The following is a 115,046-nucleotide window of genomic DNA, read 5'->3' on the forward strand; positions in this document are numbered from 1 at the left end:
CTGCAGGAGAAATTCCAAGAACAAAATGCTTGTACCTGTACACTACGTTCGTCGATCTCACAAAGACTTTTGACACTGTCAGTCGGGAGGGTCTCTGGCCAATAGCAAGTTTGGATTCCCAGAGAGATTCATCCAGACAGTCTGTCAATTCCATAATGGAATGAAGGCCCAAGTCCTTGATGACGGCGAGGCATCAGTCCCTTCCCAGTAACAAAGTGATGCTCACAGTGATGCTCACCTTCCAAGACTCCCACCACGATGTTCAGGTACAGAACAGATGGAAAAATATTCAACTTGTGATGTCTCCAGGCCAAGACCAAGGTTCACATTGACAAACTTGGAGACCTGCTGTAAGTCGATGATTGTGCCCTCAACGCTGGTAGAGATGAAGACATGCAGAGCTCAATGGACTTGTTCTCCACTGCCTGCACTAACTTCAGACTCACGATCAGTACCAAATAGACAGAAGTGATGTATCAGCCAGCTGCAGGGAAAAGCTACCTACCTACCTAAGGAACCTACAGTGACAGCTGTGGACAAGTTTACTAATCCAGGCAGCACCATCTCTCACAGGTGCACAGCGATGATGAGACTGATGGGAGGATCGCCAAGGCCAGTTCTGCATTTGGTCGGCTGCACGCATCGGTGTGGGAACGCCAGGGGGTGAGCCTATCAAGCAAACTGAAGTTCCACAGAGGTATAATCCTCACCACACTACTGTATGCATCAAAACCTGGACCATGTACCAAAGACACGCAAAGAAGCTAAACCGTGTCCACCTCAACTGCCTTCGCAGGCTACTCAAGGTGAAATGGCAGGAGGAGTTCCCGATACAGAGATCACTGAGTGAACACACATGTGCAGTATCTTCACAATGCTTCACAAGGCACAACTCTGCTGGGCTGGCCAAGTCACCAGAATGCAAGACCAGCGTCTTCTAAAGTGCATCTTCTATTGAGAAGTGCAGACAGTCGCTCGCTCACAAAGTGGCCTGAAGAAGAGATTCTGAAAGCCTCCCTGAAGGACCTTGGAACCGACCACACCTCCTGGGAGACACTGGCCCAGAACCGAACAGCCTGATGTGGAGCAGTCGCCAAGGAAGCTACAGCCTATGAAGCTCAGTGCACCGACACAGCCAGGACCAAGCGCCATCCCATCAGCAGCAAAACAGCTTCTGCTCATCTGGCGTTACGGCTCTGTCCACAATGTCCCAGAACCTTCCGGGTGCAGATTGGCCTCATGGGCCACCTCCGTACCTACATCTCCAGTTAGATGGAGATGGTCCTCTTGCACCAGGAAGGACGAACGATGATCAGAGAACATGTTGTAAGACTGCAGTGCTCTTAGTGGTGAACATGACCTTGGTGCTTACTCAAGACCAACACAGATACTTTCAACCTAAAGATGATCTGGCTGCTGGGAAATGTCTCTCTACTTTAGTAAGCTGGATGAGCCTCAGTACTCTTGGTCAGGGGGTCTGTTAACATCTAAATAGTATTCCTCCTGTTTTCATCACCCTGAAGTGGTAAGTGGATATGACTTGTCTGTATTTAAGATGTCAGGGTTTACCCTAACTTCTCATCCCATTAGTGATAGTTGGACAACTGGATCAGAGCTTCTCCTCACAGTTTGCAGGACCTAATCCAGGTGTGTCAAACATGTGGGCTGTGAGCCAGGAGCAGCTCGCTCAAGGTCCATTCTGACCCACGAGACGAGATTGCAGAGTGAAAAATAATCAATATAATATGGAACTTTTCTCTCCACGTTGCTTCTGTTTTTAATTCGTCCTCTGGGGATTGGACAGGTTTAGTAAGAGTGGAAGAAAAAGACTGAACACTGAGACCCGAGTCGAGGGCTCAGTGATGCAGAAGTGAAAGCCTTACTGTCAGTGAAGTAGCATTATCATCAATATACGGTGAGGGTGGATTTGTAAGAACATGCATGCTGAGGACTGCAGAGGTCGTGTGCCTTGAGAGGTGGCAGACGTTGAGGCAGAAAGGATTTCAGTTTGAGGAATGAAAGTCAAAGTGAAACCATTTATTGTAGTTTTGAATGCAACAAAATGAAAATACAAACCACAGCTTTGGACATTTTCTGTGTAATATACATTATTTTGAAAAAAACTAAAGAATTTTAAAATGCTACTCTTTTTTATCATTTGGAAACTTTACAGTTTTTATGATAAGAAATTTGATTGAATGTAGACATTTTCTTAATGCACTATCTGTAGGCCACCTCCTTGACCTGAACCATATGTTAAATATGCTGCTGTTTTACTAATCTGCCCCACTGGACCTCAGATTTGGCTGTGAACTAAGAAGACTCACACCTCTGACCTGAAGGCTGCACTGCTCACGTGGTGAGCAGCCAGATACCCTCAGAGGTCTGGTCGAGTCACCGTCTCACTGGGTCTGGAGGTTCTGGTAGCAGGAGGAGCGCCTACACAACACACAGCCTGCAAATGCTATTAATGTTTGGGCCCATATTGTACTTCAGAAAGACACGATCACAAAGTTACAGATCAAATCAGAAATTGTACAATATTTGTTGTGGGTCACCTTGTGAAGGACAATGGAGAATAAAAGTTTTATCACCTCGTTCATCTTCAGTCTTTAGTTAGTGGATAGTTCCTGTGTTGAAGGCCGTGGCCATTTTATCTGAAATACAGTGAGTCTGTACTTTCTTAGCATCAGGTCAGAAAGAAATACGGGTTGTAGGATGTTTTTTGTGGCACTAGTGGATTTTTTTATACTGGTGATAAAATGTTGTGCTTCACTACTAAAGAAAACTACACCCAGTTGTACCTTTATTTCACAGACATGACACCTCAGTGAAGGCTGAACGAGGAATAATTGTTTAAATTTAAGTGACTGATCCCACAGATCTTTGTACTTAACTTTACTGATAGAAAATACTTTGATAGCACTTTAAATGAGTTTTCATGGGGAAAGATTAGAGAGAATCATGTGTTTATCGAAAATGTGCAGTACACATTTCTAATATTTTCATAATACACCAGAACCATTCCTATATTCTTAAGAACAATGGAGGCACAAACATCAAGTATTCTTTCACTAATACACTGATCACTGACATAGTCTGACTAAAAGACTTTGCTTAAGCTTTTCTAGCGTTGATCAATTAAAATATCCGTTCATTTTAGCAAAGTCATAGATGAGTTTTGAGGGTTTTTTCCCTTCATTGGAAAAAACACATTGAGCTCAGAAACACAAACAGTCTTTACTCGTATTACAAAGAAGAACCAACACAACAAATTAAAGTGATGTTTGCTACTTATGAAGTTGGATTTATAATTGGTTTAATAATTTGATTTAGTTGTTGAACTTTAATTCTTTTTGTTCCATGAGCAGAACATTTTTAAACAGAAACATTTATGTTTGATATAAAAATGTTATAAAATAATACAACCAATGTAGGTGCTTTGAATTACTTAATTCATGTCTGACTGAAAAGCACCTGGCTTACGGAACCAAACAGAAAAACATTCATAGAAGAACCATAACACCTGTTGTCACTGTGTGACACCTCGCTATGGACGTCCAGCACCATGTTCTGCTGTCTGAGCTTTACTCGTTGAGACTTGGGATGAAACCAGGCGGGTCAGCGTTCACTTCCCTCTCACACCAGGGAGCTTTGGCTGTATACGACCCTGTCACCAGTTCAGGTCTTCTCCTGCGTTGGACCAGACCCCAAACACCCCAAACACCCCAGAAGAGCTCCCGTTTTGGAGATGCTCCAATCCTCAAAATGTTTCCAAAGCATTTACGAGCTGATTGGTATACACCACCCACTAACAAACGCAAAGGAGAGATAACGTGATATTCACGTCTCTGTTCACTGGTCATAATGTTATGGCTTCTGGTTCAGGAGACTTCCTCACAATCCTCACAGCAATCAGATATAACTTACACAGAATCCTCCCAGACATCGTCATTCATAATTCTCTTCATGATACCATCGTCTTCGTCCTTTCAAACACCCCGGCTGTTGAGCTTTCTCATTAGTTTTTTAGTTTTTTTTAAACATGTCTTTATCAAAGCATCTTGTGCAAACCCCTGCATGCACCTGCTCAGAGTGCCATCTGGCCCGGCTGTTTTCCTTCATCCACCTTGCTCAACCTGGCTCTAATGAATAAACAGCCAGAATGAGAAGCAGACGAGCCGCCAACGCTTGACGGGTCAGCGAGGAGAAAGCTGTGTTTACAATGTTGATCAGATAACACCTGTTTGTCTTTGTTTGGTTGGACCTTTCATGACTGTCACCTGGACTGGGAATACGCCAGGTTTTGTAGGTTGTTTAGGAAATTTGAGACCTTTAAAGGATTATAAATAAAAAATCAATAGTTAATATTAAAGAGAAGCAAAGGAAGCAAAGTAACACGTAAATTGATGTAAGGATTATTTTGTTAAGCATAATCATGCCTCTGCCACGAGACTTTTTAACACCTTTGGAAAAAAATGTATATAGGTGAGCAAAAGCCTTTGTTACATTACAGTATTGACCACAGATGTTTAAAGTGCAGCTGCTTCAGTCGCCACTGGGAGGCGCACAACATCATCCACGGTCCATAATGAAGAGGTAGAAGGTAGAAGGAGCCATGGAAGTTGTTGTCACCTGTTTTCATATTTCCTGAATGTTATGAGCTGAGTAAATTAAATTAAATTAAGTTAAATTAAATTAAATTAAATTAGATTAAATTAAATTAAATTAAATTAAATTAAATTAAATTAAATTAAATTAAATTAAATTAAATTAAATTAAATTAAATTAAATTAAATTAAATTAAATTAAATTACAATACATTAATCCATTAGTTGGATTACTGTAACAAACTTTATGTTGGCGTCAGCCAGCCTTTCCTCGCACGTCTCCAGTTAGTCCCGTTCTGGCTTCTCTCCGCTGGCTGCTCATGAATTGTACAATTCATTTTAAGATTCTATTATTTGTTTTTAAACCTCTGAATGGTCTCACCCTGCCCTACCGAGCTGCCCCCACTCCTGCTCGGTGCCCCGGTCAGGTGATCAGCTGCTCCTGGAGGAACCGAGGTCCACACAGAAGCTCAGAGGGGATAGAACCTTTCCTGTTGCAGCCCCTCTGTTGTGGAATGAGCTCCACTGCCCCTCAGACAATCCCCCTCACTGTCCACTTTTAGAACCAATCTTAAGACCCATTTTTATTCCCTGGCTTTTAACCATGTTTGAGACTCTGCGCCTGCTTTTATTGTTGCCCTATTTTAATGGTTTGTTTTACTGTATATTACTCTTTTATTGTTTACTCTTTTATTGTAATTATTACTAGTCCATTATGTGAAGCACTTTGGTTTTAGCCGCAGCGGTTTTAAAGTGCTCGATACATAAAGCTGACATGAGTTGACTTGACTTAAGTTCAATTATAAAATAGCCTCTTGTGTTTTCAATTTGGTTTTTGTTGCACTGTGATAGTTGTAATATAGTCTAATTAAATAACGTTGGTTAAAGTCTTCTTACTTTGATTATTCACAGTATCTGTTTACTTTATCCAGATGAGCCTTTTGTCCACATTAACAACAAGCAGCAGTACATGAAGCCCGATCAGCTCAGTAAAACATTAAAGTGATGTAATCTTGAGTCGGTTGCCTTTTCATCAGTATAAGAAAGAAAACAACAGAAACAAAAGTGATGTTCATGATATACTGGTTGATTTTGCATTTACTTTATATTTAAATTGAAGAACTTTAAATATCTTTGTGGACTTTATGGTTTCTGTGTGCTTACATTTGTCAGTCAGACACATTGTTGTTCAAAATATATAAATATTTTAAAATGATCCCAATGATTCCACGAGAACGTTGAAATGTAATTGTTTTAAAATGACTTCACTTATGATTGAAGACCATCTGGTGACGTACAGAGCACAACAGCAGAGCATTAACTACTGCTGGTACGTTGCTACGCACTAATTTGTTGTATTAAATCATCTTGGACCAGCGGTTTCAAAAAGTAGAAATAATCTTCCTGTTGTCCGCCTGCTTTGCACGAAGCATCTGGAGGCCAGAGACACCTGTCACCGCTCGATGACCTTTGACCCCCAGCTGCAGCTCTGCGGTGGGGACACTCGAGATGCTCTCTCACAATGTATGGAAGACTTAGACGCCCACAATCAGCCACACACACACACAAACACACACATTAACAACCTAATTGCATTACCTGCAATAATGCAATACACTGATGAACAGGTGCTTTGGGAGATTTAATCAGGAAACACTCACAATGTGTGTGCGTGTGTGTGTGTGTGTATGTGTGTGTGTGTGCGTGTGTGTGTGTGTGTGTGTGTGTGTGTGTGTGTGTGTGTGTGTGTGTGTGTGTGTGTGTGTGTGTGTGTGTGTGTGTGTGTGTGTGTGTGTGTGTGTGTGTGTGTGTGTGTGTGTGTGTGTGTGTGTGTGTGTGTGTGCCTTTAAGTCGGTGTGTCCGCTTTGTTTCCCCTCTAAACAGCATTACAGACATCTCCATTATGTCTGAGACTCCTGTTGAGGCCAGCCATTACAGTCTGTGTGTCCTATTCATGTATTTGTGTGCAAATACACAGCCTGCTGAAAGCAGAAGGCTGCAGGCTGTTATCTGCTCATGTGAATGTTTGCTGTTACAACAGAGGGCTGGCTTCTGTGCAACAAGCAAAGGAAATTTGCTCTTACATTAAGATAGTGCTATTTCTTCCACACACATATATATATTCACAGACAATAGAGCAATCAAGAGAGAACACTCATTGATATATTGGGAATAGGATAAGGGACAAGAGACATGAGTCAAGAGAGTGGTAAGACAAAGACAAAGGGATAGAATTGATCAGTGATGATGAAAACAAGCAGGGCTGATTTTTGTGTTCACTGGCTTGTTGTGAGGTCACACACATCCTGGTTAGAGGCAGGACCAACACACCTCTAATGTGTATAAAGCCTGACAGATGTGTCTGCTCAGCTTCAGCCAGGCAGCCGGGGTGAAACAGTCACCTAATCAGTATCACAAGCTTCTGCAACGGGCCATAAAATGCAAATATCTGCTACTATTGATGCTGCTCATTCAATCTCATGGACAAGCAGCAATCATAGGGGAGCATAAAGGGGTCCACTTTAATTGATTCTGAAGAAAAACTATCTTAAGTGTGTGTGTGGGTGTGTGTGTGTGTGTGTGTGTGTGTGTGTGTGTGTGTGTGTGTGTGTGTGTGTGTGTGTGTGTGTGTGTGTGTGTGTGTGTGTGTGTGTGTGTGTGTGTGTGTGTGTGTTTGAATGTGAGATAATCTCATCAAGATAGCCACTCTCTCACTGTATGTCAGCAGGTCTGAATGTTTGAACGTGGGCGAGCCAACGTGGACGTAACGTCGTCAGCGACACCTCTGACTGTGTGTGTGTGTGTGTGTGTGTGTGTGTGTGTGTGTGTGTGTGTGTGTGTGTGTGTGTGTGTGTGTGTGTGTGTGTGTGTGTGTGTGTGTGTGTGTGTGTGTGTGTGTGTGTGTGTGTGTGTGTGTGCGCGATGTTTGCAGAAGCTTTATCAGTCAGCAAACACAAAGAGCTATTCAGTGCCTGCAGAGACACAACAAAAGGACAATTTACTGGGACAAAGACACGTCCGTCCTAGAGGCCGTGCCGGGGGAACAATAAGTCCTACTATGAGCTGACATTAAAAATGGAAACTGCCATGCAAAATCAGAACAACAGGTACAACAAGACGTTTCCATAGGTGTTGATGAATAGGACACATTTGAATGTCCTTTCACAGCATTTGTCCCTGCTCAGCTTGGAAACGCTCCTTCTTTTAACCAAAAACCTATAGAGACTGTAGAGAAAAGACCTACATCACTGTGCATTCTCACCTCTAAACTGATTTCCTCAACTTGTTTTAACATAAGAAACTAGATTTTTTTTGTTTTCATTTTTCTAAAGTTACATCCTCGGCCCTACACGCGTCTTCTTTAAGATAAGATTTCATTTTATTTATAGAGGTTTGTCAGAGGAACGGTACTCCTTTCTCTTCCACATCGTTACTCTATAGGTTTCTGCTCTGATGTTTAACACAAACTACTGCCGACTTTGATTTTGTAGTTGCTGTTGATGATGATGATGATAATGAAGACGATGCCTGCATGCAGGTTACGTTTTGGTGAAATCTAGCAGGTAGAGCTAACCTTGATTCCAGTTCACAGCGTGCAGCCTTTTTCAGTGATAATCCAAACAAGCAGGCGCAGCACCCTCTGTAGCTGTGCACTCATGCAACTGGTTCGTCCAGTTAACACTGAGACTCACGTCAGGCACACGCTCCAATGTTGTGAAAATGAAAATAAATAGACACTTGATGTTATCTAAAAGTTGTATGTTTAATCAACTCAATAGAGATAACTGTAATATGATGCAAATGATACTTGAGCACATCTTTTCAAATGTTTGAGGTTCACACAGAACAAGCAAATAAACCAACTCACAGCAACTAAACTCTACTGACTAATGAGTCACACCCTCGAGCTTAGGGTAAGATTATAAGAGACAACACGCACACACACACACACGCACGCACACACACACACACACACGCACGCACACACACACACACACACACACACCCACACACACATAGAAAACAACACTCCTGTGAAGGTCTTGTCAAACAAGATGAGCTGATCAATGCTGTCAACCCAACCCTTTAAAACATACAGAGGGACAATCACACACACACACACACACACGAGTGCACACACACTTTCACACACTCAAACAGACTAATCAACCTCACAAAGGCAAATGCAGATCACCTGTTGCTATGACGACTGCAGCTGCAGTCTAATAACCATGCGACTGGACAGAGATGTGTACAGGGCGAGCTTTACAAATGAACTGAAATGTGATATTAGAGATCAGACCAGGTGCTTCCTAATAACCGCCCGTGGTAATGTGGCCAGTAATCAGGTTAAAATGAATGTGGCTGCTCCTTTCCGTCACTCATACTATGATGCGTCCTCATGCTTGATCAGATAATGGCGGCGTTCACATGTTGCAGCTCATGCGTTGAAGCACACATGAGGTCATTGTTGGTATCATGGTTGAGGAATGATTTGTGAATTTGATCTTGGATTTCATGTGTTCCTACATACTAAGTACGGTTTTTATAATCATTTAATTTCATCCTATTTATATGAAGCACTTTTTTGCACAATTTCTAGCAGGTTATACCTTGAAGAAATATGCATGTGTGACCCACTTACAGTGTGTAAAAAATAATAGATGTTCAATAATGTAAAAAATTTACAGAAATATCAGATATCTGCTCTTGTTTGTGCACAATTCTTTCAGTCTTTATACCTCAAAGGCAAATGAGGACATGAACCCAAAAAGTGCACAACAAAATGTTGTGCAGTTCCCACAGAGACTATTCCTACAATATAAACCACAACAACTTTAACCCCAAAATGTACTTTAACATCAACCAGCCTTATGGAGTTACATGCTTGTCAAAGTGATATAGATTTACTTACACTGCACCCAGCTCATTTATCTGGATTGATGAGTCAGATTCAACATGGGGAGGGGAGCTGGGAGCCTGTGAGAATGAACCCCATAACCCTTCCCTGCCTCCACCCTGGCTGACCCCCTCCCCCCAGCCGATCATCATCAGACACCAGCAGCTGGCAGCCTGCCCCATTCAACTCCCTCCGGCACTTACTGGGCCTGGCTAATCACTGGTGCTCAGCACCAAACTGTAGCCACCACACCTGCCCCCCCCTCACGGGTGGGACTGCCCCATCTGGGACATCATGATTGGGTAATATCCAGGATACATCCCCCTGCTACCCAAAATGACTCAAAGTGCAGATAGCAAGTCTTCAATGCAAACAGCTCTTCATCACCTGGAGTGAAATTACTTCTTTTATGAGCTCATTGTTTTTAGACTGTGGGAATGTAAAGTTCCCACTGCTGAAAACTTCTGTACACAGGAAATGCCTCATGCCAGTAACATATAACCTTAAAGCAATGGGAATGATAATGTATGAAATTCAAATAATTCCCCATGTACACACTCTCAGCAGCCATAACAATAAGCTCCATGACTCTTTGTCTAAATATACTGCATTCGCTTATGAAATCATCTGTGCTTTTGTAAACAGGTTTTATCGATAAAAAGTATTGTATAGATGACAATGCAAGGCGGAAAGGTGGAGTGGAGTTTGTGCTGAGATAAGCCATCAGCATTAGGAAGCACCAGATGGTAGGTTGATCATGCACATTGCTGTGCAACACCGGTATGTGCTCCATGATGGAAAAGACACACACACACATATATATATATATATATATATATACAGACACTGTGGTGACGCATTCGGCTTCAGTCTTTAAAAAAAAAATGGAAGATCTCCCTCTGTTAGTTGTTTGTGAAACAAAAAGGTTCTGGTACTCACACAACAAAGCCCTTCAGCTAAACCAGTGACACTGGGCCTGCCAGTTAAAACAAGTCACAGAAGTGTTGCTCACTTTCATTGATCTCAGAAAAATACAATTATTGCCACTGGGTATAGTTGCTGCTGCTGCTGCTGCTGCTGCTGCTGCTGCTGCTGCTGCTGCTGCTGCTGCTGCTGCTGCTGCTGCTGCTGCTGATGATGATGATGATGATGATGATGATGATGATGATGATGCTGCTGCTGCTGCTGCTCTTGATGATGATGACAATGAAGATTGATGATGCTGCTGCTGATGATGCTGATGATGATGATGATGATGTGTTTTTACGAGGCAGATCATATAGAGGAGATGCTTCTCAGCTCTGCCTTCAGACCAGACGTTGAAGATTCATTTCCCCAGACACGCACTGACATAGAAAACTATATTTAGCTGCTGGCGTCCGTGCGTAAAGTGACGCTGACTCCGACGCACGAGCACGATGGTCAGCGGACTGAATGCTGATGGGCACAAAGCCGAATGAAACTGTACCACGTGTTAATGCTTTTGTCAAAGCACTTTTTTGTGGAAAAAGTCGGTCCTACAAAGGCCCGACCACCCACGTATGTGACGATCCACGTGTGGTGTTGCAAATTATTCATTAAGAATATTAACTATTTCAAACCAGAGGTGTCAAACATACGGCCCGTGGTCCGACAGCAGCCCGCCAGAGTGTCCACACTGGGGACAGTAGGACTTTACAGACGTGAAAATTAGAAAAGATATTTTTTGAAATGAGACTAACTGTTGTTTCTAATTTATTGACTGTGTTTCGCTGTTTTAGTGACTAAAGTGAGCATAACACAAGGCTGAGACCTTAAGTCATCAGAGATGATGCATTGAAACAAAGCAATAACCATCTGTGAGGATGAATTCCATAACTGCATGCTGAAGACTGAAAAATGTTTCATCTGAAGGATGTTTTCTGACATTTCACTGTATTTTGCCGCAAAAGGCATCTTCAAAGATGGCATAATGCTAAAGTTACTCTACAGCTCTTTAAAATGTTCATGATGTACATTACATTTAATGTAAAGTTTTCATAATGGGATCATGTCTTGGCATTGAAACAAAGCAAAGCATGTTGGGTTTCCAAATGCATGATAAGTGGGGCCACATGTGATCTCTGCCTTAAAATGAGTTTTACACCACAATAATAAAGAATAGATATCTACACTACTAACTGATTCACCAAGGAGAAAAGGTGTACATTTTAACATTTGACGTGTGTGTGTGTGTGTGTGTGTGTGTGTGTGTGTGTGTGTGTGTGTGTGTGTGTGTGTGTGTGTGTGTGTGTAGGATTAATTTTGTGCAAAAGTATTTTCATATATATAATATAGTTTTGATTGTTTATATAGATCATTTATATAGAAACTGTACAGAGCTGCCGTCAATAAAAACAATACAGCCAAAGTCTGAATTAGGGGTTATTTTACAAAAACCTCATCTTAATAATAATAATAATAATAATAATAATAATAATAATAATAATGATAATTTTTGACAGTGTTACTTGGCTTCAAGGGTTTCGTGGACCCAGAGAGGGGTGTTGAGGTGTGTTGAGATATGTTGAGGTGTGTTGAGGTGTGTTCAGTTGTGTTGAGGTGTGTTCAGTTGTGTTGAGGGGTGTTGAGATATGTTGAGGTGTGTTGAGGTGTGTTGACGTCACACTGGCTGTCAGTGCCCAGGGCAGCAGCTATTAGATATGTGCAGTTGCAGTGTTCTCCGCCCCACTCGGTCACTGCCCAGGGTTTGCTGAGGGCGCAGGCCTGCTGCACTTTATGAATAATGAAAAAGTGACGTAAACAATGCGGTCCTCTTTGCAGCTCGGGCAATAGGCGGGCGCACAGAGGCGTGATGCGGTCGTGACGTGGTTTCGGTCGGGGATCTTTAATCCTCTGCCGCAGAAGCGCAGCCGGTAACCGGAGGAGGGGGGAGCACGGTCGGACGGGAATGGACCGCACAGGCTAGGCTCGCGCTCGAGGCCGAAATAGGTTCGGTCTGTAGATAGATGATAAAACCCCGGTTAGACAGAAAACGAGCAGAACGAGCCGACTCTCCCCGCAGAGGCGAGACCCCCTCCTCTCCTCTCCTCTCCTCTCCTCTCCGAGCCCGCAGCCTGCTTCTCGGGCTCCTTCCTGCCGAGGACACCTCCTCTGGACGCGCTATTTTAAAATACGTTTCCAGTCGCAGGTTTGCTTTTTGCCAAAAACCTCGACGCGGGTGTTTGTAGGTCGGTGCGCGGACGCTTCGCCTCGTCCTGCCGCTGCTTCGCTCCCCGGTTCGCCCTTCAGCAGCGCCGCCGCGTCCCGCTGCTCCTGTCAGCTGCTGCGCATCCGCGAAACATGCAGGATGAGCCTGCGGGGGTGACGAGCACGCAGTTCCCCCAGTCAGCAGAGGCGCAGGCCCGCAGCGGACCCGACGAGCGGCCGGACCGAGCCGATGACCTCCACGACGGCCAGCTGAGCTCAGTCACACCGGATCACGGCCGTCTGAAGCGGAAGGTCGCTTTCCCCGATTTCGACCCAAAACGTTTCTTCCCGACGCGGTCTGCCTGTGACCTTCAGCGCGGCCGAAACACACATCAGCAGTTCGGTCAGCACTCCGAGTTTAGCCCCGCTCGGTCGCCCCCCTCCCCCGGGACATTTGGGTCACCTGCCGCAGAGGCAGCCCTTCCCCTAGCCAGACCCCGGCGCAGACCCCCGCCGCGACCCAGTGGAAGAGGCTGAAGCTGATGCTGCGTCGCCATCGCCATCGCCCACTTCCGTCCAGCTAAACCAGATCCAAATGGACTCCCCCATCGCGCACCATATCAATAACGGCAATGGCAGCGGCGGCGGCGGTGCCGGCAGCATGTTGTCCGCCTTTCCGAACCTCCCCGCCCAGGACATGCAGAGCGCCAGCGGGGGCTCGTCCTCCCCGTCCATCCCCGGGTTCGGCACTCCGTGGTCCGTCCAGACCAGCTCCTCTCCTCCCCCGCCGCCCGCGCCCAACTCCATCAACCACATCCACCCAAACGCCATTAACCAGATGCCCAGCGCAGACTCCGACAGCAGTTTTTACCCAGGTATCCCCTCCTCCATCAACCCGGCCTTCTTCCAGAGTTTCTCGCCGGTATCGGCTAATCCGTGCGCCGGGATTAATGTGCAGGGCTTTAGCGGTCCGTTCTCGCCCCAGATAAACGTCCCTCAGCAGGCGCAGAGCCGCAGGTCGCCTGTCAGTCCCCAGATGCATCCGCAGCAGGGCGCCTTCCTGCAGCAGAGGAACAACTACAACCAGCATCAGGTGAGCTGCTGGACACCAGCCGCCAGGTGAAGGTGACACTGGGTGGGAGGCAGGCTGTAACTCAGTGTTCATCTACACTCACCAGAAATACTTCCATCATCACAGATATACTCCACATATAATATGTACACAAAGAGTTCAGGTCTGTGAAGGCAGACACTCGGGTGTCCCTGGAGAAGAAGCATCTTGTGACACTCCACAACTTGAAATGTAGAGCATGCCTGTGTGATGATTTATTTTTCATGTTTTCATTAGTCATCATGAATAAATAGAGAATGCGCTGCAGAGGGGGGAGGGGGGCGGGGGTGGGGGGACTCTGGAACAACCAGCAGCACTGAATCTAGTTGTTGTGTGCTCCTAAAAACTGGCAGTGGGACACAGTCACATGGCACCGGACGCTTCCCTATCTTGTGAAAACAAAGGATTTTAGCAAAACATTTGTTTATGTGGGCGATGTGACGTTAGTACTGGCAGGATGTCCCTCAGGGAAGGACGGCAACAGCAGAGGCTTAAGGAGCCTTGCAGTTATGCAGCACCAGGACTTATGTGTTAGTGGCCTCAGGTTTCTCATGTGATTTGCACACTGGTGTGGTTAGAAGTGGGTGTGCCTTTGGTACATCTGCAGTGTTGTCATCTCACTGACCTTTAACCTGTTGCTTTGACTATCAAACCTATGCAAATACATTTGCATGAAGACAACCATATGAAGCGTTTCATATAAAGAGTCAAAAGCAAGTGTTTTTCTTAAGAGAAGCGCTTGCATTACATTTTTCTTTCAGAATAAAAGTTGGCCTCAGTGCTGGCTGAGACAGAAAGACTTTGCGCAGTGTGATTCGTTGTACAATGCTTTAGAGGGGACACAAGGTCCAGGTGGAGAGAGACAGAAAGAAAGAGAGAGAGAGTGTGTGTAAGTTACACTGTTGGTGTTGTCGTGCACCGGATACTGTATTAGTCCTAAACCCTTAAATCTTCTTATCTACCCACCGTCACAGTCCCAGATCAAGCCTGGCTGTGGCTGACCATGAAAAAGGAAGGGATAAAGATATAGATTCCATGAAAATGAATATATAATGAATATATGCATGTATTAAAAGTAGGTGTAAATGTCCCTTCTCACCCCGGCAATGCTCTCTTTTGTATGTGTGCACAGCCCATGCTGAAGCCATCTCCCTGGGGTGCTCACCAGGGGAACGGCTGGGGCTCTGGTGGGATGTCCTGGGGCCGGGACCACCGCAGAGGGAACGGCATGGGGGTTCCTGGATCCGTGAGCCACATCTCGCCCCTGAAGAAACCCTTCTCCAGCAACGTCATCGCCCCGCCCAAGTTCCCACGCCTGGGAGGATCGCTGGGGCCTAAATCCTGGATGGAGGAGAACATGTTCCGTACAGACAGCAACAGCAACACCCTGTTGCCCCTGCAGGTGTGTGTGTGTGTGTGTGTGTGTGTGTGTGTGTGTGTGTGTGTGTGTGTGTGTGTGTGTGTGTGTGTGTGTGTGTGTGTGTGTGTGTGTGTGTGTGTGTGTGTGTGTGTGTGTGGTGTGGGTGTGGGTGTGTGTGTGTGGGTGTGTGTGTGTGTGTAGGAGGTTAACAGGATTTACCTTTTGTATACACTATAAGAATCAGTGCTTTTGAAGGTGGGAAATAACTAAAAGGCTAAAAGAGGTCATTTCAATCACATTAAATAGAATTTAGGTCAATAAAAACAGAGATGGTTTCACTTTTAAATAGAATCTACAGGAGCATAATCATCAAGGAGACTTCTACCGTCAGGTGAGCTGCAACAAGCTGCTTTCAGGGTCGTAATCATTATTATCTTTTATATTTAAGTATTTTATACTTTATTTCAACATGTGTGTTTTAACTATATGGATGCTGCATATTGGAAACACTGACAGTTCAGGAGAGAAAGAAATATGAAAAAATGTGGATTTCGTTCATCTATTCTGGAGAATTCCTCTCGCAAACAATTTGAATTAAAATAACAAAAATGTATACATTTCTTCATTTATTTTCTGAAGTGTCCTTTGTTGGACATGAAATCAGACCACTGGGCTAAACACAAAAGCAGGTGAGCGATAGTTATTCCTCTGGAGGGGAATATTACATTAATGATCTGAAACATGCTTTAAGATTATATCACGCCACCCTGAGCCAGACTGTTTCAGCATTTTATGTATGATTATACATCATGTAGAATTTTAGAGATAATTCTGGTTCACATGACAGAAATGAGTCCCTCCATAGGGTTATTGTACTTTATTAGTACCTGTGGGTAGATTGGTTTTTCAGATTTCTGCCTCTATTGTCTTGTTGATGGTACAGTTGGTCAGGGTTTCATTATATTTCCCCAGAACACAAAAAACTTTGTTATATATATCAAATTACTAACTATTCTTGTTTCTTCTGGTTTAAAGTTAAAAAAGATAAAACATTATTGAATTCCAACTATGTTAGAAATGTGTATTTATTTGTAGATAGTCTTATGTGGTACATTGGGCCAGTTAGTTAACAATTCTTCCCCACAATAAGAAAACCCAGGTCCTAGTCCAGCATTACTTCTTTTATTTAAAAGTGTCAGTTTATTCTAAAAGTGTTTATGATTATTCATAATATTTATTTTTCATCGTCAAGCTTTGTGTTCCTGATTTAATTCCCTCTACATGTAATTACAGTTAATACCAAGGGAAATTAATGAAACTCTGAACTGGGATGATATATTGCTGCATGTGCTGCTGAGCGTCTTCTTCTTTTGAACTCACCAATCTGTTGTGAGATAATGGCACTGTGACCGAGACTCAGTCAGACTCAACTGATGACCTCACCTTAAATAATGGCGTCACTGAGTGGTCGGACTGTTGCTACGAGGCTCCAGTTATTAGCATGAGCGGTGCCAAGAAGTACAAGGCTTCCTATTCCAGGAAGTAGACCCGACTGCATGGATTGTTAATTTCCATAAACAGTGTCAGACCCAGAATTTTTCAGATTCCAAGTCTTTTCCTTCCTTCCTTTCTGTTTAATGTTTGGCAGTGTCAGTGACTGTCTGTATCTCTGCTGTGTCATGGTTTATGCTTTATGGTCCATCACTCACTGCTGGTCCCGGTCACTCTGGTCACGCTTCTGTTCTTAAGGCACATTATCACCCGAAAACACACAGGAACATCCACCCAACATCATGATTCCCATTTCATTTATTTTGTCAGGAAAGTTTAGTCCTTTAAGAACACAAATCCTCTGTAAAAACCAGGCCTGTCATGAAGATGACTCATACCCTCACCACCCAACCCTGGTGATTCAATCAGATCACTACAGAGAACATCTTGAAGGAGTTCACTATCAACCAATATCACGGTGATGAAATTAAGTCTCTACTGAGGAAAGTCATTCTGAAGAAAAGCTTCTGATTTATTCCGGCTTAACTTCTTTTCTTCAATCTAGTTTTTGTAACAAACCAGAAGATGTAAATGAAACCTATTTCCAAGTGGAGAAGTGAAGCTCATCACGGGATGGCAGTAGTCTGATCTTTAAAGCTTTCTAAGCTTTCAAACAACAGGAAAAAGGCAGTGCAAATTCTGTGTTAAGTATTTTAGATATTCTCAGTTTACAAGTCACCAATCGAATCATCACAGAGCGGCTTTCCTGTTCCACGGTCTGGATCCAGGAGTTGTGAATATGGAGGTTCTGATGGGAGCATTCACACTTGTTCAGATGAAACTGAATTATAAACCAGAGTTCATTCCAGGTGAACCAAACCTGTCATGTGTGAGCATCCCTTAAAGCTCTAATGCACGGTGTTGTCAGCCATGTGGTCTGATTTCTAAGCTGCGTGGCTCATTGTGGAGCCCGTCTGTGGTTCAGCGTTAGCACTGAGGCTTGTAATGTGCAGGGAGTGTGAGCAACAATCAGTCCTGGTGACACGAGAATTTTCAGTCAGCCAAAGTTCAAACCCAAGCTTTAGGATGAGTCGTTAGAACGACCCCCCCAAAACATTTCTCATAACACGATGAGAAACTCCTCATAGCTGCAGTCTTCAGCCAGAACATGATTAAGCACCTTCTCGAGGGCGGGCGATATTTGGTAGCGAGTCAACATTTGGTCCTCATAGTTCATGTATTAGAAGCAAAAAGCCAAGAATTATGGATTGAAGTGAGTCTGATGAGGACCAGGTTGGGACGTTTAGATGACTATAGATCAGAACATCTGCAAAAATGCAGCTCTTGTGTGGCGTTCCTGGCGTTTATTCAGTATCTATCAAGCGTGACCAAAACAGGGCTAAAAATAAGGTCATGGCTTTGACAGAAAGTCCCAACCAGCGTGGATGAGAGTTGGTTGTGTACGGGCTGCAGAGCAGTTATCATGACCCTGCTGAGCATCACTTGGAACGTGAGCATCAGAACTAAAACCACGGACCAATCAAAGAAGACGGCTTGGTCTGATCCACCTCACAACATCCAGGACTTAGAAGACCTGCTGACCTCTTGGTGTCAGATACCTCAGCCCCCGTTCAGAGGACGAGTCCACACCACAGCTATTGACAGAAAAGAGGGACCAACAGTGTGCCCGGTGGCCAAAATGTTCTGACTGATCAGTGTAATTATTAACTCAAGCTAAATACTTCAGAATAAGTTAAGTGATAACTACTTTTGTACCTAAATAAAAGTTGTCTAACTTTTATTGAGTTGGACCTTTAGAGATTGAATGTTTATCAGAGAAGTTTGCAGTACACAGCAAAGGAGTACTTTCAGGCTTACCCAAACATTACAGCTGTATACACATAATATGTGATCTTCTGTCGAGGCTTTCTGAGCTAGTCTTGCAGTTGCATCATGAATAAATGTAATAAATGTAAAAATAACACCAAAGCAGCATCCAGACGTTTGTTATGAGAGTACTGATCAACCAGCCTGGAACCTGCCATTACCCTGAGTGTCCTGAGGTAAATGAGGCAGTCGGTGGTATGCTATTCACCAGAATGTTACCCTGGGAGTCTGTTACAGTAGGTCATTAACATGAACTATCTCTCTGGCCTGCTGATGAGCTCATAACCCCAGTCCCAGACGCTGAGGCTAAATGCCACTCCTGCTTCTGGTTTCCATTCTCCCCTCGTCTGAACCGGGAATCAGTCCAAAGATCCAGGGGAATCCGTTGTATAGGCCGGCCGTAAACTTACCCTCAGACTCCTAAAGTGAATAAATATGGAAAGAATGTTAATCCAGGCATGAGGCACGCGTAAATCGCTTACATGTTAAGCCAAACACCCGCACTTCAGAGGCTTTATTACTCATAAGCCAAATCATGACAATGTGCTGGAAACGTGAGGATTTTGACATGTGCTGTGATGCATGCTGGTTTCATCAGCACCTGGATGATGTTAACCTTTGTGTTTTCTGCTTCTTCTTGCCTCTCAGGACCGCACCAGAATGTATGACAGTCTGAACATGCACTCCTTGGAGACCTCTCTGATAGACATCATGCGAGCTGAGCAGGACCCAATGAAAGGTAAGAAAGCCCCGCCGCTCACCACTTTTGCTTGCAGGCGACAGAATGAGCTGATCGTGTTCACGGAGGCAACCCACCGTTGAGCCCGCCGCTCTCGGAGCTGTGTTGTTTTTCCACACACCAGCTTATTTCCTCCCCGCTGAGAGCTTAATACTTGTGCCACCAGCTGCACATTTGCTGACCTTCCAGCTCTGATCCTGGAGCTACTTAACCTGCACAGAGCACAGATCTGAGTGAGCAGTGAGGGACAGGTGAGACACTAACTGGGTGGTTTTGCTGTCCAGTGACCTCTCCATTGTTCACAGATGATTTATCATGGATCAGACATGTGGATGGATATACAGTATGAGCGTCCTGACATTCTCTTGAATAATTGCTCAGGGCCTGGCAGCAGCGAGCAGAGAATGTCCTGCAGTGTGACACTGTGGTGCCCCCCATGCTCAGCTGCTGCACATCAGAGGACTAGTGTCAAATAACTGCACCGTTGTCAACCTCCTCTGCTACAGAGGGCTGCTTGTCGCTCATTTACACCCAGATATGCTTTCACTTGAAACTTCCACAGGGAGGGAACGTCACAAGACATCAAATATAAAACGGTGCGGTCGGTTTGCGAGTGTCTCAGCACGGAGGTTCTCAGCACGGAGGTTCTTAGCCAGCTTTGCTCATTTGCAGTCTTCTGAAGTCATTATTCAACCTGTGCCCTCCTTTCCTCGGGTGAGTTTCTTGTTTTTCCTGCCTGAGCAGATGGAGAGGACATGGGCCAGTGTGCACGGCAAAGACAGAGGGGGTGGGGGTGGGGGTGGGAAGACTAATTTTAGATGTGATCACACTTTCACACTCTGCGTATGACAGCTAAGAGAGGAGAGGAGAGGGAAGTAGGGTTTGCATTGGTCTGCTCTGCCATTTATAACATAACACAACACTGGATCCGGGCCAACAGATCCAAAATACAAGAGTACATAAAGTTGCACATTAATCCTGCAGATAAAGAGTTATGTTTTAATATGCTAATGTATTTTGGTTGTTTGTGTATTTTGTGAAGCAGTCTGTTAAACTCAAATGCTTGAACACAAACATTTTTCCAGGTCCCTCAAGTTACATCAGAAATGATGAAATTCTGTATTTTGTCTGCTAAATTCCTCATGGTGGATTTTTCACAATGAAAGTCCTTGTTAGGAACTGTATATTCCAATCATATTTTAGACTTCACTTCTACAGATAGTGTCTTCAGTGTGAACATGTCTAACTATGGTGGTCGGACCAAACAAGGCTGTATAGCATGAATGGTGATTCTTGACAAATGTCCGGGTCATTTCTTTCATGGGGCCACAACCTCATTAAAAGTTAACTGGAAAGGTTTTCACATTTGTCTATTAGGGCAAAATAGTTGAATATGGATAAGATAAATTACATAAATTACACTTTTGTGACACTAGAAACTACAACTGACACTGACTCATTTAGAATTCATGAATAAATAATATAGTGATTTTATCTATAATGAACAAACTGTATGACTCACAGATAGTTTGACTCATAACCACAGGAAACCAACTGTAGATTCAGGTGAGGTTACTCCGAAAACATTTTGCTGTGGCTTAACGTTTCCTTTCAAAAGACAAATATGAATATGCCAAAAAGTACTTCACTGAGGTGAAACCTTACACAGGGAATATTGTAGTGCTCGCCGTAGACATGTGACAGGCTGGTGGTAACACTGACAGGCAGCCATTGTAGCTTTGTGTGTGTGTGTGTGTGTGATTTGTATGTTTATTCCCATGTGCATGCATTGGCCTCACCCTGTCCTCTCCATCTGTCTCATCTCCTGTGTGTGTGTGTGTGTGTGTGTGTGTGTGTGTGTGTGTGTGTGTGTGTGTGTGTGTGTGTGTGTGTGTGTGTGTGTGTGTGTGTGTGTGTGTGTGTGTGTTCTCATGTTGTCAGGCCGTGTGGGATGCCCTAACCCCGGAGCTGACGGTCTGCTCATGCTCAATGGTAATTATCTCTGAGCCTCGTCTTCTTGTGTCTGCAGCTCTGGTGACGCTGTCCCTCCTCTGTTTCCTAATCAGACACACTCAGCAGACTCACAGATCTGGGTTAGAGAGGAGAATACCTGGCCTATATTGCATATTACTAACTCATCCATATGTCTGTCATCAGAATTAGAAAGAAATGAGGCATCACTATGAACATGGTTGTAGTTTGTGTTAAGATGTTGTGATTATCCCTCATGGCTCAGCTGGTTCACCCATGTCACTACCGGGGGTCAAAGGGATGTCACACAATGACAGTAGCTATACCATTGTTGTGCAAAGTCACAAGAAGACTGTGAACCAGCAGAACCTGGTGCCCCCCCCCCCCCCCCCCCCCCACATGGTCATAGCTCTTCGGCACAACGCTCCGACTGACCTGAGGAGGTTTTCTCCTGTTAGCTGAGCCTACCAAGACACTTTCCTCAAGAAAAACAGAAGCAAAGAAAGAACGACGCATTTCATTTTATTTTGTGTATGGTATTTCCTCCTGAGTCTCAGCGTTCAGATTTGTTATTGTCCTCTTTTTAATTTTGGCTCATGACTGTGGGGCCGTGCATCCTGCAGTGTGTGATGTCTTTTGTCATCCCTGACAAAGGCCGTCTGGGGCTCTGCAGTGATGTAAGACGTGCAGTCAGGCCTTGACGAGTTTATTTTTCCAGTTTTCTGAACGGCTCTGAAACCTTTTATGGCAAAAAAAAACTAGACGCTGGAGAAGCGTTTTCATGTACAGACATCAGAGCTGTGTAATTTGTTCCAGCTTACATGGCAAACACTTAAAACAACCAGAAATCTGGGGTTTATTTTGTATTCATTCAGATAAGGATGTGGTGACAGTAAATCAGAGATTATAAAGATAGATAAAGACGATGAATCTTGTTTTGGGTCTCAGGAGGATTTTAACTAATGAAATTGTCTCATTTTAGATGATTTAAAAAGAACTGAGCTGATATGTAGCTGGATACAGGTTATGAGATATTTACACTGTGTGTTTCTGAAACACTTCTGCATCGCTGAAACTTGAACTGTTGTACTTTTCTACATGCAGCGAGGAGCTATGGGAGGCGTCGAGGTAAATTCAGCTTTTTGCAATGTGTCCGTCCTGTGGCCGTATTCTGTTGTGGCATGTTTCATTCCCTGAACAGAAAGCAAACTGAGCCCTTATTTCTCCAGTGACTTTCCTGTTATTAGATATGAGAACATAAAACAGTGCACATACACATTGACATTTTTTTTCCCTCTTGAATTATAATTGGCTATTACTAAACTAAACTAACTAACTTAATGATTGTATAGTTTCTGTACATGAATAATGCCACTCGTTTGAGCTTTGCTCATGTTTATCTAAAATACAGTTGTTGTGCTTCTGCTCCATGGAACCTCAAAGTTTACTAATTATTTTATCTTTAGGAATGTTTGCTTGGATAAAGACTTTATTTCTGTGATATTTCATTAATCTGCACTTATTGCTACAAAATGTATTTAAAAAGATTTCATGTTTTATCTCACATTATGTCCTGTCGGCGTGTTTCTCTAAATTGCACATTGAGCAGTTTTAGTCGGTTTAAGTCAGTTATTCTCTGTTAGTATAACAAGATTCCATATTTTGGATTTACAACAAAAGAGCCCCGAGATACTTACATGATAACTGCGGTTCACTCAGCATTGCCTTGTAAATTTCATATGTCCACAGTATGTCTCTAAGTTGGGATTCAACAAAATAATACCTATTTATAACCAACGGCACAAATCCAGGTGTGCTTCTTAGAGGTTACTCAACAGGCTTTAATATGGCTGTCCACAGTCAGTAATATAACCTAAAAAGCTTTGCCTTTTCTGTCCTCTCCTTAGTATTTTGTGGGCTCTTCTGTCTGTTCCTTCTCTCTGGGAGTATAGCAGAGCCGCACACAGGGCAGCCTCCTGTTGATCACATCGCACACAACAAATTACCCTAGTTTTCTTAGGTTTCATGCATTTATAAATCCCTCCAACACTCCAGACAGGAAATGAAAAGTTGAACTTTATTTCATTCATTGTGAAATAAAAAGTAAAAACTAACAATTCAATCCAATCCAATACAGACCAAAGGTTCATTACATTACACAATATAAGGTTTCACTTAACAACTAACTCCTGGTTGTTGTTATGAGTAAATATTGTACACAGAAATAGAACCTAAACATCAACAGGTCTGAACTTAACACCAGGACATTGTGAAAAAGGCAAAAGAAAAAATATGTCTTTGTCATACAGTTTATTTACGAGTGTCTTTAATTGATGTAATCATCCTTTGGGGCTCCATGCGCCTGAGTTATCATGTCTCTCAGCCTGGCTTCCCACACCTGCTTCACCTGCAGCACTGCTCAGGGTGGAGCACACACGATCACATGTCCTGGTCTCTGATCTGCACTAACTAAAATCAACATAATCCTCACTTTAACCTGGTGCTTTGTCTCACAGTCGCTCAGCGATAAAAAGCAGAGACATTCTTTTATCAGCAGCTTCTCCTCTGAGCGTGTTCTTGCCCCAGCAGAGATAGAAAGTAGTCCCTCTGGTGCTGCACTCATGTTTGTGGCTATCTGTGCTTGTGTCTGTTTACCAAGACGCTTGCTGTGTGCTGCAGCCTTACCTCTTACTTCTTTGTGCTCCCCTAGGCCGCTCCTCCCTTTTCCCTATTGACGACAATCTCCTGGACGATGGCCACAGCAACCAGGGCGTCCCCGGAGTCCTCGGCTCCCCCAATTGTTACCCCCACCAAAACGGCGAGCGAATTGAGCGCTTCTCTCGCAAGGTGTTTGTCGGCGGTCTTCCTCCTGACATAGACGAAGGTCAGGACATGTGAAAACCCTTACATAATTGCATTGTTCTGCCAGCTTGTATCTTTCATTAACCTCTCCCTTATTATCTTCTGTAACTTCCCTCAGATGAAATAACCTCGAGCTTCCGTCGCTTTGGTCACCTGGTGGTGGACTGGCCACACAAAGCCGAGAGCAAATCCTACTTCCCTCCTAAAGGTATTCACCAAAGCAACAAGACTCTCTCTCAACATGGATTTACAGAAAGTATGACGCTGTCGATGCCACTATGATGTTAACGTGACTCTTACATTAAACTTTTCACTGGACTCAAAGACTCACTGTGTAGTAAGAAATAGAGGAAGAGGCTGTCGGGGGCGAAGGCCGTGTGGAACAAGGAGGTTTGATGATTTCTGGAGGTGGACGGTGACGAGTTGTCACAGGTAGTTCAAGCAGGTCGGGTGGTGTTGTTTAAAACTTTGTTATGACGAGGATTTTAAAGTGGATTCTGTGGTGGGGGGCGAAGCATGTGAAATCTGTGGAGGACAGCAGTGATTCAGTCATGAATGTGAGAGTTGATGACAAATCGAGCAGCACTGGTCCGAATAGACTGGAGCTTATCGAGTGTTTAATGGTGAATCGTAGACATATGATCAATAGAGTGTCGTAAGCATGCGGGAGGGTCTCTGCACCTGTGAAAGAAAGACATGGGCGAAGGAGAGCAATGGTCTTCAGATGGAAGAAAGGCTGTTCTGCTGATTCTGAGATGATTTGGTAAAATAAGAAATCACGAGTTCTGATGAGAGGAGAAGTGGAAGCAAATGTGGAAAAGTATCCGTCAATGTTTAGAGTGAAGCTGTGGCTGGACTTGTGTTGTGAGTGTTTTTGATTGACTGATGGTGATCTATTATTTATTACGGTGTAGCTCGGGGAAACTGAGTTAACCTATCAGTCATATAGGATTCAAACCAGCTCAGTGTAGTGTGAGATGTTTAGGGTGGTTTGGTTGAGAAGGACAACATGGCTGATGGTGTTATTTCTGCTGGTGCTTCGCAGGGTACGCCTTCCTGTTGTTTCAGGAGGAGAGCTCGGTGCAGGCTCTGATTGAAGCCTGCATGGAGGAGGACGGGAAGCTCTACCTGTGTGTCTCCAGCCCCACCATCAAAGACAAACCGGTGAGCACCGAAGCAGCTCACAGTCAGAGAAAACGCTGCCGTCACTGACATTTTCTATGATATAACAGTTTTTTGTTATTCTTGGTTTTGTCCCCAGGTGCAAATCCGACCCTGGAACCTGAGTGACAGTGATTTCGTGATGGATGGATCTCAGCCGCTCGATCCCCGCAAAACCATCTTTGTGGGAGGAGTCCCTCGTCCCCTGAGAGCCAGTAAGTACACTCAAGTCATTTTTTGGCAGAGCGATAAAGAGGAATGCATTGCCAGCTGTACGTTTAAAGGGGGTGACGTGAAAAGTAAAAGTGTAAATCACATCCTCAGCCACAGTTGGGCTCGCTTCCTGTTATATAACACCCTCGCCGCTTCCCACAGCTTTTCCTAATTGTTTCACTGACTCATTTTTATCCTTCCTGCTTTTCATCCTCTTGATTAGTTGAGCTGGCCATGATTATGGACCGTCTCTATGGTGGAGTGTGCTACGCAGGAATTGACACAGATCCAGAGCTCAAGTATCCCAAGGGGGCCGGACGAGTCGCATTCTCCAATCAGCAGAGTTATATCGCCGCCATCAGCGCCAGATTCGTCCAGCTGCAGCATGGTGACATTGACAAGCGGGTACGGGCTTTAACGGCTTTTCAGAAACTGTTTATGATGCCGGTCGTCAGAGGAATGTCTCATACAGCTTTTCAATGTAGGAGCGCTACAGAAAACCAATAATTCATTGCACTGCAGTGTAAAACCTCATGAGGACTGATTGAATTAGTTTACCTTCTTGTCTGTGCTGCATTAAGGTGCCATCCTCCATTAACATTCACACAGATTCTGTATAAATAAGCGTCTAAAAGTAAAAACAGATTTTTCTGGAGCCATCAAACATTTGACCATCCTTGAAAAAGAACTTTTTTTGTTTGATGTTTGTTTTTGTATAAACTATACAGAAAGAGACATTTAAGGTGCGTCTAAGTAATATTGCTTTTAGGCACTAGGTGGCAGCAGTGAGTCAGTCAATTACTCCACAGAATTTCTGTCAGCTTCAGCAGCTTGTTTTGTTATTAGTTGTTGTTATGCAGAGCTCCAGCCTCCGTTGTATTTACTAATCCATCTTCCAGACAGACGAGGCCTTTTTCTGTTATCGGACCCTCTTCAATGTTTAAAGCCTTAGTTGAAGGTGAGACACTTTGCTTTTGAATTGTAGTTTCTGGGGCAGTCAAGCCCCAAGGACTGCAGAGGATTTAACTCACAGTCAAATCATTTATTTGAAATCACTCAGAGGATTCTTGGTAATTTACATGTTTGGTTCAAACACAAACCCAGCGAGCGTTTGCTTGACATGATGACAGAACACACTTCATTAGCATAGCCAGACACAAAGCCGATGTGTCAGGAGTTTAACTCAGTGATGTGGTGAAGCCCCTTTTAGCTGAGAATACAATATGTAAACTAACAACGGTTGAAGTCCAGTCTAGTATTCACAAAGGGCTGACTGTTCCAGATATACTAAGAGCTTAGGCTTCCTCAGGAAAAGAAACTCTTCAGTGACAATCAGTTGTGGCACTTTGATATTTTTACAAGCTGTGAAACTGAGTCGTCTTTAGAATGAGAGAGTTCAACTGTCACCCACGAACCAGGCTTGAATTATATACTCCTCATTTAGACCGTACTTTGACTCGGACTGCATGGGTTTTGGAGGTATATATATATATATATATATATATATATATATATATATTAGTGCTGTCAATCGATAAAAAAAAATTCACTAATTCATTGCACAATTTCTGTATTTAATTGTGATTAATCACATTGTTTTTCTACTGAAGACTGAAGCTTGTAATCGAGGGAAAAATTCACGGAAACCCACAGTATTCATGTCGACTCAACACACAGAGACTATATTTAAAATCAAAGACTTTTTTGTAACGTCCTTTTGGCTTTTGGGGAAACTGTTTCTCTCTAAGATCAGCAAAATAATAAAAAAAAACATTAATTAATTAACTAATTAATTAGTTAATTGATTAATTAATTAATTAACATCTAACATAAGTCTGGGTTTTGTTAGAGTGCAGATCACCACTTTCGGAATTTTAGTATTTCTACAAACAAAGTTATGAACTTATTGCATGAACAAAGTGGCAATAATATACTGTAATATCCACACACACACACACACGCACACACACACGCACACACACGCACACACACGCACGCACGCACACACACGCACGCACGCACACACACACACACACACACACACACGCACACACACGCACACACACGCACGCACGCACGCACGCACACACACATTCAGTATAGAAGAGAGCCAGGGAAAGAGAGAAAGAGGAGAAATTAATATTTTACCTGCAGTATTTCCTCCAGCTTGAGTACTTTGGTGGCTCCTGGTCAGCCAACATGGCAACCTGCTGTTTTGCTGCAGAATTACTTCTGTGGTCGTTAAATTCAGCTTTACAAAGTAAAACTAGTGACTTTCACAGACGTTAGGTAACTATTTAAAGTGAAACTTTCTGCCTTAATAATTTTCCACTCAGTATTGTGCTGCTCTGTAGTCACGGTGCTGCGCCCAGAGACGCTGCACATGCTGCTCCGGTCGTTTGATACACCCCATGATGCTCCTACAATTGCGTGCTTTTTAGAGTATGTGAATGATAACCACACATGAAAAAAGTGATTTGTTTTGTTTTGTTTGTGTGACAATATCAACTCTTTCAATGGAAACTGACAGAAAAACCTAGAACAGCCAACAATTTCCTTTGGGCCAGCTCTATTGTTTTTAGAGCCACTTTGTGATTCATAGCAGGGCGAAGGCAAATCAGCTGCAGGTGCTAGATTTGTGTTCGAAAAAGAAAGAAAAAAAAAAGGTTGACTTCTTTACAGTGCCTCATGTCTTTAGATGGCAGCGAGGAGGAACATCAGAACTGGAGCATGGGAGCAATCTATACTATAAACGATATATATGTATATAAAACTGTATGTAAACATGAAACATCTGTTCTATGTATATTTAACAGTTTGTAAAATGTCACAAGTTATTGTTTCATTAATGAGATTTTAGTGTCTTTATGAAAAAAGTTATTTCAGAAGATTTGCTTGGAACAGCCTTTTCCTAAAAGTGGGCCTTGTTAAAACGGGCAGTTGTCGTATCATCCAATGCGTCTCATATTAGGATAAACACAGCACCTTGAAAAAGGTTTTCTCTTTTAGAGGTTGAACAGTGTTTATTCAAATGTGGCGCTTCCCTCCCACACTTCACTGAAATGTCTGATCACACTGAGCCTCGGTGCGTCTGACTCCTGGTGACTTCCTGTCTGGCATGAGCTCCTCTGGACAACTACACTCTCCACAGTGAAAGTTGTAGCAAGTGCACCAGTCGTCATCACGTACAAGCACTTCTGAGAAGTACCAGTCGCACCGCCGGACGCCACGGTGATGTGAATGAACTGATGAGTGACTAGTAAGATCATTGTACGGACTGAGAAGCCTGACAGAGGTTGGCTGAAGGACTGAGAGACGAAACGTACTGATGTGTCCCCGGTCGGTGTGTCTCACAGGTGGAGGTGAAGCCTTACGTCTTGGATGACCAGCTGTGTGACGAGTGCCAGGGCGCACGCTGCGGCGGCAAGTTTGCTCCCTTTTTCTGCGCCAACGTCACCTGTCTTCAGTACTACTGCGAGTTCTGCTGGGCCAACATCCACTCCCGCGCCGGGCGTGAGTTTCACAAGCCGCTGGTGAAAGAAGGCGCCGACCGGCCGCGCCAGATTCATTTCCGTTGGAATTAAAGAGGCGCTCTGCCGCGCCCACAGCACCGGTGAGGCAGGCCGAGGGAAGGGAAATGAAACTGACAGGAAAAGGAGCTTCGCTCTGACTCTCCTGCTCTCCTAAGCTATCAGTATAATCAAGTATGTAATACTATACAGTATATACTATATATATCTATATATCTTTTGTAGCAGCCAAACACCACAAGCCTCAGTTTTTCACCAAAACCCCCCCTCACATCTCAGGCTCTGACAACTACAACTCTTTTGTGGTACTTTCATCTTTTCTAAGAGGAGATTTAAAAAAGAAGAAGAAGAAGAAGAGATTGATTTTTGTAGCTTTTTTTTATTATTTTTATTTTTGTATGTGAGATTTAAAGTAGATACAGGAATGTTTTGCATGGGGGCAGCTCGCCTGTCTGTCTGTCTGCTGCTAGCCACCCCCCCCACGACGCGTTCAGTGCACACTGGGAACGAAAACAAACTAAAAACAACTTGATTCTCCTCATGGCGACTCCGACCCCACGTCATTAACCAAAGTCTGCTAAACAAGATAGGGGGCTTACAATTGACACAATTTCTGCCGCGGATACCAATGGTTGTTTTACTGACGTCGCCAGAGAATATCTCCGTAAATAATTTATCTAAGAAACACAAAAAGATGTTATTTTTGTGCTCGTACTGACCTGTAGAGTTTGTGCTTAGTATATTCAACATATATACTCAAACAAGCTATTTTAGAAGCTTTGCTGCTATGTATGTGTTTGTTTATATACAAATGCATACATATATACATATATATATTAAATGTGTAGGTATTATATTTAATACCATTTATAAACCTGAATCATGTAGGAGGAAATGCAGTATGCACTCAACCACTTATGGCCGCCATTGCCATAGAAAGAATTAGAGAGCATGTAGGCTGAGCTATACGAATAGCATGCAGGGCAGATGTGAGGAACAAAACAACCCGAGGAAAGAAAAAGCTTAAAAAAACATACCACTGAATCCTAATCAAAAACAAGGTGAAAAAATTCTCTAAATAAGAAGCATGATTGTCAATTACAGATGCCGAAGAGGGAAGAAAAATAACCCGATGAAGCTCTAAAAAAAAAAAGTTGAAAAAAAAAAGAAGAAGATGTATTTAAACTTGCATGCGTTGATGTTTCTCCGTTGTTTGATCCGTTTACATATTGACAATACAAAAATGAGTTATTGGTTCTTCTGTAGACTTAGTGGACACCACCTTTATGTGACACCGTGACTCTTTTATGGCGGTTTAAATGAAAAACAAAAAAATCCAGGTGAGAAACAGAATGGTGTCCAGTGGTTAGTGTGGTGTGTGTGTGTGTGTGTGTGTGTGTGTGTGTGTGTGTGTGTGTGTGTGTGTGTGTGTGTGTGTGGTCCATGTGCCGTGTGACTGTTAGTGTAGACTGAGGCTCTAGTTTTGAAACCCACAAACTACGTGGAGGAGAACTCACCATCACAATGACTCTGCCTTCGCCCCCCCCTTCCTTTCCTGTCCATCCAAAGGTTTTAATATGCTGTAGCGCCGCCCTAGTGGACTGCATGCAGGACAAAAGACTGTCACTTTGGAGGAATGAACTGGGTCACGTTAATAAGCATCTTTAGTGCTTCTCCACTTCACTGAACTGCTCATTTTGTAAGGAAACAGGCTCTGAAGACAAAAACATGTGTGTGTCTTCTCCTCTCTTCAAACTCTCCTCTCTTCTTTGCTTTTTGTTGTTTCTTTGAGTTCCACCTCGACCCTTGAAAGACTCTTTAAATACACAACTTTAGGGACAATCTTTTGTGAGGACGGCGTCCCTGCCGTCCGCTCAGTACTGTACAAGTGTGTTGCTCTGGTGTGGTCGTGGTTTCAGTGTTTCATGCCTTGCTGTGTGCTCCGTGCTCAGTGTTCAGGCATTAAGTGTGTACTGTTACTTACCCCTTAATGAAGCTGAGACTCAACGTTGTAGGTTATTTTCCGTTTGTTTGTTTGTTTGTTTGTTTGTTTGTTTGTTTGTTTGTTTGTTTGTTTGTTTGTTTGTTTGTTTGTTTGTTTGTTTGTTTGTTTGTTTTACTGACAGCTGTTATCACATGATTTGCTTGTATTCTAACTACTTAACTTGTCTCTGGCCCCCCCCCAATATCTTTTTTAAAAGATATATTATGCACTAGTTTTCTATATGCTCGTCCATTTCCCTTTTTACTCGCTCCCCCACCATATGTGGTTTTGTGCAGATGTGGACCCTCTGAAGCCCCCACCTATTTATAACGCCACAGATGATTTGTTAAACTTCTTATTTTTTCACAGTTGCTTATTTAAGACGTTTTGACGTGTGAGTAGAGCAAGAATCCTGACATTTTTCTATCTAGCAAAAGCTAACCAACAATCCTGTCCCCGTCCTCCTCCTCCTCCTCCTCCTCTTCCTCCTCCTCCTCCTCCTCTTCCTCTTCCTCCTCCTCCTCCTCCCCTCATGTGGCTTTGGTTCTCGTGGTGTCCGATGATGTTTGGATATCGTCACCTGTAACACTTGACTCGTGCTGTTTTTTGTGAGGTTCTATTTTCTATGTTCAACACTGTTTCTTTGTTCTGTGTGTGTCCTTGTTTTTGTAAAAATTATATTTATTATTTCACTATTTTTGTAGACAAAACAAACTATTTGATTTTGATTGTATTTTTCTATTGAAATAGGACTAATATAACAATTTATTTCCCCTACTCCCCATTCTGTCTCAAACCTGTGTTCACAGACAAAGAATCATGTCATCAGTTAACAACATCTAAGTTTTTGATATACAGTCGATTCTTATTTTCATACACACACGACACATTTTATTTGAAGGAAGAAAACATGAAGGTTTTACTATATTCTGGGAAGACACTTGAGATTCTCCCCGTTGCATCGAGGCCCCGGCTGCCTGTCCTCGTAGATACTCTGAAACTTGAATATAACACATTTTGAAAGGCTGACTAACCTCGAATCTGTGTTGTGATGTGCAATACTGTTTCTAATGTTTGTATAATAGTAAGAAATACAGTGTAAACCTTTTTAATGCAGATTTATTTTTTTCATTGCATATTTTGCAGATTTCTGATCCACAGTGTCATTTTTTACTGTCAGGAGAAAAAAATAAACCCCTTTTTTTCATTGCAAGTATTTTTAAATCCAGATATCTTTGTACTGATGTAAATGATTGTAGTTATTTTGGATAGTGTTTTTGCTAACAAAAGGAGACTTTTTCATGCATATTTCTATTTCATTTCATCTTGTTTTATCCCACCTTTTTATTTCATTTAATAGTAGCAGAATTCTTTGGAATAATTTTTAATATTTAAATGTTCTTGGTATTATTTTGTATTTTTATGTGGAAATACACTATATATAATTTTAAGATGCTAATTGCTAATATAATATTTTGAGTTTCATTATTTTTAAAGCTAAATATTTGTAATTTTATTGTTAAAGTGACTAATTTCTAAATCAGAGTTTGTGTATAGATTCACAAAAGTGGTATATGAGGTGTTTGGATTGTAATTATTACTGAATGGTTCTTTGATATGCAAAATGATTTTCATGGTTTTTTTTATTTTTGTTGGTTTTGTATTTAAATGGGGTGTTGATTACGATCTCTTTTTTTTTTTCTTTCACTTCCTGAATAAAGACTCATTCTGTTTGGACACAATTCCTTTGAATTTGTTTTTCTTCATTACTTTATTAGTACTCAATAAAGTAAAACACATTCTGGAGCACAGATCATTTTATACTGTTTACTGGTGTTACCATATCTAAATTACTGTGCAGAGGTTTGGGGCAATACAGAAACATATGTACATTTAATACATGTAAATGTTCACTAGAGCCACTATCAATTCCACAAAAAAGAGCAATAAGAATAATTCAGAAAACTTGGTATAGAGATCATAAAAATCCACTCTTCTTAAAATCCAAATTACTAAAATTCACCGACCTGGTAAATTTTCGAAAAACACAAACCAACTTCCTATAAATATTCAAAACTTTCTTTCTTTTTTAGCCGAGGTAGGGGTTATAACTGCAGAGGGGATTAAGTTAAAGCATGGCAGATATGGTAGACATATTTCTATAAGTGGTGTGAGATTGTGGAACAGTTTGGAGCGCAGGCAGCAGCACCCAGTTCAGTACAGAGCCATGGTGTTCACAAAGGACAGGCAGGACGGGCTGGAGACAAGGTGTGAGGAGGATTTATTATTTATTCATATTTCTATTGACGGTTTTTTCTTTTGAATATGAACATATAGGGTTTGTTGGTAAATATGTACATAATAAAACTACATGGTTATGAACGATTGATGGTTGAGGTGAATAAAAGGTAGGAGGAGAGAAGCTCTTCCTCCTCATTGTCGGATATGTTAGGACATTATTTATATACATATTTATTACTTTTTTGTGCTTTGCTTTGCTCTGCTATGTTTGTTTGTGTTTTTTTAATTTGTTTTTGTTTTTTGTAGTTTCCTCATGTCCGAAATAAACTTTTCAAATCAAATTATTTCATTTGATTACTTGACTAGTTACGGAAAATAAAAGTAAAATAACTTTGACGAACAGCAGCCCTATTTTTAATTGTTTCTGCGATTTACAGTCCGTTGGTGATGATAATGAGCTCAGAGTGTGTGTTGTGTCCTAAACCAGCCCAGCAGAGGCTTCAGTTTGGCCCAAAGGAACAAAGACAGGAACAGAATTTTGTTAAATGTAACGTCTACTCCTGATCTGTCCACTAGGGGCAGCAGCAGCTCCACACTGAATCTCAGACAGCAGCATTTAAAGTGATGAGGCACTCCAAGCAAACTACTGCTGGAGAACTGGCATTAGCGTGAGAGCCACACTGTGAGCGGGGTTTGTTAAAACATGCTGAAGGGTTTCAAAAAAACAGTTTTTTGTTGCTTTGGCCTCTGAAATCAAATTAGGCCGTCGGTGGCTCCTGAAGAGAAATGACCTTGAAAGCTTTCCCTTAGACAATCTCAGTTCTTCACCTGTACAGGTCGGATCACCTGGCCTTCAGAGGACTCATCGTCTGACCATTTAGTCTTCAAAGGTGCAGCCACTGATCTAATTCTTGTTTGGATTGAATAATGACTAATGAATAATGAATAAAACTCACCACAGTGAAAACCGAATCTCATAAATCCCCCAGAACACTCGTACATTTAACTTTTGTCACCATCTAGAGGTAAATGTCTGACATGGAATAAAAACTCACACTGGGGTCAAAAATACACCAAAGAGTTCTTGTTCTTCATTAATCTGGCTGAGCTGCACTGTGGGAGGTAGGAAGGAGTCTTCCTCTGTGACATGATGAAGCTGATTCTGCTGCACATACTGGGAGAGGCTGAGGGAAGGGAGGAGGAGGGGGTGGAGGAGGAGGAGGAGGAAGAGGAGGAGGAGGAGGAGGAGGAGGAGGAGGAGGAGGAGAGGACAGTTGGAAGGAGTGAGCTCAGGCTGCTGTTGCTGCTGAACAAGCCGCTGTCAGTGGAGGAGCAGCTGAGATCTGCCTGCAGATGTCCCAGAGTAACATGTTCAGGGAGGACTGCAGTCACCAGAAGGAGAGGGATCTGAACAGTTAGGAGCTCCGACACGCTCGTGAGGAATCTTGTTGCTTTGACGATGAACAGCTGCCTCGTGCGGGGTAAGAAAAGTGGTTCCGTTGTCTCCTGTCTCCACGGCTTCTGGACTGTCCCACAGCACAGTTAACTGAGAACGGACTCAAAGATAACAGCAGACACCTGGTGAATGAATACCTTCCTGTGATCAAATGTGAACACATGAATGCATTCAGAAAATGTGAGGTTGCATCACATGGCAAAAACGAGCTCTGTTGCAATGCATTTAAAATAAATAGGGTGTTTTACTTGCTCTTTCTAAAAAAGAAAAGAAAAGTATCTCGTGAGGAAATGACACAATGAACTGCATCTGGGAATGTGGCTCATGTCCGACTATGATTAAAAACATATTTATTATCAATGCTGAAAGTAGAAACAGACAATTTCTCAGAATAAGAGCAGCACCACGTGCCTCGGTCCACCTGTGCACCACGAAATAATCCCTTTTCTGGAATGAGTCAGGAATGAGATTACCACCAGCAGAGCCAGAGACATCGTTTTAGATTACACCAGGACAAACACCATAACTGAACATGAACATTTAGCAATCTTAAAATGTTGAGCTCTAAATCAGTTTTTATGACCATTTTTATGACCATAAAACAAAGTTTTTATGACATGAAACACATGTACACATGTACACATGTACACACGTACACATGTACAAATGAACAGACGGCAGTCTTCATCAATCTTCAGGTACTCAGTAGTATCAGAAGTGTCAGTTACAAAGTGCTGTGATGTAAATGATCATGTAAAATACATTTGGCCATATAAATAGAACTTGACGAGCTCACACACACACACACTTCATTTCCCAATAAGTTGGGGAAATTATGTTTGCAAAATAGTTGAAGGAGTTTCAAGACCTGCCTTCACCTTCCTGCAACCTGCACGAGGTCGAATGGTACAAGAGTTGATGGGAGGGATGGAAATAAACGCCGTATTGAATCATGTCATCTCTTGAATGCAGCCTGATTACGTTTACATTAATTATTTTATGGTTGAATTGAAATTTGACATGCAGTTTGCTTTTTTAGTAGCAACGAAGCACAAAAGGTTTCTGACAGTTTAGTTTTAACTGCGTAGCCCGTCGCTCAGTAAGAGAAGGAGCTCTGAATTAATCCTTTTCACTAATGCTGACATTACTTCTGAACGGCGGAACCGTCACACTGAGTTTTTCTCTTTCAGGACTGGTTCATTCCCTTCAAAATAAAATCAGAAAAAAAACCAACAACACTACACAAACCGCTCAGCAGAGGAGAGCTTGTTTGTGTGTTACTGTGTGTGTCTGCACTCTCTTGTGAGTCCTCCCTGTTTATCTCGTCTCTGATGGACAAACTAGACATGCCAGAGCAAAGAAAAATGTGTTTTAAGAAAAAACAACTGCTCTGTATTTTCCTTTCAAAGCCAGAAAGCGGTTACTCCATCTTTGTGAACCTGACGCACACATTAATCCACCCCATCAACTTGATATAAACAACAGATGCAACCCCACACATTCCCACACCCACTGAGGCAAGTATGCAAGTAACAAGCACGTGTACAAATCAAGTTTGCTGTTCTTACTCCAAAACTCTGCGCATTTCGTCATAGGAGATCACATTTTGTTAGGACTTGCAATTTTGACTTCATTGTTTTGGAATGTTTGTGCAACAAGAGAAAGCGTGCCACTCATTCATGGCTGCCGGATCTTTTGGTTTTTATTTTCCTTCAGTTCAGTGCAGCTCACATTATGTCACTGTCTTCTCCCCGGTGTACTATAAATGTGTAATTTCTCAATATGTGCCATGGCTTCATGATTACATTCCCCTGATAGACGCTGTGCTACATGTTATCTCACAACTTGGGAATGTCTTAGCAAAAAAAAAAAAAGAAAAAAGAGAGAAGACTTGGAAGAGAGACAAAGGTTTTGTTTGAGGTCTCTCACATGCAATTCTGTGGCTGAATGAGAACTTGACACCGAATCAAATGGCAGTTCCTTCTTGTTACAAGAAGCACATCTGGCGTCGTGCAGCATTTGATCACAAATACGATGCAAAGACGTGAATTATTGTTCAAGACAACTGCGTCTGTGTCTGGTGGTGTTATGGCACCATCAATCATTTCATTCTCAGTTTGCCCAGTTTAAACTGTGCTGCAACGTTTTGAAGCCAGTCTGTGCAGGATGTTAACGTTCTCCTAAACTTCTCTTTGCAGCGACAGATTTGAAGATGTGGGTGTTGGTGGGCGCGCTCTGCCTCTGCCTCTGCCACTGTGTCTGTGGGCAGCTGCTGGAGGCCCGGCTCAAAGGAGCCCAGCGACTGATCTGCAGTGCCCCGGGGTCGCAGGGCCCGCCTGGGAAGCCTGGACCGAGCGGCCCCCCTGGAGCGGATGGGAATGTGGGTATCCCGGGAAGAGATGGCAGAGATGGCAGGAAGGGTGAAAAGGGAGAAAAGGGAGACACAGGTATAATATAAAATGCATCAACAGATACAGCCTTAGTCCATTTTTGCTGATGAAGAGTAGCAACCCAAGAGCAGGAAAAACTGGAAGAGGTTCATTTTCTTTTTTGTTGGAGAAAATAAACGAGACTGACACAGAAAGATTCACATCCTTGATGACCAGAGTTTAAACAAACTGTTAAAAATAGCTCTCTCAGCAGGCTTTCTGAAAAATGTCAAGTCAGCGTGAAAAGTATTAAGCATTAGGATCTTATAATATAATATAATATAATATAATATAATATAATATAATATAATATAATATAATGTAATGTAATGTAATGTAATGTAATGTAATGTAAATAATATAATATAATATAATATAATATAATATAATATAATATAATATAATATAATATAATATAATATAATATAATATAATATAATATAATATAGGGAGAAACCGTATGTTTTGTGCTGTACACCACTTCGATTGTGCACGCCAAGAAAAATATTGAAAATCACACCAAAAACACAAACCATTGCCTTCAGAAGTTAAATTTTAAAGGATGTGCATGAGGTCTGTCAAGTTATCAGGAATGATTGAACACATCACCCCTCCATCACTGTGCTGAAACACACAATAACCCAGACACGTTCACTCTGAGTTTTATACACATTGCATGATTCGTTCACTCCATACTTGATGGTGGTAAACAATGTATGTAGCCACAGCTGCCCTGATGGGAGTGAGGCTGCCAATCTGCATCATCAGCCCCACCGCCCACCAACTACTCACTCTCTCACTGCATTCACCCTCTGACCACTCACTCTCTCACTGCATTCACCCTCTGCCCACTCACTCTCTCACTGCATTCACCCTCTGCCCACTCACTCTCTCACTACATTCACCCTCTGCCCACATACTCTCTCACTACATTCACCCCCTGCGCACTCACTCTCTCACTACATTCACCCTCTGACCACTCACTCTCTCACTACATTCACCCTCTGACCACTCACTCTCTCACTACATTCACCCTCTGCCCACTCACTCTCTCACTACATTCACCCTCTGCCCACATACTCTCTCACTACATTCACCCCCTGCGCACTCACTCTCTCACTACATTCACCCTCTGACCACTCACTCTCTCACTACATTCACCCTCTGACCACTCACTCTCTCACTGCATTCACCCTCTGACCACTCAGTCTCTCACTACATTCACCCTCTGAGCACTCACTCTCTCACTGCATTCACCCTCTGACCACCACCAACCACACTCTCTCTCACTACATTCACCCAGGCAGTTTGGGGTTCAGTGTCTTGCCCAAGGGCATTTCACCAAGGACACATGCCGCCCTAATTACCTAATAATTGTGGCTTTGAATTGTGGAAAAAACTAATTATCATTTCAATGGAAATCTGAGCTCATTTATAGGTACAATGCATGTCAGATAAGTTGGGACACGGCCTTGCCTGTGTTAAACTTTTTGTAACAGTTTCTAAATATCTGCAAAGTGAAGCCAAGTGCTGGAGTTTTGGGAGCAGAAAGTTGACCTTATATTGATTTTCAGTTTGATGATGCTCAACTGTTTTCCATGGGTGGAAAGTTCAGCACTCAGACTCTTCTACAATGAAGCCACTCCGTTGTGATGATCTCTGCTTCTTAAACATGCTCAGTCCTGTTACTCACACATTTTGCTATCGAAGGCTTTTCTTTTTTCTTGTGACACTTCGGTCTTTCAGTTTGAAGTTGCCCATGTCCCAACATTTCAAAGCTATGAAGTCAATCAATTGAAAATAAACTAATTTCTTTCTGTCTTATTGTTCATCTGGTTTGTTGGCCCGTAACAATTTTCGATCAAATTGAGGTTTATGATGATTGCAAACCATTGCCTCCTGTTTTTACAGTTATACAGTCACATTCATCCTCTCAGTTCTGCACTGTTGGACTCTGTTGTTTCCTGATAATGAGAGCGGTGCTGGCTGAGGCTACACTTTTATAAGCCCTGGGAACAGAGTCATGCATGGGGGTTTGGGTGTGTCTGAGTATGGGAGGATAGACTGCTGGTAATATTTCCCTAAAGTGCTTCTAGTCTTTGCATCACATGTTTTCTAACAAATTAGGCTTTACTCTAAAAGACGTCAGCTCTGAATGTTGGTAAAGAGACGGGTCTCATGTTCCAGAAAATGTATCATCCTCATAGGATGGCCTCTCTCTGTCTCTCTCTCTCTCTCTCTCTCTCTCTCTCTCTCTCTCTCTCTCTCTCTCTCTCACAGAAGAATTTATGTTGGATAAGTTACAACATTTTTTGGGAGAATTGTGACTGTAAATCTGTCAGCGGTAAAGCAAAGGTTTCACACCTGTGGTTTCCATTATGTGTGGAAACAGGAATTTAGATTCACCTTCAGCTTAATACTCGTGCAGAACAGCTCACAGCGTTCATACAAGCATACAGTGAGTGAATCACAGTGTTTCCGAGCTCCAGGGTGTTTTCTGTGTAGTTGACATTTACTTCATATAAGATAGTTTGTATGTATTGAGCCAGAATCTTGAGAATGGTGTGTTCCAAGGGTGACTTAACACATAACACTGGGTGTGGTGAGTTTCCTTTGCTTGAATAAAGCTTTGATACTGGGTTTTAGCAGCAACAGACTTAGAATCCATTCAGCACTAATCTGAAAGGGGAAAAAGAAGCCCTTCAGCATCAGTCAAACTAAGCACCACGGCCTTTATTTTTCAGGATTGAAGGGGAGGGTAGGACCGACAGGTAAGATCGGGGAACGAGGCGAACGAGGCCCAGCTGGGAAACGAGGCCCTATAGGAGAGGATGGCGATCCGGGCCTGCCTGGTCAGCTCGGCCGCGATGGGGACAAAGGGGACAAGGGTGAGCAAGGCCCTCGTGGAACTGCAGGAATCTGTAAATGTGGCAGCCTGTTGCCCAAATCAGCCTTTTCTGTGGGAATCACCAGCAGCTACCCAGTAGAGAAAATCCCCATCAAGTTCAACAAGGTACTCTTCAATGAAGGAGAGCACTACAACCCACAGACCGGCAAGTTCATCTGTGCTTATCCAGGCATCTATTACTTCTCCTATGATATTACACTGGCCAACAAACACTTGGCCATTGGGCTGGTACAGAATGGACAGTATCGCATCAAAACCTTTGACGCCAACACAGGAAACCATGACGTAGCGTCTGGGTCCACGGTCATGTACCTAAACCCAGAAGATGAGGTGTGGCTGGAGATATTCTACCATGACCAGAACGGCTTATTTGCAGACCCAGGCTGGGCTGACAGCCTGTTCTCTGGCTTCCTTCTCTTCGCAGATACAAACTACTTTGACGCACTGGCAGAAGACTATGCATAAAATATGAAAACACAAAAACTGCTAGTCACAACAACTGGTTTGATAGTTTAATAACAAATATAGTGTGCTTAAACTATATTTCTATACAATTATTTGTATTGTTGAATATATGATGTGTATAGAGAGTTGACAGATGTGTGTGTGTGTGTGTATATATATATATATATATATATATATAAAGTCAATAAACATTGTTTATGTTGACAGGTAGAACTTGGCTTGGGTTTTATTCTCTTGCAAAAGACAGACACTAAACAAAGTTGTTGTGAAATTGCAAAAGTTTAAAGGGGTGAACAAATGATTTGTATTGGTAATTTACAAAAAGGGTTGATCAGTGACACAGTGGTTAGCGCTCTCGCCTCCCAATAAGAAGGTCCGGGTTCAAATCCTGGCCAGGTCTTTCTGTGTGGGGTTTGCATGTTCTCCCTGTGTGTGCCTGGGTTTCCTCCAGGTATTCTGGTTTCTTCCCAGTGTCCGAAAGCATGTGCGAGAGGTTAAATGGTGACCCTAAATTGCCCCTAGGTGTGAATGTGTATATTTAGTTGTGTGTCTGTGCTTGCCCTCTGATGGACCAGAGACCTGTCCAGGTGTATGCTGCCCCCTCTCCCATAGTGAGCCGGTACTGGCTCCAGCTACTCTGAACAGGAAGAAGCAATAGGAGATGGATAATTATTACTGATTAATATCTATGTCAATGCAGAAAAAAAAACAGACCGATTTATTGTTGTCTGATTACGTCTTTCATTACTGTGAAATAATGACCTCGCAATTTAGGAATTTAAAAAATTGTCTATTGGATGGTTTTCATGTTAATATTAAAAATATGTGGATAGTCTTTTATTTTGAAAGCCAGCTAAACGCTAATCATAAATATATATGTTTAAGGTTTAGGTGTAATTTTTAATAAACAAGGACTTTTATTTTGAAGGAATTGGGGTGTTTTATTTTGAAAGTCAGCTCACCCCTAGCAAAGCGAGACACTTAATATCCATTTTGAAATCAACATTGTACTTTTTGATGTAAAAAAACAAAGAAAAAAGACTTATTATATATATTATATATATTGTATATTATTTTGAAAGTCAGGACATGTAGGTTGACATGGTATTGCGTAATTCTTGGTGTGAATGGTGCACCGCTGATGGTCGCAGCAAGTTTGTTGTAGCAGTTTGTGGAAGCAGCCAGACCTAAACTTTAGACAGTAGGGGACGCAGACACGCGACACGCGATTCTGCTCCATCTGACTCAATGATACATGTCGCTTGAAATCGCGGGATGTTTAAAATATGTAAAGTAAATAAGAAATAACATAACTATCTAAACTGAATGAAAGCTTTACACACAATATATAAATTCCAGAAAAACAAACACAACTGAAATGTGCAAAGTTTTAAGTATGATAAAAATGCAACCATGCAAAAAAAACAACAAAAAACAAGGAATTGAGGTGGAAAGTAAGAACTGTGACACCTTGGTCACCATGAGATTGAGTATCATGCTGTACCAACTGAGCTACCCGGGTATACTGTACTGTACTGGCCCTAGATCCCCGGCTAGCTCACTAGGTAGAGCATCAGACTCACTATCTCAAGGTAGAGGGTTCATGTCCCACTCCGGGTGTCACCTTCCCGTGTTCCCACCTTCACCGCCTGCAGGAAGGTTCTTAACGGGTACAATGTGATACCCGGAAATGGAGAAGAGGGAGGAAATAGATGGATGGATTAGATTTCTGTGTTAGATGTTGTTTCCTACTTGAATGTGTTGAATTATGAGATGATTTCAGAATTATTTATGGATTAATCCATTTTTGTTAATATTCGCCGGTTAGCTGAATTGAACGATTCTTGGTGATTATTGTGTATTAATTGTTGACAATTCACTGGTTTGTAACAGTCTGTGCTCGGATCTCACACCTTCCCTTTTATTTAAGATTGTTATATTTTACACCGAATTATTAACTAACTTAAATAAACCTTTTTCCAAACAAGACTGATATTTTGGTATTACCTATTTCCAGATTCTCTGGTGGTGCCCCCCGCCCCCCCCCCCCTTTTATTATTAATGAATAAGTAACAAATTTATTCAAATTAATCATTTTTCATTAATGAATAATTTTTGATATTTTATTAACTTTAAGTAATTAATGAATTACCTTCGGAGTTGTTAATGAGTAAATGACAGTTTACTTCCATTAACAATAAAACATTTTCATAAAATTACTTCCAGTGATTTATTACTTTCAGTAATCTATTACTTGCAGTAATTTAATGCTAATAACCAACCATAAATCCAAACAAGTGTATCAGATTAGGGTATTACTGTGATTTAGCTCATTTGTATGATTCATTTTTGTTTTTTCAAGCAACAATACATTTCGAGTTTATGTGACGTTTAACAATTGCTTTTCCTGTCAGGAATTCTGAATTGAATATTAATTTCTCTGGTTTTATTGATCAATCAAATGTTCAACGATAGCAGCAGGAACGAAGTAGCGTCTGTGTTGGTAGAGAATGTGATAAATATGTGCAATCTTACGTATTTGTGTCGGTGAGATCCCTGAATACCAAGATGTCATCCGAGTGGGACCAAATAAACGACAACAACAAGGTGAACAAATCCACACAAGAATGACAACATCTGCTTGTATCTGTTGCTGCATATAAAGAGATTAAAATGAATTAGTTTTCTGTCGTACAGCCATGCAGGCTCCTCCAGCTCGCAGAAGTACAGGGTCATGACCAAGCAGCTGAGCTCTGCTCTGGATAGGAACTCCAGCCAAGGCAACATGTCATTTTTGTCTCATCACGGGCCCCGTAGTAGGCGGGTTCTCAGAGCGCAAAGCTATTTGATTGACAGCCCTGTTCACGAATGAAATGTGAAGCTCGGTAGGGTCTGTTAGGTTACACCGACACTTCATTCAAGTTCGGTGGAGCCGTAGCGTGTGTGGTTACTAGGTAACGGACTTTGATAAAAATTAGAGAAATCTTAAAGTAAAGCTCGGTTTCTGTTCAAAACCTGTAATTGTCGGAGGGATCAACATCGTTGCCACCCTGGCTTCCCCAAGGTAGTTAATTTGACACACAAACACCCTGCAGTCGCTGCGATAAGATGGGCTAAAGGAGCTCTGCGTTTGAACCTGGCTTCTTCTCTTTCAGTGGTTTTCGAGAAAAGCTGAAGAAGAAGCGAGGCGCTCTGCAGAGGACTCTGGCGACAAACAAACATGAAGACGACGTCCAGGTAGAGTTTTACACTCCTAATGTTCACATCTGGTGTCGTTAGTTCTTCATCCTGAGCCTCGACAAGCCTCGACATGACTCGGAGGAAGTCAGGCTCATTTAGGACACAATCGACTTGAGAAAGGCTGGCAGACTGAAAGGCTTGTTGTTCAGTGGATCTCACTGTACTCGATAGGCTCTGGTACCGTCCACCACGTTCAGGGAGGAGAAGCGTCCAGCCACGATGCAGGTTGGTTTGGTTCACAGCTGAGTGTTTATTTAGGCTGTAGTTGCTTTAACAATCGACAATAATCTCCCACTCTTCTGACCCTCTTCCAGTTTTACAACCACTGATGCTGCTTTGCTGTTTGCTGTTTGCTGTCCACCTAAACTGTATGACTAAACCTTATAGTTTCTCAGACATTGGTGCTGTGGAGACGGCTCGATTATTATTATTTTATTCTTTACAAAAAGAAGAGAACATCAGTTATAGTCTGGCACCATGGTGTGCCTGGGAGACGACACACAGCCAGAAATATCTGTCTACAAATCACAGTTCTGATCCCAGCCTACTGTGGACAGCGGCAGGGTCCATCTGTCCCAGGGCAGTCACATACAGACAAACAACCAGGCACACTCACATTCATACCTAGGAGCAATTTAGCATCACCAATTAACCTCACATGCATGTTTCCGGACTGGAGGAAGACGGAGTTCCCGGAGGAAACCCGTGCACACATAGTGAGGACATGCAAACTCCACACAGAAAGGCCCCGGATCATACTTGACCCATGACCTTCTTTCTGTGAGGAGAGAGCGCTAACCACTGCACCCCCCTCCTGTCCCTTTTCATGTAAATACTATGCATGGGGCTATTCTAAATCACCTACAGGGCTTTTAACAGACCAATATTTCAGACCCATTTAAGGAGTACGATCAGACACTGCAACCTCTATTCCTGTTATATGCCTCCATTACACCAGGAGCTTGAGGGCAGTGAGGAAGACCCCGGAGAAACTTTGAAACGCACCTTAAAGGCTCAGAGACAGAGAAGGAAGAAAAGGGTACGTTTGTCTTTGCCGGCCTTCACTTATTCCATCAAAAGCAGTGGAGCAGACCTAACCTAGTTGGCTGTATTTGTGTTCTTTAGCTGCTTGAGCAGTCCTCGGTTCAGGACTATCACGATGACAACAACGGAGAGGAGGGGACTTCCACAATTCAGTCTCACAAGGCCCACAAGGAAGCATCCCATAAACTGAACCCTTTGCCACAATCTGCCACTGGTTCTCAGAAAAGTTTGTGCCACTCTCTCCTTTTAGCATTTCATTGTTCAAAAATACAGTGTCCATGTAGTATTTTACGCTTAATTTTTATGTCATTTGCCAATTAATAACATCGCCGAATAGTATTAAAGGAGATATACATTTCTGTAAATAAATGACTACAAATGTCCAATAACACTGGGTAACAAAACAAAGGTTTTTGGAAATTTTCAGATTTTTCAACTGATTTAGGACAATTTTGCACCGCTGAATCCGAAAAAGACGTCCGTTTCTCTCCATCAGGTCACGATTTTACGCAACGTTGTTTTGACGAAAGTCCGATCTGATTACATCGATTATATTTTTGTCATTATTGGTTGATTTTTGTTAATATTTCTTACCAGAAATAGATTTTTGAGAAAAAATCTTTTTCCAACACAGTGTATTAATTATATGTTACAAACTTCGATTTCTGTAAACTGAGTAATAGACTGATAAAGCTGGAACATTTAGCTCTTTTTGGGAGAAAGGATGTGGAGCGTCATCGTTGAGAATCACTTCTTCTTCCTCAATTACTTGTTGGAATCTTCCTCACTAATGTCTCCAAAGACAGGAACTGGATAGATCAGGATACTTGAGGCTACTCTGGTTCGTTCTGTTGATCCCAATCACATCAGTAGCAGTCAGGGACAAACCACAGGAATCCCAAACTTCACACAACTCTTCTTGTCTTGGCACAGACATGCCTTGCACACCATGTGTGGCACCCGAGCTTTGTGTTGATCGCCAAGCGGTGAATGGACTTCACTTATGTAGCACCTTTTTGCTGAGAGCAGCATGGTTCATCACATTCACCCATACATTCACACACCATTGGATGCTGCAAGGCGTTGTCACTCCAATGAGGGCAGTTTGGGGTTCAGTGTCTTGTCCAAGGACACTTTGGCATGTAGGCATGCCAGAGATGGGAATAGAACCTGAAACCTTCTGATTGGGAGACAACCGCATTACCAACCGAGCTTTGCCGCATACCAAAGTAAGCATGGTGAGCACGCTTTATGAAACTTGTGACTGGATTTCTGTTTTATTATTGGATTATTTTTGCAAGATCTTCTAGTCGAAGCCATTCTATTCAGCTGTAACATAAAAAATACCACTTAGTCAACAATTGGCGCATGCAAACTCTTCAGAGTTCCCTTATTTCAAGAAATAAGAAAGATTTTTGTATCATGCAAAGCGAAAATTGTTGTACAAACACAAATGTCAAAAAACATGTAACTGGCTTAGTTAGAAAAGTTGTCCTGATTGAGCAAAACCAATGTCGTTTTTGGATTCAGCACATCAAAATGACTCTAAATCAGTTGAAAAAACCCAGACAATTCTTTGGCTGTTGACCAGTCTAATCATTCTTTAAATGTGGAAGCATTTTAACTAAGAATTTGTAAACAATCACCTTCAATTTTCTATCAGATCACCTTTGTCAGTTACTAAACAAGCCTGAGAAATAAGCAAACTGTTTTCAATGTCCTTTGTATTCTAGGGCTCACCTCAAAAACTCATGGATCCCCCAGTTCCCAGCATTCAGACAACTTGATGACACTCCACTTGGAAGAGAAGCTGAGAGCTGCCATAGTAAACCCAGTTTCTGTTTTTGTCCTTGAATATATGTTTTTCTATTTGATCTTAATATGTGTAATTGTCGGTCTTTGGAAATAATTGTCATGTGTCCTCTTATGTCCCAGTCCAAAGCTGAGACTCTTCAGCAGCAGGAGGCTCCTCCTGAGCCAGTCAGTCGCCTGCAGAGCCTCAGAGACAGAGACACGAGAACAAGGTTCGACAGAGAGGTGAGCGTCTGCAGCCTTAAACCAGAAACTCAAAACAGAAAGCTAGTATGTGCCAATAATTTCAATCCCTGAATATGACTGCTTGATCTAGGCTGTCCTAATGCTGTTGCAATGGAGTATTTGATGTTGATTTACTTCCAAACAGCAGGTTATTTTCTCTTCTTCAACATCATTTTAAACATACAATCATCTGTAGTTCCTACATCGTTTCAGAAACAGAGCACTTGTTTATTTTTGAATTTTTTTCCCTGATTGGCCAAGTAAGTTGATATGTAGAGCATGAATGCACCATGAGAATTTAATAAAGGGAAATCTTTAATCTATAATTTTAGATATGATGCCAGCAGTGGTGTGGGCATGTTCATTGCTGTGCTGCATCCACTCTTCTTGTGACAACTGTGGGATGAGTCAAGAACTGACGAGACAAGCTGTTGTAGTTTTATTGCCCAGCACCTCCTCTTATCTGTTCTCTCTTTTAATTTGCTGATATCAAGATGAGTGGTTCTGCTCCCCCTTAGCCTGGACTACACATGATCTATGATTGTGAAAGAAAATTTAAACTTTTGTTTTCTTAGACTAAACGAGAGCAATCAGAGATTTCTGACGTCCACCAAAGGTTCCATCCGTCACTGGGGAGAACTTGGTGATAATCTGTCATGTAGTTTTGACGTAATTTTTTAAAATCCAGAATCTGGATCCGTAACAACATATTTCTACTCCATTTCAATTCCTCTTAAAAGAGCTCGGGTCCATAATAGCTATCTTTCTATATCTGCTCATTCTACGTACTTTCTTTTGTACAGGGTTCAGAGTGCACAGTTGAGTTAGTAGTGGTCCACCATTATAATGAAATCATCGGCGTATATTTACCTGTTCATATGTCTGTTAGCAAGATTACATCACAACTGCTGCAGGGACTTTGTCAAATGTGTATTATATTGAAATGGTCTTTTTATTTATTTTTATTTATAATTTTTTTTCCATTTGTTTCATCTAATTTTAATCGTTCCTTCATTCGAAATGGATAAATAAATCAAATCAAAATTCAAATCAAATTTTCACCACAGATAGATATTAGGCCGTGGAAGATTCCACTACATTTTGGAGGTGATCCGGAGTCCGGATTATGGATCGGGATTTAATTTTATAGACTTTTAAGGATTACGTCAAATCTACATGACAGGTTTAATTTCTGAGTTCAGGTCAACCTTTGGCGGACGTTAGAAATTTCTGATTGCTCTTGTTTGATAGTGCACAAGTTTTCAATCAGATTTCGATTGAGCACTTTTCTTGTAAATCACTATTAATACTTCACAGGTTGATTCAGACAGAAGTGGAAGACATGATGCCCCGCCGGCCCTCAGTACCAGACTCAAGATTCGAGAGGCAGCAAGAAGAGTAAGGCTTAACAGCCGGTTGAAAGCTGTTAATAGAAAAAAGATTTCTGTCCCTTCACCTCGTGTTTATTTACTCTCTGTAAATACAGGCAGTAACAGGACATCCAACTGCAGAGGAAGCATACGACTTTTTTACCTTCGATTTTGAGCCAGACCTGGCTGACAAGACTGAGAAGATTAGCAGGGAAAAAGTAAAGCACAGAAAAACAGCAGAACACAGTGATGAAGATGGAGAAGAGGAGCAGGACGATGCTGAAGCAGACGAAGATAATCAGGATGAAAATGGAAGCCAGGTATAACGGCACAAAGTACTGTACATAGCGTGTGTTCTGACTCTTTCTGCCTCTTCTGTACCTACAATCACAAGAGACTAAGTAAATGTCTTCATTCTGCCTTAGAGTGAACAAGCTCCTCTTGTAAGAAATGAAGAGGAGAATCTATTTGCCATCGACCAGTCACCCCAGGACTTCCTGGAAGTGAGGAAGGCTGAGTATTGTGGGTACAGAAAACGTACACAGCAAGAAAGTGAACTCCTGTTCACAGCAAGCTTTCGTCCAGGTGGAGTACAATTTTACTTGACTGGCAGGCACCTTTTCTGACGACCAATAAAGTGTTGCTGTTTACTTGAAAAAAATATATTTTCTTTAGTTCCGACTTCCATTAAACTCCCTGAAAATATGAAGCCTCGCTACTTAGAGGATGAGGGTCTCTATGTTGGAGAGAGGCCTGTTGTGTCTACTACTAATGAGAACATTCTGGAGAATCGCATTTTGAAAACAGACGAGGTAACATGTACCAAGATATAAAGTCCTTGTCTTTGGTTATTTTTGTCCATATTTTAAAACATAACATTTTGGGTTTTTTCTTGAAAAGGGAAAGAAATGGTTTGGAGACGATGGCAGGATCTTGGCTCTGCCTGACCCCATAAAGGAATCCTCCACTAGGCCACCTCTCTTCCACATGGAGGAGGACCTGGACCCTGCACTGCAGACCGTGCACAGGAAGGTCAGACTGCAGTGACTCATAAACTGAAAACATCAAGGAAAGTTTAGGTTAAAACTATTCTGTAACCTTTGTGTTTGCAAACCAGAGCTAAAGCTCACAGATTAAAAGCAGTTCTAATAAAGAGTTAGTGGAAGGATTGGTCAGATTACTGCTCTCTCTGATAGGTTAGGAGACCAGGTCCTGAGGGTCGGAGCTGCTCTGCCCCCCCAGGGTCCGGTGCATGGTCCATGTGAGAGGTTGGCAGGGGCAGAGCAGAGGGAGTCTGTGCTGATAGAGGAGATTGATCACAGAGAGAACAGGGTCCCAGATAATGGAGAGCTTTGTATGTGAGGAGCAATACTTAAAGCTCATTATGTTAACAGGAAGTGAACAGGGATTCCTGAAGTGTCTCACTTTATTGAGGATGATGGATGATGCCGTCATCAAGGAGGGAGACCGTCTGAGTAGTTTGGTTGAGGGATTTAGGGACAACAATGGTGATGTCAGAGTCAGTGCAGTTAATTTTGGGAAGTTTTACTGCAGCCAGGATTTGACTCTGATGTTACAAAGTGGAAGAAGGTAAAGGGTTACCAGGAACAGACCTTGGGGAACACCATGGGCCATTGATGTTATGTTATGACAATGTCAGAGAAGAGGAGGGGTGATGGAGGCCACAACTCTAATGAAAAAGCTGGTCCAAGTTTTTATATTGCGGAACTGCTTCCCTAATGGCAGCAGGACAAACAGGTGGTATCGGGGTGAGTTCTGTCCAGGGAGGTTTTGGTGGCTCTGCTCTGCAGGCGCCCAGCAGACACAGCATACAGGTGAGGAAGCTCAGCTCCGATGGTCTTGTTCTTCTTCATGAAGTGAGTGAAGCGATTGTGTGCAGCCTTTCAGCCGATTCCATCCTTCCTCAACAGCTGTTGGCTGCAAGTTGCCAGAAGAAGAACATGACAAATAAGTACAGCCAAACATCAAATAACTGCTGTCTTTGAATTCAGCAGCTGTTACATATGATCATCTTGAAAGCAGAGGGCTTTTTTGTGTTGGTCATGCATGATTTACTTACATATTTGGTCATGTAATGTAATATTTGTAGACGCGAGATACAAGTGAGTTTCACTAGCAACGCTCCTTTTCCAGCATCGTCCATGATTGTTGATGTTATTTAATCCTGCAGGCGCTGAAGTCCAAATACACAAACCTGTACATCGCTGGTGGAGCAGACCCGGAAGGAGACTACCAGCTTGATGTGGATGTTTCGGGGCTAATCTTTTCCCACCATCCACTCTTCAGTCGTGAGCATGTCCTTGGGGCTCGTCTGGCTCAGCTGTACGATCAGTACCTCAACAGGCAGCACAACAATCTGACAGGACACCTCACTGACAAGGTTAGACTGCTCTACATGGTGAGCAGTTCAGTCACCACCGGCTGGCTCTCTCTAAATTGTTGTATTGGTCCAAGACAGAGGTTGAGGGGTACAGAAAAGGTATACTCCACTAAAATCCCTGTTTCATTACATCAGTAGTACTCATTTACATGTATATGTTGAAACTAGGTTTCATTGGTAAAACTACAAAGTACATGTACAAGTATGTTTATAAAATATGTAAGCTTTAGACAAATAAATTACTTATCTATCAGGTACACAAATGCAGATTAAAATCTTTGAATATTAATTCAAATTGTGGCTCTACCCCCAAAATACTCCTTAATTATTTGCAGCTGAATGGATTGAGGAGGGCGCTGCACCACATGCTGGAGATCCACAGCGGGCGAAGCATCACTCAGGCTTTGCAACAGAGGATTTCTGAGTACAGTCTGGAAGTCAGGTTAGTTTATGTTACTGAAAAGAACGGCACCGTTTTTGCCTTGAAGCGGTCTTCTTGCGATGCATTTGTCCATCTGACCCTCATAGGAACACTCGGCAGCTGCGGGACAACGAGCAGGAGAAAGACAGGACTCTGCTCAAGAATATTGTTAAAGTGTGGAAAGAGGTCAAGGCCCTCAGAGACCTGCAGAAGTTCACAAACACGCCATACAAACTCTACCTCAGAAGGTAAATGCTGCATTCATTTGAACAGCTGTAAGTCGGCCTGTACAGTGGAAATGATCAGTTTAAGCCGCATGTCCAATTTTTGAATGCACAGCGTCATGTTACTGTATTACTCCATATCTAAAATGTGATGACGTAAATTCCAATTTGATCTCAATTTTGTGTGTGACTTACACTAAGTGATAATTTGATTTTATTCCGAGTGGAAATTGCCAGTAATTTACAGTTTGTCATATTTGTTTGTCAATTAGTCTACATTCTATTGGACTATATTGATAAAATGGGTTTTGAAAATAAAACCAAACAAATGACCCCTTAAACTAAACTATAGTAATGGAAGCATCTTAATTTGTTTTTGTTTAATTTAAAGCACGTTACAGCTTGAGAGTCACACAAGTGTTGGTTGAGTATTTCAAAAACTAAAGACATTAACTCGTGTAGTACAAACCCTAATTTCCACAATCAGAATTTTCAGACCCTAGTTGAAGCGTGCACATTTCATATAACAGACACAAAAACAGTTTGACAATCTAGTACATTTATCATAGAGTGCATTAGCGTCCAAATCCAAGAAGCAAAACACACCAATTTAGTCGTCTTTTTTTTTAACCTGCTGATTTGACACGGTGGTGCAGTGGCTAGAAAACAGCCTCCATATCCATGAGTTCTTTTTCTCCGAGTAGCTGATCGTCCTCTTCCAGTTGAAAGATGTGTTCATTGTTAACTGGTGAAGATCAAATTGTCTGTCGTTTTTGTCTTTTTACAATCCAAATCACATTTGCAGTTAATGTGGCGACTCTAAATGTACCTAAGTTGTGAGTGTCAGTGTATGATTGTCTGTCTCTGTGACCTGTCCGGGGGTCGCCTCCCAAACATACTAAGTTGGATAAAACGGTACAATAGATGGATAAACAATAATGGGTTGTATTGTCTATCACTGCTCTAGAGAAAACGTGGATCTGGAATCAGATGAGCGAGAGCATGAAGAGGAAATCCTGGCCGAAGTTGTGGAGTTGCAGGCGGAGGGGGAGGAGAACTACCTTAGAAAGTGGGCGGAGTACAACAAGCAGCTAGAAGAGTGGAAACTCTGGAGAAAGAAACAGGTGCCAACCGTTATTCTATTCTGGAGCTCAGCCTCGTCAACCGCTTTCTCCTGAACCCTCCTAATCTGTATTAATTGTAGTAATTAGGTCAGACCTCTACTTCTGAGGCTGCTTATTCATATCTACCTTGATCTGTTATTTGATGCTGTTTTCAGAAAGCCAAAAAGAAAATAAAGAAGAAGAAGGGCCAAGCACGGGATGACACAGAGGATGAGGAGGAGCGGGAAGTGAGCGAGTCAGAAGACCCCCCTAAAGAAGGTCCCCTGAAACCAGAACCTCCCGAGAAGCCCGACATTGACTCCATGGAGCAGTTGGTGAGAGAGAAGGTCTCAAGGATACGCAGGAAGCCAGGAGAGCCCATCTTGAATCCTCAGCTGTCTGCATCTGGAAACATCACCACAACTGAACTCTGCCCCAGGTATGAGTACAAGCGCCGAGCTCGGCTGAGGTTCTTTCATTGCTCAGAAGAAGCAGCCAATCACGGTGGGGCTGTGATGGTAGCACTTAATACAACATTAGGAATGTGACATTGGACTGCAGCTTTGGCTGACCTACTCATTTCTCATGTGTCAGGGCCGAGGCAGCTCGGAGGCAGGATGTATCAAGGCGTTCTCTTTTCATCAAGATCCTCTATAACCAGAAAGAAGTCTCCCGGACAGACAGCCGTGCCCTGAACGCCGATTTCAGGGTGCATTTTGGTCAGATCTTTAATCTCAAGATACTTAACTGTCCCCAAAGCATCAACCTGCAGGTACAATGGAGAAAAGCCGATTTTGCTTCTGCTCTCTCACGTCCACACGCTTGCTTGCTGCAGTCTGTCCTCACTATGTCTGCATGTTTGTACCCTGTCCTTGAGCAGGTGTTTGAGGAGGCGGGGTCATCGTGCTCCCTCCTGGCTCAGGTCTTCGTTCCTGTGCCGGAGCCCTCTGTTCTGACGGCTAACGTTCCTCTGGAGGAGTTTGAGTTCAGCAGCAACCAGCGAGTGATGTTTGATCACGAGGGAGTTGGAAGTGGTAATTGTCATCGTTTGACGTGACTTCAGATGAGAAGTGCTCACAAAATGTTTTCATTCTCTGAAACTATTTATTCAGCCACTTGTTTCAGCTGCCTGTCACTCGTTCCTCAGATGTTCCCCTCTCTTTTGAGGCTGACGGAAGTAACAGGCAGACCCTGTTGACCTCTGGGAAACTGTCGTGCTGTGTTTCATGGGCGATTGGGGAAGACGACATTCCACTGGCGCCTCCTGTTTCTCAGCACCCTGCTGGTATACACAGGTACTGACAGAAAATTCACTACATATTAACATCCATAGTACTGTTTCATTCATTTGCTACTCCGAAAACTTCCTTTTGCAGTTACACTACAATAGGTGGATTGGGCTTCATTAGAATCAGAAGGTTTTTACATTAGTTCAAGTTATTCAGTTATTCAGATATTCAGATAAGTTGAATTTCTTTAATCTCCACACTAGATTACGTAACCCTAATAACACAGATGACGACAACAAAACACACATAGATGATCATCTTTTCTGATTGTGTGTCTGTGTGAGAAACTTTAAATACTTTAAGTACACGTCATTAATACATACTAATTTCCTGAAGTTACTGTTGTTGTTGTTTTGTTTCAGTGGCCTGGGTCGTCTCGATGCTGTCACATCCATCGGGGCATCTGGACTCCATGACATGAAAAAAATTAGTGAGTGGGCCACACAGTCCCGCCTCGACCCCAACGATCCCAACAACGCCTCCATCATGCAGCTGCTGAAGGTGGATTTCAGAAGACTGCTCGGTGTTTTGTCTTTGTTTTGTTTTCTGAGAGTCATAGATCTGGTCTTGTCTGGGTTTTCAGGTGGCCTGCAGCGGGGAGGTCACGGCTCCAGAGTACTTCCGTTTGGAGCATCTCCAGGAGGAGTTTAACTTTGTGACTGATGAGGAGATTGAGAAGTCCAGAAGATTCCGGCTGCTCAGGCTGAGAAACCAGGAGGTTGCAGAGTTTCGTAACTACAAGTTTGTTCCTGCTCAGGAGAGGGAGGTTACTGAGAGGGTGTTCCAGGTTAGTGCCTCACAAATGTGCTGTACTGCAGAATGAAGACACAGAAGGTGTATATGAGACTGCTTTTCTTGTTTGTTTGAAATTATTTGAGGACTATGAAAAAAGATTGAAAGACGGAGACATAATTGACACGAAGGAACACCTGGACTCACACAGAGCTTTAGTGGCCCAATACCTGCAGAAGGTGAGCGAGCACATCTGATGTCGATATGTTTGGTTTTCCTTGTAGTGAACAAATGTCAACTCTTAGTGTCGTTGATCTTATTTTTCTTCCCCAGATCCGGGAATCTGTCATCCACAGGTTCCTTCTTGCTAAACATCACTATCTTCTGTCTGACTTGGTGGTCGAAGATGAAATACCGAGCATTGGGTAAATACCTCTGGAGGTGCCGATCAATATCTATCTGTCATTCTTTACAGCTGCCAGTCTTTTCAGTTTGCATGTACAAGTCTTTCTTCATTGTCCTCACCAAGTATTAATTCACTGCTACTTTCCGGACTGTAATTCATCATTTATGGGTATCGCTTGATTAATCATGCTGTCGACAACAATTGAAAATTGTAGTTTTATAGTGAAGGATAACCTTTAGCCATGGATGCATCAGTCAAATCAGCCCATCCGGAAAGGGACAGGGCTTACGTAAATCTCTCACTGATGTAGGTTGTTTGGCCTGGTGCTGCTTCAGTCCATTTGATCTCCAGCTCAGCTCTGCATTCCCCTGGCCGAGCAACGCTCCTCCTGGAACCAGCCAGAGTGGCACTTTAAAGCAGGTTTCACAACATGTGGACACGATCACAGAAAATCAGAAGTGATCAAATCAGTTGGCGTCAGGCCACACAGTAGTATTAATCCACGTCAGCACCAGTCATGTTGTTGGATGTCACTCATCATTGAAATCAAATGTTTACATTTATTTTCTGTTTCATTTTCTTCCATTTTTTTTCAATTTTTTTCCCAGTGGTCCAGGTACAGGGTATGTTTTAAGAGTCTTTTTGTTTCTTCTTCTTATTTTCCCATCCTCCAGTTCTCTTTTTCTCCCTTCAGCGTGCACCAGTGCTGTAGCAGTGATATAGCTCTTTGTATCTGTGTTCAGTCCTCTCAGGATTTTGCAGAAGTATTTCCCAAAATGAGCCCCACCACAGTATTCAGTTAAAAAAGTAAAAAAAAACATGATGAAAATAATAACAAATCTTTTAGCATTATACAGAAATGTGTTTGACGTATTCAATAAGATTTTTAAATGATGGGGGGAAAAAAAAAAAAAAAAACATTAAGAGGAACCTTCAAACATTCTCTGGAAACTTTTCCGTCTCACAATAAACTCTCCCAGGAGGGTCGGACAGTTTCAGGTCGTGTTGGAGTTTCGTCCAGCTTCGGCCTGTCTGTCAAGAAACATGGAGCAGGATAAATATGGGAGGAGCATGCTTGGAATGGATTTATAGAGAAAGTTGTGAAAACGTCTGCATATGTATAGTGATAGCCAGTCCAATAAATAAAGAGACTGTGGCGGCAGCTCTCGTTTCTACAAAAAGAAGATTCTAAAGAAGAAATCTAGTTTCAGCCTCAGCTTCTTGAAAAGATCATCAACTTGATTATTAAAGGCCGAGTGTTCATAAATTGAAATACTGAGATATTTGTAAGAGGACACAAGCTCAATGGAGGAACCTGGCATCATGATACAGAGTAAATTAACAGCCACTGTTGGTCTTCTCTGCATACAAAACACAAGTCTGAGCTCCTATAGAGTTGAAAGGATGATAACAAATACGTACTGTAACTGCTCAAAGGCTAAGTACAACAAACAATAGTGATGTCAGCATAAACGTGGACTATTACTATGATAACCCTCATAAGTAGTAAACAATGTCCGATCGACACAGACTGGTTGACTAGATAATTATTAAACAAAAAGTATTTGGAAGAGAATGTCCTCATAAGCAGTAGTGAAGGTTGTAGAAAGAGGTCAGCACAGTAATTCTTAGGTTCTAAACCCTCTGTAATGCCACGGAGAACTTTTGTGACGGCAGCAATTGTAATGTTCTTCCTGGAAGCAGACTGATAGTTTGTCAGTACATCATATGAGCATAAGTCCTTCTTCAGCCGGTCGTTTACCAACTTTTCAAGACACTGGCCAAATGAAGGAATTTTGGAATTGGCTTGCAGTGACATAACACTAGGTTTAATTAAAAATATAACACAGCTTTTATAGCTGGGGCCTCCTATGAAGTAGGAGGGTATATAATGTCTGGCACTGTGTGTTTTGAAAATTGTAAGGCATATATATCTGCAGTTATTTATATTCCTGGTGCCAGAAATGTCTCAAACTCCCTCTAGTGGTAGGTGGTGGCAAGTCATAAATATACAGCTCTGGAAGAAATTAAGAGACCACTGCAAAATTATCAGTTTCTCTGATTTTACTACTTATAGGTATGTGTTTGTGTAAAATGAACTTTTTTGTTTCATTCTATAAACTACTGACAACATTTCTCCCAAATTCCAAATAACAATATTGTCATTTAGAGCATTTAATTAGCAGAAAATGACAAATGATGAAAATGATAAAATAGATGCAATGTTTTCAGACCTCAAATAATGTGAAGAAAACAAGATCATATTCATTTTAGAACAACAAATAATGTTTTAACTGAGGAAGAGTTCAGAACTCAATATTTGGTGGAATCAGCCTGATTTTGAATCCCAGCTGTCATGCGTCTTGTCATGCTCTCCACCAGGCTGTCATGGTTCTTGTCATGCTCTCCACCAGTCTTTCATGGTTCTTGAGAGACTTTATTCCACTGCTGGCGTAAGAATTCCAGTAGCTCAGCTTTGTTTGATGGCTTGTGACCCTCCATCTTCCTCTTGATCACATTCCAGAGGTTTTCAGTGGGGTTCAGGTCTGGAGGTTGGGCTGGCCATGACAGGGTCCTGGTCTGCTGGTCCTTCATCCACACCTTGACTGACCTCTCTGTGTGGCGTGGAGCATTGTCCTGCTGGGAGAACCAATCCTCAGAGTTGGGGAACGTTGTCAGAGCAGAAGGAAGCAAGTTTTCTTCCAAGATAACTTTGTATGTGGCTTGATTCATGCGTCCTTCCCAAAGAGGAATCTGCTCAGTTCCAGCCTTGTTGCAGCTCCTCCAGATCATCACTCCTCCGCCTAATTTCACAGAAAGTGCAAGACACTGTGGCCTGTAGGCCTCTCCAGGTCGCCATCTGACCGTTAGACGACCAGGTGTTGGGCAAAGCTGAAAGGCAGGAGTACTGATGTAAGATAAAAAGTTAGAAGAGTCTCTAACAATTATTATACATTGGAACATTTTTCAATGTATCAAGGAATGTCTCCTTTTTTCTGACAATTCTAGTCAAGATTGAGAAATTTCTTCCAAATCGTACCAGAAGTTCTACCCTGACAAACAAAGAACAATGTTGATGCAGCTGATCTGAATCAGAACAGAATTTCTTTTCTAATAAATAAAGCAGTTTCACTTCAATAGCAATAACTTGAGCAGTTCCTTCAAGGCCATCAAGAGTCCCAGAGGGAGGTTCTATCATTGTGAAACTGCAAATACCTGCGGGGACTGAGTACTGCTGGTTTTAGCGCCCCCGTCTTACAGTTGCAGTGTGATATATTTATGTATGTATCTATGTTAGTGAGAGATCCGTAGAAGTAGTTGATTAATTGACTCGATCTGTTGACTGTGACAATCAGGTTTCTGGGAATCAACCTGTTCCAGCTGGCTGAACCGAAGCGACCCCTGAAACCACAGAGGAAGGAGAGAAAGAAGGTGACGGCTCAGAATCTGTCTGACGGAGACATCAAACTCCTGGTAAACATCATCCGGGCTTATGACATCCCAGTCCGCAGGGCCCCGAGCAAGTGAGTGAAGCTTGTTTACCCCCAGAAACTCCCGGGAGGCAGCTTTTTAAACTCCAGCCACATGAGCGGGAACCTTGTTTCATCTGGTTCTGTTTTTGCAGTAAAGCAGGGCAGTCGTCCCAGACTGCCATCCAGGGGAGCGACTGCTACCTCAGCCAGGTACCGGGCGCCTCGTCCTCGCTGGAACGCTGCTGAAGCGAGGTTCATAGGGCAAGTTTTCTGAGGCTTTTGTCTGTTGCAGGTACAAGTCAGGCCCTTTGTGGAAGTTTCCTTCCAGCGCACGGTACTTCAAACAACCACCGCTGATGGACCAAACCCATGTTGGAATGAGGAACTGCAGCTTCCATTCAGGTGGATTACTTTGCCTTTCATAGATTACTCCCGTCTCTGATAAGAATTGCTTATTTGCAGGAATGTTCCAGGATGTTCAGATGATGGGTTTTATGCTTCTGTGTGCGCCTGAATCTGGAAAACATTAGTGGCATCACAAAGTGAAAAGCATATTATAAAATGTTGAAAATGAGTTTAATAAAGAAGACCTTTCTTAACTCTGTTGCTGACTTGATATACTTTGTCTGCAGTGCTCCGAATGGAGACTACAGTACTGCCAGCCTGCAGGCAGTCAAAGACGAAGTCTTCATCAACATATTTGATGAGATGGTGTTTGAATCAGGAGGCGTAAGCATGCTTGACTCTTTTCTTTTCTGTCCTCACACACTGTATTCATGTCCCTGCTTCGGGGGTTGAGTTGCTTTTCAACGTGTAATTCTCCTCAGAGTGACAAAGACAAAGGTAAAACGATTCAAACACGTGTGGAGAAGCATTGGCTGGGCTCTGTTAAGATTCCTTTCAGCACCATTTATTCTCAGCTCAAGGTGAGCCTCTGCTTTGTTTGTTATCCGGAGATGTTTTCTGACCGCCTGACATTTTGTATTGTTTTTCATCTGGCAGATTGACGGCACATTCAAAGTAAACACACCAGCTGTGCTGCTGGGGTACAGCAAAGAGCGCAGCCATGGCCCAAATGGTGGATACGATATTTTACGGAGCCTGAGCGAGGGAGCGTTCATCACACTCTTCATCACAGTTGAACCTCAACTGGTGCCTGGAGAGTCCATCAGGGAGAAGGTGAGTCCATGAGGGTGAAGGAGAGTCCATCAGGGAGAAGGTGAGTCCATGAGGGTGAAGGAGAGTCCATCAGTTAGGAGAGTCCATGAGGGAGAAGGAGAGTCCATGAGGGAGAAGGAGAGTCCATGAGGGAGAAGGAGAGTCCATCAGTTAAGAGAGTCCATGAGGGAGAAGGAGAGTCCATGAGGGAGAAGGAGAGTCCATCATTTAGGAGAGTCCATCAGGAAGAAGGTGAGTCCATGAGGGAGAAGGAGAGTCCATCTGGGAGAAGGAGAGTCCATCAGTTAGGAGAGTCCATGAGGGAGAAGGAGAGTCCATGATGGAGAAGTAGAGTCCATTATTTAGGAGAGTCCCTCGGGGAGAAGGTGAGTCCATGAGGGAGAAAGAGAGTCCATCAATTAGGAGAGTCCATGAGGGAGAAGGAGAGTCCATGATGGAGAAGGAGAGTCCATCATTTAGGAGAGTCCATCAGGGAGAAGGTGAGTCCATGAGGGAGAAGGAGAGTCCATCATTTAGGAGAGTCCATCAGGGAGAAGGTGAGTCCATGAGGGAGAAGGAGAGTCCATCAATTAGGAGAGTCCATGAGGGAGAAGGAGAGTCTATCAGTTAGGAGAGTCCATCTGGGAGAAGGAGAGTCCATGAGGGAGAAGGAGAGTCCATCATTTAGGAGAGTCCATCAGGGAGAAGGAGAGTCCATGAGGGAGAAGGAGAGTCCATCATTTAGGAGAGTCCATCAGGGAGAAGGTGAGTCCATGAGGGAGAAGGAGAGTCCATCATTTAGGAGAGTCCATCAGGGAGAAGGTGAGTCCATGAGGGAGAAGGAGAGTCCATCATTTAGGAGAGTCCATCAGGGAGAAGGTGAGTCCATGAGGGAGAAGGAGAGTCCATCATTTAGGAGAGTCCATCAGGGAGAAGGTGAGTCCATGAGGGAGAAAGAGAGTCCATCAATTAGGAGAGTCCATGAGGGAGAAGTAGAGTCCATCGGGGAGAAGGAGAGTCCATCAGTTAGGAGAGTCCATCGGGGAGAAGGAGAGTCTATCAGTTAGGAGAGTCCATGAGGGAGAAGGAGAGTCTATCGGTTAGGAGAGTCCATCGGGGAGAAGGAGAGTCCATGAGGGAGAAGGAGAGTCCATCATTTAGGAGAGTCCATCAGGGAGAAGGTGAGTTCATGAGGGAGAAGGAGAGTCCATGAGGGAGAAGGAGAGTCCATGAGGGAGAAGGAGAGTCCATCATTTAGGAGAGTCCATCATTTAGGAGAGTCCATCATTTAGGAGAGTCCATCATTTAGGAGAGTCCATCAGGGAGAAGGAGAGTCCATCAGCACAGACGCTCCTGCATTGGAATTCATTCTCTACCCATATCTGTGTTGTTTCCACTCTGTTCATCAGTTTCTTCCTTCAAACATTTTCTATTCTACTTTTTTGTTTCAATTTAAATTTCCATCCATCCATCCATCATCCATCCTTCCATCCATCCATCATCCATCCATCCATCCATCCATCCATCCACCATCCATCCAGTGTTTGACACTCTGGAGGTGGTTATTGCTCTTTCTGTGGAGAACAGGTTGTGACCCCTCGGCGTTGAGAGAGCGTTGGTGATACTCAGACATGTAGCTGCTATTGTGGAGCCGCGTTTCTTCCAGAACACTTCCTTCATGTTTTAACTTGTTGAGGACTTAGGATGTCCGTTGGGTGTGCAGTGCACTATGGGAAATCCTGGAGGTTTCAATCTATTTTTCTATTTATCAGATCATATTTTTCTGTTTGCCATCTTAATGTGTCACTGATTTGTTTTTGCTGCGCTGCACGGTAGATGAAGGAAATGAAGGTAACTGTTGGATCACGTCTCCCTTGTCTGTCCTCCAGTTCCCCCAGTTATCGTCTCCTCATCCTGACAGCACACTGTCCTGTTTATTTATTCGTCTTGGATGTCTTCCTGTGCAGTCACATGACCTGTTCTTGCAGTTTGACAGCCAGGAGGATGAGAGGTTACTGCAGGCTTCAGACAGATTTGAGAAGGAGGCAGCGCAGGGCTACCCGGACCGGCCCTGCATCACCACGGTCATAGACCTCAACGGGAAAACGGTCTTCATCACACGCTTCATCCGGCCACTGAAACCCCCTCAGGAGTTTCTGGACGCGTTCCCTAATAACCCTCAGGAGGCCACGGTCAGTCTGATTGAGCCACCAAGGAAGTGATTCTTCTTGAAAAGACCCTGGAATTGACTTTTATTTTGCTGTCAAACAAAACAGACCCTGGTTGCCAGGTTTGTCTCGCTCATTCCTTCCCTGCCGGACCGAGTTTCATTTTCTGGGTCCTGCGACCTTTGGAGCACCTGTGATGTGAGTCGGCACGCTGTCCGATGGCTGGGATTGAGGGCGGGTGGAGGTGAATGCCAATCTTTTACCAACGTCTGTCTTTTTCTTTTCTGTTTAGCAATTCTTCACGTTCCTAGCAGGAGACGAAGAAGAACACGCCGTGCTGCTGTGCAACTACTTCCTGTTTATGGGCAAGCGAGCCTGGCTTATAATCGGGAGTGCCATACCGGAGGTGTGTGACTTTCATCTGTTGAACCTGGAATTGTTTGAAGTATTCCATGTTGAGCTCCTTGTTTGTTCCCAGGGGCCGACAGCGTATGTCCTCACCTTGGAGCAGAGCCGCTACCTGATCTGGAACCCGAGCAGCGGCCAGTACTACGGCCAGTACGACACCTTCTGTCCGCTGCAGGCCATCGGCTGCCTGGTCAGCGCTGACAATGTGAGTCACCACAGAGCGCTCTTCCTCCGCTCCGGGCGTCATTATTCTTGGACTGGTTGTGTCATCGGCTGTTCCCTGTTCAGGTTTGGTTCAACATTCAGCAGCACACGACCCCTACGAGGATGAGTTTTGACGTCACAAAAGCCAGTTTTTGGAAACCCTTTTTCTCCCGCTCCTTCTCCCACCCTGGCTTGTCGAGTGTTCAGGTGAGGTTTCAACAGTTACGGACAGAGTGGATGTATTTTCTCACATTTTTATTCACTTTCCCTCCGTCTGTACTTCCTATCCAGCCAGATAAGCTGGTGTATCGGCGCACAGACAAAGCAGCTGCAGGGGAGCTTCAGGACAGGCAAGTAATACAACATGAGGCTTTTCTTCCCACTGCGTCACAGTTTACGACAATATGATGAACAGAAGACACGTATCCTCTCCTCTGTGTAGACTTGAGAAGATTCTGAAGGAGAAGATCATGGAGTGGCGCCCCCGTCAGCCAACACGCTGGAATCGCTACTGCACCTCCGCCCTGAAACACTTCCTGCCCAGACTGGAGCAGAGTGTGGGGCAGGACATGGCAGACACTCACTGCCATGACCTGCAGAAAATGCTGGGCGACTACAAGGTGAATCCACAAACCAGATCCACTGGAGAACAGCCGCGACGTCCAACAGTCCCTGCTCCATAAGAGCCCGAGGATTTGATTGTAAATGAAAGTCTCTGTGTGTGTCTGTAGATCTCCGGGTTCCCTCTGCACCTGCCGTTCTCCGAGGTGCGGCCCATCGTGGAGGCGGTGCACAGCACTGGAGTTCACAACGTTCAGGCACCAAACGTGGAGTTTGCTTTAGCCGTGTACGTGCATCCTTACCCCAACAACGTCCTGTCTGTGTGGGTGTATCTGGCCTCACTCCTCTGCACCTGAGGGACTGAGGGACTCCTGGTACTCCACATGCTGCACTTGTGTTTGAAGCAAGAGGAGCAGGTATCAGCCCCCACCTGGGAAACGGAGCATCCCGGCCATGTTAGCGTTCAACGCTTGAGCCTTCACGTTGTCAACCAGCTGCTTCTCAGGGTGCGTCCCAATAGTCCCTCCTGTCTCCTTTCCTAGCCACTTTTCCTAAACCCCTGAAGTGTTTAAGTGGCGGCCATGATAAGGACGGTTGGAATTCTCTACAAGAGCGTTCAGGGAAACTCAGGATGACTGAAAAAGGAGCAGATCATAAGTTACCAAAGTAATAATCTGCCTAGAACAACTTGAAATCCTCTAGAACCCAGATCCCAACTAGGAATGTTCTGGATGTTGTAGAACCAACACAGTAAAGGAACTTTTAGTTCAGCCTATTCTCACTCTGATTGGTTCTTTATTCACCTGCAGCTGTTTCCCTTTAGTTCCTCTTTTCCTTTGATTTACAGTCAAACTTTTGAGAAAATTAGTTCAGAAATTAGTTTTTTCACCTAATTGAAATGCTGTCCGACTGTCAAAACATGATCGCCTTTTCCTAACTCCTTTAGGAAGTCTCCTAACTCCTTTAGGAAGCCTCCTAACACCTTTCCTAACTCCTTTAGGAAGCCTCCTAACACCTTTCACTAACTCCTTCAGGAAGTCTCCTAACACCTTTCACTAACTCCTTTAGGAAGCCCCCTAACACCTTTCCTTAACTCCTTTAGGAAGCCTCCTAACACCTTTCACTAACTCCTTTAGGAAGCCTCCTAACACCTTTCACTAACTCCTTTAGGAAGCCCCCTAACACCTTTCCTTAACTCCTTTAGGAAGCCTCCTAACACCTTTCACTAACTCCTTTAGGAAGCCCCCTAACACCTTTCCTTAACTCCTTTAGGAAGCCTCCTAACACCTTTCACTAACTCCTTTAGGAAGCCCCCTAACACCTTTACTTAACTCCTTTAGGAAGCCTCCTAACACCTTTCACTAACTCCTTTAGGAAGCCTCCTAACACCTTTCCTTAACTCCTTTAGGAAGCCTCCTAGCACCTTTCCTGAACCCGGGGACGTCCTCCATGGGGTTCAGGGAAAGTGGATAGGAGATAGGAGGGACTATTGGGACACAACAAGCCTCAAAGGATCTGATCAAGTGTTCCTCAGCCGGATCTTTACCACCAACATCCTCGTGACTCCGACAGCAGAACAACTCAACATTTCTACTCACTGATGAAGTTTTAAAAACAAGAGACGTTCCTCCTCGAGCTTCATATTTTCTTTTGTGCATTTATTATAAATTCATGGTTTTGAGAGAGTAACGGTTAAATATTCCAGTTTATCTGAAAGGAAGAAGTTTATAAATATGGACTTGTATCAGTATTTTATTTTTATTTTTTTTAAATAAGCCACTTTCTAGAATAATGGACTTGAAGGAATATTTTTATAACAATAAAATCTAAAAAAAAAAAAAAATTGCAATTAGATGCAAGTTATAGATTTTTCTCAATTTCATTATATTTTACTGGATAAAAATGTAATTTTCTCACTTAAGTCTGAGCTTTATTCCTCCAACATTACTAATGGGTTTACTCTAATACTCGTTACCATGGTTACAGTAGTATCTGCTTTATACAAACCAGGTTTTGTTAATACTGAGAATCCGTCTGTCTCCACTTTGGGAACCCGTCACACTCTAGTCCAGGTGGATGTACGGACTGATAGTGAAATAAATAAATATACCAGAGACAGATTCATGTAAATCTTTTATTGTTTGGGTTGGGTGACAACATGTGTGTGTGTGTGTATCACTCAATGTTCTGTTTGTCTCAATGAAGTTTTTCAAAAGCAAAAAAAAAACCCAACCAAAAATAACTTTTTCAGACATTTCATATAGACGATCACCGCTTTGTGTTTCTTCCTTTTCTAAAAGGATTATTTCCGTTAAATATTGATGGAAATAACAGGAACAAAATTACAGTTTCATCAAGAAACATCTTTAAGTAAGACAAAATACAGCAAATGGTATTCCCGGGATAAAGTGCAATAAGGACAAGTGACATTCTCGGAGAGCGTTGCTTGGCAGGATCACTCCCCGGAGCGACAGCAGGCTCTGAAGCCACACTGGAGGTTCTGGCAGCCGCTGGCCGTGTCTGCATGGGGACCTGTGACACACACACACACACACACACACGTCATCTGACGTTCTCCTTCACTTCCATCTCGTCATAAACACAAACCTTTTTAAATAAGTATGTAGTGTGAATCTAATGACATGAATATGTTCAACAGTGTTGCATCATTAACGGGTTTTTTCTCGTTATTCTGTTTTGCCGGATGAAAAGATTTTTTATCTGCGATGTTCAGAACCTTATTTCATGATGTATAGAATGAGTTTAGTGGGTGAGACGTCTGCTGTTCTCACACCTGCACAACAAGGAAGATGTTTCTAGAAGACGTGTGTCTGACTTCATATGGGTGGACACTGAGGGCATCCAGCCTGGTGCTGTTCCTAATCTGTCCACTGGGTGTCACTGTTCAGTGAACTCAAGCTGCGTTTTAAACATTGGATTAGCACGACGCTCAAGTTGTGAAAACATTTTCTTCCTCCCAGAGAATTAAACGAAACAATTTGGGTGGTTGTTAAAAATGTTTTACACATGGTCGACTTCTGATGTGAAAGGAATTAGTGTTCTGATCTATTCTTTGAAATACTCCAAAGTGTTTTTTTTACCAGTTCTAAAAAGTACTTTCAGATTGTTGTATTTATAGCTGCTACTTTCTGATCCGACGTGATGAGGACTGAGCGTCTGTACAGTGAGTTCAGCTCGCTGCTCTCATCTGTGTTTAAGTCTGGTACATGAACTGATGCTTCTGTTGACCTGCTGATTCTTCAGGATTTAAAGTTGTTGGGAAGGAAACCTCCAGCTGGCAGGGATATGAAGGAAACCTTACCGGCTACAGTAATGCCGACTTACCTTCCACCTCAGCAGCGCACTGCAACACAGGCTACGTGAGAGGAGTTAATGACAGTCGTTACAGCTGCCGCCACACCGTCACACCGCCATACCGCCACCACAACACAGCTGCCGTCACACCGTCACACAGCCATACCGTCACCACACCATACCGCCACCACAACACAGCTGCCGTCGTACCGCCACACCGTCACCACGACACAGCTGCCTTCATACCGCCACACCGTCACCACAACACAGCTGCCTTCATACTGCCACACCATCACCCCGACACAGCTGCCGTTGCACCGTCACCACGACACAGCTGCCCTCATACCGCCACACCGTCACCACGACACAGCTGCCCTCATACCGCCACACCGTCACCACAACACAGCTGCCCTCATACCGCCACACCGTCACCACAACACAGCTGCCCTCATACCGCCACACCGTCACCACGACACAGCTGCCCTCATACCGCCACACCGTCACCACAACACAGCTGCCCTCATACCGCCACCACAACTGCCTTCATACCGCCACCACGACACAGCTGCCTTCATACCGCAACACCATCACCCCGACACAGCTGCCGTTGCACCGTCACCACGACACAGCTGTCATTGCACCGTCACCACGACACAGCTGCCATTGCACCGTCACCACGACACAGCTGCCCTCATACCACCACACCGTCACCACGACACAGCTGCCATTGCACCGTCACCACGACACAGCTGCCCTCATACCACCACACCGTCACCACGACACAGCTGCCCTCATACCACCACACCGTCACCACGACACAGCCCTCCATCCAACATCACCACAGACATTCCATGAAATGAACACGTTCTGAAGCAAGAAGCATACGCCGTCCTGCGTTTCACTTGTGTTACCGTTAATATTGTCGCAGTAATAGAAGTGCTCGTCATTGAGGGACGGGCAGGCCGACACCAGATCCTGCAGCCCCACTTCAGTGATGAAGAGGCAGCCCGACAGGTTCAGGTGCTCCAGAGCAGGAAGGCCTCCACGCTGAGACAGAGCCCTGAAAATACAGACACACACACACAATGCTGTCTCCTTTTAGCCAACACTGAAATTAACATTTGCCACTCAAAACTTGACATTTAAATCTGTCAAACTATGTTGACGCTGATCACCAGGATTCAATCACACTGCAGCCGAGTCTCTGACCACATAAACCATAGCAGTCCTTTTTAAAAGCAACACAACCCCTTTTATCAGACAAATTAAACCAACAAAATAAACTTACCTGCAACAACAGTTGCAGAAAAAAATATCTGAAAAGACCAGATACCAGATTTTCACTTAAAAAAACCAAAGGAAGCCTCGTGTTTTAAAATTAAAGACGGGTGATGACACCCATTATGCGTTGGTTTGATCGGTTCATATGATCAGCTCTGGTGGCAGTGTGATTTAACAATGATTTTTCTACGTCAGCTGCACTTTATCAGTAAGTATGGAAGGTGCAATATGAATTTAGTAATTCCAGATTTGAAGCAGTGGTTTTTGGTTCGTTTACCTCAGGCCCAAATCTGTGACTTGATAACATCCGGAGAGGCTGAGGAACCTCAGCGAGCGTTTGGCCGCTGCCCAGTCAGTCCTGTTCTCAGGCTCCAGGCCCTGCCGACCCCCAGGCCCGGAGCATTTAGTCCTTAATCCTGCGGCGCCATTGCTGATGCTGCCAAACTCGCCCTGCGGCCCAGTGTACGTCCTGAGGGCCACGTCAGCAGCGCAGCAGGTGGAGTGACCGCAGAAGGCCCCCCCAGCCACGGCGTACTGCTGATGGAAATAGGAGGCGCCGGCGCCGGTCCTGTGGCCACGCCTCCTGCTCCTCCTGCAGCAGCACAAGCTTCCCACCAGCTGCGCCTCCAAGCACTCGGCATCGGCCAGAGGCATCCCGCCACGGTGGCTCCACTCCACGGCATCCTCGATATCCGCCAGGTCTGCAGCGTCCAGGACCCACACCTGCGTGGGCGCCCCGGCGGCGCCCCAGCGGCCAGTCCCCTGCTTGAAGATGAGCGCTTGCTGCTTTCGCCTCACCGGATGCAGTTTCCTCTCGTCCATGAGCGTGATGGGAACCTGGGAGCTCTTAAAAAGCTTGGCCCTCCGCGCTGAACGCTGGTCGACACAAGAGTGCGACGTGAGATCCCCGAGCCCCACAGAAAGCTTCTTCAGCGTGTAGTCCGTGATCTTTTCACACCCCGACAAGTCCAGGTGCTCCAGGGAGCGACAGACCGCCAGAGAAGACCAGCTGGAAGGTTGAAGATGAAGCTATGAGTTTCACCATAACGGAAATACCTCCGACTGTATCCAGTTCAGACAATCTCTTCTCAGAGCGTTTATTTTATTTACCTGTCAAATGCTAAATCAGTCACATCGGTCTGAGTCAGGTCCAGATGAGTGATGTTGGGGCAAAGACTGAGGATTTGTCGAACCTGCAAACAAAAGATTTGAAGTAAACAAAAATTCAGGAGCAACTCTGGTTCAGATTCCTTGTAAATGGAAACAGTCGTGAAAATGTATTCAGCCGATAATTTCATTCAAGAAGCAGAACTTTTAGGCCCTGTTTACACGACAACGTTTCACGTGACAACACCTAATCTGCTAAAACAAAGTAGTGTGTTTACACTGCAGCAGCGGACACAGAGACAATGATGTAGTTAGTATGCCGGGCCACTGGAGGGCGCTGTTGCTTGATTTTGTAATGAAACTACACAGACGTGTGCAGAGAACAAAACACTATAAACCTGAAGAAACTAGAGAGAACCTGACATCCGTATGGACTGATGACACATCGGATGATATCAGGGAGAGTCTCAACTATTAAACTACTGATCTGGACCATAATACTAGAATACGGACCGCGAGTCGTACCACTACGGGTCGTCGTACCACTACGGGTCGTCGTACCACTACGGGTCGTCGTACCACTACGGGTCGTCGTACCACTACGGGTCGTACCACTACGGGTCGTCGTACCACTACGGGTCGTCGTACCACTACGGGTCGTACCACGACGGGTCCGCCATGTTTGTTTACAACTGGATGAGCAGGAGGGAGGGAGAGATGAGCAGTAACAGGCTCTGTAGCCTCCATCAGTCTCTGCAGGAGGGATTTGCGCCGTGAAAGAATCTTTCCACTTTGGGAGCCGGATTAAAAACTTTGCTGATACAGTGGATCAGAACACTGGTACCGTGTAAACGGACCTCCCAAAAGTGAAGAAAATTTTGCGGATACACTCGAATTCGTTGTTGTGTAAACGGGGCCTAAGATTTATTACACAAACAGAAATATTTCACGCCACATAATCGTCATCATGGAAACAATACAGTGGTGATCAGTGTGTTGGGCTCAGAGATCTGCTTGTTTGATTTGTTTTCACACCAGACGTCCTTCCCGACAACCTGAGCAGTCGAGAGTTCAGGGCCTTGCTCAGCGGCCCACAGTGGAGAGCAACTCCTAGTGGGATTCAAACCAGCGAGCTTCAATAACCTTTAAGTCAACAATGAACGTTTTAGATGCTCCTTCACGTTCGATATTAAAGCTTGTTATTACGATTATCTCTTGAAATGGAAAAGCTCACATTGATTCAAGTGTAAAGCAAAGCCTGCATCTTCATCATTATCGATAGTCCATAACTTAGCATCCCCACATGCAAGCTGTATATAGGTATTATTTTATATAGTTATTTTCATTAGTTTTGTATGTAGTTACTGCAGTGCAACTGCATAGGTATTGTGTGTGAACTGTCAGGTTATTTAAATTGTTTGATGATTGTTGCATTTATAATTCATTACTATTATTATTTTTTATTATTAAGTTATTACCTTGATTTTTATCTTGTGGTCCAGTAGAACTTGTGAGGAGCAGACCCTGTACCGGGTGGACAAGTCACTGTGCACGGACACATATTTACCTGTTAACACACCGTAGTGAGGACAACCTGCCTGACGAGGACAACAGACAGGTTTCCCTGGTCAATTTCAAGCTGAGTGGACAGTTAAACGGCCAATATACTCGGGCTGGACCTGATTATTGGAATATTCAGGCTCAGGTGCTCCACCATTGCATCCATACTACACTCTGGGTTCACTTCCTTAACGTTCCATGACGCAACGTAACGATCCTGAAAATATCTCCCTTTCTGCAGCCCGGCGGTCTCCACCTTTCCTCAAGCAGTTTCTGTTTCACTTCAGGAGTTCTGAGCCTCTGGCTCTTCATTTGCTTTTAAATTGTGATTGTTCAGACGGGGAGTCGGAGGATCTCCTCACACAAGCGTCCAGTCGCTCTGGCACATGAGCAGTCGGCGCTCACAGATCGCACGGTCGACCACAGAGGGTCGGAGCCGAGCGCACAGGGTGGATGACGATTCTGATGTCACGCGTACTAAAGTTTCACTTTCCCTTTACAGCAGAGAACATAAGGCCCGCGGGCCAAAACCAACCAAGAGGCTCCAATCTATGGAATCACAGGAACATGGACTAGTCCCCTGAACAGAGAGACCCCCCACAGGCCTCGCTGATTTACATTGTATTACTTTTGTCTTTTCCAGACGGCTTGACTCGTCCAGTAAATGGAAGACAAAAAGCAAATGGAAAAGACAAAGACAAAGCAGAAGAAGCGTTGACAAAATGGAATTGGCAAAGACAAGATAGAAAAACAATATGACTACCTTTGTATAGTTTTGTATTACTGATTCTCTTTATATTTCCACATTTATTTCATTTTCATTTTGGCCTTCCTGTGATTCCATACTTATCTGGTCCCACCAAGCAAGGAGGTTATAGAGGATTTATACAAGTTTTGTTTTTTTAATATTTCATTGTATTTTGCACCAGAATGTTTCATTAAAATTTACTTTATGTTGAAATTGTAATCATTTTCAGTACTCAGTTTGATCTTGCAAATAACTTTTAAGTGTATTAATGTTATTATAGCAATATTTTACCAGTCTGGTCAACCTAAGATGAAACTGGACTGTATGTGGTCCCTGAAGTAAATTAAATCTTATCAAATAATTATTTTGTATACATATTATTTATATATATATATATATATATATATTGTATACATCTTTGTATTGGTTCAGTTATGTGCTTTTAAATAATAACAGTATACTTGATGTTTGGTTCGTTCAATATCAACTGGTCCTACAATTTGTCCTCATGACCCGTCCCTCTAAAGAGAGGACAACTGTCTTCAGGGGACACTTGCCCTTGGATTTTAGGGTGTCCCTACAGCAGAGGTTTTACTGTATGTATTTGTATTTCAGAGTTTTTGTGTTGATTTGTCATTTGCTAAGCATATAAATTGGTGGCATGTTTGCTTGTAAATTAAAGACGACGGTCAAAACGATGCCATTTGATTTCTTATAAAAGTGTCTGTAAACCAGCGATGGAGGGACGCCACATTGGGTCAGGCCGGCTCTTTGTAGTAGAACAGAGGCTTCCTGCCCTTCATACCATTTTACTGGACACTGTTGAACTGTATGCCAGGATAATGGACTTGACCGCCGGGCCCACCGCCGGCAGGAGGTTCTGGATGATCCCGTTCAGGAGTCTCTTCTCCCTCTGAGCCGTGCTGATCGCCAGCGAGCCCTCTGTATGGCCCGACACGTCTGTGACAACAGCACACCTCAGTCAGTTAGTGTCTAATAACAACTCCGTTTGCCACTTTTAAACCACGACTGCGCTGAAACCGGGATCTTACCAGACTCATCAACATCAGCATCCTCATCCCACTGCTGAAAGGCTCGACCCTCGTTCTGCCGACTCTTTACCCACGACTCATCCGGCTCCTGGTTCAGCTCTCCGGGAGGGCCGCTGTAGTAGTCTCCTGTTTGAGAAGCACCGAAACTTCAGTCAGCAGCACACCGTCATAGGAGATTCTAATGAACCCAGTGATGTAGGAACCACTCAAAAGGTAAATGCAAAATCCACCTGCTCTAAATGGCAATGCAGATTAAGCCCATGTTAATGGATAAAACCATTACAGGGAATTCTTCTCATTACTTGGTCTTAGAAAAGCTTTGGCACCTTCACGAGGTTATTTTCTTGAAACAATAAATTATTGTTATTATTAGTTATTTTAATATATGCCGTTTCTAGCAGCAATGATGGACACTAGAGGAAGTCAGTCACCATTTAACAGGGAAACCAATCAATCTGAAACACCGGTACCATGCGCTGATGTTTACAGAGGATTTATCACGAGGTTTCATATAAACACTGTCGTTCAACCAGTTTGCTGCAGAACGTGACCCAGAAGAAGGCAAGTTAAACATATTGTGTCTTTGAATATGTTTACCTCGTTTGGTTGAATAACACATTGTAGTTAGTTACTACCAAGTAGCTAACGCTAGTCCTGCTAGTGATGAAAAACCGTAACAGTTACGCTGACTGTTACGGTTTTTCATATTATAATGAATTTATTTGGGATATCAGTAAGCTTTGTAAGTGTTTATCTACCTGTGGAGTCAAAGTGATTATCATTAGCAGAGGGAGGAGTTATTCCCCCAAATGATGTCATGAAGGGAAAATGTCCGATTTGCCTGTATGAGCACACTAAATCACTAAAACGTGGAGTAAGTGAGGGAGATGACAGACTTTCTTCACTTCTGGGGCCTGATACACACTCTGGGGACACATATTACTGTTACAACACCATTAGGAAGGGAATTTTGCACAATATGGGACCTGTATATGACACTTTATTTTACGTCAGTGCTTGCTAAAACTTGCACTTACCTCTGGCCCAGCGCACAGGGTAGAGGTGCCTCCACAGAGAGCCAGTCTTGGTCAGCTCGGACCACGAGCTGCACACTTGACTACAGCGACACAGATCCTCAGGGTCCAGATAACGGAACAGCCTCAGCATGATTTCTGTCGGGAGCTGAAAGATGTGTGTTGAAGAATTTCTGTTCTTTTCCAGCTCTGAGGACAAAAACAAACAGACAAAAACAGCTTTACTTGAAAGTGACTCAATTCCCAAAATGATGAGATGCAGCTTTAACAGATGTCCTCCACTTTACACAGCAATGTGTCCGTTCCTGAAGCTTATGACTCACTGCAATGTTCACCACAGGGGGGCAGCGAAAAAGAAAAACATTAACGCTGCTAATTGCGCTCACTAACCATAATCTGTCTTCTCGTGGTCGGCGTATTTAAAGGCTTTGTGCAGCTCCTCGGCCTGGCTCCACAGACTGAGGCCCTTCAGCATCTCGGTGGCACAGGCCCATTGCTGCTGGTTGCAGTGCTGCGCGATCACCTGCTTCTTGATGTCCTTCAGCTCCTCGTAGGTGAAGTACTGCATGAGCATAGGCTGAAACACCTGCAACAAGTCTCCTGAAGTTACACAGAATTCTACAGTGCATCTCGCTGCCAGTAGAAACAGACAGTAGGGCTGGGCAAAAAAAAATATCGATTTAATAGCTAAAATAGATTTTCATTATGCAAATCCAATGTTTTTTTCCTCCAGTTTTTCGCATTCTGTTCTACCAATCCTTGTGGGTTTCCGTTGTTGCCGTTGCACTTTTTCTTAAACCTGGTTAAAGCTTGAATCTTGTTTTTTTAATTGACACAAATCCACCACCACAAGTCTCCACCTTCACAGCAGTCCTAGACTGGGTCCAGTACTCGGTGGAACAGACTGAACACAGGCAGGATTTCTGATGCTAAAGCCAGTCCAGGGAGCAGCAGCAGCTCCATTTCACTGCAGTTTAAAGCCTCCAGACCTCATTTGGACAGTCAATCTTCTAGAAAGAGCTTCAATCCAGCCCCAGAAACCACCAAGCAAGTGGTTATATAGGATTTATTTTTATTTTTTTTACACTTCACTGTATTTTGCAGCAGAATGTTTCATTAAAATTGATGTTAAGCTTGAATTTTTTTTTATTGTAGATTTTATTTCTAGGTCAAATTGCCCAGCCCTAACAGACAGTGCTATGAAATGTTGCATTCGCCTTCATTGTTCATGAAAATAATGGAGTGATTGTTTGGGGGAATCAGTAAATGAGAAGGTGATAATGTTGAGAGGAAGAAGAATTTTGAATGATATACCTCTTCTTCCTCCTTCATGTGAGGCAGAAAGTCCTGGGTGAAGGCCTCCAGTCTCTCCTTTAGCTGCTGGGCGTAGTTCAGCTGCTCATATTCACTCTAAAAACACAAAGTTGTACATTTGTGATACGAGTAAGAAATCCCCCAGTCATCCACTGCCTCCTCATGCAACGGTCACTCATGTGAACGCAGCACTGCATTCATTCTTCCTTCATTCATTTCCTGTGGCCAGGCCTCAGGAATTCAACAACCTCCTCAGACCAAAACACTCTGAGCAGTTTCTCAAACAACAGAAGGGAATACAAATATAATACAACAGTTAAAAAAAAAAATTTAAACTTTGGCCGAGCAGTTTTATTTATTTTAGGAGGAACAGGTTTTCTTTTGTAAAACAAACTAAAAACTGCAGAGCCACAAAATGTTCCCCTCTCCGTTTAATAAAAAGAAATGAAGTTCACTTTTACACAAATGTATCATCCTGAAAAGGCTCAGCTGATTTCAAAATAAAACAATAACTTTGTTTCCCGTTAAGCAGATTGCAAACCGCCCCTTTAATGAGTGGCTTCTGCTCTTTTCTCATTTTAAGTCTCAGCTTTGTAAAATCAAATATATTACTTTCATTTTCGTAGGTTTGCTGAATGAATGGCTTCAGCAGAGGGCTTTAGAAAGTCTATCCTAAAACCATTCTCCAAACAGATTAACATTTATTACAACAGGAATTATGTCTTGATGATTAAATGAGTTTAATTTCCTAAGCTGTGATGACAATGTTTTCTTTAACACGTTCACAGTGAAAGAAAAGCTGAGTTGAGAGCAGCTTCAGTACGACTGCAAACAAATTCTATGAAAACAATTAACTTCAATTTACAACACAAAGCAAAGAGTCCTACTCTTATGGATACTCCAGTGTATAAGCAGCGCTACGACCCGATTCAATATTTTCATATAAATGTTTAGGTCTATGGCATACAGCAGACAATACAATACAGCATCTTTCAAATGACACATGAAACAAGAACAAACCGTCAAATATTATGTAAAATATTATTTTTCTTCCAAATATTTTTTCCCCAATCAACAATGGGATGAGCAGATTATTTCCCCGTGTTGCCGTTCCGTCAGTCTGGCTGCCTGGTAAGAACTTTGTCTTTGGACAGTGTGATGGCTCGTGTGTTAAGGCTGATTACAAACTGTAGATTTAAACCTGTGAGATTTAAAATAGCCTATGCTTCCTAAACAGTTGCTTAAATATGATATTTGTTTAAAGAGGAGTTCTAACCATGTTCTGAATGCAAAATTGCTAAACAAAAACCTTGAACATTTGAAGACTGTAGTATTTTTTTAATAATTTCTTTCATTCTACAGTGAAAGCATTAATATTAAAATCAGTTGGTGTTATTAATATTGTTACGATGGTTCCGGTTCAGCACCAGTCGAGTCCAAGGACTCTGAGAAACGTGAACGGAGCCCTCGCCTTCTGACATTTATGTGTTTTATCAATCTTAGAAGTGGACAGCTCGCCGTGCTGTCCGACATAAATCTAATAAACTTTGGACACGACATGAAGCTTTCTGTGAGCAGACTGCAGGATGAAAAGTCAAGCTGAATCGCAGCGTACAACCCCGAGACTCGACGTGATTGCACAAGAATAAAACGTCACAAGTGTGCGCCGTCCACTCATGAAAAACCCAAAAACAAACAAACTGCAAAACATGAACGGATCCGGAGCTTTCTGGCATTTATGCGTTTGAAGATAAAATCCCCCAAAAAGATTTGTTTACATCCCACATACTTCTTTTTGCAGGTTTTGCCACTGCAGCCACAAAGCATCCATTTGGGTTCGGTGTTGATCAGTCCGTCATTTCATCCTGCATTGCTGTTGGTTAGTTAGTTGACGAAAGTCACAGCAGCATCACCGTCCCCCCAAATTCCTGGCACTGCCAGAATTCCCACCACCTTTCTCTCATGAGTGTTATTTTTCCTCTGGGACGGACAAAAATGGCATCTTTCTACTGAAATAACGCCACAAACACAAACAGGCTTGGCTCCAAAAACAAGTGTGTGGCAACTTGCTAACTTGTTGTTTGAAGAGGACTCAACCTTTTTTAAGGAAGTGATGCTCAATGTGTGAACTTTAACCTCAATACCTCCTCTCAGTGACTGAAGCTACTTCATCAGCAAAGCAGACAGAACATATCAAATAAAAAGCGGAGCGTCTCGTCCAAATGCTGCCTGACGGGAACAAAACCTCAGGAATCACCAAACCACATTAGTTTCAATTACACACAACTATATTCCATCAGTCCACTGATTTCATGTTCCAAACCAGCTTAACCAGCTTACATTAGTTTCTCTGTCTTCTCCGACATCAGCTCTGCCGGCCTCCACAAAATAAGAGTCTGCACTACCATTTCTGACGGCACTGCTTCTTTCAAACTCCTATCTTTGCTGAACAGGCTTCAATAGATACTTTATGCCAGCTTTAATGTACGGAGCGTCACTGGAGAGGCCTTGGAACGAGAGACATTAAACAAAATAGCGAGGTAGACATTGGCAGTACAACCACTTCCTGTTTGTCCCATCCTCACTGTAGGAGACATCGCGTTTAGGATCAGGGATGGGAATGGAAAAATACATCAACATCTTTAGATTGGCTGAGAAAAATAATCAAAATGTCTCTTAGTCAACGTCCAGAGTGTTTTTGTCTGCCGTTGTTGTTTGCCTCATGTTGGTTACTCTCAGCAGAGTCCTTGGCCTCTACTGCTGCTCAATCAGAACCTTCGTAACAATATTATCAATAGTAGCTGATTTTAGTATTAAAGTTTTCACTGTAGAATGATAGCAAATTATTTAAAAAATACTACAGTCTTCAAACGTTTAATGTTTTTGTTTAGCCGGTTTATATTCAGAACATAATTACAACTCACCTTAAACATTTAAAACCTCGAATCAATAACTTACTTTAAGCAACTGTTTAGGAAGCATAGGCTATTTTTAATCTCACAGGTTTAAAAACTCAAACAAACTACCTAATACTGTTCCATTAGACTTCAATCGCACCATAGACACAAGACGAAACACTGAAACTGTCAAAGTCAAACGTTGCTTTGTCAGCATTTATCATGCAGCATGGCTGCCAAATAAAACCTTTTACTGTTTGCTGGTTTAGTGTGCAGCCGTACCCGAGTTGGACAAAGACAATTGTGTTCAGTACAGGACTGTCTCAGAAAATTAGAATATTGTGATAAAGGTCTTTATTTTCTGTAATGCAATTAAAAAAACAAAAATGTCATACATTCTGGATTCATTACACATCAACTGAAATATTGCAAGCCTTTTATTATTTTAATATTGCTGATTATGGCATACAGCTTAAGAAAACTCAAATATCCTATCTCAAAAAATTAGAATATTTCCTCAGACCAAGTAAAAAAAAAAGATTTATAACAGCAAAACAAAATCAAACATTTGAAAATGTCAATTAATGCACTCAGTACTTGGTTGGGAACCCTTTTGCACGGATTACTGCATCAATGCGGCGTGGCATGGAAGCAATCAGCCTGTGGCATTGCTGAGGTGTTATGGAAGCCCAGGATGCTTCAATAGCAGCCTTTAGGTCATTTGCATTATTGGGTCTGGTGTCTTTCAGCTTCTTCTTCACAATACCCCACAAATTCTCTATGGGGTTCAGGTCAGGGGAGTTGGCAGGCCAATCGAGGACAGTAATGCCATGGTCAGTACACCAGTTACTGGTGGTTTTGGCACTGTGGGCAGGTGCCAGATCATGCTGGAAAATGAAATCATCATCTCCATAGAGCTTTTCAACAGATGGAAGCATGTAGTGCTCTAAAATCTCTTGGTACACAGCTGCATTGACTCTGGACTTGATGAAACACAGTGGACCAGCACCAGCAGCTGACATGGCTCCCCAAACCATTGCTGACTGTGGGAACTTCACACTGAATTTCAAGCAACTTGGATTGTGCTCCTCTCCAGCCTTCCTCCAGACTCTAGCGCCTTGACTTCCAAATGAAATACAAAACTTGCTTTCGTCTGAAAACAGGACTCTGGACCACTCTGCAACTGTCCAGTGCTTCTTTTCCATAGCCCAAGTCAGACGCTTCTTCCGTTGTCTTGAGTTCAGGAGTGGCTTGACCATGGGAATACGGCTATTGTAGCCCATTTCCCGGACACGTCTGTGAACGGTGGCTTTTGATACCTGGACTCCAGCTTCAGTCCACTGTCTTTGAAGCTCCCCCAAATTCTGGAAGCGGCTCTTCTTCACAATGCTGTTAAGGCTGCGGTCCTCTCTCTTGGTTGTGCAGCGTTTCCTGCCACATTTCCTCCTTCCAACAGACTTTTTGTGAATGTGCTTTGAAACTGCACTCTGTGAACAGCCTGCTCTTTTAGAAATTTCTTTTTGTGTCTTACCCTCCTGGTGGAGGGTGTCAATGATGGTCCTCTGGACAGCAGTCAGGTCAGCAGTCTTCCCCATACTTGTGATTTAGTTTACTGAACCAAGCTGAGTGTTTTTAAAGGCTCAGGGAAACCCTTGCAGGTGTTTCGAGTTAATTAGACGATTCAAGTGATTAGTTAAATAGCCTGCTAGTATACTTTTTCATGATATTCTAATATTTTGAGATGGGATATTTGAGTTTTCTTAAGCTGTATGCCATAATCAGCAATATTAAAACGACAAAAGGCTTGCAATATTTCAGTTGATGTGTAATGAATCCAGAATGTATGACATTTTCATGTTTTTAGTTGCATTACAGAAAATAAAGGACTTTAACACAATATTCTAATTTTCTGAGACAGTCCTGTATATGTGTACAGACCAGTAGAACCTCGCAGCCATGGTATTAAAGCAGCTGCATGTCACACTACTAGGAAATCTATTGTTTAGGCAAGGTTGGAATATAAAACAGCTTTTAGGTTTGAGCTGAAAGGCAAAATAACAACACAGCAACCAAAACTACATTGACAGCATTTCATTATGACAGCTAAATAAAGATGTCCGGGTTAACTAGTGATGCCGATGTGATGTTGAGCCTAAAGTTTGAAGCTTGTAACGCGTGAGTGGTCTCCTTCACCGATCTCACTTATCTTGTTTCTCCAATACTGGGAGAGTGGCCACGCGTCCAACATGTCTGTTTTGATCATTTAAAAGAACTGGAACATAATCAGTGACAACTGAGGAGCCTTATTGTTTAGTGTGTGGGCGGGTGCCAACAGCAGGATGGCCAATCAGCCACACCACTGCAGTGTACAGCAACACTTTCTTTGACAGGTAGTCCACTCGGGGCCAAGGCCACCAGGAATGGTCCCTCCCTGCCCTGGGTCAGTCCTGCATTGAGAGCCAACTCACACACTGCACAAACTTCACTCCAAAGGAGGACGTTTTGGTTGAATGCTGAATTATTTTCAGTTTTGTAAATTCCACTGACACATTTTAAGGATGACCTTACTGATGGTGTTAGTTTTGTTATACTAGATTGAGTTGCACTTTAGAATTGTATACTTGCTTACAATGACAATAACAATCAAATATTTTGTTGATCTACGGCAACACATTGAACTTGTTGACATTTGCAAGTTTAGATAAATGTATTTATTAAATAAATGAAACATTTCCACTCATATCTGTCTTCTACACTCTCAATCCAGTTGTATTGTTGTGAAAATATTCCAAAAGTGATCCAGTTATGATACCACCTGATTGTTTTTTTCATTTAAAACGAGACACATGAAAACTTCTAGCTTTTATAGCCGACATGTGTGGATTGCTCATGAAGGATCATAGGTTTGGCCACAGCGTGGTCATTGTGTTTGCAGCGTGACCAGTCATTGTGATGACATGGTGGATGTGCAATGACAGGGTGGGAGAGCAGAGCTTGTTTACCTTGACGTTGTGCAGCCCCTTCTCAAAGAGAGACAGCATCTCGGAGAGCTTGTTGTCGGAGTGCACGTCGTACACGGTGCAGCAGCGCTGCTGCAGCAGGCCGATGATGTACTCGTTCTCGATCTGCTCGTGCATCTTGAACTCCTTGAAGGTGGCGCACAGAGACTGCAGGAACGAGCGGAAGTCGCTGTTGTTGGAGAAGTTCGTCTTGGACAGCTACGGGGGGGGGGGACACAAACACAAGCAGCCGAATGATACGTGACGGACGCCAGAGCTTTACGTCTGCAGCACAAACCGACTCGAAGCTGCGGAATGACAGAACGTAAACACGCGGCGCCATAGCGGGTCTGACCGGCGGTATCTCCCGGTAGCACACCCACCGAGCAGCGGATACACGAGCTTATCTGACACGCAACGATCAGTACAAGCTGGTCCGATCGCTTCTCCACATTACTGCGACGCTACTGGAGGCAACTTGTGAGCGCTGACAGTCGGTCACGTTGCATAACAGGCCTCCTGCGACTGACTCCAGAGACCAACACGGACGAGCTGCGGAAAGCAACGCCATGTCAAAGCGTTTTAATCTGGACTAAAACAATAAAAACACGCGGGTTGGGTAACGCCGCCTCTTCGGCCGAGTCTCAGCACGGATCGGAACCAGTGCCGGTGCGAGGCGGTCGTCCGTCTGCCTCGGCTGACTCGATCCTCGCCGCTACAAGCTCCGAGCTAAAGCAGGCTAGCCTGCGTTCACCGCCCCGCCGGGTCCCCGCCGTCCAGCCTCCGGGAGAACGTCCCCGAATGGACGGCCGACTCTTCCCGACACGCACCTTCTCACAATACAAGCCCACCAGCTGCTTCATCCGCCAGTGCGGCCCGGTAAAAACATCCACCTCGTCCGGAAAGGGAGCCATCTTCGGCGGAGCTCACTGCGTCATCCGCACACGGTCCGCGATTAAATCAACCAGGCAGGCGCGCGCGGAAGGAGGCGGGCTGGGGGCGCGAGCTGCGCAGGGCGGGAGGCGGTAGGCGGAGCGGGAGGTTACGGTACGGCAAAGCGCACCCAGGCCCAACTCTGTCACGCGGTCCCACCACAGAAAGTACGGTAAAGATGTAGGCGGGGTTGTGACCGACTCGGAGCCGGTGTTGCCAGATTGGGCGGTTTTCCATCAAATTGGGATATATTTGTTTACCTCAGCCGGGAAAAAAATACCTTGGGCCGGTGATTAAAATTTGGGCTACTTTTATCCACATATGGCGCTTTTTAATATTCTGAAAAGAGCTCTCTCTGTCTCTCTCTCTGTCTCTCTCTCTCTCTCTCTTTAATAAATAAATGGCCTAAATAAATAAATTATTGAATATAGCCTAAATGATTTGATTCATCCATGTGAATGCCAGCTGACCTGGGTTCCAGTGACTGTAAATAGTTCTTCAAGTTGTCAACATTGTTGAAGTTAATGGAAAGACGCTGATTCTGAGTAAAGATGATATTTATGTCACATTGGCTTATTTGCACTGGGACTGATTTTGGTACCTCTAGCCCACTTATTCTATGGCATTTGCTCACTGGATTAAAAACTCAATCAGCTGCTGTGCGGCCAGGTCGTTGTGCATCTTTCAGCACAACAGGTGTGAAAGCGGAGAGGAGAAAAAAAGAGAGAAGGAGGGAGGGAGATGATCACGAGGCGATCACGTTGGGGTGCCAGGGTGGCCTGCCACTTCCCTCGTCCATCCACTTCTTCACTGGTGCTATATCTGGGTCAGCTTCTTGGGCACTGACTAACTGCTCTTGGGTCCAGCCCCCAAACAGGTTAGTTTGGGGAGGTTAACTCACCCTGTAGATACCTGGACGAAACAGAGAGCCAGCTTGACTATCACTCAAGGTGTCAAATACCCCCACTGGAGAAGACTTGCAAGGCTGCCTCCAAAGCTTCCTTCAGGCACCATGACCCCTACTGGAGGTTGCGCTGCTGAAAGTTTTCCCGTATCCTCTCCAGCTGGATTCTCAGCCATGTTGCACTGAATCCCTTTCTGTTGAAACTGGTTTCTGATGTTAGGCTCTGGAATTTTGCAGGGGCACAACATCTGGCAAGGTCTCATGGAGAGCGCATCAGCATTCTGGTGGTGTCCCCCTGGACGATGAATAACCTGGAAATCATACTCCTCCAGTTTCTCAAGCCAGCGGGCGGGCTGGTCCTGAGGCTCCCTCAGCCAAGTCAACCAGCGAAGGCTGCTGTGGTCAGTCCGTATAACGAATGATCTCCCGAGCAGGCTCTGTGGGAAATGAGAGGTGACCTCAACAACTGCCAGAAGTTCTTGTCTGGTGGTGCAGTCGTTTTGCCCGGTGGCTGACAGTATCCTGCTCCCGTAGGCTAGCACCCTCTCCTTACCTTCTTGCACTTGGAAGAGGACTGCTCCGATTTCCCAATCACTGGCATCCATGTCAAGGAGCAACTCACCACTGTCGAGGGGATAGCCCAGCACAGGGGCTGAGGTCAGCCGGCCTTTCAGATGTTCAAATGCCACCTAGCATTCATCCGTCCAATTAAAACGTGCATACTTTCTGGTGAGTTTGTGAAGCAGCTTGGCAATTGTGGCAAAATCTTTGACAAAGCGTCAATGGTACGAAGCTAGGCCAACGAATTGCCGTACTTCAGAGACATTTCAAGGTGTGGGCCACTCAGTCCTCTTCTGATCTTTTGAGGGTCGGTGGCGACACCTTTTGCGGAGATGATGGGCCCCAGGTAAGACACTGGCTCTCAGAAAAGGCAACACTTTGAAGACTTAAGTTTCAGATTGGCTGAGCGTAGTCTACAAAACACTTGACTAAGCCGCTCCACCATTTCAGTGCCGTCTCGCCTCAGGACAGTGATGTCATCGAGGTACACCAAGCAGGTCTCCCACTGTAACCTGGCCAGGACACGGTCCATGAGTCTCTGTAATGTGGCCGGCGCATTGCATAATCCAAAGGGCATCACATTCCATTCAAACAGGCCCTTGCGGGTGCAGAAAGCAGCTGCTTTTCAGGCTCTCGTCATAATCTCCACTTGTCAGTACCCTGATGTTAAGCTGAAGTACCTGGTGGCAGAGAGTGTGTCCAAGGTGTCCTGGATGCGGGGCAGTGGGTAAGCATTCTTTATGGTTCTCTTATTTAAAGGCCTGTAGTCGACACATAGCCGGGAAGTCTGGTCCTTCTTCCTCACCATAACGACTGATGCTGCCCAGCTGCTGTTACTGGGTTGGGCCACACCACTGCTGCAGCTGCTAGTCTGCTGCAGTTTGTTTGTCTCTAGCCATCCTGCGCAGTGGTTCAGGGGGATCAGGGGTGGTGAGGAAGTCATGTTGCATGAGGCCAGTACGCCCAAGGTCAGTGGGCTCCGTGGAGAAGACGTCACTGTATGTACGTAGCAGATGGGCCAATATCTCGTGGTCACCTCAGGGCAGATTAGCACAGCTCTCATCCTACAGGATCTGCAGATGGTCGGGTACAGAAACAGAGACAGAGGCAATGGGTTCACGGCCTGGTTGGGCCAAGGGTGGTTCGAGCTCGACCTTTTCCAATACTGTGGCTGGTTGTTGGAATCTTGTGACAGTGCCTCCCTTCAAAGTGACAGGTAAGGCACTGGAGTTGAAGACTCTGATGAGGATGCTGCGCCTGTACGATGGCGCGAGCCACCAGAACGTGGTGCCTTTCGACAAAACCTTTGGTTGGGGTCAGCATCAGGTCTCCGTCAGCAGGATGACGAAGACGGGCGGTGCCTGGAACTACATACTCACAACTCGGCTCCAACACTGTTGTGCAGGCCACCCTGACGATGTGCAACTGGGGCTGGTTGCTTGGGTTAAACTGCGGTACCTTCTCTCCAAGGAGTGTAACCTCATGGCGACCATAGTCCAGGTGAGCACCTGGTTGTGCTTTGGGCTCAAAATGTGATGGAGGAGTGCACAGTGAATGCAGGGGGCATGGCCTCAATAGCCCTGCAGTAAGCAGTGCTGTGTGCATGTGATTGAGGAGTGTACTTGCATCACATCTGGTTGTTTTAGCCAAGATTATGCTACAAGATTATGCTACAGTATATTTTCCGCTAGCTCAGTTGGTAGAGAATGAGACTCTTAATCTCAAGGTACTGGGTTCATGTCCCACGCTGGGCGTCACCTTCCGGTGGGCTCACCACCTGCAGGAAGGTTCTTAATCGGTGCAGTGTGATCTGGGTGGCAGTGCTCAGACTGCCACCCCCGCGACCCGGAAACGGATAAGCGGGAGAAAATAGATGGATGGATGGATATTTTCCCCAACTATATCTAAGTTCCCTGTTGAGGGCCAACCTTCAATTTTGTAAATTTCTGTTTTATTCCTATAAATTCCTGTTAATTCCCAGTAATTCCCATAAATTCCCGTTAATTCCCATGGAAAGTTTCCAACTTAGAAAATGCCTGGAATTTTGCAACCCTATTCATCATCAATACTCATTTTACTCACAGTCATGAAAAATAATGCTCATTTCTAATGTGAAGGCTGCAAAACTTTTATTTTGTGCACTTTAATTTCCTCTGTGCACACAGACAGTGATCCCTGGAAGGGTTTTTGGGTCCATGCAGTGGTGTTCAGTGTTTTCAACGTCTACCTGTAAACCAAGCAGTAGCTGAGCCAGAAAAATGTCAGCGTGTTCAGAACGAGCATGTGATTCTCCTGGGGACAGAAGTCACCAGTATCAGAACAGAAAAATGTCTCACTGGAAAAAACGTGTTCATATAAAAAGGCAACAACAACAAACATTTTTAAATTGCTCAGGATCCAGGTTGTATCAGATGCTCTCATCATCGAGCTGCCCCCATTCTGTTTGTTTTCTCCCATACCCATGAACTCATGCAGTCATTGCTGTCACCGGCTCCAAAGCTGTTTTGCAGCTTACCAGGTACCTGACCTTTGTGTCCTGTAATATGTCACATAACACAGCACACAACATGCACAACATCTAAATGAATAGAATGCATTATTCAATGAAATTACGATCTCACAAAATAAAAGCCACTAAAGCCACGTCTGTAGTTGTGGAAAAAATTGTAATGTTAAGAATGCCAAGTTAAAAAGATTTCATGTTAATAAAAAGTTATTTTTTTAAGCTTTAATTTTAGGGCCGCACGGGGGTGCAGTGGTTAAAGGAGACATATCATGCTTTTAAATCCTTCCTTTTTACATATAAATCATACAGTTGTGGTCTATATAAAGCGGAACTGCAATGCTTGGGTCTGAATTCCTCATTATTAGAGCTCCACGGGCCCCTTTTCAACCCCTTTTCTGATGTGCTTCTGAGAGCAACTCGTTTCGGGGCGGTCTCTTCAAATGCAAATGAGACACTTCATACCCCGCCTCCTCTCCAGGTTGCAGAGGTGACACTCGGTTCAACGTCACCCTGTTCGGCCATCTTTGTAGTTTGATAGAACAGATACAATTATCTAGCGGCGCAGAAACTTTATATTCACACATTATTTACAAAATGTCAACGACGGAAGATTTGTCCATCCAGCCATACATGTTGGAGCCAGAGTCGGACCCGGCGGAGCGAGATGAAAATGACGATGATGCACCTGCAGAACAACGTCTTCATATGGATGTAACGCAATGGTGTGTTACTATATTTACACTAACTTCTCCATCCATGCCCACTACTACAATACTGCCTGTATTACAACGACTATTTAACACAGAAGTTACATTCTAATCTAAAACGAGCACACAGCGCTAACATATGAAGACGGTGCAACTGCTAATGCTAACAAAACAATGACAGGGACGTATCATCACACTTTTTAACGTTATATACAGATTACCGAAGTGCTCTGTTCATCGTCTCCATAGATAGAAGGAACTGACCGCTCAATCAGACGAAGTCTTTCGGCAAATCCTTCTTTATACTGGCGGAGGTTGCTGAAGCAGTCGTCCTTAAAGTGCTTCGCGCACACAAAAATGACCTTACCCACAGATGTGGGTACATTTCTGTGAAAAATAAAACTCAACCAGGCACTTGGAAAAGGTTCTGATGCTGGGAGACGGTGTAACGAAGCTTGTGGGTTACTACATCCAACAACCGAACATTTCGACTTATCCTCTCGTAACTTCGGCACCCTTCGGTTGGACTACAAAATCGCAGCGAGAAACAAAAATGGCGGATTGCTCGAAGTGTCGATGTCCTAATTTGGCAGTTCCGCCGGGAATACTGTGACGTAATAGTTCAAAAAACGTAATAGAGAATAGAAAAATCGAAACGGATCGCAAAATATGACCAAAACAGAATATAAAGATATCAACGGAGCACCTGAAGAGACTACTTTGAACTTTTCTGTACTTCTAAACACTCTAAATATACAACAACATGCATTTAAGGGCTAAAAAAGTGGATTTAGCATGATATGTCCCCTTTAAGTGGTAAAAATAACCAGTTGGACAGAAAATATAACAATAATCAAATCAATATAATAATCAGCATATGAACGAGGTAAGTTCAATCATTTTTAAGCAATGCACAATTAAATTAATTTTTCTGAGTTTCATCATGATGACATAAAATAATTTTCATGATTACACATTTTTAATAGAGCCCCAGATATTTGATCAGTTAATTTTACGCTCCATTCATTACAAGGAGCACAGAGGCTTTTTTCTTTCTTCCTTTCTCTAACAACCAATCAGCTTTCAGCAGACTGGATCACACATAGCAACAGGGTCAACCTCACCTCCTCACTTAGATAAAAGTTGTTGTCAACTCTTTGCTCAGAGTTACTCTTAGAAACTTCCTGAATCACTTTTAAGCTAAGATTCCTTGCCAAGAACATTTAGGCTAAGTTAGGAGCTCTGAGAGACTCTGAGACGCTTCGTGAATACGGGCACTGATCTCTCCTCAAAAACATAATCCAACCTTGCTCAATCCAAATTTTAATACATATGTGTGACAATGGCTATTTCTTTGTTATACACGCCTCATACAATGCACGTTACAAGAATTATATCAAGACATTTTAAGCAGTGTCCCCAGTGGATAAATATTCTGTCTAAATGTAAGTTGTTATCACTATTCACCACCTGACGCTGGATTGGTATGTGAGTCTTAAGTTGCATTCATCTAAATACCAACCTGCCTCAAAATAACAACAAATTCAACCTGCAAGAAGCCACAAGATCTGGCCAGAGACAACAACAGCCTCCACTGTGTTTCTGTCAAACATGCATATGTATTACATATGAGGGGCAAAGAAGAGAACATAACTAACTAACTAACTAACTAACTAACTAAATAAATAAAACACCTTGGCAAAAAGAGCACCCCCTATCTGCACGTGCCTGCTCTGTAGTGCATTTGATGACTCTGACTTAAATTAAAAATAAATGTATGTATGGACGGACAGACAGACAGACAGACAGACAGACAGACAGACAGACAGACAGACAATTTTTATTCACCTTTTTTGTATGTGTTTGTATTTTGTTTCGTATCTTTTTCTGACATGTCTGGAACGATAAAGAATAAAAACAAAATGCTTATCTGCCAAATCAGTGAAACCCCAGTGGACACCTTAGGAAGAGAAATTACTTAAAAAAAAAAAAAAAAAAAGCAACACATTTTATTTTGTAAAATCATTCCTGAAAGAGCTACTGTGAAGCTCTGTAAGCTGTATTATTGACTCTTGACACCCCTGCTGTAATCAACCAGTCAGGCAAACAGAGGCACACAGAGGCACACAGAGGCACACAGAGGCAAACAGAGGCTCGCAGCCGCTCTCATTTCGGGGTATTTTGCTCCTGTAGGGTAACAACGTCCAACTAAAGCTGGATTGATGGTTGCTATGGAAAATGTCCACAGCAACGGTTTGGGGGCGGGGCCATAATCTTCCTTTGACTTGTCATTGGACAGACGTGTTGAAGGACAGTTCTGAGAACCAATCCACGTTGAGAAAACGAAGACGACCCGACGCAAATGCGTGAAGTCTGGGCTGAAGTTTGTTAGAGAGCTCCGGGGCCGCCGCGGGTGCAGTAGGAGAGACCGATGGTGAGCAAATGTTAGTCAGAATAACGTTATCGCACTACTTTGTTATGAGATGCCACAGGACTCCGGGGTTGTTGCCTTCACGGCGCTGTATTTCGCTCGGGTGTTGTTGCTCCTCCGTGTAGTGTCGCGGCCGCAGCTAGCTGCGTCGTGCTACCAGGTCTGTTGTTTCTCAGCATCACAGCCTGAAGACCCGTCCAGCTCTGTCCGGCAGCAGCCCTCACTCCAGCACAACTTACACATGGAATGAAGGCACGAGGAGCACTTGAAAAAAATCTAAAAAAAACAAAGTGGACCGTTTCCAGACTGTCGAAGTGAGGCTTTCTTCCGCCCTGGTTGTTGGATGTTTTGCAGACCCTGCATGAGGATCCAGTCAGAACATGGACAAGTACGACCAGGTGAAGAAAATAGGCGAGGGCTCGTTTGGAAAGGCCATCCTGGTGAAATCCAAAGTGGATGGACACCAATATGTCATCAAAGAGATTGGCATATCTAATGTGAGTTGATGTGCTTTTATTGCTCAAGCTTCACAATCTTCCTCCTCTTATACTCTCTATTTTGTGGTTTGTTGCTCTGACACATTTTGCTGTTTCTTGCTGAGCAGATGTCAACTAAAGAGAGGCGGGAATCCAGGAAAGAAGTGGCAGTACTTGCCAATATGAGTCATCCCAACATCGTGCAGTATAAGGAGTCTTTCGAAGGTATTGACCGCATCTAAACCGCAGATTCACTGATTTGAAAATATTCCAAAGCATCTCACATTAAATGACTCAGGCAACTGGACCTGACCCTGTGTCTTGGAAGACACTTCACCCAGCCGCAGGGTGTAGCAGCCTCATGGCGCTGAGTATTGCATGTTCTCCCCCTTTCTTCTGGGTAATCCTGTCACAGTCCAAAAATATGTGTAAGAGGTTAATTTGTGTGTGGTTGGCCTGGCGACCGGTCCAGGGTGTACCCTGCCCACGCTGCCCACCCTGCCCTCCTGACCCACGGTGGTATGGACAGACCTTTCACCCATGAGCTTCATCCATTCGTATCGTTTCTAAAAGCTGCAATCTTTCCAGTTGTCTTTCACACCATTTTGAGGGTGCTCATCTTAGAATTGTCAAAGTGACTTTAAAAATGGAATGGCTCTCACCTGGAAGAATGTGAGATGCACAGACAAGAAGTCCACAAATCTATTTCTGCATTGCGTGTCTTAACAACTTACCACAAGTATCCTTTTTCTATTTTCAGAGGGGGGCTGTCTTTATATTGTTATGGACTACTGTGAGGGTGGAGACTTGTTCAAGAAGATCAACTCTCAGGCAGGAGTGCTTTTTCGAGAAGAGCAGGTGAGCTTCAGTCTGTTTTTTAAAAGACACATGAAAGCTAAAGATTCACAGTAACAAATGTAAGTACAGTGTTTTAGGGAATGTGTGAGGATCCCTGTGGAATTGTTACACCTTGAAATACGGCAACATTGATTTTTAGATTTCTTTTTGCATCAGACATGCTACTCTGCCTCTACATGTAGAGCTACAAAAACCTAATATCAAAATCGTTATTTTATCAACGGGCAGTGTTTCAATAAATAATTCTCAGGGTCCAAATATGTCTGGAAGTCCAATAACGTCTTTGTGTTGCACTCACATCTGAACATGACTGTACCTGTTGACAGGCCATCAGAATGTTATGTACTGTGTTGATGTACTGACCAGACCTGTACCATGCCATTCACGGGCTTCTTTCTTTCCAAGATCCTGGATTGGTTTGTGCAGATTTGCCTGGCACTGAAGCACGTTCATGATCGGAAAATCCTCCACAGGGACATCAAATCACAGGTTTTCTTTTAGCACAGCAAAATCCACTTGTCGGTGATGATGGTTGTCCAAGTCTTCATGATTTGCTTGCAACTCTTTCATTGATTTCTCCACAGAATATCTTTCTGACAAAAGATGGGACTGTACAGCTTGGAGATTTTGGAATTGCCAGGGTGTTGAACAGGTATGTACCCCGTCAACTGGAGTAATCTGTGGATTTCTTTGCAGTAAACAAAATATAGTGTGACTCATTATCTCTTCTCTTTTTTTAGCACTGTAGAATTTGCAAGAACGTGCATAGGAACACCATATTACTTGTCCCCAGAGATCTGCGAAAATAAACCATACAACAATAAAAGGTACTTAATCATCTTAACTGTTTACATTTTTTGACCGTTATGCACGAGACGAGCTGTGTCCACAACAAATTGTGAGTCTTGCAGAGTTAGGTGGTGGCTCTAGGATGACTCGAGGATATCATGTTCCCCCTTTATTGAGTGAACCAGCATGTTTATATCTGCAGCAGCAAGCCAGAACTGATGTCCTCTTTAACTATTTAAGTATGCATGTCATTAATCCACTGTGGGTACAAGTAGTCTATTGCTGCATGTTTAGCTCAGTTTTGAGGCTTTTCATTAGTGCAGTTATCTTCCGCCGCCAATTTACATTGAGAAAAGTAAAGGACATCTGATTGGTTTAAAAGCTTTTCAATTGAATGTAAACTTACCCCAGAATCTATCCCTGCCCCTGTTTGTTCTCTCCTTCCATTTTCCTTATTTCTCCTTTTGCCTACAGTGATATTTGGGCCCTAGGGTGTGTCCTGTATGAAATGTGCACTCTTAAGCATGCTGTAAGTATTACGAGTCAGCTGTTTATTTATTAATGTATATGTAATGTATCCTGTGCAGCATTCCAGTGCCTCACAGACTGAATTTCATCTTTTCTTTGTATATGGATGAACTAGTGTTTGATCTGCAGCCTCCTCATAAGTACCAGCACGTGCGATTGTCTGCAGTGGTTATAACTCGGTACATTTTTCTTTCCTCAGTTTGAAGCTGGCAATATGAAGAACTTGGTTCTGAAGATAATCCGTGGCTCGTACCCTCCCGTTTCTGTTCACTACTCCCAAGACCTGCGCTCTCTCCTGGGGCAGGTGTTCAGACGTAACCCTCGAGAGAGGCCATCAGTAAGCACCATCCTGGCCAAGCCGTTCCTCTCCTGTCGAATAAAGAAGTTTCTTCCACCTCAGGTAGTTGCACACATTTAGTTGTGACTAATATGGTTTCAAAGTATCTGTGTGTGAGATACTTTGGCAAAACTGGAATACAATATTTATATTTGTCTTGTCAGACGTAGAAATGTGTTTGCTGTCTCGGAATAAGCTTGTTCATACCAAAGCAGTGTTGATCTGCACTGTTGTTGCAGTGCCCCTGAACAAACGAATGAAATCACTGGTCTCACTGTGCTGAACCGTCACTTCCAAGGCCACCACAGTGTCTCTTCCAGAAATGAACATAAGAGTGAACACAATTGATTCCAGTTGCTCAAATTTGCAACGTAACAGCTGAATGTCCCAAATCTCACTTAATGATTATTTTGTTTTATTTAGTCTTTGTTGTTGTTTTTTTGTTGTAGATCATTGCTCAGGAATTTCGCCATACTTTTCTTCACAAGCAGCCTAAAGTGGGTGTGGCTCAGGTGCCCTCAGGTAGGCGAACTCCTCACCGATCCCTCGCCTGCTGTCTGCTAACCAACTTTTTAGACTTTATTACGAGATGTGACTTCATCTAGCACTTTTCAAGATGCTTCAAACTCTTCACATGTTGTTGGATTAATAATCTGTGGCTTAGTTACCTCCACCAAGGAGGGTATAAAGTCACTCGCGTTTATTTGTCTTTCTGTCTCTTAAGAAAAACTAAAGAGTGGCTCTCCATAAAAATTGGTACGCAGGTGCAATTTGATCAAGGAGAAGCCATTATATTTTGGTGGCGATCTTGATCCAAATAATTGTTACAACATAAAATTTTTAATTATTAAATAAAATCATGGGATCACCAAACTGAATAAATGAATATAGGCAGTTCATCTGGATGTAGAAGAAGTGTCCATGTCGACGCTTGGCCGCGGTCAAAAATCTCTGATTGCTCTTGTTTAATTAATGCATAAATCCTTAAATATAGACCTTGATTAGTTGTAACATAAACTGTGTATTTATTCCAAGGTGTTTGAGTCTTTGTAACATGAAAAGCAAAAACAATGGGCCTTGTTTTTTGTTTTTTTTGCCAAATTCAAAGTATAACAATACAACTCAAGTAAAGAAAGAATGTGTAGCGAGTGGATAATTAGTTTTCTGGCTGTATTGTGTGCACGGGCAGGGTCATCTTTTAAATACAGCCCTCTTTTTTATTTTATTTTATTTTTGTATGAGCCTCAAATTTGGAAAGAGGTTTTGCTGACCATCTCAGCAGCTTGATCATTGTTTTCTTGTTTCTAAGGTGCCCGTGCCGTTGTTTTACTAAATATTAGACAATGAAAATAAAACACTTGGTGTTATTTCTAAGAATAAAAACAATTGGATATAAATACTATTGGACCTGTAAAGTGTATACAGAATGTTGTGGCTTCCCAGGAAAAAGAAAAACGTTGGTTCCTAGTTCTGCCTTGGCCGAGTGTCTAAATATAAAACTTTCAGGTTTTTAAGAATGGCCCAGATGCACTCTTATGTTGGTTATCAATTCCACTTTATCTGTTGCAGTTAAAGGATCTAATGGATCACACATTATTTGCAATTATATTTTGACTGAGGAGAATGAATTAATTGATTAAATTGCTTGCTCCATATCGCTCCTCTCAGCCCAGAAGATTACAAAACCAGCCAGTAAGTATGGAGTGTCTTTGACTGTGAGGAAGGCGTCAGATGGAACCAAAAAGCCTGCAGAAAGGAAACCAGCGGTTGCACATAAACCGGTCAGTGAGCTATGGAGGTTGCTCTTTTTTGTTGTTGTTGTTTTTGCTTTGCATCTCTGTTTGGCATTCAGCCTCCTACCTGGATAGTCGGAGTCCTCCTCCCATTTCTGTGTGAGTGTATGTTTTTACGTCGGACTGTATTGGCCTCTGAACCTCGTTATCATATGTTGCTCAGGCCCCTCTCCCAGCAGCCCCACAGAGGAGAGTGAGTCAAGTGGCGGAGGAGAGGAAAAAACACGAGGTACAGCTGAGAGTCCCCACCTGGTTCCCTTCTTTGTCTCTCGTCCATTCACTCGTACACGAAGGTCTTTACCGCTTTTCAGTTCTACTAATTCTCATTACGCCCGAAACCCATTGTTACCCACTCTCCACTCTGGGATCATTCGGACTGCTCTACTGGGTTTAGCTCTTTCTTTTAACCAGCTCAACCTTTAACCTCTTTACTGTCTGCCTGCTTTGCAACAGAGCTAATGCTTCTTGATCTGAGCCAGTTCTGTTAGTTTTTTTTTGTGTTTCAAATGCTTGTGCCTTTCTCTGCAGGAGGGCATCAGAAAGAAGAGGATGGAGTTGATTAAGAAGGAAAGAAAGAGAGAGCAGGTGAGAATATGTTGTTTTTTTCTTTCCCTAAACCGTGTTGCTAGTTTGAGTCAGAAGTTTATTGACCTGTCTCCTTCAGATGTTCCTTCTGAAAGCTGAGCAAATGAAGAGATACACGAAAGAGAAGGTATCAAACAGTTATGTTTTGATTTTTACATTTAGAATGAGCAGACAAACCATTGAAATGATGCATGTAGTGGTTATCATTTTAACCCGTTGGAAACGTTTGATATTTTGCAGATTACTAGAATAAACCAAGCCAGAGAACAAGGCTGGAAGCATGTCTTGAGTTCTAGTGGAGGGAGCAGCCCGGAGAAGAAGGTAATGAATGGATAGTTTCAGTTATTCTCCTACTTTCTGAATATCAGGTTTCAGTTGAGTAAATATTTTTGTAGCAAAACATATAACCATATTTTTTACTCTTAACCAGTGTTTTGTGGGCCGTAGCAAGAGTTCTGCCGGTGTCGGCCTCCCTATCCAAAGCACTCTCCAGGCCCCCATTCCAGCCTACGTGCTGAGCAAACGCCCTTCTGAACACTACCACTCTGCTATGGACCAAATCGCTAAACTGCAGCCTAAAGAAATCGGCAGGGACGGCTCCTCACATGGACCACGGAATCCCACCCGGTAAGGTAAAATATGTCATCCCTAGTTAGCTTTCTCTGTGCATTAAGTCACTAACTGTGTGTGTGTGTGTGTGTGTGTGGCAGAGGAATACCAGCTGCTGCCGGCCCAGTGTTGCCAAACAACCGAGCCCAAGGCCCCGACCCCAACGCCATCAAGCGAGAGCTGCAGAGGCACGTTTCCAAACAAGCTCATGTTAGTAGGTCAGTCGATGCCACATCTGGACTGAACCGCTGCATCCTCTTTCCAGTGTGACGGCCGGTCAGAGTAACTGCTGCTGTGTTGCATTTCCAGGCACCGCAGTCAGATGGCAGCCGAACGGGCCGGGCAGGTTGAGGAGTTTTTACAGCGGAAGAGGGAGGCCATGCTCAACAAAGTTCGTGCTGAGGGGCAGCTGGTATGTAGTGTGACATACCCTGGTACTTTATGGGTAACCTACTTAGAAAATGAAATGCTGATCTACAGCCACAACTGGCTGTGGTTTTATTTGGAGGAAGAGGAAAAGTAATCTTGATGTTATGAATGTAAAAATTTAAAGTCCATTCAGAATTTACAGTCTTGATATTGAATCAAGGTTTCAACAGCAGAATTGGATTATTTGTCGTATCTACTACCTTCTTGGAATTTCTAACCCTGCAACTGACAAGTGGTTTTCTGATCAATTATTAAGCGATGTTGAAAGTTTTGGTCTATTGGATAATCGATCTTATCAGCTTTTCATTGTTGCGTAACGTTTTGTTTGATTTAGACGTTGAAGATTATTTGCTCATGTGAAACATTGAAATTTAAAAGTTGTGCTTCACTCTGTTAGAACACACCTCGGGTGACAAAAGTTGATGACTCAAATGTCAATATTGCCAACAGAATATATTTAGTTCCAATTAAAGAGAAAACATTCTGTGTGCGAGTGGTTGGTTTCTGCCGCTGGATTTCAGCTGATGGTAAATGTCGCCTCTTATTGTGAAGGTGTACATCCTTCTAAAGTGTGGTCAAATTAAATGGTAAACAGGGAACCCGGCAAAACCTGGCTGTAATCTATGGAAGCCGGGCTGGTGTGGGTCGCTGCAGGAGGCCTAAAGTCAACAGGGAAGAGGAGGTAGGAGCCAATGCCTCAAGTCATCTATGACCGGCGTCACACTTCACCTCGCTCGTAGCACGACTGGCTTGGCACGCCTTGTTTGTCTGCTCACAAACCCTCCCTGGTTATTCCATCATTCAGCCTGGCCGTTCAACCTCCTGCCCACTCCTTCCATGAGCTTCGGTGTCCCACTGCGTGCTGTTGATTTATCCCAATAATGACTTCTGTCCCATATAAGTAACCATTTCAACTTTGCGTTTTGTCATCTTGAAGGAATGCATTTGTTCACCATTGTGCTTTATTTGAACGGCTGTTAACATTATCATTGTTTCAATACATCCAACCTTGTATCTGCACAATGGTTCACTGTTCACTCTGTAACATTTCCATACTTTTCTTTTCTCAGGAGTACTTGGCGAGACTGAGGCAGATCCGCTTGCAGAACTTCAATGAGCGCCAGCAGATGAAAGCCCGACTGCGAGGAGAGAAGGTACTTTGCTCCTACGTGAAAAGTCTGAGTAAGCCTGTAATCAAAGTGTTTTCAGCACCGTCTCACAATTCGTTTGTACTTGTCTCTCAGTATGATAGTGATGGTTCTGACAGCCAGGGATCCACCGAGGAGGCAGAACACCGGAGAAGGAAATTAGAAGCTTTGAAAGTGAGTCTTCAAGGAGAATGCTCTAATTAAACTACACGACTTAATGCACTAAAAACTGTGAGCCGACGAGTGACGTGATGTCATTTCATCCAAGTTGCACCTTTTGTGACTTCTTCAGCTTTGCTGTGTAGCTGCTTGAAAAAGGACCACAGTTCAATTTCACCACTCTGCTTATAAGATAAAAGAAGCTGGTACATTGTCTAAAATGTGAATTTAGAAATAATGTGACGTCCATTGCAAGTATGCTGTTGGATTAAAATTGAAAAAAAAAAAAAAGATGTACAGTCCATTTGCTTTCTTATTTCCCCAATAACCTTTGTCTGTCTTTCTTTTTGGAAGAAGCATCTGACACCATTTATATACCTAATGAAAGGTCTGACCTGATGTGCTTGGTTTAAGCTTCACAAAACTTTTTCAGTCTTTTCTCGTTCCTGTTCAAGAGATTTTCTGTTGTTGTCATGGGCATCAAATTGAAATGCTTTTCTGTTTAGAAAGATAAAAAGATCCAGCATTGGACACGCTGTCTTTTTACATTCGTATCCCTTTCTGCCTGTCTGTGCGCCTGTCAGGCCCAGGCCAACACCCGTGCAGCAGTACTGAAAGAACAACTTGAGAAGAAGAGAAGAGAAGCATCAGAGAGGGAAAAGAAAGCCTGGGAGGATCATGTGAGCATCTGTTCTTTGTTAAATCCTAACATTTCTGTGGCTTCAACTTTACCTGCTCTCACCCCTGCATTAGTTGAAGTCTTGTCTAATCTGAGCTGTTGTGATCTTTCAGCTTGCAGTTCGTGGTGTTAAGGTAGCATTGTGTAGTGCAGCATCGTCTCCCGCCAAAAGTCCTAGACCCTCCCAACCAGATCTAGCTGCCAAAGCCCTCGATTTGCCTCCATCCAAGCTCTCCACTCCAGCGATATCTTTGACTGTTGCTCTGAAGAACGTTGGCGCTGTCAGTATCTGCTTGCAAACTTTTAGTTTTGTTTGTTATATTAGATTAATTGTCAGCTTTAAGCTCTTTGCTCTTTGTTTGGTAGATTACTCCTCTTAAAGAAAACTCACCTAAACCAGAGGTGGCTACAGAAATGCAGAGTGAGAAGAAGATGATTCTGCGCAGGCTAAACCAGAACCTCAAAGGCCAGGACACTGTGGAGGAGGTGGAAGACTTGCATCCGGCCGGAGCAGAACCAGGCCCCGTCCCCCAGCAGGACCAGCTGGACGCAGAGAAGCGTCCTTCTTCAAATGGAGACCGGAAGAAGTGGGAAGCAGCAGAAATGCCTGAACTCCCTGTGGCTCAGCAAACCTTTGAAGAGACCTGTGCAACATCCAGTGAGTACAGCCTTTACAGGACGAAGCACTGAGGACGGTTTACACTACCGTACCGTCTCAGACTGGAGGTGAGCAAAGGCTTAAAGAACTGTATCTCCGTGTAACAGTCAGAAATATTCAGACTGCTGGTCCCTCTTTTGTACAGATTCTCATAGTTCATATAAACCAACCTCTCTTTTCCATGCATGTTAATGCTACGACAATGACTTTCTCAGTCCTCCTAGTTTATCCCCTGGTGGCACCAGCAGCATACGCTGGTGGCCTATACACTAACAGCAGTGACCACACGTTGCACCAGTCATCACCTTCGTGTCGGTAGAGTTTGATGTGCGGCCACACTTGATATGCGACACCTGTTGTGCTCACTGGCATTAAACAGATATGAATGTTGAAATTGTCTGGAGAAGGCATACAGTGATCATCCATAATATTATGGCCTGTCTCATGTGACGGTCGCCCTTCTGCTGCTAAACTAGCTGCGCCCCGTCTAGCTCTGGATTCCACTGGACCTTTCAATGTGGCTCAACGCTATTTGTGACGTCTGTGATGAACATGCATGGTACCAGTGGCGATAAATCCAAATCCACACTACTGGGTCACTTGCCAGTTTCTATCAGGTTAACCGTTTCTAATTTTCACTTCACTCAGGTTCACTGTATTGAAAGATTTGTAAAAGGTTTATATACATTATACAACCAACAATTGTATACATTTCAATATGTACTGCAAAGCAATTCTTCTCAATGGACTTCTTCTCAAACGTTCTAAAAGCATTTTTACTCACTTTGTCCTCAATGTCTCTAGCCATGTCGGTGTCTCCTGAAGAAAGGCCGTCCACTGGAGGGGACAGGAAGAAGTGGGAGGCAGGAGTTCCATTAGTCCTCTGTGTCGCGCAGCAAACCCTGGAGGAGACGGGCATCATGACCATCGGTGAATGTCACACCTCGACAGAGAACAGGGTTCTTAAAGGTGTGATGCCAGTTTTCTTACAAATTGACTTTGTTTCCCCTCATTTCTTTTGCTCTCTCTTGCATAAAATGTGTCTCAGAACAAACGGCGGGTGAGGTTATCCAGATGGGTGAGCTGCAGGAAGAGGCTCAGAGGAGAGACGCTCAGGTGCTCAAAGTGCTTCAAGAGGCGGAGCTTAAGCAGCTGCAGCGGACCGTCACATTGGAAGAGACATTTTCTCGTCCTGGTTAGTTTTGATGGAGAAGCATGTCATCTTTAAAACAAGTTAAATATAATTGATCAAAAGTGGTAACAAATGTATTACAAAGCCATAGATTACCCTAATTCTTTCATCACATAAATTCAATTTAGATGAATATGAGTACCAGTACAACAAAGGTTAATATTCCACAACTTTGAATTTTCAAAGAGCGCATCCTTTATGTATTATCAATAATTATTGCCCCTTTGTCACACAAATACATCCTGTTGTACAGTTCTGCATGGAGAAGACCCAACTGGGAACCACTGCTTTAAAGCAGGGAGGCCACAAGGCTTTGCCTACCCTGTGGTTGGGGGGGGGTGACATGGGTCTGAATCCCCAATGGCAGTTTGGATTGGTACCATACGTGTAGAGAATGTAAATCTTATTATGGTGTTTAGAGTTGTTATTTTACTGCTTCACTATAATCTAATTCCTCTCTAGATAAGCATAACCAGCCTACAGCAACCGGTGACCATTTGAAGATACCGGGAGAAGCGATGACTTCTGCTGCTGACCCAGTGCCTGTCGCTGAACACCAGAAACCGTGTGTCGCTGGTGTAGCGCCGATGACCACGCTGCCACCCAGTATCACTGAGACTGAGAGGGGTTAGTGGTTCACTCAGTTTGAGATTCAACACCTATGTATCTTCAGCTCTGTGCAATCATTATCTGACTTTATTTAGATCCAGTGGACATCGAATCCCTGCTTTTGGGGGAGTGTCCCAAACAGGCTTCACGTCCCCCAACTGTTGTGCAACGGGCGTGGGAACAGGAAGCCCACCAGCACATGTGACTATTTGTTTTCATGAATTTGTATATTTCTACAGAAATGTAATATTTTCATTTAGATAAAAATAGGTCAACAATTCTGATTATAAGCCATTTTTAAATCCAAGTCAAATGTGTGTGAACTGAAATGAACTGTATTTCTGTCATAGGCCACCAGGGGGCATGGGAGGACCAACGGGCACTAAGGAGCCTGCGACTAATGCTGAGAAGTCAACTGAATCATCTGGTGAGATTAATGTGTAGCCAGCCGTGGCTGCTTTTTTTCCAGTGTAATTATAATCTTGATTAAATCTGCTGTCCTTTACCCCTCCCCAGGTTCAGCCCAGCATGAGGAGCCACTCTTTATGAAGCTGTGTTCCCCGGCCCACCGACGCACTGCTGCCCTTGCAATTCTCTCAGCTCAGTCCTCCATGGATGAATCGTCCTCCTCTCTGGCCTCTCGCTCACGCTCCGTCTCACCTCTACGCTCCAAGCACCAGAATGCCCTCCTCATTGGTCTCTCCACTGGCATGTTCGACGCCAACAACCCCAAGGTGATCATTACTGGCAGAACTTTGCATTTTTTTCAATATATTGTCGGATGAATTGAGAGACAGAGAGAGGAAAGGCTTATGGTCTTGATGCAGGTTTGGGCTTTATAAGTTGTTGGAGTGATCTACTGGAATTCCTCACCTGTTCTGCTGCCTGCTGTCAGAGGCTTGTGTGGTATTTCAAGGAGTCCGGTCATCTTGATTAATGTGGGGGCTGGAAATACGCCAGCGCCATTAATCACAGGGTCTGAACCTGCTGTGGGTCTGATAGGATGGAAGGAGCATTCATCAACCTAAACCTTTCATAACCTCCATCAGGGACTTTCAGATCAACATAGCAGAGCTCAACATTTTTCAAAGTCAAAACCCGCAGATCATTCTACCGACCTCTGGTTCTGAAATCACATTTTATTTATAGACGATCAAAACAAATCTATTCACTAACTTGTGTGTTGACACCAGTAATGCCGGTAACGCATTACACCCGTATGACCACTTTATTGAGTAACAAGTAATCTAAGGCATTACTATTTCCAAGCCAGTAATCAGATTAAAGTTACTTTTCCAGGTCACCTTGCATTACTGTTATAGCGTCCAACAGGACCAGTTTCTTGTTTGCAAAGCAGCTTTATTATTAAATGGAACCGGGCTGCTCCTCCATTCTCCTCCAAAGGGACACACAGTGAGTCAGCACGCTCACCTGACCGGCCCCCTTCTCCGCTCTCAGCCAATCACAGACCAGCTCTCTGTAGTGGTGCATTCAGGTGACACAAACACAAAACCTTAACCCAAGAACACAACTGCAGAGGTGTTACACTATTTCTGTAATTTTCCTGAGTAAAAAGATTTATTGGCAGGAAGCCCCGCCCCTTTTTTGTTTTGTTTTTAGCAAAACCGGTTTCCTTTTTTACGTTGAGACGGCGGGGGGTGTTGTTGGCAGCTGCTGAAAGTAACTAAAAATTGACTTGTTTTCTAACTTAGTTACTTTTAAAAACAATCAAAGTACCTCAATTCTCAATTACTTTTTAAATTAGTAACTCATAAATGGATTACTTTTTCAAGGTAACTGTGGCAACACTGGTTGACAACTCTTTGGTCAGTCTGCTAAATCATGTATTATATTAAATATATACAGAGAAAGGTCTTGGGCCTTCTTTATCACTAGCCCAGTCATGACATGCGTGATTACTGATTACCCTTTGTAATTAACAGTACCATCTCCAAGAAACGCAGATTTTGAAAGTCCAAAGTGTCTTTAGTGTCATAAATACACGATGCACAAATTTAAGCCATGTTCCAAATCATAGTTGTGGGTTTTTTTCCCCCATTGCAACAGAAACAAAAAGTCTTGTTTGTTCCAGGTTAAGCTTTGCAGTGCAGTCCCACACTGACAGTCCTTAGAAATGGAACTGCACAACTTTCACTAGATATTATTCTAGTTAGGTTTAGGAAGATTCTTAGATGGATAGGCCATTTTCTTTTTCCTAAAGGGCTGAGGATAAAATGAATATTGTGGCGGTCTAGAATTCCCTCTCTCACCACTATACCTTAGTCACCCTCGGACTTGTCAGGGGCCCACATAAAGACTTGGCTTGTTTCTGTGTGCTGTACTCCACAGATGCTGCGGACGTGTTCTCTGCCAGACCTCAGTCGAGTCTTTAGCTCTCAGCAGGAAGCAGCAGTGACCAGTAACACTAATGCTGCTCCAGACAACAATCTGGAGATCGAAGACCTTGATGAGGCAGCTAAAGATGACGATCAGTCAGAGACTGAAGAGTAAGTTAACTTGTATTCATGTCTTTGCTTTTATGTTCTGCACTGTATGGCAGAAGTTCTGAAATGAAGACTTGATCTTTGAGTGCCTCATTCATTATATTATTCACCGTAATGTATATGGATTGTAGATTTTCATGCACACATACAGTGACATTATAGCACCCACTCCTTTAATTTGGTTCCTGAATAGTATTTAAGGCAAATTCATCTGAGGAGAAAAGTGTTCATTCTTAGTTGCAGTCATCTATGGTAACTGAATTCTCATGGATGACTGTCTTTCAGTTCACTGTTTGTGTTGTACTGGCTTCTGTTGACTGCCAAGAGAACGTAAACTTTTGATCTTGATCAAAAGGAATTGATGCTGAGACTTTCCCAGCTTCCATCTTGATATTTTCCTACAATTCCTGAAGTTCAGGAAAGTCTTTAAAAATGTGTGATCATTTATTTTGTTGTTCATGGGGACTTTAAAGTCAGCATAGCTCTTTGCCGTCTTGATCTTGACATCAAAACCTATGGCCTCCTGTTATAATGCCTGACCACGCACTATCCACTCGAGGGTCTTTCCCATGTCTCCATTCAGTAGAAATGCATGCAGCTTCGCTGGTGTCTTCTGTGCACCAATAGCAGCGTCCGATGAGTGGAATGTACATTTACTATGACGAGCCATGGGAAATGTCAAATCAAGAACATACCGCTGTTTTTTTTTACCAAAAATCCATTGAAGGAGTCCTTAGATAAAAGATCAGCATACTACATCTTCTCCAAGGTCTCTTCTACCATAACATACAAGGTCCCTATAACCAGGGATTCCCAACCTTTCAAACAAAACGGGCAGACGTCTTCACTTGCTAAGGAACTAAGTTCAGTGTGATGTGACTGTGCTCTCTTCCTCAGTGCATACGAGGATGAAGATCTGCAAGACATCAGGGCGTCCATGGAGAGACTACTGCAAGAAGAAGGTGACATGATGAGGGGCCCGCTGGAGGTCGGTGCTGGAGACTTCAATGGAAACCCTCCAGAGAGCACAGACCAAGAAATATTCGACAGCATCGCTGCTGAAATTGATCAGGACAACAATCAGATGGTTGTAGATGAAGATGAGGAGGAGGAGGATGATGACGACGATGATGAAGAGGAGGAGGAAGAAGGTGATGAGGAAGAGGACGAGTATGAAGAATGTTCAAATGGAAGTCCTGGCGATGAGGAGGTTCTTACCAACGGGGAGGGAGAGGAGCAGCGCAGCAACAACGGTCATCTGAATGAAGAGTGGCAATCAGGTAGAAGTCAAGGGCATCAAGTTATCAGACTCATTAGAGTAACTAACCAACTGAAAATAACAGTACAGATGAAAAGGTGGGAGCCCCTAAAACAACTTCTTTGTATTTTATGTGTTTGAGTGATTTAACATCTTTTCTTCTTTATTGCAGAACTTTGATTTAAACAACAAATAAAGAACTAAGCACAGTTAGATTTCCTCATCAGCCTTTCATGCAGAGTGGATTTACTGAAAACACTGACTATAGTTTACCAAATGGGTTCATTGCTACTGTGTTGGTTCACTGTATTTTCTAGACCTTAATGATTTGTGTGTTTTGTGCTCCACTACAGACGACAGCGGGGAGGACCAGGGCGGAGAGGCCCAGCATCATGACAGCATCTTCAGTCGACTGGAAGAGCTTCGCTTCAACCTGGAGCAACAGATGGGCTTTGAAAAGTTCATTGAAGCTTACAATAAGATTAAGGTATGAATAATGAAATCCTCTTTTAAAATCTTGAGGTTGCCCCAACTATCTGACTTTTGAGTGCTGAAATACAAACAGTGATTGAATAGACAGACGCCTTGTCTCTGCACTCAAGGCTATGCACGAGGACGAAGATGAGAACATCGATCTGGGATCCAGTTTGGTCTTGAGCATCCTGGGAACTGAGCATCAGCATCTTTATCCCAACATCCTGCACCTTGTGATGGCAGATGGAGCATATCAGGAAGGTTGGTGGTGGTAGTGTGCCGTAGGCTGGAGAGCAGCGTAACTTCTTGGTAATTCCTTTGCTCTCTTCTGGAGTATTTTCCTCTACAGGTGGTAGTAATGTGAACGGTCATTGCTCTGTTCAGCAGCTGTATCAGATTACACTTCCATCAGTGTTTGAATGAGCTTCTGTTCTATCTAACAGACGTTCATGAACTAGTAGGAAAGCTATGAGTGAAAGTGTCATTTTCAAATATATACAAGTTCACAATTCATTTTCCTAAATTACATTAATTTCTGTATTTCTTTCAAACTCCCTCAAATACATGGGTCCTTTTGTAGACAAACGTGGGCTGTTTTTCATAGCAAGTCTTTGTTACATTTTCATTCCAGCTTGCAGATAAACAAAAAATAAATATATTGGAAATATACACTATATCGTCAAAAGTATTTGCTCAGCTCTCCCAATCATTGATTTCAGGTCTTCCAATGGCCACAGGTGTATAAACTGAAGCACCTCGGCATGCAGACTATTCCTACAAACATCACAGTGAAAGGATGTGTTGCTCTCAGGAGTCCAGTGAATTCCACCTGGTGTAGTGACAGGAGTCCTCCTGTGTGACAAGTCCAGCAGGCATTAGCTCACAATGAACTGTTAGTAGTACTAGAACAAAGTAGAAGCAACAGCAACTCAGCCATGAAGTGGACGGTCACGAGAAATCACCACAGATGTTGAGGCGCATGGTGCGCAGCCGTGGCCAACTCTCTGCAGAGTTACTAGCCACAGACCTCCACACCTCATGAGATCTTCAGATTGGCTCCAGAACGGTGCGTAGAAAGCTTCATGGAGGGTTTTCATGGACGAGCTGCTGCACATCACCAAGGTCGATGCAAAGCGTCGGATGCAGTGGTGGAAAGCCACTGGACTCTAGAACAGTGGAGACGAGTTCTCTGGAGTGACCAATCACACTTCTCCATCCTGCCGTGTGACGGACGGTCTGGGTTTGATGGGTTCCAGCAGAACGGTACTTGTTTGACTGCCTTGCAGCGAGTGTAGAGTTTGGTGGAGGGGGATTACGGGGCGCTGTGATCCAGTCCTGACCTCAACCCGACAGAACAGCTTCAGGATGAATTAGAGCAGAGACTGTGATCCAGGCCTTCTCATCCCACATCAGTGTCTCACCTCACAAATGGTCCAAATCCCCAGAAACACTCCTAAACCTTGTGGAAAGTCTTCCTAGAAGAGTCAGAGCTGGTATAGCTGTACATGGTGGAGAGACACCATGTTCAGTCCTCTGGTGAAGGAAGGGGACGTCACTCAAGTTCATCTGTGATGAAGGCAGGCGAGCAAATACTTTTGGCAATATGGTGCAAGTTAAAGTTCCATTTTATTCATTTTTGCCTCTGAACCTTCAAGTTAGATATTAATTTGTATTACAGTTTTGATCTTCCTGGAAGAGACACTTCATTGCGCTGGACAAAGTGTTGAGTTCAGGTTGAGTGTTGCTGAGAGTCACACTGGGGTCACAGCACAAAGGGAAAAGAAGTTTTCTGGTGGGAGGGGCGTGGGAAGATTAGCATCAGGAGTGGAGCAGCCCTCTGAGACATCCTCTCCCTGACGACCTCTCTTTGATAAATCCTTTGTTTTCTATTTTTACGGTCTTGTGAAGGGGAGATGCCTGATGTAAATGTCAGATGCTTGCCTGGAGTTCAGTGACAGATGCATCTCACTGCTCCCACAGAAGCAGCACTTGGTTAGAGAATCAGAGAACAACCGAGGCGTAGTCTGCCGAGCACCGCCACAAAATAATTATCCAGCACACTCGGTACCCAGATTCCATTCAGAGAAAACGCAGCAGTGAACTCCAGTTCCGTCATAATAAATGTAGTTTTCAGCAGAGTCCCATCTCTCCTTCAGACCAGAGTCGATGTCAGTTGATATTCAAATGAGGCTTTATCATGAGTTATAGTTAGTGAGTTACCCCAGTTTGCGTCACTGTCACCAATGTAACAAAGGAGTGCCTTCAAAATGTGTGCAGTGGGCAGATTCTCATGTCTACTTTGGATACTGAAATGTGTCCTATGGTTCAAGTTTCGACAATGAGCAGGGACGGCGTCTGATCCGTTGCAAATGCATAATGGCTTTAATAATAAGAGTAATTGAGTCCAGAATTATAATGTTGGACCTGCTCTGCCCTTCACTTGGGGATAAAGCTGCAGATACTTAATAAACCCAGAGGAAAGACTACATCAATTCCTCATGACCTTATACATTAAAAACAAAATGCATTGGGTGACTGCTTTCTGCTGCTCAAAGATGGTTGTGCTCCACCTGTGATCCACAAGACACTTCACTGCAGGACAAACAACCTGTCGGTGTACAAACATTTGCTTTCCACCTGTGTCTCGAGTTCTAACTATCAGATATCCTTTGATTCTGTACACATTTTGCACCACGTGCCTCCAGTGACCTTTGCCTCGGTAGTGAATAATCTGTCCTAACGTGATTCTCTGTATGTTCTCTCTTGTAGATAATGAAGAGTAATGTTCTGTGCAATGGAGCTGCTGGCGGCTACGACAATCTGCTCACTACCTGATGTCTTCCCGTGATGTGCATCATAGGCAGAAGGGTCTATGCATGAAATGTCGCAGCCACACCATGCGACTGTGTTTCAGGCACACTTGCATGATGTATTTAAATCACTCAAGACTGTGTTTCATACTTTGACTATCCGCACGGAATACTATTTTATATAGCCAGTGTTGATTCAGAAGTGTGGCATTATTAACCAAAGTTAACTTGAAGGTTCTGTAAAAGCTTCCGAGAGTGGCGTGCTGTTTCTCTCTCCCGTGTTTTCTCTTTGTTGTCGTCCCGGTTGGACTCTTTGTTCGTAAGGATCTGGTCCTCTCAGGTGTTCTCTCTCTCTCTCACCATAACTTTACACAGATTCACTAAAACCAGTGGAACCTCCTTTTTTACAAAGAAAAGTCTCACCAAACAACAAACATTTTCTGAACAGTTTTACAATGTTTTCGTACCATTTTAATAAAACCATTTTATTTGATTTGTTTTTCAGTGAAAACAGTTTTATGGCAGGAAGGTACTGTAGCAAGCTTAGCGGGCGCCACGTGTGAGCCAGGTCAGATTGATATAACAATTAGAAACTAACGATGATGCTTTGATTTTAAGTTAAATATTGTAAATCTTTATTAAATTAATAAACAGAATTTTATAAGAACCTCTTGAACTTCTCTTTCTTTGATAAATGGACTAATGCCTTCTGAGATCCTTGCCTATCAAAGTAAAGACGCTGTTCACGGCCCGCAAGGCCTCTGGCGAGTATTGTGTTTATCCACAGCCTTTCAACAGCAACTCGCCCTTCTGTCCGCTGACAAGGTTTATTTGCAGTCACAGGCACTTTGGAAGAATATAACACAAGCATTCAGTGTTCTAACAGCAAAGATTGAGTGTGACAGGCGTGGTGGGTGTTTCCTCTCAACTGGGACACCACCATGTAATTGACTTCAGCAGTGGCACCTTATCAACAAGAACAAACAAACCAATTGCATAATTGAGCTTTGCAGCTTTTCAATGAGCTCCTCAGCTTGATTACTCTCCCCTGCGTTCACTGGGAAACAGAGACTTTTTCAAAAGCTACAATTTTGTCAGATTCATCGTTTTCAAATGCAGCTTGTCCAATGTGGAAATATCTTCTCAGTAATGCTGATACAAATCCACACCTATAGTTTCGGGTTGCAGGAGGACGTGAGTGAGTCCAAACACAAAGGGACACACAGTCCCACGCCTTTGGAGCAGTTTAGAGACACTGACCCCCTCACACACATACGAACGTGTAGAATTCCACACTGAAAACTTAAACCTCTTTATGTATATACACGGTCTAATATAGATGGTGATGTCTTACAAGTACCAGGATGTTGACCTGACCAATAAACCAGACCGGTCAGACAACACCACGGCATTGTGCAAGAAGTGTCCGAGCGGACTCCACCGCTCAGGAGACTGGACCTTCTGAAGACCTGTGGCTCTGGGAGCATCAAACCATCTTCTCCGGTGAGGTCGGCTGGGGAAGCAGCATCTCCGCAGTGGACAGGAAGACACTCCACAAAATCATTTAGAAGGCCAGCTCGGTCCTGGGATGCCCGGTGGGAGAGGAGAACGATGCCGAAGCTCTCTTCTCTAATGAACAATGAACCAAAGACGCCCTGAGTGAACCGCAGACCTTCACCCAAAGAGTGAAGGAGTGATATCGTAAGTCCTTCCTGCAGCTGTGACACTACAACCAGCACTGCCTGACACACACACACCCAGGACAATTCACTCACTACATTTTTCACGCTTGTAAGATTGAAAATGATGTCACGGTCATTGTCTTACATATTTTTTACTATTATTGTTTTACATACTTATTTATTATTAATTTTCTTTTCTTTTGCTACTTTTCTATTCACTGTCCACTTCCTGCTGTAATGACATTTTCCCATTGTGAGGCAGATAAAGGATTATCTTGTCTTAGCTGAACTATGTTGATTTTGTTGTTTGTAACTCTCTGATATTGTTTCTATTTAGGAAGTAAATTGTATTTGTATAGCGCTTTTCACTGACAGAGCCACAAAGTGCTTCACAATAAAAACAGAGGAAAACGTCTTAAAAACACAACAAATGCCAACAATCAGTGGCAGCGTGGGTCCATTGCTCTAGGATGCTTTTGCAAATAAATGTGTTTTTAGGCTTTTTAAAGATGTCCGCTGAGTCCAGAGAGCGCTGGTCCAGTGGGAGTTCATTCCAAAGTCGGGGCGCAGCAGCTTTGAATGATCGGTCTACCCGAGTTTTAAAGCAGGTATGTGGAACCTTTAACAGGTTCTGCCCAGACGATCTCAAGCTCCGAGTCGAGCTGTAGGGCTTCATGAGGTCAGCAATGTAAGGAGGAGCTGGACCATGTAGGGCTCGAAAGGTTAGCACCAAGATTTTATATTGAACAGGAAGCTCAGCAGGGAGCCAGGGAAGAGATCTTAACACAGGGGGAAGATGGTTCCTCCTGGTGGTGCTGGTCTAAAGTCTGGCGGCTGAGTTCTGGACTAACTGTAACCGAGCAGCTCTTCTTTGTTGAGGCATGTGAAGACGCTGTTGGGACACAAATGCGTGGATGAGCATTTCGACCTCTTCTCTAGACATCATGGACCTGAGCTTGGTGATGTTGGGTAACTGAAAGAAGCAGTTCTTTACCAGCTGTCTACAGAGATGATCCAGGGACATGGACTGGTCAAAGATCAGCCCTAAGTTCTTCAGCTTTGTTTTGGCTGAAAGGCTCAGTTCACCCAGGTTCTGTTTGATAGAGGGGGGACCACTATCTGGGGACATAATAAGTGTCTCAGTTTTGGCAGAGTTCAGTTGAAGACTATTTTCACTGAACCACTGCTTGACTTGAGTGAGACAGCTGATGAAGCAGCTCAGTTTGTGGACCTCGGAAGATTTAAATGAACAGTACAACTGAAGATCATCTGGTGGTAGGACACGTCACTGGATTATCTGACCGAGAGGAAGAACATACAACAAGAACAGGAGAGGCCCCAAAACAGAGCCTTGGGACACACCGTACAGCAGATTGCCAGACTCCAACATTATATGGTTGACTGACACTCTGAAGGTTCTACCTCTCAGGTATGAAGAGAACCATTGAAGCACTGGACCCGACATTCCAATCCAGTCACGTGACCTGTTTATCAGAATCAGGTGGTGGACTGTGTCTCAGGCTGAGGAGAGGTCCAATAGGACCAACACCGTGCAGCTCCCTGAGTCTGCAGACATCATGATGTCACTGGACACTTTCAACAGAGCAGTCTCTGTAGAGCGGTGTTTACCAAACCCTCTGTGGAGCGGTGTTTACTAAACCCTCTGTAGAGGGGTGTTTACTAAACCCTCTGTAGAGGGGTGTTTACCAAACCCTCTGTAGAGGGGTGTTTACCAAACCCTCTGTAGAGGGGTGTTTACCAAACCCTCTGTAGAGGGGTGTTTACCAAACCCTCTGTAGAGGGGTGTTTACTAAACCCTGATTGAAACACATCAGAGATGTTATGAGACTCCAGAAAAGAGGAGAGTTGCAATGAAACCACTTTTTCCAGCAGTTTGTCCAAAAAGGGAAGTTTAGAAATGGTCCAAAATGTTTGAGGTCTGATTGGTCCAGATTGGGTTTTTTAAATTTCAGTTCCACAATAGCGAGTTTGAACAAATTAGGAAACCTGCCTGAAGAGAGCGACAGATTAAAAAATCTTGGTCAGCCATGGTCCTGTTCAGACACAGTTGAAACATGTCAGGTAAAACCATCTTTCCCTCCTAATTGTCTCTTAAAAAGAACCGCCATCATGGTCTTATATCATATCTTATGCTGGACCTATCTGATGAATAAACTCTTACTTTTGAGATTATCGTTTGTCAGTTTTCTGGAAGCCTGTTGCTCTTTGTTCAGCTGGAGGACGACAGCGCGGCAGTGGATCAGGATGTTCTCCATCGCTGACTGATTGAAGCTTGGCAGTAGCGGATGAGGGAGGCAGGCTCATTCCTTGGTTCTGAGGAAGTCCTGGCTCTGCTTGGCCTTCTTCACCTGTTTGGAGAAGTTTGTGATCAGCATCCGGGTAAGGACGGCTGAGTTTTGGACAGCAAGGAATTTCAAGCTCTCCCCATTCATTCCCTTCCAGTTGTGTATGTCCAGAAAGCAAGAGCCAACAGTCCTCAGGGACTCTAAGTTGTGCTCCCAACAGCCAATTAGATCTTGCCTCCTCTGTGATGAATGACAAAGCATTGATTGTTAACGCCAGCCCCAGCATAAACCTGCCATCACTAGAATACAACTGCAAACGAGTACGATGCATTTGTCATCACCCAGCATGCAGTTTTTCAGCTGAGGCAGCACACTGTATGCTGTATTGAGGATGCAAATGAAAAAACAATCCACATTGGACTGTGTGGGAGACTTTGCACACTTTCTGCATGTGCTGGATTACACTGTGAAATAATGGAAAATGTGGATTTTGACTTGCAGAAAGTAATTCTAATCTTGGTCATAAACAAATATACTGAGTTCCTGCCAGGTTTGACTCTTTATGGAATAATAACTACCCACTTTATGCAGCCTGCTGGTCAAAGGCTTAAAAAACGGCTTTCATTTAATATTCATGCTGCAGCGTGGCATTGTGTTTGTTGTTCCATTTTTGATTTAGTCATCCTGTTTGAAGTCTCACTGTGTGCCCTGCCTTGTGTGAGAGTGGTAGTTTTATCTTGGTGGTGATTTGCATTACACTTCTTAAGAAGCATATACATTACTCGGAGGTATGCCGCTGTCAATGCAAATCGCACGATAAGCACATGAGTGCTTTGACAAAGTGCTTGTGGTTCCCTTCTTAAATATTTATTGTGGATTTTTTTTTTTATAGGCTCAGTTAGGAGTCTCAGTATAGCAGCCATAACACTGCTGGTTGGGCTTCCAGAAGGAGAAAGAGGCTCTGAAGGAGGCTCTGTTCATTTTATTATAAGCAGAATGCAGCAGTGCTAAACTTCATGAGTGCAGTAAAATTAGACTGAAGGAAATGAAAGATCCAATGATTGCCTAATGTTGAATCCCAGAACCTACATAACGTTCTGTTTGACCTTGTATAGCCGCGAATAAAGGAAAGGTCCTATTATTACAGATGACATGCTCAAAGAAAGAAAACATTAAACTCCCTTCCTCCTTAATTAAAAAAACCAAACAACTCTACAGTGAAGCTACTTTTTACAGCTGTATGTTTGTTCACAGGTTGACTCTATGTTGACTGGTTAATTCTGCCAACCAGCCATTATATTATAACCATTGGTCCTTTCTTTTGCTCCCCACACACAACTAACTAACATCCTCTGCCTCCTGACGCTTGTCATCAGAACCAGCATCAACCTCCACAGCAACCTGAGCTGCAAAGCTCATCGTTAGGTGTTTCTATTTTAGGTCTATTCTACTATTGTAATTGATTCCTTTGTTGTTGATTCCTAAAACTTTGAAATAGTTCAGAACTCTGCAGATCGACTGCTGACCAGCCCCTTCACTGGTTACCAGTGAGTTGAGGATCAATACTAGGATAGTTTTTCTTAGTTTTCATAAAGCGCTTCATGGTCTGGAGTATGTTTCACCTGCTGTACCGGCTTTGGACCACTGTTGATAGATACTGACCACTGCAGACATCTGTAACTATCACAATTTGGTGCTTGTCAAAATCTGAAATCCTCAAATCATTTTTCTACTTCTGACCCATTAACTTTGCTTATAAAATGTTTCTGTCTCGTGCGCTGCCCCAACTAAAAGATGCCATGATAAAGAGAGAATCTGTGTAATTCACTATCTATTTCCCACTGCTAATTATTTATACTTCCTATAAAGGGTCAGATACTTGCTGTGATTCATGTATTCATTGGTTTCCCGCCTGTCTCAGTGAATCCACTGCAGGAGTTGACGGTTTGATGTAAAAAGAAGTTTCCAACATTCCCCACCATGTGATCTCAGGATCTGCAGCTCTTATAACTGACACCAATACACTGTGATTTCACTACTTCTGTCAAATTAGCATATTGTTTTCACATGAACTTTGACTGCTTCCCTTTTCACAGGCTCATACTGGACCTGCCCGTAACTTTTATAGCTGTTATATCAAAGTACATATTGTACGTGTATCCACAATTAGCAGGAGCTCGTCCAAACGCTACCTGCTGGAGCTACAGGAAGCAGAAAACTGCTTGTAGCCCTAAAGCGAAGGGATATGAAACATGAATGTAAAAAGGATACCAGAATGTACCTACCAAGGTTTTCAGGGCATTGTTTGACATCCCAGTCACATTCATACAGTCTCTCTCTCATTCTGGACACCATCTTCATCTATCTTTCCACTTATCTATTCATCCATTCATTCGTTCATTCATTCATTCATCCATTCATATATCCAGCACCATCCATACATCCAACCATTCATCTACCATGTTATTAGGTGGGCGGTGGTCAATTAGAACATAGTCTTTCAGAGAGAATTTAAAGTATGAGAGCCTTTGATGTGAAGAAAAAGTCCCAAATCTAATTTAAAGATCTAAAGGCAGGCTGCCTCAGGCTGAGTTGCTTGAGTTCCAGATCATTATCACAGTCCAAGAAATGAAGAGTGATTGTAGGATCATATGAAGTCAAGCATTTTAAACCCACTTTCAAAGAAGAGATTGTTGGAAGACAATGTAAAGGAAATGTAGACTTGTGGTCAGCATACCAGCTCTGTAATGTGCCCTGTTGAAAATGAGCTTTCACTTTGATATCCACCATCGTTTAGTCCCTCATATCTTGAACATCTAGTTCCGGTAATGAATTGTGCAGGACAGAACATTAATCCTGGCGAGGTCCATCCTTCCTTCCTTCCTTCCTTCCTTCCTTCCTTCCTTCCTTCCTTCCTTCCTTCCTTCCTTCCTTCCTTCCTTCCTTCCTTCCTTCCTTCCTTCCTTCCTTCCTTCCTTCCTTCCTTCCTTCCTTCCTTCCTTCCTTCCTTCCTTCCTTCCTTCCTTCCTTCCTTCCTTCCTTCCTTCCTTCCTTCCTTCCTTCCTTCCTTCCTTCCTTCCTTCCTTCCTTCCTTCCTTCCTTCCTTCCTTCCTTCCTTCCTTCCTTCCTTCCATCCTTCCATGGAAATTGGTACATATGTCTTGTCAGCTCTGCTCCTGTAACACAGCTGTCCCTGTGTGTGTGTTGAGTGTATCGTGTGTTATGTGTCGTGAGCGATGGATGGAGTTGCACAGAAAAGAGAATAAGAAAGTTGTTTTTACATGTGATGTTTAATATAAGTTACTGCCTCAAATTGGTTTGACTCATTAGAGGGACTGACAGTTCAAAGACTATAGTCTATAGCCAGGCCTGGTGCCTGCATGAAATCATCCATCCATCCATCCATCCATCCATCCATCCATCCATCCATCCATCCATCCATCCCAGGACAAACTCAGAGACGGACAAACACACACTCACATTCACACCTAGGAGCCATTGAGGCTCAACAATCACCCTGACAGGAATGTTTTTGGACCGTAGGAAGAAACCGGAGTCCCGGCACATTGTCTACATTAAGCTGAACGGGCCTCATCTCAGAGGAAATATGACCTACCAGCCCCCACGGGATCACATGTGACAGAAGAGAGCCACCTCCGAATAAATCTCCCTCTTTATTGCTCTGTTCTTCCTCTTCTTCATCTCTCCCTCATGCTCAAGATGCAGCGTCCTCGGAATGAGATAAGAATAAATCACATGTTTATTGTCTGGCTGTTCCTCCCCCTCTGCTCCTTGTTCTCCTGCAGGTCTGTGCCTGTGTCTTGGCCACGGAGGTTCGGGGAAAGTTAAAGGTCCACCCTGAATATTGCTTTGGCAGAACAGATCTTTGAAAATGTCCAATGTCTCTGAACCAGGGGACTTTTTGTGTATTTGTGTCTCAGCCAGCGTCACGTCCATTTGATCACTTCTGCCCTTTGAGACCCAGTAAAGCATTGTGAGCAGTGCCAGGGTACTATTATAGCTTCAGCATCCTGTGTTCATTAGAATCAACATGGAGGTTTGACCACCAGATGGCCCTATTCACCTGTCAAGCACTCATTCTGCTTTAACTCGTTTCAAGGTTTTACAAGAGTAGAGAGGCATGAAGTTATGATGACACAGTGCTGACATACAACCGAGGATGCCCTGGACTCGAACACATTTCCAATCTCTCCACCGTGCACACTTTCACGATCTAATGTGATACAGTACAACAGCTTTTGTTCAGATTTCACTTAATGAAGCTTGTGAATTTTATGTTTTTGCTGACAGACTCATGGTGTTGCACAGGGGGGGAGCATCATCTCCATGGGTCTGTCCACCATTGTGCCCGTCTCATGTGTGGTACTGATGCGGTCAGAATATTATCAATACCTCTCAGAAATACTCCTGCCAGTTCAATGTCAGTGTAATATAATATAAAAGTATAATAATAAATGTTTGGAAACTTCATGTATTTCAAAACAAGTGAATAAGGTGAAATGACTAGGCAGCCTAAAGGAGACCGTGAAACAGTGAAGCCTCTGGGGTATGTCTTCCAAGACTTATGGCCAAGTGTTGACCTGATTGCTGTGAGGTGCCTCCTACTTTGATGTATTGTTGTGCATAAGCTCAACCCAATGCATCAGGTCGGATCAATATCATAACTATATATATATATATATATAAAATAATTGTGTTAAGAATGCATTTTAAGGGTCTGAACAAGAGTGTCTCCCTCTATTCCCCTTGGCTATTGAACATAAATAAAAACATATTTGGTGTAAATTCAGGAATGTATCAAGCTGAAGTACCATTAGCGCGGGAATCCACTTGACAGGCAAACATGCCCACAGGGCTCAGAGGTGGAATAATGAAAAGCAAGTTATTTTTTCCGTGGGTCGGGAGTAGATGCTGCTTTTTGACACATCGTTACGCGGTATTAGACGATCCAGTTCACGCCCTTCTGACAGCGCGAGACGATGCCTTCCAGAGCACCTCGGAAATTCCTCGCGCGTGGTGTTGGCGTTCGGTTCCCGAAAATATTTTTTTTAGGTTAAAATGCGAAATA

General features: G+C 43.4%; 5 protein-coding genes across 7 annotated transcripts; 4 read left to right on the plus strand and 1 right to left on the minus strand.

Annotated features, from left to right (window-relative positions):
- The first annotated feature begins 13,159 nt into the window (after positions 1–13,159).
- Positions 13,160–30,454, plus strand: cpeb2 (cytoplasmic polyadenylation element binding protein 2). Of its 2 annotated transcripts, XM_080474067.1 has the most exons (11): positions 13,160–13,771; positions 14,922–15,191; positions 19,176–19,266; positions 21,208–21,258; positions 22,342–22,365; positions 23,948–24,121; positions 24,218–24,307; positions 25,145–25,263; positions 25,361–25,475; positions 25,697–25,878; positions 28,830–30,454. In XM_080474067.1, the coding sequence occupies exons 1-11, from the start codon at positions 13,274–13,276 to the stop codon at positions 29,055–29,057; spliced, it is 1,842 nt and encodes a 613-aa protein (XP_080330193.1). In that variant the 5' UTR covers positions 13,160–13,273; the 3' UTR covers positions 29,058–30,454. The 2 variants fall into 2 exon arrangements, with proteins under 2 accessions (XP_080330193.1, XP_080330192.1); XM_080474066.1 differs by lacking the exon at positions 21,208–21,258 and having other exon boundaries at positions 13,183–13,771.
- Positions 30,455–34,500: 4,046 nt separating this feature from the next.
- On the plus strand, positions 34,501–40,636 carry c1qtnf7 (C1q and TNF related 7). The gene is made up of 3 exons (XM_080473654.1): positions 34,501–34,709; positions 36,883–37,131; positions 39,858–40,636. The coding sequence occupies exons 1-3, from the start codon at positions 34,688–34,690 to the stop codon at positions 40,484–40,486; spliced, it is 900 nt and encodes a 299-aa protein (XP_080329780.1). The 5' UTR covers positions 34,501–34,687; the 3' UTR covers positions 40,487–40,636.
- Positions 40,637–43,401: 2,765 nt separating this feature from the next.
- On the plus strand, positions 43,402–63,762 carry cc2d2a (coiled-coil and C2 domain containing 2A). Its single transcript, XM_080473728.1, has 40 exons — positions 43,402–43,550; positions 43,642–43,723; positions 43,898–43,951; positions 44,685–44,765; positions 44,852–44,996; positions 46,504–46,595; positions 46,706–46,807; positions 48,125–48,205; positions 48,294–48,497; positions 48,603–48,762; positions 48,853–48,989; positions 49,078–49,209; positions 50,369–50,578; positions 50,914–51,020; positions 51,107–51,247; positions 52,191–52,347; positions 52,503–52,765; positions 52,921–53,098; positions 53,207–53,360; positions 53,474–53,621; positions 53,978–54,116; positions 54,199–54,402; positions 54,494–54,586; positions 54,681–54,772; positions 55,362–55,376; positions 58,110–58,277; positions 58,379–58,436; positions 58,519–58,628; positions 58,859–58,955; positions 59,054–59,152; positions 59,229–59,405; positions 61,221–61,235; positions 61,373–61,576; positions 61,661–61,750; positions 61,845–61,958; positions 62,031–62,165; positions 62,249–62,371; positions 62,456–62,514; positions 62,607–62,784; positions 62,896–63,762. Exons 3-40 carry the CDS (start codon positions 43,946–43,948, stop codon positions 63,079–63,081), a joined length of 4,854 nt encoding a protein of 1,617 aa, XP_080329854.1. The 5' UTR covers positions 43,402–43,550; positions 43,642–43,723; positions 43,898–43,945; the 3' UTR covers positions 63,082–63,762.
- A 1,217-nt stretch (positions 63,763–64,979) lies between these two features.
- On the minus strand, positions 64,980–80,994 carry fbxl5 (F-box and leucine-rich repeat protein 5). The gene is made up of 11 exons (XM_080473727.1): positions 80,863–80,994; positions 80,036–80,251; positions 74,137–74,232; positions 73,213–73,408; positions 72,826–73,011; positions 71,789–71,914; positions 71,542–71,696; positions 68,432–68,514; positions 67,599–68,330; positions 66,952–67,100; positions 64,980–65,257 (listed from the first exon to the last, which is right to left on the minus strand). Exons 1-11 carry the CDS (start codon positions 80,944–80,946, stop codon positions 65,181–65,183), a joined length of 2,100 nt encoding a protein of 699 aa, XP_080329853.1. The 5' UTR covers positions 80,947–80,994; the 3' UTR covers positions 64,980–65,180.
- A 7,004-nt stretch (positions 80,995–87,998) lies between these two features.
- Positions 87,999–106,461, plus strand: nek1 (NIMA-related kinase 1). 2 transcript variants are annotated; one of them, XM_080474168.1, is made up of 34 exons: positions 87,999–88,571; positions 88,679–88,775; positions 89,311–89,408; positions 89,814–89,897; positions 89,993–90,060; positions 90,149–90,235; positions 90,672–90,726; positions 90,925–91,125; positions 91,512–91,584; positions 92,731–92,843; positions 93,019–93,084; positions 93,384–93,440; positions 93,520–93,567; positions 93,681–93,761; positions 93,871–94,067; positions 94,151–94,267; positions 94,359–94,461; positions 95,074–95,160; positions 95,549–95,632; positions 95,723–95,800; positions 96,370–96,465; positions 96,578–96,745; positions 96,831–97,122; positions 97,927–98,052; positions 98,171–98,317; positions 98,777–98,941; positions 99,019–99,124; positions 99,274–99,350; positions 99,440–99,657; positions 101,273–101,430; positions 102,325–102,707; positions 103,039–103,172; positions 103,288–103,420; positions 105,929–106,461. In XM_080474168.1, exons 1-34 carry the CDS (start codon positions 88,455–88,457, stop codon positions 105,940–105,942), a joined length of 4,128 nt encoding a protein of 1,375 aa, XP_080330294.1. In that variant the 5' UTR covers positions 87,999–88,454; the 3' UTR covers positions 105,943–106,461. The 2 variants fall into 2 exon arrangements, with proteins under 2 accessions (XP_080330294.1, XP_080330295.1); XM_080474169.1 differs by lacking the exon at positions 93,019–93,084.
- Positions 106,462–115,046: the final 8,585 nt, after the last annotated feature.

This window comes from Lipophrys pholis (genome assembly GCF_963383615.2).
Source record: "Lipophrys pholis genome assembly, chromosome: 10".
NCBI lineage: Eukaryota > Metazoa > Chordata > Actinopteri > Blenniiformes > Blenniidae > Lipophrys > Lipophrys pholis.

Bases quoted from the DNA above. Each gene is read 5' to 3' on its own strand.
- fbxl5 (XM_080473727.1), bottom strand. From the start codon at position 80,946: ATGGCTCCCTTTCCGGACGAGGTGGATGTTTTTACCGGGCCGCACTGG. The intron at 74,233-80,035 runs GTAAACAAGCTC...TTGTGTTTTTAG, and splicing joins AGGGGCTGCACAACGTCAAG to AGTGAATATGAGCAGCTGAA. The intron at 71,697-71,788 runs GTAAGATCCCGG...CTGTTGTCACAG, and splicing joins TGCTGATGTTGATGAGTCTG to ACGTGTCGGGCCATACAGAG.
- nek1 (XM_080474168.1), top strand. From the start codon at position 88,455: ATGGACAAGTACGACCAGGTGAAGAAAATAGGCGAGGGCTCGTTTGGA. The intron at 93,762-93,870 runs GTAATGAATGGA...ACTCTTAACCAG, and splicing joins GGAGCAGCCCGGAGAAGAAG to TGTTTTGTGGGCCGTAGCAA. The intron at 99,125-99,273 runs GTGACTATTTGT...TTTCTGTCATAG, and splicing joins CAGGAAGCCCACCAGCACAT to GCCACCAGGGGGCATGGGAG.
- cc2d2a (XM_080473728.1), top strand. The intron at 48,990-49,077 runs GTAACATGTACC...TTTCTTGAAAAG, and splicing joins GCATTTTGAAAACAGACGAG to GGAAAGAAATGGTTTGGAGA. The intron at 54,403-54,493 runs GTTAGTGCCTCA...AAATTATTTGAG, and splicing joins TTACTGAGAGGGTGTTCCAG to GACTATGAAAAAAGATTGAA.
- cpeb2 (XM_080474067.1), top strand. From the start codon at position 13,274: ATGGACTCCCCCATCGCGCACCATATCAATAACGGCAATGGCAGCGGC. The intron at 19,267-21,207 runs GTAAGAAAGCCC...TCATGTTGTCAG, and splicing joins TGAGCAGGACCCAATGAAAG to GCCGTGTGGGATGCCCTAAC. The intron at 21,259-22,341 runs GTAATTATCTCT...TTCTACATGCAG, and splicing joins CGGTCTGCTCATGCTCAATG to CGAGGAGCTATGGGAGGCGT.
- c1qtnf7 (XM_080473654.1), top strand. From the start codon at position 34,688: ATGAACAGCTGCCTCGTGCGGG. The intron at 34,710-36,882 runs GTAAGAAAAGTG...TTCTCTTTGCAG, and splicing joins GAACAGCTGCCTCGTGCGGG to CGACAGATTTGAAGATGTGG. The intron at 37,132-39,857 runs GTATAATATAAA...TTTATTTTTCAG, and splicing joins GGGAGAAAAGGGAGACACAG to GATTGAAGGGGAGGGTAGGA.